At 33.1% G+C, this 114,739-nt stretch overlaps 11 protein-coding genes and 1 pseudogene across 13 annotated transcripts; 6 read left to right on the top strand and 6 right to left on the bottom strand.

Annotated features, from left to right (window-relative positions):
* The first annotated feature begins 12,593 nt into the window (after positions 1–12,593).
* LOC130654538 (arginine-glutamic acid dipeptide repeats protein-like) lies at positions 12,594–24,838 on the top strand. Its single transcript, XM_057457148.1, has 19 exons — positions 12,594–12,861; positions 14,206–14,428; positions 15,739–15,809; positions 17,931–18,036; positions 18,121–18,214; positions 18,666–18,773; positions 18,866–18,914; positions 20,150–20,233; positions 20,350–20,508; positions 20,588–20,686; positions 20,836–20,916; positions 21,003–21,150; positions 21,370–21,439; positions 21,516–21,547; positions 21,631–21,876; positions 21,962–22,041; positions 22,123–22,212; positions 22,453–22,842; positions 22,942–24,838. The coding sequence occupies exons 2-19, from the start codon at positions 14,314–14,316 to the stop codon at positions 24,577–24,579; spliced, it is 3,660 nt and encodes a 1,219-aa protein (XP_057313131.1). The 5' UTR covers positions 12,594–12,861; positions 14,206–14,313; the 3' UTR covers positions 24,580–24,838.
* Positions 24,839–30,220: 5,382 nt separating this feature from the next.
* On the top strand, positions 30,221–36,759 carry LOC130655180 (uncharacterized). Its single transcript, XM_057457901.1, has 12 exons — positions 30,221–30,351; positions 31,278–31,366; positions 31,461–31,605; positions 31,794–31,832; positions 32,197–32,229; positions 32,299–32,595; positions 32,924–32,956; positions 33,696–33,954; positions 35,032–35,190; positions 35,282–35,345; positions 35,420–35,567; positions 35,818–36,759. The coding sequence occupies exons 2-12, from the start codon at positions 31,288–31,290 to the stop codon at positions 36,080–36,082; spliced, it is 1,521 nt and encodes a 506-aa protein (XP_057313884.1). The 5' UTR covers positions 30,221–30,351; positions 31,278–31,287; the 3' UTR covers positions 36,083–36,759.
* Positions 36,760–38,685: 1,926 nt separating this feature from the next.
* Positions 38,686–43,750, bottom strand: LOC130655214 (replication factor C subunit 3-like). Its single transcript, XM_057457948.1, has 9 exons — positions 43,538–43,750; positions 41,931–42,068; positions 41,783–41,850; positions 40,621–40,718; positions 40,363–40,544; positions 39,968–40,104; positions 39,525–39,623; positions 39,322–39,391; positions 38,686–39,067 (listed from the first exon to the last, which is right to left on the bottom strand). Exons 1-9 carry the CDS (start codon positions 43,622–43,624, stop codon positions 38,879–38,881), a joined length of 1,068 nt encoding a protein of 355 aa, XP_057313931.1. The 5' UTR covers positions 43,625–43,750; the 3' UTR covers positions 38,686–38,878.
* Positions 43,751–47,397: 3,647 nt separating this feature from the next.
* LOC130655481 (deleted in azoospermia-like) lies at positions 47,398–52,918 on the bottom strand. Of its 2 annotated transcripts, none has more exons than XM_057458244.1 (3): positions 52,760–52,918; positions 48,684–48,962; positions 47,398–48,297 (listed from the first exon to the last, which is right to left on the bottom strand). In XM_057458244.1, exons 1-3 carry the CDS (start codon positions 52,820–52,822, stop codon positions 47,896–47,898), a joined length of 744 nt encoding a protein of 247 aa, XP_057314227.1. In that variant the 5' UTR covers positions 52,823–52,918; the 3' UTR covers positions 47,398–47,895. The 2 variants fall into 2 exon arrangements, with proteins under 2 accessions (XP_057314227.1, XP_057314228.1); XM_057458245.1 differs by lacking the exon at positions 52,760–52,918 and adding an exon at positions 49,097–49,198.
* A 1,345-nt stretch (positions 52,919–54,263) lies between these two features.
* LOC130655483 (ubiquitin-like protein 3) lies at positions 54,264–61,881 on the bottom strand. The gene is made up of 5 exons (XM_057458246.1): positions 61,592–61,881; positions 55,502–55,610; positions 55,313–55,405; positions 55,079–55,156; positions 54,264–54,696 (listed from the first exon to the last, which is right to left on the bottom strand). The coding sequence occupies exons 1-5, from the start codon at positions 61,709–61,711 to the stop codon at positions 54,641–54,643; spliced, it is 456 nt and encodes a 151-aa protein (XP_057314229.1). The 5' UTR covers positions 61,712–61,881; the 3' UTR covers positions 54,264–54,640.
* Positions 61,882–62,120: 239 nt separating this feature from the next.
* LOC130655477 (uncharacterized) lies at positions 62,121–74,754 on the top strand. The gene is made up of 15 exons (XM_057458239.1): positions 62,121–62,200; positions 62,304–62,340; positions 67,692–68,363; positions 68,713–68,766; positions 68,836–68,928; positions 69,018–69,113; positions 69,841–70,043; positions 70,128–70,258; positions 70,957–71,048; positions 71,523–71,609; positions 71,686–71,906; positions 71,982–72,048; positions 72,388–72,569; positions 73,263–73,473; positions 74,007–74,754. The coding sequence occupies exons 3-15, from the start codon at positions 67,755–67,757 to the stop codon at positions 74,169–74,171; spliced, it is 2,211 nt and encodes a 736-aa protein (XP_057314222.1). The 5' UTR covers positions 62,121–62,200; positions 62,304–62,340; positions 67,692–67,754; the 3' UTR covers positions 74,172–74,754.
* Positions 74,755–76,299: 1,545 nt separating this feature from the next.
* LOC130655479 (actin-related protein 6-like) lies at positions 76,300–83,153 on the bottom strand. Its single transcript, XM_057458241.1, has 16 exons — positions 82,941–83,153; positions 82,443–82,560; positions 82,246–82,314; positions 82,107–82,169; positions 81,718–81,778; positions 81,435–81,579; positions 80,503–80,559; positions 80,010–80,049; positions 79,838–79,896; positions 79,567–79,645; positions 79,451–79,492; positions 79,267–79,330; positions 79,034–79,093; positions 78,251–78,326; positions 76,987–77,049; positions 76,300–76,871 (listed from the first exon to the last, which is right to left on the bottom strand). The coding sequence occupies exons 1-16, from the start codon at positions 83,015–83,017 to the stop codon at positions 76,727–76,729; spliced, it is 1,218 nt and encodes a 405-aa protein (XP_057314224.1). The 5' UTR covers positions 83,018–83,153; the 3' UTR covers positions 76,300–76,726.
* Positions 83,154–83,218: 65 nt separating this feature from the next.
* Positions 83,219–90,403, bottom strand: LOC130655480 (histone-lysine N-methyltransferase SETD7-like). Of its 2 annotated transcripts, none has more exons than XM_057458242.1 (14): positions 90,201–90,403; positions 89,656–89,748; positions 89,536–89,578; positions 89,365–89,441; positions 86,122–86,169; positions 85,948–86,024; positions 85,534–85,641; positions 85,313–85,400; positions 85,155–85,236; positions 85,007–85,079; positions 84,888–84,932; positions 83,778–83,831; positions 83,603–83,706; positions 83,219–83,460 (listed from the first exon to the last, which is right to left on the bottom strand). In XM_057458242.1, exons 1-14 carry the CDS (start codon positions 90,265–90,267, stop codon positions 83,289–83,291), a joined length of 1,131 nt encoding a protein of 376 aa, XP_057314225.1. In that variant the 5' UTR covers positions 90,268–90,403; the 3' UTR covers positions 83,219–83,288. The 2 variants fall into 2 exon arrangements, with proteins under 2 accessions (XP_057314225.1, XP_057314226.1); XM_057458243.1 differs by having other exon boundaries at positions 85,155–85,233.
* A 5-nt stretch (positions 90,404–90,408) lies between these two features.
* LOC130653844 (uncharacterized) lies at positions 90,409–92,034 on the top strand (annotated as a pseudogene).
* Positions 92,035–92,168: 134 nt separating this feature from the next.
* Positions 92,169–96,131, bottom strand: LOC130655478 (U3 small nucleolar RNA-associated protein 18 homolog). The gene is made up of 13 exons (XM_057458240.1): positions 95,769–96,131; positions 95,579–95,658; positions 95,105–95,203; positions 94,948–95,027; positions 94,356–94,549; positions 93,781–93,952; positions 93,592–93,692; positions 93,335–93,425; positions 93,116–93,239; positions 92,927–93,049; positions 92,795–92,843; positions 92,579–92,718; positions 92,169–92,456 (listed from the first exon to the last, which is right to left on the bottom strand). Exons 1-13 carry the CDS (start codon positions 96,114–96,116, stop codon positions 92,432–92,434), a joined length of 1,626 nt encoding a protein of 541 aa, XP_057314223.1. The 5' UTR covers positions 96,117–96,131; the 3' UTR covers positions 92,169–92,431.
* Positions 96,132–97,276: 1,145 nt separating this feature from the next.
* LOC130653843 (uncharacterized) lies at positions 97,277–98,618 on the top strand. The gene is made up of 3 exons (XM_057456345.1): positions 97,277–98,272; positions 98,355–98,475; positions 98,553–98,618. The coding sequence occupies exons 1-3, from the start codon at positions 98,073–98,075 to the stop codon at positions 98,616–98,618; spliced, it is 387 nt and encodes a 128-aa protein (XP_057312328.1). The 5' UTR covers positions 97,277–98,072.
* Positions 98,619–103,730: 5,112 nt separating this feature from the next.
* LOC130654938 (F-box/LRR-repeat protein 2-like) lies at positions 103,731–111,651 on the top strand. The gene is made up of 3 exons (XM_057457592.1): positions 103,731–103,840; positions 107,629–108,848; positions 109,457–111,651. Exons 2-3 carry the CDS (start codon positions 107,638–107,640, stop codon positions 110,001–110,003), a joined length of 1,758 nt encoding a protein of 585 aa, XP_057313575.1. The 5' UTR covers positions 103,731–103,840; positions 107,629–107,637; the 3' UTR covers positions 110,004–111,651.
* Positions 111,652–114,739: the final 3,088 nt, after the last annotated feature.

Genomic DNA, 114,739 nt, shown 5'->3' with positions numbered 1-114,739 from the left:
TTACCTCAAATTTGGATATGGATTTGATACTTGGTGGGAACTCTATACCATCCCAATTATAAAGGCCTACGTAGGGTTTCATCTAAGATATTCTATTTGGATTCTTCCCTATTTCCTTATGATGTAAGGATGCTATAATGGCCCATTTGAAGCATTCCTCATCCTCATTCACCGGGTTAATGACGGCCTTTTGGGAAGCTACCCATTTGGGCAGTTCAATATATGATGAGCCTCTTGTTAGTCTCAATTTGTAAAAGTCTACATCGAGATATAGTATTTGGGAGAATGTGAAGCCACTTTGGGGTAACGCTGGATTTTCCACGTGTGTTATAACCTGGGCAAACATCCTATCCAACACGTCATCTACATCGTTACCCTGGAATACCGAGGCCATATTGCTATGAAAGACTTTCTTTATCTCAATGTACTCATCGTTAGCCCCCTCTATATTTGACGGCTTCTTCCACATGATCCATAGTGACAACTGTACCTTCGCTGACCCCATATTTTCTACCTGCCCCCCCCCCCCCCCCAACCAAGGTCTCCACGTTTGGTCGCACCATCCCGATATATCCGTCAACGTCGGCATCTCCCATACCGGGAATTCGGAAACTTCGGAAGGTCCTGTGGAGAGCATGCTTATGTTCCCGGGGTGTAAAATCCTGTCCCGCCTGTTCATATAAATTTTGAATGTCTTTAAGGTAGTCCTCGTCGGCCTCCTTTTCCACCTCATCATCCAGTGTGAGGGTCTTGTATTGGCTGCCCCGTTATATAACCCCCATAACAGTACGTTTAAAGGCCGCATAGGTCCTCTTGACCCCCTCATTCGATCATTTTAACATCGACGCAAAAATTCATCATATTGATTGATCTGTCTTTGAATCACAAAACTTGGCAATAACGAAATCACTACGAAGATTTAGTAGTAACTTATGGTTTTAAAGGGCAACGATCACTTTCCGCGTGACGTAGTTGTTTTCATTTTATTGTGACAACAATGGGCATGCACGCACTTTTGTGTTGGTTAAAAAGCAGGACTCATACAGAGTAAAATGGCTATTAATAAAGATTAATGGTAGCATAAGATCCAAAAGGAACTGGAATTAAATTTTAATTACATTCTTATAATTCTTCGTTAAAACGTATAACGTTTTAAATGTTAAGAAAAGCAGGATGATATATATAAACGCCAATGAAAATGTGATTTTAAAATATCTAAAAATATGAATCCTGGAGTACAAAGAATGCCATTATATAAAAAATTATGGTAGTTAAAATATATATAAGGTTCTACTATTAGCACGCATAAAAGTTAGTACGTCGAAAAAGATGGTTTAAATTATTTTACCTAGTGTAAACGAGCCTTAAAAATTTGTTTGTTTTACTACACATCAAGTTTGTACCAACCTCTTTACCAGGGATCCTTTTCACTCGTATCGGCTCCTAACATTCTAAAGCAAATAAGGCGGCGACTTAAAATTGAAAGAGGTTTAAGTTGACAGAGGAGGATTGTGTCAACTATTAATCATGTTAGCTTATTTACTTTAGGTTCATCAAGTATTTATGTTTACTGTTGACACACTACGACAATTTTTTAACCTTTGACAATGTGCGTGTCTCAACGCAAAATGAAAAATTGAAAACATCTCGAACTGTCATTTCAGTGGTTCTCTGGTAATCCTAACATGTTTATTTTACGGTGTACTGTATCACTCTATCATCCCGTCGCACTTTGTAATCCCGTCGCAATTTGCAATCCCATCGGACTTTGTAATCCCATCCCATCTTTTACAAGAATTTAAATACTTCCTTTTCAAAAATAAGCTAATGTAACGTATGAATATTGGGTATTTCGTGTGTATAACGGTTAAAGTTCTAGAACAATATCGTACTTTTCTGCAGGTAACACTTACCTGGTATTCTATTTTAATCGCTGTTTATTCTTTTCCATCTTTTCTTTATAATAATATGTGTTACATATCTTTTTTCAAACGTAGAATTCTGTCTTGTGACTAACTCAAGACTTAATAACTTTATCTTTTTAAAATGCACAGCTATGAGCAAATCTAACGTTGCATTGCTTTGTTTCTTATGAGACGGAAACAATTTAGCCTAGTGTTAACTAAGCTTTCTTCTAGGATAAAACTAAAATTCTCCCCATAGCAAGCCCCGAATTACAATCAACCAATAAGCCAAAAAGCCGACGTGGTCACATGTTACCTTCTTATCTCCCGATTTTGACCACGTGAGCAAGGAATAATAAAATTAACTAATCAAAAAGCGCGGTCAGTATTCTCACCGTAGAAAATTCGTTTAAGACCCAGCGTAATTTTTCCCACCTAACTATTCCGATTTCCTGGTGGTAAGAAATATTATGCTGAATCTCCTGACTAGAAAAAAATCAGAGCATTCATGGTTTCTCCGTACTAATGTGGTGTATCCATTTATACTTAACTTTTTGTATTAAAATAAAGAAAATACTGTGACTACTAAAGTCCGCGCTGTATCATCCATAAAGTCTTGTAGTTATATAGTTGGGAAGATGAAGGCGTTGAATAGATTTACTCCAACGACATTAAATGTTACTTTGTATTACTTACTTTAATTTAGTGAATTTCAGCACTGTAAAAACCAAATAAGCAACAGAAAGGTCACTTTGTTAGATTTTGTTTCTACGTGTAGCCTAATCTGAAGAAGACGTGTAGCTGTTACTGTCTCCTGTTTTTCCCTTATTTAGAAACGAATATACATTCAACTCTCCAATTAACGGACACCTCCGATGAACAGAAAAATCCCTTTGCACCGGCAAAACCACGGTCAAAACCCCACAGGAAACTTTTTAAATAGCGGACAATCAATTAGTGGACACTCTAATTAGAAGACAATTCTTTTTCACGAATTTAACTTTCCCCCTAAAGTTTCTTTCTAATTAGCGGACAGGGTAAAACACACAAACGAAAAATAAAAATAAAACAAAACAAGGACACGTTACTTCATTTTAAATACTTTTTTTCATGGTATTGTTTGATTTGAGTTCTCGCTTTACGGCCTTCTTTATCCATTCGATTGCCTTCTGTGGTCTTTGGAGCGTGTATTTTACAGGATTTCCCAATCCATACCCTGTCTCTTTTTGTTCACACGTTTTCCAGTGACACTGCAGCATTGTGTGATTGTGGAATTGTAAGAGCTTACAAAATGCCTTGAGGAAGTTAAGTGGCATATGTTCAACTAGTTTTTCATTTGCGAGGCTTTAGCGATAAACTGCTACTACAAACTTCATTTACGAGGCTTTAGCGATAAACTGCTAGTGTAAACTTCATTTACGAGGTTTTAGCGATAAACTGCTACTGTAAACTTCATTTACGAGGCTTTAGCGATAACCTGCTACTGCAAACTAGTCATGTTCATTTTATTCCTCGCACGTAAAAAACATTCTGTAATTAAAGACTTCTTCAATAAAGTATAAGATAAAAAGATGTGTATTTCATTTGTCTGTAAACCTCCGAGCTAGTGCTGCGAACCCTTTTTAATAGCTCAAAGTAACTAGGAATCATTTTTGGGCCAAAAAAATCGAGTTTCCAGATAGCGTACAATTCTAATTAACGGACAAAACTCTCTGCAAAAAAGGCGTTCGCTAAATAGAAAGTTGACTGTGTACGAAAGGATTATTTCGGGGATTACAAAGTGTGACAGGTTGAGGCATTACAAAGTCCGTCATGAAAGGATTAAAAATTGCAATAGGATTACAAACTGCGATTGGATTACAAAGTGCTGCGGGATTACAAAGTGATACACTACATACGGTTCAGTACAAAGATTACACCAGCTGTTTATGTTCATTGGATATAGAAAGATTGTTAGTTGTGGGAGTTTTGCTTCCAATGACCTCTTACAGGCCTTAGATCGTAAAATAATATCTGTGCGCAAGCTCGTGGGTTTCGAAAAATAGCCTGTGAATAAATCAGCCTTTCTAAATCAAATTTTTTCGCGTCGGCAATTTTTTGCTTCTTTATACTGTTTCATTTACCTCGGCAAAAACAGCAACATGAAGTTCAACTTCCGTGTCTGACGTCGGCAAATTGTTATTTAAATTTGTACCTTTTTCTTCCAAGCCACCTTGTTCATATTTAAAGTACTTTAAATCTTTTTAGGGTAAATAAGCACAATGCTCAGCAACCAATTGATGATTTAATTTTTGCTTTTAAGGAATACTGTCTATCGCCCATATAATCAGCATATATTTACGCTAGATTTAAGGCGATTGAGGGATTCTATAAACTTCGAAAAAAATGTCATATGCAAAGAGATAATTCGCCTCAGCAAGATTTTTTTTTTTTTAAATCACCTCGACATTCACCTTGACATTTGCCGTGTGCCGACATGAAATAAAGCCTAACAAATAATTCAAAATAACCGCTTCTTTTACAACACACGGAATTATGCACTTTACAAGCAAAACTATATATTCATTTAAATAAACATCAAAATGTTATTTAAAATTTGTTATTGTTTGATAAATCTGTTTACATTTTACCATTTCAAGCCTGGTTTTAAAATTGTAATTCGAAATTTGTTTATTCACGAAATGTTATTAGCCGTGGTCCTTGAACCTGACCCAACTACTGCGGCAGATGACAGAAAATTAGGCGGAATGCTAATTGGTTATTTCATCAACGTGATAACGAGAAGTTCAAATCTTAAAATCTACTTAACTTGCCGAAAAGAACAAAAATACGTCTGCTGACAATTCCGAAATTCCAAGGCTCTTCGACTTGTACCCTAATACTATGTTTATTTCTTTTTTTGTTATTTTGAAAATTCCCTTATAAATTGTAGAACCGCCAACCCTAGACAAACTTCAAGCGTCGATATAATCCCACCTCTGATATAATCACATCCTTAAGAGCATATCTCTAAGCCTGTGTGTTAAAGCTTACCTTCCGTGAAATAACACACAAACTTTTTTTAAATGAAAGTGCTTGAAAAGTTGTCTATGAATCTTGGTATTACCGAAATGTGTGAGGCACAACTACATCACAGAATACTTTTAACAAAGAAGGTGTCGCAGAACTTCGACTACTTGTTTTATGGTCGTTTCCGTCCATCGTGTGCTTATCTTCGATTTATCACAGAATAGATAATACTAAGATATACTTTTTTTAGCTTTTCATTCAAAAATTTTTTTAAAAGTCAAGCAAGTTGCACAAAAATCATAGCAATCACGTCGCATCGGTGTAGAATAATCTAATGGCAGTTAATAAGAGTTTAATTCTCACCCTTAAAGGCGATCTGGACACCTTGTTAACTCGATCACGACTTTACAGTCAGTTTACATCATGCGTATGGATGCACCAATGGCGCCCATCAATGCGCAAGATTGAGCTTCTCTACCTTGTAATTTGCAAAGCTACACTCCATCATTAAAATACCACATGCCTTAACGTATAGAAACAAGATTTTTATTAATAACATTTGGTAGCAGTAGTAATATTTTATTTACTTAGCTAACTAATTTAACCCTTTTAGCATCAGACGGAAGGTGGGGGAAGAGGGTCATAAACTGCCTGTGGCCTCTTTGGCTTTAGCATAACGTATTTTCGGCATGTAATTGAGTGCAGAAATTTTGTTGCTTTTCCTAACTTTTATTGGGACTTGAAATAAATAAAAATGTTTTGGGAAAATGTTATACTTTGAGTTATGGCATTTTTTCGTACACACGGGTGACTATTTGTAAATTTTAGTGTTGTAAGATGTTGTATTTGTTATATAACAAGAAGCCCTGGGGGCTCTAAGAATTTCCGCGCGCTACCAAAATATTTGATGAAAACCTGCTAATTCGTTGTGTTATTGTGCCTAACATTCGAAGGGGTTTGGTGCATGAACCTTTGAAGATAAAGCCCATCAGTGACATTATATCTTACAACAAACGCAAACAAAACGAAACGTGTCATAATAAACTCACATTTTAAAAGAAATTGCTAACAAAAAATGCAGCCTATCATTCATGGTTAAAAGTCTTGCGATTGAAACGTTTATGGTCTTAAACGGCATTAGTTGACAAAAAATCAAAATTTTGATGTGACCATCATTTTCAGCATACTTTTTTTATTAACTGTGTCAATTTTTGTCGAAAATAAAGCAGTTTTAATTTTTTGATAAATTTTGGCCTGAAATGACATTTAGGTGACAAAAGCCAAACTTTTGTACCATCATCATTTTCAGCATACTTTATTTGTTAACTGTGCCAGATTTAGCCGAAAATGAAGTGGTTTTAATTTTTGGACCAATTTTGGCCTAAAATGGCATTTAGGTGACAAAAATCAAAATTTTGATGTCACCATCATGTTCACCATACTTTTTTTGTTAATTGTGCCAAAATTTGTTAAAAATAAAGTAGTTTTAATTTTTGGACCAATTTTGGCCTAAAATGACATTTTAACAAGAAATCAAGATTTTGATGTCACCATCATGTTTAGCATACTTTATTTGTTTACTGTGCCAAATTTTGCTAAAAATAAAGTAGTTTTAATTTTTTGACCAATTTTGGCCTAAAATGACATTTAGGTAAAAAGAAATCAAGATTTTGATGTCACCATCATGTTTAGCATACTTTATTTGTTTACTGTGCCAAAATTTGTCAAAAATAAAGTAGTTTTAATTTTTGGACCAATTTTGGCCTAAATTGACATTTAGGTAAGAAGAAATCAAAATTTTGATGTCACCATCATGTTTATCACACTTTATTTGTTAACTGTTCCAAATTTTGTTGAAAATAAAGTAGTTCTAATTTTTGGACTAATTTTGGCCTAAAATGACATTTAGGTGACAAAAATCAAAATTATTATGTCACCATTATGTTCAGCATACTTTTTTTGTTAACTGTGCCAAATTTTGTCGAAAACAAATACCAATTTTGGCCTGAAGCGTCAATACTAGACTTCCCAGTAGTTAAGAAGCTTGGGTACGAAGTTTACATCTGTGACGGACCAACGTGAAATCCCAGGGTCGATTTTTTCTCAAAAAATGCTCCGAAAGAAAAAAACGACGGTTTTAAAGAATTTCCTACGCCTTCGGGCGCGGAAATTCAATTATTTATTACATGTATGTTCGTGGTGGTTTCGTGGGTGTTGCTAAGAAAAATAAAGTGTCCAAGGGATAAAATACAGATCAGATTTGACGGAAATATCGATCCGAAAAAACTGACGTCATTTCTGATTATAATGACGTCATTATCTTTTTTTCCTTACCTCGAACATCTATAAATGCCATATTCTGAACATGTGTCACATGTTCAATGACATGAACATCAATAGTGTTTCACTTTTAATGGGCTGTTCATATGAGGCGAGCTGGCCCGGTTGACCGGGCTGGCTCGGTTAGGCGGGCTGATATTTTGTTACGTTCATATGAGGCCAGCTTGCCCGGTTAGGCGGGCTGAAAATAGTCACGAAAGTTTGTTCATATATTTTATTTGGCGTTCTAAAGGAAATTTAAATTATAAGGAGTTCTTCAAAAAAATGTATTTTATAAAAAAGCTACAAATAATGATTATTTTGTCAAAACAACGATTAATACACAACAATAAAATTTGATGATACTGTTATTCTTTTGAAGTGTTTTTATATATTTATTGTTCCAATGCATATGTTATATAAATTGACAAAAAAGTTAAACCTTCAATATTTTTGGCATTTCTCCGCACAGAAAAAAAATGCTTTCTACAAATAAAATAATCTTGATCATGCTCAAAAATAAAGTGAGTCAGCCCGCCTGGCCGGGCCGGCCCGTTCATTTGGAAAATTTTCATCCCGGCTAGCCGATATGGAAGCCCCTGTGCACATTAATATAGTTATCTCGAGTTAACTAGTGTTATCCATGGATAACGTTATTAATGTGCTCAAGGGAAACGTATATGTGCACAATAATAGCGTTGTCTTGAGATAGCACAAGTTATCTCGAGATAACTAACTCGGGATAGCGTGCCAAATGTCCTCAAGAAGAGAAAATTTCTGTATAACGTGTGTTATCTCCAGTTTATAAAGCTACACGCGTATTCTTCGAACTTAAACGCGTTTTAAGTAACAACAAGAAGCTGCATCATCCTTAAAATAAATAAGCAAAATTATGATATAACCAGAGTAATGTATATATCCCTATAAGGCTATGATACATCCATATAGGTAAAGCGCCTTAATGATGGTAACCTGGCTGCTAGCGTGATTAAATAGCCTAGCGCCCTTCATATCATACAGTAAGTAGTAGTAAGTATAACTCTTCCAATTTTGCATTGCACTGCCCATACTGTGAGAAAATAATTTTTAACCACAAATAATTAGTATATGTAATCGCACGTTTACGAGTGCAATTAGGAAATAATCGAACGAGTATTTTTTTTTGCTTTTAATTTTCTGAGTCCGTTAGGATAGGACGAGGATAAATTTAAAAAGCAAAAAAATTACGAGTTCGATTATTTCCTAATTGCACTCGTAAACGTTCGATTACGAGCTAATCATACAATGAACTATTTTTGTAAGAGTAGCACAGGATGTCAATTTCAATGTTTTTTTTATTACCCGATTTATAATTAGTTCGATTCATTGTAAAGATATCTTTTTTTGACTTATCATAAAACGCGAGAAAATAAATATTTAAATTATCGGCGCTCCTTAAAGAGTGCAGTTAGAATTCTAGAGTGCAATTAAGAAATAATTGCACTCGGCACAGTGCAATTACGATATAATTTGCACTGTAGGCTCAGGATAACTACTAGCTGTCCAGGAATCCATGACAGATACTACTGCCGACTCTTGTATAATTCGTTTAACCTCGTGGTCTACCTCGTGGTTTGATAAATTCGTAATTTGAATACACGCGGGCAGAGCTATCTGAAGATAACGATCGTTATTCGCGGATAGATTATTATTGTGCGCTTTCTTGAGGACATTTGGCACGCTATCCCGAGATAGTTAGTTATCTCGAGATAACTAGTGCTATCTCAGGATAACGCTATTATTGTGCACATATACGTGTCCCTTGAGCACATTAATAACGTTATCCATGGATAACACTAGTTAACTCGAGATAACTATATTAATGTGCACAGGGGCTTTCATACATATACGTGTCCCTTGAGCACAATAATAACGTTGTCCATGGATAACACTAGTTGACTCGAGATAACTATATTAATGTGCACAGGGGCTTCCATAAGCCGAGATCTCGGTAAAAGCAAGCGAAATCTCGGCTCGGTTGTAAACACATTTTTATTTCGTATGTGTTTCTTGATAGTAGCGAGATTCCGCTCAGCCGAGCCAGCCTGGCCAACCGGGCCAGCCCACTTCCATATGAACAGCCCCTAAAATAAAAAACTTTCGTACAAATATGACGTCATTCCTAATGACGTCATTAAAATTCATTTCTTATTTGGAAGGCTGTATCATCAGTAATGCTCCAGATATGCAAATTTATTGCAAAATTTAAAAAAATGACCTATTTTAGGCATGTGAGACTTTCTACAAGTATGCCAAGTTTTATCAGCTAAGCGTAAGTAGTTCCATCTTTATAGCCCGTAACAGAAAGCGAAATTTTATAAAAAGGAAAGATTTTAATCAATCTATTGTGTCCATCCGGGTCCGCAAGAAAGGTAATTAATTTAATTGCTTTTATCTGATTGATTGATTTATATCCTCTGAATATCTCCTCAACTAATGAATAGACAAAGTTGATTTTGATCATCTTTGGCTATTTATTAAAATAGTTTTACCATGCAAATTGCACGATACGAATAAGGCTGCTTAAGTGACCTTGTAAATTGCGCAGTTGAGTCACAATAAAAGGTACCTGCTGCGGTTTTTTAAACCTACGGAAAATCTAGGAAAAACCAAAGCTGAATGGATGACATATACAATAAATGTTTTAAAAGGACGCTATTAAAAGTTTTCAAAACAGTTTAAATAAAATATAATTATAGCTACGTGGTATAAAGTCTTCCACGCTATCATGAATGTTTAACTAGATGACGTCATACGAATAGATTGTTCATATTAAACCTACAGACGTCATTATTATCTGTATTTTTAAAGCAAATTTAACCACCGCAACCTCTAGAAATCTCTTGTACTTTCAAAAGACTCCGAGCCTGATAATGAATTGTTAAAGATAATCGTTCAGCAGGAGAAATAGCTTTTCTAAATCGAGTATCATTCTTTGCTATCGATGGTCCAATAACATTTAAAAGGTGAAACGACTCAGGCGACATTCGAAGATACCTGCAAAAGTTATTATATAAAACAAATTCTTTCCGCAAACTTATGCTAAAAAATTATATAAAATTCTAACTTGAAATAAGATTCTCTGTCCCAAGCAACACTTCTTGAATCAGCGTATGGTAAACACCACGTTGTTCACGATGCTTAAAAATTTCGCGAACCCATACTTTTCTTAAAATATTTAGAGTTTTTCTCGTTGCTTGCGCCGTCGTTTTTTCAACAACAAATATCCCAAAATCATAACTAAATACTCCTCTTCATCCATGTTTAACAAAAGAATGCAAGTGATCTTCTTGCGCTAGTGTGAGCTCCTTACTTCACCTCTTGCTTCACTACTTGCTTCACACTAACTGCGCATGCTTACTTCACTTGCTTCTGCATCTGCCTCACAAGTGTGACACAGGCTTAAATTTAGAAAAAAAACTTTTCTGCATGTTTTTATCAGTAATATTTCTATAACATTTTTCATGGCTCTTTTTTCGAGTCAAATGGAGAACGGCAAGTTGTGTTTTATTATTTATTTAGATCAAAAAAAGAAAAAATCAGGCTGAAAAAGACGTGTAATAACTTATTTATGGTTCATAATTTTAAAAATTTAACTGCTAAAACCCTATCGAAAACTGGCAAGCAATTGATTACAAACCGTAAACAACTTTCTGTTCTAGTTCCTGTGGTGATCCTTTTAATATATCTATATCCAATTCATGTTTTTTTTTTAAATATCGAGTCTATGTTTTTTTAAATCTTTGGTTAATAGATTTGAATTCAGTGCAACTAAGTTAGAATGTGTGTAAATATTATCAATTAATTTGAGCTTAATAAAGTCTTGTTTTATTAGAATTACCCTCACTTGTAAACATACCCTACCGCGTTCTCTTGTGTTGGATTGTAAGTCATAAAACTTAATTTTGCTTGGGAAATCCAAATTTATATTCTAATCCTTTGATTCATCAATACAACAATTAAATGAGACGCTAATTTGACATAAATTAAAAAAAAATTGATACGCCTTCTCAATGAAATGCAACGTATTGGTTGAATATTAACGCCCTGGGTAATAAGTGGGTGCTAGTAACAAAATTTGTACTATTTGAACACACAGGGCTGTGAATGAACACGAGCATTGTATATCCATGTTGTAGCAGGTTATTTCTTTCCTGTATGAAATTTGAGATTATTAAAATTTTGGCAACCTTGTCCCCCAGGGCTCTTTTTCACTTTTTGATAATGGATAATTGTTAATTAAAAAGTTTGTTTTGCTGTTAATCAAAAAGTAAAAAGGACCCTGGGAAGGAGCTTAAGAATTTTGGTTTTGTCAAAAAAAGCTGCAAGATATAGAAGAAAATAAAAACAGGAGATGTTCCAGCAATATAGCCTGATTCTTTAAGGCGTTTTTCTCCAAATTTGCGCCAAGTAAAAACTCGTAAAATTGAAAGCGCCAATAAGAGGGTGATAATTATTAAGCTTAAATTAAAGAAAAAAGCGGCCTAGATTTCGTATCCGTGAATTTTGTGCAAAAGCAGGAGAATATATGAATATCACCATCTTGTGCAAAAATAATATATAATCTTGTGAATTAATATATAATCTAGGAAACCTTTTTTCCCCCGCGTGTTAGCGGGATTGCTAGGCGTTAAAACCTGAACTCCAATTATCGCACCTGCTTAACTCGAAGTAGCGCCAGCTGGAAGCCAAGCTTCACGGAAACGCAGTAATTAACACATTTCTTGCATTTCCGCGCCTAAAAATGAGGTTGTGTAAATATAGCTTTAGAGTTAAAAAGTTCCATTTAAAAAGTGTGGTATTTTTAGTTAAGAACAAAAGGACAATGTCAACCCAAATTTCTTCAAAAAAAAGAAAATTTAGCCTAAGTCAAAATTTACACGTTCCAGGTCTTTTATTCGCAAGTAATTTCACTGCAAAATGTTGACTCTTGTGTTTTACACTTGATTGCATTAATGTTTCTAAGAATGTTTTTTAAATACTTCTGATGAGTTTCCAGTGTTTTTTGCTAAAATTAGAAGAAACAGAAAAGTCTTGTCTTCGTGAAGAGTTAGAAAGAAAAAAAGGCAAAGCGTTTTCCGAAAAATATAATCCGTACTACTTTGAATCAAATGTTGATTTAAGTGTAATCTAGGCCTTAGCGACCACTTGAGACAAACGCAGCGAAGGAGGGTGTTTTATTAATGTTACATCATGGAAATATAAACTTAATTGGCTTTTTGATTATTCGTAAACGAGAATCTGTACGCTTTTAGTTTCTTGTTACATAAATTTCACGTTTTATCAACCTTTCAGAATAGCTGTTGTGCTTCATAACATCATAGTGTGCTTAACCATGCGTAACCTATAACCCGCGTGCTACTTTTCTATAAATTTAATGTTTATTCTTTGTGTTGAAACAATTTTCGTTAATTTTTAAACAATAGACAATCGAATTCAAAGCGACCTGTTAAATGGAATAGAATTTAATGTTGATGCTGAACGAACAGCACGAGTTAAGAGATTCTATGCCCAAAAGTTGTGATTTTCTTGTGGAATTACTCAAGATTTTTACTTCACATTGGTGCTTTAAAAAGAAAAAGATTATGCGGTAAGTTTATGTTTTTGTATAATTTATTTTATGTTTTAGAGGGAAAAAACTTGCCTGACTTGGTTATGTGTGCCTAGCTAGCTACAATGTTTGAATTTATAAAGAAAATTCAAGTTCTTACAAGCATTATTTTTTTAGTTAAATATATAACCTACATAGCTGGCTGCTGGATAGCTAGCTGGCCAAACTTTTACCTTCATCATTTCGTCTTCGTGTAAACATGAAGTTTTGTAATGCAACTCTATGTGGCAAGGTTATAGACTGCCTCCTCTCACCCAGCTTGTTTATAGCTATAATTCAATGTTTTGATAACAAGTTTTAATTCTGTTTTTTATTCACAGTACTGGGGTTCTTCATGTTGATTTTTAAGGAACGAGGTTTAGCCCATTTAAGTTTTTATTCTGTTGCAGAAAAATACTTCAGGTAATTCAATTGACATTGCTTTCAGTGGGCACTTTATTCCACGAAGATTTTAAACTAAGAAAATTTTAACTCACTTGAACTCGAGTAGAATTCACAGTGAAGTGTGCATGTTCCTGTACTTCATGTGAATAAGTTTACAGAAAAAGCTCACTTTCCCCACTTTGTTCGCTGTTTTTGCCTGTTGATAATTCTTAGCATAACAGATTTAAGTATAAAGTGGATTTCTGAAAAGATCATACAAAAAAATCAAGCATTTTTTAGGGTTTCCCACTTTCCTATAAAAGCATTCGGTTTGTATAAATAACATGGCACACGTCATACTATCACTCAAATCAATAACAAAGACGTCTCGTGACCTGGTTTTTATTATCGTGCATATTGGTCGACCGATCAACTCTTGTTGCGAATAATGTTTGCTGAATTCATTGTTTACGCTTTTATGAGTAGCGCTGGCATGTTTACTGGTTCTTCACGTCGAGTTGAAAAACCTTTAGAAATAATTTATTTATAGTTTTGTGTGAGGAGGAATCTATACAGAAAATTATGCTTTCAGACGAAATGAAAATATTTTTTGATCTTAAACCCTCTGGCGATTTAAATTACCGCAAGCTTGTCGACTTTGTTTTGTATTAGAGTTTTTTTTGCATAAGTCATATTTAAACAAAGCGATTATTTTCGTTAATGAGTTTTGACATTTGTGTGCGTGTTTCCCGTGGATATCGCATGGAAGAACGTTTTAAAATTATGTTTTTACGAGCAATGCTAGTAAAAACATGGGTTTAATGTCACATTTTTTTTATCAGTAATATCATCAACTTTTATTTTTATTATTAACCTTTGATTATTATTTTTACTTACTTTGTTCCAGCATAATTTGAACATTATAAATAAACTTATTGATAGGTCTTCTATTATTCATAGGAAAAGATAAATGTTTTGAAAGAACGTGTGGACATAAAACCCGTTAATGTTGTACACTAGAAAAATTGAAATTCAGAAGCTCAAGTTGATTTGGAATTTACCGACGAAATGACGGAACAAGTTGAACAGCAACAACAACAAAATGGTTCGAGAAAGTCAACAGAAAAAAGGGACGAAGAAATAACAACCTATTCAGATGGAAAAAATGTGTACCACATAAACGGTAATTTTTTTATTACCTATAAAAAATAAAAAAACTTTTTTCTCATTTTTTTTTGTTTATGTTAGTTTTGAACATGCAGCCAGGGTTTACAATATTTATAAATATAATAAAAAGAGAACAAAGCTCAAAAAAAAAAAAAAAAAAATTAAGAACAACGAAGAAAATGTGCACTGATGTAAATATTGTGTTGAATTTTTTTTTAAAGCAACGACAAAACAAAGTGGGTTTTTTACGTGTTAAAGCATTGGTTTTCCATATGCAAAAATGTATTTAATAATAACTTCAGTTTTAAAGTTATCTGAAAATAAAAGTTTTGTTCATATGAGTTTGGCTGTTTTTTTTTTTTTAATAAATCTTGTTAAGGTCATCTTAGTTTATTCACAAAATTTTTGTACGCCGTTTTTAATAAAGACGCGTCATTTAATCGTTCGCCGTATAGTTTTGATATCTACGCTCTTACTAAACTTTCCGAATTTCATGGGAATATTCAACACTTAGTGTAATATTGTGAACATGTTTTATTTAAAACAATTGCAGACGTCATTTTAAATAACCCTGATAAGAAACAAATATAATTGTTTTTCTTGCCCATTTGTTAAGTCGCGACTTTTTATGATTAATTCCATTCTGTTCAGAGAAAAAAGATTTTTTATATGCATATATTGGATTCAACTTAATTTTTCAAGCTGCACACGAAATAACATTTTCACGAGTTTGATCAGTAATTAAGTATGCATGCCAAGCTTTTGTAACCGGACCTTGATCAACGTCATACAAGTAGAACACAGCTGAGAAATTTTTATGTAATGAAGTACATGGAAACCAGGTCCTTAAGAAATTATTGACATAACTGTTGAAAAGAAGGAGATGTTCGAATTACGTAGATATACATTCCTCCTTTTTTGTAGTCGATGGTTTTTATCATAATTCTTAAAATAGATTGTTTATAGTCAAAAAACTAATTTCTTAGTTTTTTTGTTCCTTCAACATATCTCCATGGCATAAAAAGTTTCCCAGTGATGTTGCCAAGGGATACCTAGGATGTTCTTTTATAAAATATTATTCATTTCATGCAAAAAGGTGCTTTATATAATTCATACATTGATAGGGAAAAAAGTATATGTAGTTTTAACACCTGTTATAAGAAAGTAGTTTTTAAAACCTGAGAAATAAAATGACACATGACTTTTGTGAGTTTTGTGGTTTTCAGACCTCATTTTTATTCAAACCTGTGGTTTACAGTGACGAAACCACACAGAGTTTTGTATACTCAGCCTATTGATTATTGTTTGACATTTTTGTTATTTTAGACACTGTTTATATTGAAAGCCAGCGTCCTGATATGCCCTATTATATTTGTTCAATAAGAGATTTTAAAAGGGTAAGTTTTTTATTATTCTTTGTATATATGACAAGAATGCCGACAGTAAAATTTGTGGCCACTTTTAGTGTGTCAATTATGCAATTCTAACCAAAAATGATTGCCTAGAGATTGGCAGCAATAATGACCCTGACTTATTAACTTGATTTTAATTAGATATCCATTAAGAAATTAATTAGAACCTTTTGTTTGATGTTCAAAATATTCACAATGATTGACTTCCGGCTTACAATGACAATTGTCATAGAGGCTAGAATCATTTTGATCACTTTTTGTTTGTAAGAACTTATAATACAATTAAAAATAGTTTTAATGTATCGTTTTTGTTATGATCAAAATGTGTTACCTTATCTCTGTTCTTTTCATTTTAAATACTTTTTTCATGTCCAACCAAATTTTCATTTAAATCAAACCAATTAATAACTACTGGATAAATATTAAAAAACAACAGCAAACAAACGTAAAAACAAACGTAATATATTCTACTTTTTAAAATATTGTATTTTGTAAGTGTTCAAGCCCTGATTATCTAATGTCAAGATATGCGTTATAAGCCAGTAGTAGTGGATTCACTTTAATTAGAATTGCATGCTGTTATAATAGAGAAATAAACATATTTTTATCCACAAACATATCTTCTGCATAAAAATTTAAAGGAAAAAATCTGAAAATACAAAAGATAAAAGGGGTATTGATTTCATATGCAAGAGTTAAAGAAGTTGTCTACTATTCCTTCTATTTTCTTGAAAAAACCTTAGCTGATTCTCAAGATTATTGATAAAAATGTTGTGCTAATTATGCATGACATTGTGTATTTTGCTATAAATGGGGTGCTGTAAATATTTATCAACGCATGTGATAATGTAAATATGTTTTCACCCATTCAGTTTGATATTAAGAAAATGTTTACATGAATTTATTACATAGTAATTGTTTTTTGAGGGTTGTCATAATTTCGCATAATTAGCATTTTAAAAACCAATAAAGATTTTTCAAAAAAAGATTTTTAGACCACTTTCCAAGTTCTTTATATTAGCTCGACCTGTTTTTTTCTGCTGGAGAAAACTTTATCTTCCTAAAAAAAAGTCCCTATATACTATGTTTTTAATTTTCTTTCCTTGCCAAAGCAGATATTCATTATGGCATTTAAAAATTTAGATGTTTTTTGCATTTTTTTTAGTCCATGACATGTTGCCTTTTAAAAGGCATGAAAGAAAATTGCATCACAAATTAAAAAATGTTTTTAAAAACATTACAAATTTTGATAGAAGTTTAAACTAAAATGTAAAAAAAACTTAGGATAAGGTTCAGGGGTTAATCCAGGAAATTACTTTGGGCGTCAGTAATCCCCTAAATTGTCTGTCAACCTTTTCAGAAAATAAGAAACTCAATTTGTTTGTATTAAACAGTTAATATTTTAAAGTGAACCTACAAGGTCTGGAACCGTTTTTTCCTATTTTGGGCACTCAAATTGGATGTCCCCAAAATCGGTATAACGATGTCTGAAGTGACCTGTTTTAGTCCCGGAGGTTTATTGAAATTTATAAGGGTATGCGGACCAAGGTACATGTTTTAAGTGACTTTTTGTGAGGTATGCTGTTGCGTCAGGTTTGACAGTTAATGGGATTAAGATTCTTGCGTCTTTACTCTTTATAACCTTTGTGGTCATTATGTTTTGAAAAATGAAAATGAGAATTACTCTTTTTTTTTATTAACTGTTGAATCATTTCATTTTTAACCACAAAGCAAACAATCCAAACCAAAATTCACATATTTGAACATCTATGAAATATATAATTATAGTATGTATAATGCTTGAGTAATATAGCTTCTTCACAACTGTAATTAAAACCCCTAATTTCTAAAGATGCCTTTTAAAGTTTTATAGACTTTTTAAGTGTCATTGGTGATAGTATCCAGCTGACAATTTTTTGTTTACAAACATCAAAATATGTCATCACCAATTTAAGTGTTATTAAAGGTCTGTTACTGTATGTATGGGTCTCTAAGATTTTAAGCACTTTTATGAAAGGTTTTCTGCATGTATTGTTTTTGCAATAAATAGAAATACCTGCTTTGTCGAAAATGTATTTCACCTTTTACATGTTAAAAATTCTTTAGAGCAAGAAAGATAATATTACGGTAGATGTAATATGGTTTTATCGTCCCTGCGAAATACCAACTTCAGTTTACCAGTTACTTTTACAAGACAGAAGTGCAGAAAATGGTACTATATTGTTTAATGTGTTTAAGGCTTGTTTTAAACCCCAAATTTCATTCTTTGCAATGTTTTTGTACTTCCTGTTACTAGGTTCAAATGATAATATTTTGGATAACCCTGTTGTAAAAAGCAGAGAGCTCTTTATATCAGATGCCATTGATGTATATCCAGCTTCTGCACTCAGGTTAGTTTAACCTCATTTTGACCATATTGTTTTATATAATACCATGTATAGAACCTGATGACCTGCTCTATGAAGCTGCGTAACCTCTTTAAAGCAACCAAATCAATCTTTTCCTTTTTAAAGTAGAATATTCAACATCTGAGTTTGACCTTTTTGCAGATATCTTTCATATTTTTTATTGTAAAAGAAAATCTTTACAAATGTTCTAAATTTAATGATTAGTTTCACTTGTGGTAAATCAGGAAATGTAAACAGGGAATTTCTAAACAAATTCATGTGGCAATCACTGCAAATAAAATGACCATTATATATAGGTTTTTTTTGTAACATCCACTCCATAACTCTCAAAAAAATATAGGCCCCAAGGTAGCCTTTGTATGTTCTTTTTAAAATAGTCAAAATGCAAAGTCTGTAGTTGATCATTAAGTAATTTGTGGAATGATTTTTTTAGGGGACATGTTAATTGTCGTGCTTTCTCAGATGTGAAGGAAAATGTATTGAGCTACATATCCGAAGAAGATAATTGGTTTTATATACTTCGTTACAATCCTGAGTCTAGGTATGTTTTTGTTCACTTAAGCATACTGTTTTTACCATTTTTTAATATTTTATCATATTTTTAGTATTTTTTTTATATTTTTTAATGTTTAGAAGAATGGCTAATGCAAAAGGCGAGATTAGAATAGGAGTCAGTCATCAGGTAAGAAAATGTTTTAATGCGACTTGTTTGATTAAACCTTGTTTTTACAACTTTATCTTGCAATAAGTAAACAATTGTTAGTAACTGTTAATCAGCTGTTATATCAATACTTCATCATTTATCAAAATAAACACAAAGGAGGAGTTTTTAACGACATTAAATCATGTTTATCATAAAACCTAATATATTCTATACAAAAAAACGTGTTATAATTCAATGTTTTAATTACAAGTTAGTGAAAAGCTTATCATTACAATGTCGATAAGAATACACATGAAATTTTGAACTATTATTAAAGTACAAAATAATTTGAGTCATAAATATTAGCAACTTGAGAATTCTACTCCCAGTTAGTATGTAGCAATTATTTTGTTCTTGGTACTGTAAGGCACCCTAAAGTTTCTTTGGTACCATAAGGGTCCCTAAATAAAGTTTCAGTTTGAGCGACAGAAACAAGCGCAGCAATCACTTGACAAATAACTAAGACTTCATTCCTATTTGCATCTTGATATTAAACAGAATGGATTAATTGTTGTGACTGGGTTAAAATTCGATCTCAATTGCTTCTGCACTCACAGCACGTACTCTCGTTACAATACATTGTTGTTGTTTTTTGACACAAGAAAAAAACCATGACAACACTTCTAATCTTTCATTGATCATAATTTCCGTCGACATGTGATGGCTTTCTTTGAATATAAAATTGATAAAAAATTTATTAATCAACATTTTAAATTTTAAATTGTGAAAATCTAAGGACGCCCTAAGACTTTTTGTAGTTCAATGTTATTACATACATGTGAAAGAAGCACATGTACCTCATGTAACAATATCACAAAAACATTAAGTTACTTTTATCAATTTCTGTAAAGGAAGTCCTTTGAAAGGAAGTTAGCATAGATGATTAAAATTCATATTTTTTTGATCAACCGTGCTCAGCTGTGCAATAATGGGTTTAATTTTAACTTTCATGTCGTCAATCAAACTGTGCATATAAATATTAATAGAACTTGTTAAACATAAATGTTTAAATGGTTTATGGCTTTTTAGTAAATAAATAATTTACGTATTATAACACTTTTCTTTCGGCTTATTTACCACATAAATCACATTTTAAAATTGCACAGTTTATAAGATATTTTGACATATCATAAATGTACGTATAAGCCCTTCGGGAAGTTCTCTTTATTCTTTTACAACTTTATGTCAAAAATCTCTTTGTACATTTACTATAGGCTTGCCTTCCTGAATGCATTCCTCTTTCCAAAAGAAAAAAAAGTGACTTGAAAGAACTTTACGATACATACAAAGAGGAACTGGTGAGGAAATGCATTTTCTAATTTTGTTTGTAATTATACAAAAAAAATTGGTGACAGATCAATTCGACATGGATATAAATCACTGATTTTAATCAAAATTTATTTACTTTTTTCAGGTTTGGGATCCCTCCATACCAAAATCAAAATTAATGGTTTACTTGCGGGCGGCTCGTAGCATCACGTCATTTAATGGTTTCTGCAATGACCAAGACGCTTGTCCTGAGAAAAACAGTACAGTGTCGGAAGATCAGACTATTGCTTATTCGTATGACACCGTAAGAGTTGTTTATTTTTCACTTTCATGTCACGCTTTGTTGTTAAAACATTTACAACAAGTTTCTTGTTTTATTTTAGTTGCATAAAAATAGATACAATATCTCCGAAGCTCTGCAGGAATTAATTCGCGCCCCATCACCAAAAGTCACAACTTTACCCATGACAGATGACGAAAGGGTGTGTATACTTATAAACAATAGAAAAAGTTGCTTTCTCATATTTAGAACTGCTTTACAATTGTAATCCGTGATTTTATCCGATTAAATTTGGGATGACGCAATAGTTAGATACTCTAAAACACGAAATTTTATTTCTCGTTTCTGTAGAAAAAGTTTATGCGAGGTCTTAGATCATACGGAAAGACGTTCCACAAGATTCGAAAGGAGTTACTACCTGATAGAACAACGGTAAGGCGGATTTTAAAATATTTCCCTAGCATACGTGCAGTTTCTATTTAGTTGTTAATTTTCTACAAATTTTATGTCTTCTGTAGAGCGAGCTAGTGCAGTATTATTACATATGGAAGAAAACCGCCTCAGCCATAACTTCTCGTCCACATAAACGAGGAGGTCGAAGAAACCATGTCCAATCAAGAAAAACAAGGACAACTAAACCGAAAACAGCGGAAGCGTCAGAATTTTGTAAGTTGCATGTCATCACAATAATACAGTACACGTGTCTAATTCCAACACTCAGGGGACTAAAACATTTGCTGGAGTTTTTGAACTATAATGTGGAAAAAATTCAGAGGTTGATGAGGGAAAGTGTTGAGATAGCTACTGTCAGAATTAGTAGATGTATTCTTTAATTAGATATTTTTGTTTGTGAATACCTATTAATGACTTTTTATTTTATTTTAGTGGACTTGAGTTCTTGCAGTGAAAACGAATGTATGGATAGTGATGAAAGTGAGAATGCAAGAAACTTTAGGTATTTTTTTGTTTAGATTTTATGAACTTATAAAGTAGTAATGCGTGAGTTTTATTCCATTGTTGTTGTGTTTTAGTTTGTATGCTTGCAGACATTGTTACACGACAGGTTAGAATTGTTTCTATATTTTTCCTTCCCACTCGTTCCAATCACCAATACCGTCATACGTTCAACACTGTGTTTTTATTTAGAATCTCCCAATTGGCATCATGCTGGTAAACCCAAGGTTTTGTTATGTTATTCCTGCCGCATGCATTTTAAGAGGTATGGTCATATGAGAGCGTTGAAGCAAGAAGACAAAAGGGAACCACCTTCTTTCATCTACAAAGCGGCTTTTGAAAATCTTGATGAAGATGTTAACAAGAGGCGCATGCGCACAAGACGATCGTCAACTCCAGTGTTTGCAAATTCTACAAGAAGCCGACAAAATGCTGAAGGTATTTTTTAAAGACAATATTTATTTGTATTATTTTTTTCCTTTTGTGTGTTGTATTTAACATAAATAATATTTTCTTTTTTTAGTTAAAATTAGTTCACGAAAACAAGTCACCCCACAAAACTGTCGCGATAATTCGTCAGAAAAAGACGATGCCGAAACAAAGGTACATAAACAACTCTTTCGTTGCTCAAAAAACATATACAAGTGTATCTATGTCTAACCAACACCTGCATTTTTAATTTAGACGAATGGTTCCAAACGTAAAAACAGCAGAGATAGTGACGATAATCAAGATTCTAAAAAGTCGCGTATACAGCGCAAGGAGTCGGACGAGGTAGTCGCATTTTAACAGCATTAGCACTGTCACCCCGTATGACCTACGTTTGCTAGAATCTTTTTTTACAAATTTCCCACGCATAAGATTTCTCTTTTCGAAACATAGATCTGATTGGAGAAAGATGTAAGCTAGCTTTAAAAATCAAGTCTTAAGAATTCATAGTAGAACCCTTTCAATTAAATTTAAACTTGTATAGAAAGTTTTGAACAGCCCCTTTTCCTCAATGTTGTCATTTAGGATGCAGATGATGAATCTGAAGGAGACAGCACCGAAAGTAGCAGTCGACCAGACAGTAACAACCAAGCTTCCACGGAAAGCTCTAGGTCTCATTCTCCACTTCCTCATCAACAGCAACAAAACAATGGGAGTGATATTCAAAATGTACAAGATGCAAACACCCAAAATACATTCGTTCCTATTAAAACTGAAGAGCTCGATCCGCCAATGGAAGCATATAAAGAAGCTTCTCCACCCTCTTCCCCAGATGTCCCCGATGATATCGAACTGAACAAAAAGGTGATAGAGAGATTTAAACACAATGAAACAGAAGCGGACAGTTCATGCTCAAGGTGCGAGCGAATATATGTGCACAAGCGACCGAAGAAACAACGCAACCCTGACGTAGAGGTAAAGTTATTCATTTGCTAAAAACATCATCCCAAATTGATCAGTTACTGTTCGTTGTTTTTTAGTATCTTTTACCAAAATGCGTTTTTCTTTTGTTAGGCAAAGAGACGCGATGAGTACCGCGAACGTGAAATAAATAGACGAAGAGAAGCTTCTCCTACACCCCATCAGCCAGCACAAATTACTTCCCACTACGAAACCATGCGATGTTTAATTCAAGCTCAGCAGAATTCGCATCGATTTTGGAACAGCAATTTCCATGTTCCTCCAGAAGTACATGGTCATCGCTCCATTAGCCCAAGGGATCCTAGGGAATTTATGGAGCATTCCAATAAATTTGAACACATGTTTAAGACAATGGATCGCCCGACAGACCATCGGTCACCTCACGCCATCCACCCGTTACAAGGAGCTCAACCACATCCTGCGCACCCATTCACTCAGAGGCCAGCAGATACTCCTCGAGATTATAGAATACCTCCAAATGGGCGTGGTTATATATCAAGTCATGTTCCAACTATTGAAGGAATCCCCCGCGTGTCTAGTGTTCCAACTAGTTTAGATGGTTTATCTCGTGCACCTAGTGTTCCCGCTGGTTTAGATGGTCTATCTCGTGTACCTAGCATTCCAGCAAATATGGAAGGCATGGGGGTGGATAGAGTGCCGGCAATCGAGAGACCGACTATTGATCCGGTGACTGGCTTGCCACATTTTCAACCTCAGTTACACTCTCATTTGCATACCCATACACACCTACATGTGCACCCAGATGAAATCAAATACAGAGGAGGACAACCCCCTTCTGAATCTGCTCTATTTGAGCGTCACGAACGTGCACCACCGCACCCAGTGCGCCAACCTTCACCTACTGCTGTACCCCATCGACCACGTTCTCGCAGCAGGGAATATAACGAGTTAAAGCAATACTCTGATATAGTTATGCATCACGATCCTCATTTTCGGGAGTCTTTATCTCGACACCACATTCCTTCGTCAAGGGAAAGTCATTTACCAATACGAGAAGAAGCTATTAGTCCAAGTATACCACACGAGCCTTCAAGTGTGCCGACTGATCCAGTTGCATATTACTTTTGGTTAAAGCAGCGCCACCCTTCACAACATGGTCGAATGAATGCACATACTGGACAGATACATGCCCAAGCCCCAGAACTGAGTCCCCATGGTATGCCACAACCATCAAGACATCCTCACGAACTGAGAAGTGAGCATGAAAAACATATAAACGAGAAGCTGCTACTCGTTCATTCTGAGCGTGAAAAGCAAGCACACCTTGAACATATGAGACTTATTGAACATGAAAAACATTTTCGTCACTTGCATCAAGCGCGCGAGATTTCATCGCGTGAATTGCCACCGCGCGAATTGCCACCACGTGAATTGCCACCGCGTGATCATATAGAATCATTAAAGATGAAAGGAGGAGAACATGTCTCAGCAATAGATCGTCCCCCCATGTCCTTTAGACCTCCTGATATACATTCTCCTTACGCTAGCCATTTTATGGATACCATGCGTAGAGTGCACGAACCTCGACCTATCCACAATCGAAACTTGCACGATCCTGTTCGCTACAGTCATGAACGTGCTGAACGAGAACGAATAGCGCACATGGAACGTATCGCGCACGCGGAAAGATTTCCAGATCGTGGACGCCACGAACGACCAAGTATTTTTGGTCATTTTAAACCTGAAACCATTGATCTTTCAGATGATTAATAAACTTTTTATATATATGTAGGTAGCCGATTTTCTAATTTTTGTGCGTTTTAAGTACATTCTTTTTTAGTTATTTTTTCTCAACCTCCGTTGTTTGTACAATTAGTTTAATTAGCGTAAGATTTAAAATATCGATAAGGATTAATCTGCGCTTCCCTTTCTTGTTTCGTTTAAACCATTAATATACGTTTAATCTAATCCAAGGTAAACCTAGCAGATGTTTGGTGAACGAAAAAGATATCTTTTTTTTGTAAATTTGTATTTATTGTTTATATTTGCGTGAAATTTCTTAGAATATTAAACCAATAAAAAGAACCTTGCTTTTTGTTTGTTTATTTGTTTTTGTACATAAAGAAAAATGCTTATCTCAAATTAAAGAACACTAGACAAGATATGACAAGATACTGCAGTTACAACCATAAATGCTACGAAACAACATGTTTAGCAAGAAATGTTTCATCAAGTATTGTCTTTACCGCTGTCTTTTTTTTTATTGCACACTCCTGTCGACAGCCAGGTTCACAACAGTGCGAATGTTATTCTAATGCGAATTCGCATCTTATTTGTATGCAATAAGAATTATATTTTTGGTGTGAACATGTGAAAATGTTGCGTTCGCATGTTATTCGTGTACGAGTTAGTTAAGAATTAGCATGCGAATTAGATGTTGTTTAAATGAAAGCCGAGCCAGCCCGGTTGCAGGGCCAACTCGTCTGTCTTGATCTTACCTAAACTTTTTGATTTTTTCTCACGCGAGTAAAATGCGATGCAAACATCAAAACAACACTGCTTGATCTTTCTTGATCTATGACGTAAATATATTGTTTTTAAACTTTTTATCGAAATAAAGCATAAATCGAACCTATCAATCTATTGCCACCTTTATAACGATAAAAAGTTAATTATATCCTAACAAAGCTACACTGATCAATATAATACCACAGACAGCCTTAACTATTTACCGGTGGCAATTTTCGTCACCTACTCAAAATGTTGTCATTCAGGAGTTGAAAAAATTGAGCTTTACGAAAAAATTTGGTCCATTTTCATAGCGAAATTCAAATTTAATGTTTGACATGAATTAAACATCTCCCTTTCCTAAATAAAACAATTTACCCCTCAAAATCCAAAAAAATTTGCGGCGAAATAGGAGCTAATATGTAAGCGGACTTCCGTTATAACGGACAATTTCTTTAAAAACCATGCTTATCTCATTCACAGGGATTCTTTTTCTCTTTATCCTGAATCACCTTTTACAAAAAAAGAAGAAAAAAAACTAGATTGTTGCGAAATCACGCTACTCTACTCTACGCTACTATAGAAAAATATCTAACGTGAAAGTGCCAAAGCGAAAACCCAATCTTGTCCCAAGCGCATGTTTTCCTTCTAATCTCGAACGACTGGGGACGAAGTTGGTATATAATACCATGTATGACCTTTTTTCCAATGTATATGTATTTGTTAATTATATGCAAATCCGATAATTTATTTGCTTGTTGTATATTTAAATACCACCTGAAACGCAGTTAATCTATGTGCTATAAAATGGTGCTGGATAGAAACAACATTGCAACAACATTGCGTACAATAGGTTTTCTACTGAAGAAACTTGTAAAAAAGTTGTTTAGGCCCTAGCAACCAGGTGGGCAAATGGGTATTGCTCCTACAACTCCCTACAATTTTGCTTCCTACGGGGCTGTGGTGCATCTTGTAAACACCCAAACTAGGCACACCAAACCAAAGAATCAACGATAGGTATTAAGAATTCCTTAAGGCCACTTTGTTTGTGATTTGCTTATACACCTAAACATTTCTTTGTGTGAATTATTTTGAATTATCTCACAAATCTATCAAAAAAATTATCTCACAAATCTATCAACCTTAAGTAAAGCTAGGGAGACACGATTGAGTTTTTCATGCGTATACAATGCAACACGATGCATTGCACGCACATGTAAAAGTTCCATCGTGTTTCATAACTAAGAATTTGTTGTAACACATCAAAAAATTCCCTGGGACAAAAGAATCGTACTATTTTATTGCAGGGACATTGTTGTTGCAGGGACAAATTTTGTGATGACAATAATTTTTTTAAATGTTTTATTGTTTGCCGCCCCCAACCTCCCTTGCATTGAACCACAATTTTGCGACATATTTTCTAGTAACCAAAAATGTTTACATCTAGTGATTCTTCGTCTGCGTTTGCCTTATCATTCAGCCAACTTTTAGATGGCAAATTTTTTCTCCAGTAGCTTTTATCACATTTCCAGATTCATCTTCCCGGTCGACAAAGCCGTTAGGTGATTCTATCTTTCCTTGTTTCGTTTGTAAAAAACACTTGTTGGTTTTGTGGTGGCTACACATGAAACATTTTCAGGAATGAAACAAGTCTCTTTGCATGCGCATGAAAAAATCCCCTCGTGTTGCTCTAGCTTAAGTCGCAAAAAGTTGATGGAATAAAGATAATACTCAACTTGTGAATTGCCACCGCGTGATCATATAGAATCATTAAAGATGAAAGGAGGAGAACATGTTTCAGCAATAGATCGTCCCCCCATGTCCTTTAGACCTCCTGATATACATCCTCCTTACGCTAGCCATTTTATGGATACCATGCGTAGAGTGCACGAACCTCGACCTATCCACAATCGAAACTTGCACGATCCTGTTCGCTACAGTCATGAACGTGCTGAACGAGAACGAATAGCGCACATGGAACGTATCGCGCACGCGGAAAGATTTCCAGATCGTGGACGCCACGAACGACCAAGTATTTTTGGTCATTTTAAACCTGAAACCATTGATCTTTCAGATGATTAATAAACTTTTTATATATATGTAGGTAGCCGATTTTCTAATTTTTGTGCGTTTTAAGTACATTCTTTTTTAGTTATTTTTTCTCGACCTCCGTTGTTTGTACTAATTAGTTTAATTAGCTTAAGATTTAAAATATTGATAAGGATTAATCTGCGCTTCCCTTTCTTGTTTCGTTTAAACCATTAATATACGTTTAATCTAATCCAAGGTAAACCTAGCAGATGTTTGGTGAACGAAAAAGATATCTTTTTTTTGTAAATTTGTATTTATTGTTTATATTTGCGTGAAATTTCTTAGAATATTAAACCAATAAAAAGAACCTTGCTTTTTGTTTGTTTATTTGTTTTTGTACATAAAGAAAAATGCTTATCTCAAATTAAAGAACACTAGACAAGATATGACAAGATACTGCAGTTAAAACCATAAATGCTACGAAACAACATGTTTAGCAAGAAATGTTTCATCAAGTATTGTCTTTACCGCTGTCTTTTTTTTATTGCACACTCCTGTCGACAGCCAGGTTCACACCAGTGCGAATGTTATTCTAATGCGAATTCGCATCTTATTTGTATGCAATAAGAATTATATTTTTGGTGTGAACATGTGAAAATATTGCGTTCGCATGTTATTCGTGTACGAGTTAGTTAAGAATTAGATGTTGTTTACATGAAAGCCGAGCCAGCCCGGTTGCAGGGCCAACTCGTCTGCCTTGATCTTACCTAAACTTTTTGATTTTTTCTCACGCGAGTAAAATGCGATGCAAACATCAAAACAACACCGCTTGATTTTTCTTGAACTATGACGTAAATATGTTGTTTTTAAAGTTTTTATCGAAATAAAGCATAAATCGAACCTATAAATCTATTGCCATCTTTATAACGATAAAAATTTAATTACATCCCCTAACAAAGCTACACTGATTAATAAATATAATACCACAGACGTATAATTGACAGCCTTAACTATTCACCGGTGGCAATTTTCGTCACCTACTCAAAATGTTGTCATTTAGGAGTTGAAAAATTGAGCTTTACGAAAAAATTTGGTCCATTTTCATAGCGAAATTCAAATTTAATGTTTGACATGAATTAAACATCTCCCTTTCCTAAATAAAACAATTTACCCCTCAAAATCCAAAAAAATTTGCGGCGAAAAAGGAGCTAATATGTAAGCGGACTTCCGTTATAACGGACAATTTCTTTAAAAACCATGCTTATCTCATTCACAGGGATTCTTTTTCTCTTTATCCTGAATCACCTTTTACAAAAAAAAGAAGAAAAAAAACTAGATTGTTGCGAAATCACGCTACTCTACTCTACGCTACTATAGAACAATATCTAACGTGAAAGTGCCAAAGCGAAACCAAATCTCGTCCCAAGCGCATGTTTTCTTTCTAATCTTGAACGACTGGGGACGAAGTTGGTATATAATACCATGTTTGACCTTTTTTCCATTTTTTTTGTATATGTATTCGTTAATTATATGCAAATCCGATAATTTATTTGCTTGTTGTATATTTCAATACCACCTGAAACGCAGTTAATCTATGTGCTATAAAATGGTGCTGGATAGAAACAACATTGCAACAACATTGCGTACAATAGGTTTTCTACTGAAGAAACTTGTAAAAAAGTTGTTTAGGCCGTAGCAACCAGGTGGGCAAATGGGTATTGCTCCTACAACTCTCTACAATTTTGCTTCCTACGGGGCTGTGGTGCATCTTGTAAACACCCAAACTAGGCACACCAAACCAAGGAATCAACGATAGGTGTTAAGAATTCCTTAAGGCCACTTTGTTTGTGATTTGCTTATACACCTAAACATTTCTTTGTGTGAATTATTTTGGTTGTTTATTATTCATATTCTGGAGAGCGATGACAACTCGTCCTCAGGGTCCTTGTCTTTTTGACATGAACCTAGGCTTCACACATTAGACAACAAACCCTGGGGATGAGAATGTGATGGAAAACACTAGCTTTATCTCACAAATCTATCAACCTTAAGTAAAGCTAGGGAGACATGATTGAGTTTTTCATGCGTATACAATGCAACACGATGCATTGCACGTACATGTAAAAGTTCCATCGTGTTTCATAACTAAGAATTTGTTGTAACACATCAAAAAAGTCCCTGGGACAAAAGAATCGTACTTATTTATTGCAGGGACATTGTTGTTGCAGGGCCAATTTTGTGATGACAATAATTTTTTAAAATGTTTTACTGTTTGCCGCCCCCAACCTCCCTTGCATTGAAGCACAATTTTGCGACATATTTTCTATTAACCAAAAATGTTTACATCTAGTGATTCTTCGTCTGCGTTTGCCTTATCATTCAGCCAACTTTTAGATGGCAAATTTTTTCTCCATGAGCTTTTATTACATTTCCAGATTCATCTTCCCGGTCGACAAAGCCGTTAGGTGATTCTATCTTTCCTTGTTTCGTTTGTAAAAAACATTTGTTGGTTTTGTGGTGGCGACACATGCAATATTTTTAGGAATGAAACAAGTCTCGTTGCATGCGCATGAAAAAATCCCCTCGTGTTGCTCTAGCTTAAGTCACAAAAAGTTGATGGAATAAAGATAATACTCAACTTGGGAACGAGATTGCTTGTTTTTACATTTTCATTTTTGCAACTCTAAATTTAAGATAATTACCCGGTTGAGATTACACCTCAAGACTCCAGTCTTTAGGCGTCTGAGTGAATTCCATAAAAAGAAGAAATGTCCTGGGAGAAAAAGGTCGTCTAGGTCAACCGCATTTGAATCCCTGGGTCCTGGATCTAATGTTGGGTCACGGGTCCTATTATTTTGGTATACCTCACGGCGGGCATTTTTAAAAACAGAAAAAGAAATGGCGGAGGTTTCAGTTTGAAAAGCCACTTTTACGTTATTCACGCATGGTAAAACCAGTAAATTAAAAGAGAAAAAGAAAGTAAATTAGAAAAAAAAGGCAAAGGTAAACAATGTATTTTTTGTACTGCATATGTACTTTACTACACGATCATAAATCATTGTATAACAATCCCATTTCTAAAAAAACGAACCTTCACATATCTCTTGTTTACACACAAACTTAATTGCTTTCTATTGTTATTGTCATGTGCAAGTCATAACAATAAGATTTGATGTATTCTTTTGTTGTTACATGTAACATGCATGTTATTGTTTAAAACTGTTGAAGATCGTGAAGGCTATTGAAATGTATTATTTCAGAAAAATGAACAAACATAACACGTTAAAGTTAAATCATTATATATGTGTATTGATTTGTTCTCAAATTTTTAAAACAAAATCTAAAAAATCTTTAAACAGGATCTAAAAAAACATTTCCATTGCCACTTTTCGTTCTTAAAGAAATAAAGAAATAAAATTGCATGCACGCTTTCACAAAACACAAGTGTCAGCGAAAACATAACATTTATGAACGAAAGGTTTAACATTGCTGTTCATGAGAAAAACAATAGGTACTTAAATCTTTTTGTTGTTGTTGATCTTTTGATGACTATAGCAATTAAATACAACAATAGGACACACACAGTTCACACGAGCTAATAAATTTCGCAAACAAGACATGCACTCTATTGTTTTCAACATGAAAAAATAGCTCATATATTTAACAAAAGGTTAACAATAACAACAAAAGTTTTGACGCTACCAAAAGCTCATGTGAAGGAGATAACTATCGCATACATGTAAAGTTACATTCGAGCCGTACAGTACATCCCGGCATGGTAATAATAAAAGCAAACAAAAACTAAAAATAAGTGAAATTGACAAAAATTCAAGAAAATTAGAATAATCCCCTTAATGTATTTTTTGTCTATTTTGGCAACCACTTTAAGTGGAACACAGGTATTTTTATTCGTATTTCACTTATTTCAGATTATTAAAAATGACTGGAATAAACTATGGAAATAAACAATATGGAACTACAAGAGCAATTAAATCTGCAAAAGTACCTGTAAAAATTGGTATGTTTTTGACCATCTGATCTAAAAGTTCTTTTAATTGTTGTTTCATTTGTCTGGATGTTGTTTTACATTTTCATTAAATTTTATTTTGTAGGAAAACCCCAAAGAATACTCAAATCATCAAATCACATTGACATAAAACCACAAAGGTTGAAACCACCCACAAAATCTATTTATAAAGCACATAGAGTATCTAATGTTGCGAAAACAAATGAGAATATATCAGTACAACCTAAAAGGTATTGTAATCAAGGAATAAACTAACTATTTTGTATAAAATCTTTTCTCAAACACAAGTAACAATTACAACACACTGTATATATGTTATGAAAGATTATGAAATATTGTAGTCATACTTTTACGCTTTAGAGTTTAATGCACTATAAGAATTGCAATGTAATTAACTATCAGTCCTGTATTTGTTTAGAATCCCAAAAGTGAATGACGCTAATTCATTAAGCAGACGGTATGGTATTTTTGCTAAATACTTTTGTAACACCAAATGAATTTTTAGAATTTTGGTTTAGAATTAGCCAAACATATCTTTTTATGAAAGTGTTAAAATTTGCTATGACAGAAATATAACATGTTATATTTCTGTCATAGCAAAATTATGTTTCATGTCAATATCAACATCTTTTTTACTGTATAAACCCTTTTAATAGCAAAAGGAAGGCGTCATTTAAGTTTACACAGTTAGGAATAGCACATCAAAACAAATGGACTTCCTTCATGCACATCACATTAAAAAAAACTGCAAACCTTGACATGATTTTGATTGTGAAATATAAACTGACATATAAAATTTATAAATCTGTTTTTACTTTTAGCGAACAGCTAGAGAAATGGAGGGCCGAAAAAGGGTATGCGAGACTTCCTCACATAAACAAGAAAAATAATATTTTTACTGATATTTTTTTATCTTTTCATAGACTGACAAGAAAAGAAAATTGTCATCCCCTGTTGTCAAGGAAACGTGCGTTATCTAAAGTGGTTGCAAGTCCTTCATACAAGCCTGTCGTTTTGAAACATAAATCAAAACAAAACAACTCGAGAAGACATACTATGGCACCACATCCTAAATTACCTGAACTTGATCTCACAAGGAAAACGCGACGACAAACAATGCCTAACACAATGGCAAATATTAATTTTAAACCTGAACATCAGAACAAAACAAAGAAGACAATACAAAACACACCTTGGGCAAATAAAACATTAAATATGCTGTATGTGTTTTTAGTTTAAAATTTTTAATATTGCTTTTGCCAACTTAAAGGAGCCTTTTTGACAGTAAGGTGACAGATGACATGATGGTGGACTCTTAGATTAAATTAAAGATGTTGATGAATGATTTCTGGATTTGCTGAAAGTATAACATCATCATCATCAGATGATGAAAGTATAACAACAAGACAAAAATAGATTAGCCTAGAATTTGAAAGATACTGTAGCATCTATTTAGCTATGTTCGTATGAAAGGCGAATTGGAATTAATGACAAAAAGTGGTTTTACTGATTTCTTTTTTGTTATTTAAATTCTTTGTGTTTTTTTAGAGAAAGACTTGACTTGTGGTTGGAAGCAAAAGGGTAACAATACATTTATTTGTCACGTCTCTCCTTAGTGTATGATATAGAAGTTAGTTTCTTTCTAAGTATGTCTTAATTAATTTATTTTTGTTAGACATCTTGAGGGATGAGCTAAACAGTTTATCAAAATTCTACACATTTGAACATCTAATATTTTGAGTAAACATTTCAATAGAATCACTTGTAATACTGTTACGAAAAGCTTCGTATATTTTTAATTTTAAATAAAGTGTTTTTTTTGTTGAAAATACATGAGAATTTAGGTTGATTTTATAATAATAAAAATTTCAATACAACTAAATAAGATTACAGTTTAGTAAAAAGGAATTTAGCAGTAATACGTAGAAGCAAAAAGTAGTAAATCATGATTGATTTTATATGAAGTTCCACCACCAAACTTTTAGCAGTGCGAAGTAGTGTTGACATGCAACATTGCACCGATTATGATCACCCATCATTTGGGCGAACCAAAATCTTCATCTAAACCTTCGTGCAAACTCTTTAAAATAGTGTTTACCAACCTTTAGGGATATTTGAATGTTGGAAGCATAAGCTAAATTTACAAGAGTAGGGATAGCCTATGATTTTTTGTTTTTAAGCTTTCTTTGTGTTTGGCAATTTGTTGTCAAAATTGATAGATTTTCTTTCAGTGTTGATAGAAATAAAAACCTGTTTTGTAGAAAAAAAAATTATATATATCTGCGATTTTGTCAAAGGTTTTTATTTAAATCTTATGTAGAAAAACTCCACATGTCACTCCACACACAAAGAAAACCAAACGTTATATAAACAGTCCTTTCCCAACTCGAGTAAAATCAAATAAAAGAGAAGCCAGCTTACCTTCGCCGCCGCGTTTGTACTCATCACCTGATGTAACGGAACGTAAAGCAACGTCTACACCCGAGGTAGATTTGAATTCTACATTCACCTTAGAAAGTAAATTGGATGTTAAAGATGTGCAACAACAGCTTGAACATTTACTTGAAAACAAAGAAATAGTAAGTTGTTTGTGTATTAATTTTATCTACCCCTTTTATTAATGAGGGGTGACTTAAAAACGTTAAATCTTTTGATGTTTAAATATTTCATACCATAAAACATTAATTTTTCTTTCTTTTTTTATCATTTAAAGTCAATTTTGCAAAAGTTCAGAACTAATTTAAATCTACTATACAAAAAAAAGGAAATATAAAATAAGATGAAAAAATTAAGTAAAAAAATAGTAAGGCTCAACAAGATTAGAGGGTTGAAGTGCAAATTTTGCAGGAACATGTGAATGAATCGAACGATGGAGGCTTTCTAAAAAAGGGGAGTTTTTCTCAGAGAGCGGGACTGACTGCCACAGAACTCTAGTTCTATTTGGAGACTATTTTGGAGATTATAAATTATGTTAAACTTATTACCCCGGCGTATGTCTGAGTGCTTGGGATTTCACGGTTTTACGATACTCAAATTTTTATGGCAGGAAGAAAAGATTTGACGTAGCGTACACTTTTAAGTTTGTGAGTCATCCATTAGAATTTTCCTATTTAGCTTTAATGTCCGTATTGGCTCATCTTAAAAACTCTTTAGTCTTTTTCAGTCCGAAAATATTTCTTACTGTTTCAATCTGTTTGCAAATAATTTCCTCGAAATTTGCCGAATGTGTCAAAATATTTGAAATGTTAGTAACTTTTGGTACTATTATTCCGTGAAATTTCTCTGATCGTTATAATAACCCACAAGTCTTAATTTAAACGTAGACATCTTCGTTTCCACATCACACTTTAAACTCTTGTTAAAATAATATAGAGGAAGGAAATTATAAACGGGATGTTTAAATCGATAGTTAGAAAGGTATTAATAAAATGACGTGGGTAGAAGTAGTTCATAATTTTCTATTCAAATTGTGTTCCAGACTTCCTTCATTTCCTAACTCTACTGAAAATTCGCTTTTTAATTTTTGTTTTGTTTTTTATTATAATTCCCAGTTCTTTACATCTTTCTCTCATATCTTTTTACGTGAAAATTGTATTAGCTGGGGCTAGTAATAGTTTTAAAAACAACTGTTATAATTTTGTTATATATTATTTCAGAATAAAGAAGAAATTCAAACTTCCTTGGATGATCTGATTCACAAATTTCCTGAGATAGTACAACAAGCAGATTACTGGATATGTTGTGCAAGATTAGTTGAAAATGACGTACAAAGAGTGATTTGTCTCCTGGAACAAGCGTATACTTTTAATGCAAAGGTAGAAAATATAAAAATTTTCATGCCAATTGTGTTGTTCTTCCCGTTTGTAGAACGGTCAATCATACACCAATATTTTGTTTTGTATTTAGCCTGAAGAAAAGATTAAGAAAGAGATCTGTCTTTTCTTGGAGAAGATTGAATCTCAGGATAAAGGTAAATATTAAATAATTTAAACAAATAAATAACTATGCTGCTGTGTTGTGTGTTATAATTTTTTTATTTCGCAGGTGACGATGTGTTTGAAGACTATTTAACGAAGTACGCCATAACACCCGGAAGAAAAGTTCATTTTGCTGCAGACACGACCAGCCCGGTGCAGTTTAAGTCTTCGATCATCAAGTTTTGTATTGTTGAGTCAAAAACATTTAAAAAGAGGTTTGATATTTGTTCTTTTTTGTATTGTATCTTACCTCCCTAAATTTTGTCGGAATTTTTTTGAAAACGTCGAAAATCGTCAAAAATAATTTGAGCGGATCGTTATTTTATGATTTTGATTCAGCCAATTCAAAATAAGAAAAAAAAAATTGAATTTCGCAAAATAATTATTGTTGGTTAGGCCAGATTTAACGCATTTCTCTCGTTAAAACATTTTTTTTTCTTAATTTCATATATTTTTCTTTTGCAGGTTAAATGCTCAAATCAATCGAAAAATCATGACGCCTGTACGCAGATCTGCGCGTTTTCGAAAGTCTGATCTTCCCAGCTACCTGAAATCGTTTCAACATTTTGTTGAGTCACCCAGTGAAGTTGAGAATGATATCTTGGAGGGAAAAATACATTTTGTTCCAAATAAAACGATAAACACTCCTTTAAATAACGGCTGGATGATCAAGGACGAGTTTGAAGCAGACCTACAGATGGAGGAGGAGAAGGATTTGTCATTTATGTGATGCTTTAACGATGCGTGATCTTTTTTGAGAGAATACTCAAATGATAATAGCTGAACAAAAATAGAAAATAATAAATAACGTAGCGCACCTCCCACTAATTTGAAATTGCGGAATATTAAGAAACTATTCTGAGAGAATTTGGGAAAATTTCCCAACAACTTAGAGGATTCGCATTTGAGCCAAGTTTAAACTATTCGGCCATTCTCTAAATTCTACGGATTATCAAAAAATCACCAATTTTAAAAACTTGATTTTTTAATTCGAAGACGTAAAAATGAAGTAAAGCTTACCATTTTTTAAGATTATTAAAATTGTCTTATTACTCATTGCGGTATGGAAGATGCATCAAATTTAATTCACTTCAAAAGTCTTATTTAATTCAATCAAATTTTGCATTGTAATAATTGTGTATAAAATTTCACAGTAGTAATACCTAATCATGGAAAAACATGGATATTCGATGTTTTAAACCATGGAAAACACTTTGATTTTTATCTTGATGGGGTTGTGTATTTAAATTTTAAATGTAATTATTTTAACGTTTAACATTGAATGCAAACTTAAAATTTAGTGTAATTTAGTAGCGATCATTTCATGAAATTTATGAAGTGCAAAGCTTTTGTAGATATAATGTAGCATATATTTTCTTATGTATAAAACAAAACCTTGACCGCTAACAGAGTGCCTTCTTTTCTTGACTTTGTTCAACATCGCACTTGTCTCATTCTTACTTGCTGGACAGGCTATGGAAATTTAAAAAGCATATTTCAGTACGCAAAGGTTTAAACTGTCATTATTACACTCAGCCCTTATATTAAAACTCAAGTCAAAACTCATGTTCCTTTTACATGACGCTTTCGGTTAAAATGCAATGAAAGTAAAAGTAAATTTTTGTGCTTCTTTACATAGATACGCACAAATAGGCTCTTTTATACATAGTTTTCTAAATTAAGGACATAAAAATGCAATCGCATTGAATATAGAAAATTTAGCAGGCTAACTAGTTGGTTGAGTATTTAAGTTGCTTCAGATTATTTTCGAAGATTTTACCGGATTTTATTTCATGAAATGGAGACGATATCTAAAGTAAAAACTAAAAGCCATGATGGGTTTGATATCGGGTCATGGAATGTAGCAACATCTGAGACACAACATAATTTGTGGCCTCGAAAATGTTACAAGTTCATTTTGTAATTTCAGTTGTTGCAGTTGTTTAATATTTTTGAATCACGTAGGCTAAAGGAAATTTATTTGACAAAAAAAATATAATTCGTGTTTTAAACTTTTCTGTCATGTAAATTGAAAAAAAAGTTGAAAAAAGTAATTTACAAGTTTCGCTGCGTCCAAAAGTCGCTAGATTTTTAGATATAGCCTTTCTAAAATGGTAATCCAGAGTACCCGCCCTGCGGATGTCTGAAAATAAAATGGTTAAAACCTTTTCTACCTGTTTTCTTATTAAAAAGTTAACACAGGTACGTTATAAAAGTCGTTAGTAACTTTGTTTAACTGCAGGCTGAGTACTATTAACACCAAATGGGTTCTCTTGTTAATTACTGAAATTGCAAGTCATTTGGATGCCTAAAGGCGACATATAATACCGTACGACAAGTTATGAATGCAAATGCTGCGGTATTAGGCAGCTTAATATTTCGCTGAAAGGTTTCTCAGAAAACTTAAATTTCATTTTCAACAAATTTAATCCCGAGGCATATTTAGACATTTCTATGAAGATTTCCCGGAAGGAACTTTAAGGATCGAAATTTGCTACATTTAGGGAGTCGACCATCGCAAATGGTCAGACTTTTCAGTAAGATTAAACTTCGGTGATAAGAAAATGTTTGACATACTTTAAGAGGGGCCTGAACGAATCCTTTAAATTTCGCAAAACAAGATTTCGAGATAAGTTGGGTCAAAAGTTGATTAATCGCAAAAATAAGTCCCACTAAAAAAATGTTTTGAATAGTGCGATCATTTGGCATTCCTGACGACATATTAGTCACACTTTTCCTTGTATACACGTCAATAACATCCAAATAGAACTACCCTAATGGAATGTTTGCAAATTGTGAATGAATAGTTTTAATAAATTTTGCGAATAGCAAAATCTGCCACAACCTTGTACAAAAATCATTATACAAAAAGCCCTTGGATCGACGTTGACAAATGTTACATTCATGCGATTTCTCTATATTTTCAACAGGATAAATTTTACAAAAAAACACCTCGGAATTTTTGTTTTTAAAATACGTGTTTTCATCTGTTATTCACCCTCTCGCCAGTCGCTTTGTTTTTAAAAGGATTTGAGTCTCGTGTTGTTTATAAAAAAGGGTTATCTAATCCACATCAATGAGTACGACGTTTTTAAAACAATTTAATAGTACGAAGAGAAGAATTTAAAACATGGTACGGAATTAAAACTCTTTTTAGCTGATACTAGTTTTAGTTTACTGGTACTTCTACGTTGCCAACCAAGATACTGTTACTTTTTGTCTAAGCTGAAAGGGAAGCACTCTTTTAAGCTTAACGAATGTTGTGGCATGCAGTGTGTAAGCCAATCTAGTGGTGGTTAAAAAGGCTGCGCATTGGGAGAAAAACAGAGATCGTTATGTCTAATTTTTATTAACAAAACATCTACCAAAATCTTACAAGCGATAAAAAGGGTTTGCTCTTTTTTTAGTAAAATGACCCAATTGGTCAGCTAAAGCTTATTGAATCAGTAAATTACCCTTATGGACATACATAAATTACCAATAAACTCTCATGGGCTGGTTTATTCTAATATTTTTTCTACTTGTTTCAAAACATCCCCGCCATCCCCTCTTCGAAAAACCTTTTATAAATACTCATGAATTTTGCTACAAACGCTTCTAAATGATATATAGCTTTTGTTCCAAGTTGAAGCCTGTGTTCATAGTGCGCTGCTAGTTGAGTTAATTCTGATTTCAAACTTCCATCGCAGTTTTTGACAAGTTCTGCTAACAAGCCCTGAAATTAAGAAAAAAAAATATGTCTCTCAACAAATTCTATTTGCTGTACAATAGGTTAGCTATAACGAGTGTAGGTATTTGTGTCTGAAGTTTTAGGGAAAAGTACGAAAAGTTAAGGAAATAATAAATCGTAAAGCAATTTTTCACAAAAAATTACTATTTCAAAACTCTATGGGTGAAACAAAGGGGGCTTCTAAATTACAAGGCTACAAACCAGGAAAAATCAGATAAAGAAAAAACGGATCGTATTACCTTGATAATAATATCAGGCGGTATACAATGAGTGAGCAGCTCATATAAACGACTTCGGACTTCTAATAACCTGAACAGAACAGCACGAAGAGATTTTACGCGAGTGTGTTACTATTGTGTAATAGCAATAATTATTTTTGTCGTTGGTAGAATTTTGATACTGTTTTTAAAGGATTTTCTCAGAAAGTACGAAATTGGCAAACCTTTTTGGAGTCTGTTGCTCAATAATTAACGAGGCTGTTTGTTTCAAAAAAACTTCCCAATCCGCTTCTTGAATAACTTGATCTGGTGTGAAGGGATACCTAATAGAATAAAAAAAAAATATATATAAATAAACAAAAATATAAATACAAACATTAAAACATTGCAAATATGTATACATATATATAAATTAAAATAAATAAAAATTATCTCATCCCTAAGTTAGGACTATTTTTGAAAAAGAAAATTTTAGCAGTTTTCTGACGTTTTTGTATGAGCGATTTTGGTTAAACAAAAACAAAAATTTTATTAAGAAAAAAAGAAACGTAAACTGCTTCAATAATCTAATCACTAAGAAAAGGGGGCAAATAAACAAACAAAAATCAGATATAGAAAAATTGTATCCAGAAGAATATTTCATTTTTAAGTCAAAGTTGTAGCTTACTGTTGCACTCTACACGCTTCACACATAAGTAACGCTCTTCGCATGTTTCCTTTCGATTTTTCTGCTATTCGTTTCGCCAGCTCTGATGGTAGGTTTAACCCTTCTTTTTTGCACACACTGTTTAATCCCTGAATCACCTGTAGATGCAATACAAAAAAAAGTTGCACTTATTCAACTACATGTTATTTGGACAGAACCTAGACGTGGATGTAATTTGTTCAAAATCTTAAGAAATCACCTCAAGCAGATGATGAACAATATATGCCATATATTTGATTTAGCAGAAAAGCCAATTATTTCAAGTTTGCAGTATACTTATTTCGATGAATTCTGACATATTCCATCCAATTCGGTGGATATTTATGACTATTTAATCAATCTTAAGGAAGGATTACCTCTTCAATAGAAGGCGCAGCCACACGAATACCCAAACACCTGCTACGAATAGCAGGGATCACTTTACTGGTCGAATTACAACACAGTATTATTCGGCACGATCCAACATATTTTTCCATTGTTCTACGTAAAGCATGCTGGGCATCTTTTGTCAGTTTGTCTGTCTCCATTAACACCACAACTAAACATAAACAAAGACATTCTGAAACGGAAGTGAGCAAGCAAAAAAATTTCCCATAACAAGATTTTTTTCTTACCTTTAAACGATTTTTGTGAAGATGAATCGAACTGGTGTGTTTGAGCTGTTGTTTTGATTAATTCTTGTATAACAACGCGATCGTTTATGCCGGCATCACTAGGTAGAGAAGAAGATTAAAACTTTAGTTAACAATAAGATTTGGGACTATGAATTTCACCAAAGATGAACATTGACCTAAAGACGAGCAACTTTACAGTTGAGATTCCCTTTGCTTAAGTTGAAGGAGGAATCTTTCACTACTCGATGTACATTGCCCATGACAACAACAATTACATAGGAATACCCTTCAAATAAAAAGGCGAATACAAATTCGGTAAGTCGACGATGTCCATGACATTTTTATTTGATATAATTTGTATTTTTAAACACCATTCGAACAAACATATATACAGTAAAATTTCTATAATTCGACTTCCTATTTTTTGAACATCTCCTTAATTCGAACAATTTCTTTAGCACTATGAAAATTTCGTACTATAAGAAACTCTCATAACTCACTTCTTATTATTCGAATCTCTATAATTTGAACATCTTCATATTTCAAACGTTTTTTGTATCGCTTGCAGTTTTTCCTCTCTATTCTTTTATTCGAACATCGTTAAAAAGTTAATCGTGTATACCCACTATGTAATCAAAGTTTTCTTTTCAAAGGAAAATGTTAGAAAACACATTCAGCAGGATGCATTTTCATTTGTTTAAATCATCTCTTGTCGACTGGAGTCCTGAATAACAGGTCTGAATGGAAAGTTGCTTGCCAGAAATCTCTTTCTACTATGCGAACTCTCCGTAATTCGAACGAGCTTTTTGTCCCACTACAAGTTCGAATTATATATTCCACTTTAACTAAAAAATTAATCCCTTTAAGGTGAAGCTATTTTTGAAAAGTTTTTATTAGTTAGATTTTGAAGAAAAAAGTGTCAAACAAACGGAAATTAAAGGTAGGGAGATCAAGGGTGGTTTAACTAAGTAATAATTTCTCATTTGCTTTGACTTTTTCATGACAAAAATGTGAATTCTCCTGACTTGTGTATGTAAAATTGATTATTATAAAAGTTTCGCTTAGATAGTTTACAAAAATTGACTTATCCCTATTTTTTAATCAAGTCTGTTGACAACATTTCTTAGCTGATTATAAGTATGCGCATGTCAATTTTATATACCTTGGGTTTACTTCGATGTGATAATTACTTCCAATAGTTGATATTTCAATTTTCTTCTTTGATGGAGTCTATGGTAATAACATGCCTGTATTAAGCATTTTATTATCCCTACTTTAACCAGAAATTACTTGAAGGAAACAAAACTTACTAAAAATGTTTGCTGTTCTAATTTCAACTTCTCAACACTTGCACCATACAATTCTCTTAGTAAGCATGAAATTCTGGTTTTCTTTCCAGAACCTGGTGGCCCATAGATGAGCATATGTGGAAAATCTCCGCTGCTTATCTGTAATAAAAAAAAAATGAATAAATACATGTCTACCATGTGCGAACAATGCTTTATGTTCAAATAAACAAGGTAATCAAATGTGTTAATAAAGTTCTATAACATAAACTCCCAAAATTTTAAAGTAATAAATGCCTAATGCTGTTAAAAGTAAAAGGCTGTTAATCAGATAATTAAAAAATATGTGTGAAAATACCAAATAGTTAACAGAAAGTGACTAAAAGATCAAATTTGTCTTTTTGACACTTTTGACGCATTGTTAAATAAACCGTCCTATATTTTAATGACAAAAAGCATCAATACCAGGGTGTAATCAGAAATTTTATTAGGGGTCGCTAATGCTCAAATTCGAATTTTATCAAGATGGTTTGAGGTATAGGATAAATTCCAATTGGGAAATAGCCATGTGATGGCTATTAAGAACACTGGATTACATGCTAAATCCACTAAAATTTGGTCTTGTAGGGTGTCACAGGACTCTCTTCTGTGATTCACTCTACTGTGCAACTATCATAGATTTCAATTAGCCATTACAAAGACTTCACACTCAACTTTAAAGGAAAGAAATTCTTTATCTGACATTGTTGCAGCTTGAAGAGTTTATTAACTGTTCTACACATTATTACCTGGTAGACATTCACACAGCAAAAATACGACAAGTTATGACATCAAACACTACACACATTTAACATGCACTAGAGTGGGCACAGACAAACTTTTTAATTGTAAACCAAATGTTACGTGCATTTTGTTTCATTAGAGCAAGCTTACAAGAAAAAAACCTCAGATTTTGTCCAAAAATTAAGAACAATGTAAAATTACCTAAGGCCTGTTTTATTGGTTATAAATTACGAAAAATCTGACTTTGAGTTTTGATCTAAAATGAGAATAATCCAGGTGAGGAATTCTCTTTTCTTTCTAAGAACAAAACGATATTTTAACAGTGTTCTTACTATATTAAGAATAAAAAAAGAACAAATTAGGCAAAAAAAATGCTAAAAGAAGTATAAACAGCCAGCCTTAAGTCAGATCTAATCGTTCCAAAAAAACATTGTGTAATGAAATTGTACAGCTGTAGATCTTTGGTGCGACCAGGTGTGATCTTATAAAATGTGATGTCAACGAAAAAAAGCTCTTTTTTTACTGAAAAAAAACATGCGTAGCATCCTCACAAACAAAACATTAACAAAAAAGCAAAGTTTCTTTACTAAGAAAAAAAAAATAAAAAATAATTCTTTTAAGTTAAAATTCTTTTCCTCTAATGTTTATCCCTTATCATAAATTTCTTCCATGTGTTTGAGGAAAAACAAACTATATATTACCTGCCACAAGTTACATTAAAATTTACATAACTTTTTTAAAACAAATTTAAAACAAAAATTTCAACTAGAAATGGAATAAACTTAATCTGTAAAGACTTAATTTATATAAAATTAAAAGTATTATATATATTACAGAAAACAACTCACCAATCTTTTCAAATTCTGTGACTGTTCCAAATGATAGGTCAACTTTGAAAAAGTAGAGGGACGGTGTTTATCAATCCAGAGACTCATTGAGATAAATGTATGTAGTAATGTGTACTTGTAAAGGCTGCAAATATAAATGACCAATTAGACATATCCATTATAAAAATTGACAACTCTGTAATGCACAAGGTGGGCATGTTGATTTTCCTTTAAAGTAACCGAAAAAGTTCTAGTTAACTTTCTGACATTACAGCACAATGTTAACACATTAGATCGATTACTTAAACCATGGTATTGCAGAACTTTGAGGCTAAACAACTTAGAAACAGGTTATAGTGAGGTCAGATATCTTTAGCCATCAACAATCTAAAGCTGGGTCAATCCACCTGACTTGGAACAGACAAGTTAGTGACGTAATCAAAACACTATAACCAGCGACTATAATTATGTAGAGTACAGTTCCCATTGCTTTTGTTTGCAGCTTTCCTAATTATCACTGTTGTCATATTGCTTAAATCCGTTTTTAAAAAAAGGTCTTTAAAAACTTCCCAATTTTATAAAGGAAAAATAAAAAAGCATAATATAAAAAGCAAAAGTTATTTTGCTTCATTACATAAAAAGGAAAATATCCTAATTTTAAAATTCACATACATCAACAGCCCTCTTCATTAAAAAATGTGTCACCATCAAGTAAGATTAGATGGCAAAATATAAAATATGGTGGCAAAATTTTCCTATCATGGAGTGTCCAACGACAGCAAAGTAGAGAATCAAACGGCAACATTCCTAGGGCTTGAATTGTGTAACGTGTAGCCTTTGTAATTCAGTTTTTCAAAGTCTTGTCAGTGAGGAAAAGGTCAGGCATGCAGCAAATTGCACATGCAAAATTGTTTTTAGTGTTTAGGTATGCGATTTTAAATTATCTAATTAGTTGACCTACAAAAATAAACTTCTGCATTGTGTGATTTTGGTTTTGCACATGAAATTGTTCTGCCCAGATTGCGAAAACAGCCTGTTTTTAAACAGGACAGCTGGATTGATGAATTTTTTCTGCAAGATAGAACACCATTGAAAACTAGGCAAAATAACTTAAGAGTGTCGAACATAAGCCAGCTTGCCCTGAATATGTTTATTTTTTCAGTACCGAAGTGCTTCGAATAAACGCCCCCCTTCTATTAAACGCCCCCCTCGAATAAACGCCCCTCCTTTTCAGTCATTTTTTAAATAAACGCCCCCTCGAATAGATGCCCCCCCTCGAATAGACGCCCCTCCCTCATAAGGGGAGTTTATGCGAGGCGATAGTAAAAACATACTTACTTTTTTCCTAAATCTTAGTTTTAAGATTGGAAATTTAGCTTTTCGCTTGTGAAGTTCATTCTCTAAAACATGTGAATATCTTTTATTTTCTGTTGTGAAGATATATATTATAGGTATCCTTAAAAACTGCAAGAGACGGAAGTGTAAAAAATTTAATAAACGCCCCCCTCTAAACGCGCCCCTCGAATAGAAGCCCCTCCAAGATGTCAAAAAATTTAATAAAAGCCCCGGGCGTTTATTCGAAGCATTACAGTAACAAATGATATTACAGTGCGTACATAAACCGGCCTGCCCTGATTATGTTCATTCTATAAGTGCCAAATAATATTTTTAACTGTCGTAAATAAGTGCCAAATAATATAAAAAGTGTCATATACAGAAGCCTGCCTGCCCCAATTATGTTTGTTTTATAAGTGCCAAATAATAGTACTTAATCCTGTTTAGGCAGCATTATAATCCAGGCAGAACAATAGCTTTGTGTGAAGAAACAGACTGAAAATGACCTCACTTCACATAGTGTATGCATCTTTTTGCACAATTGTTAAAACCAAAAGGGCTTACTATGAAAATTGTAAACATTCAAAAAGGTTCAAAAAGGTCTAAGCTAAATAGCCCCTTTAAATTTTTATGAGGAATTTGTGAAAAATGATTTTTTTGTTAGAATTAACGTCAACCTATCCAGGTATGCTTGTTGCAGTAGGCATAGATTGATACTATGTGTTCAAGGTCCTGAAAGAACATGTGAAGTTATAGCTACAACAAAATGTAATCAACAACGGCCCATATTATTTTAAATTATTAGACGAAACCTTAAACAATAAAGATTAGGGTGATATAATTAAATTTTTGCTTTTTTTAATGGATAGTTTAGATAGTAACCTAGAAGATGAATGTAGAAAGCTAGCAAACATAATCTCAGTCTGTCACACTGCAAGTAGTCTAGCCAGACCAGACTGTGGACAGGATGAAATGTTTTTGGTCGATCTTTCCCGCTAAAAATAAAACATTTCTGACCCTGTGGAAGATTTTAATCGCAAAAGAACCCTGGGGTCGACGTAGAAACGGAGGCGCGTGTGCGAAGCAGGTAGTTTACTTCGGGGACACCGGAAACATCTTTCATGTAATTGCAAACAATTTTTTTTTGTTTCAAGCACATGATTTTTTTTTCCTCGTGTCGCGTGGGTGCTAGTTTATGAAACTTATTTGCATGTAGTTACGAAGAAACATGACGGTTGTACAATAAAATGTGATAATAGCACTTCTTCTTGATTAAGAAAAAGAACCAAAAAGACAAACCAGGTGCTCTATTTGGACAAGACTATGGTTGCTTCGCCGACAAATTACAATAATTTGTTTAAAAAGCTAAAAGAAGAAGATTCAGAAAGTTTTAAAGGTTATTTGAGAATGGACGTTAAACATTTTAATGTGTTGGTTCACCTTCTTACCCTGATCTTGCAAAAACAAGATACCAACATAAGAGAATGTAGAAAACCTGAGGGAGATGTGTTGCATCGCCTTAAGACATTTTGCAATTTGATTGGTTGAAAAAAATGTTGAAAAAATTTTAGTTATAATGCGGGGACACGACAGGTTTTTACTTTCAAAATAAGTCTCTACTTTGGAAACATGAAAATTTTGTTGCTGTAACAAAAGAAATAAATTCAAACCAATTCTTTTTTTGTTTTAGCAAACAAAAACATTTAGGAAAAAATGTTGCAAATTCTAGTAATCTAACGAGGGGGAGACACAGAAATGTTTTTATGCGTTTGAAACAAATCGTATTTTTGTTTCTATCGCATGAAAATTTGTCGTGTCCGCGTATAAATATTTTTTTAGCTCAGGAAAAAATGTCAGTTTACGTGAATTTTTTTTTTAATAAAGTAAAATTAAATATGAGTTCTTCAGAAGACGCGAATTATCAGCGAATAACTTGGCCTATTCGCTGACTGCTAAATTTCGACTGACCTTAAATTTGGTAGGGTTTTTAATAATACTCTGGCTTAAAACTTCCGAGCTGACATTTTATTTCTTACATTCAATCAACCCCGTCCCCAGGACATCTTGTTTCGTTTTTTTTCTTTGGGATATGGATATACGAATATTTTCATAAGGAGGAGACTCATCCAATATGAAACATTGTTGGCGCGAAAGTGTCGATATTATTGCGTAGCAAAAATGTCTTGCTCTCCTGAAGTATAAAAAGAAGCAAGAGTGGAGCAAGAATGACATACGACTGCATTTTCTTCAATGAGCTCAAGCCTTTCTCCATCAAAAATTATTCTGACTGCTCTATCTCATTCGTCTACCACATGCGTCCATTTTTGCATTTCACACTTCGTGTTATTCTATCGTTTTTTAATTAAAGTATTGAAGCTGCCAACTACTGACACGATGTTCTCTTCATTGCTATATTTACCGCTTTATATATTTATCGCAGAAAGCCGCATTACACACTACTTTCCTACCTGAGCAGTATCTCCGATCGTGTACATAAAACAACAAACCTTACGCATCTGTGGGTGAGTAAAAATAAAAAGACAGTCTTGATTCTAAAACATTAACTCTTGTGTAAAAAGCCGTCTTCCAAATTAAAAGATTAAAATTATTTACACACATCACACCCTAATTACCCAAAAAAAAAGTACTGTCAACTGAAAATGATTAACAAGTTCGGATAAGATTAATATGCTAATAAAAACTATTATAATTTATGTTAAAATATTCGTCTACTGTATATAAAACATGAAAAGATAACACGCGTTCTTAAAACAAAAACAAAAAGTTAAATATACACCATCACTCCTGAAAAACGGAACGATGACAGAAACTAACAACTTTTGAGATGAATATATTAAACTTACGAGTAAAATCACATTTAAAAAAATGGCGGAAATAAAATTGCGTTTTTACCACCTTGCACGATATGTTAAGTTAGAAATTTTAATTTATCTGCTAACAACAAATAAATAAATAAATACGGTAAAGTTTTAGAACTGAACTTAAAATAGTTATAACGTAAACGGAAATTACTTTGGCCAGTGTTAATTAAACCCTGGAGGAGGAGCGCACATGTTTCCTTGGTACGTGGGAAAATACGGAAAATTATTACCATAAGACTGATTGCATCTGCTGTGATATTTATATTCCTGCATCTCGCTCAAGAAGCTAAAGGATTTTTCCTGCATGCACGTGTCTTGCTGTCTGGCCTCATTTGGAGGTGCCCATATAGAACTAACTTGGTTCGTGATTCCCCATAACGATTGAAATGATAAATCATTTAAAGCCCATGACAAATCCCATATTGGATCCGGTTGCTGGTGACATGGTTCAGCCGGGCAAGGTCGAATAACCGTTTTGGCTGCGTGCTGAGAGTTATTGTTCGTACAGAAAAATGGTTTTGCTGACGGTTTAAGTGAAGGTTTTACAGTGCATTCTGGTTCCAGCTACAAGGTTAAAAATGAAACAAACACATTTAAACTTCGTAACATTCTTTTAAAACAACAAATGGAAAAGCTTTCTCACGATATGGGTGTGCTCAGCCTCAACACCGCCTAAAATGGTACCTTTTAAATTTAAAAAAAGCGAATCAAAGGTTTTATTGACGAAAGATAATTTTCATGATAATGTGCTGCACGTAAAAATGAACCTGATAAGAAGTGAGAGGATGTCATTCAACAGTTGCTAAAAATATTAAAGCTTTTTTTTGTGAAGTTAAAGTTGCGTTAATGGTGAATCCTGCAATACAAGACGATCAAGCCTCGCCTACTTATTATTTGCGCGGGAAAATCATTTAAAAATGGCTTACGATATTTAAAAATAACAGACTTACATTTTTCTTAACCGCTGGCCCTACATTAATTTTTTTGCCTTTAAACCAAATATTTTCCCCTGCAATTAACGATTCTACTTTTCCAGGATCACTGAAAGTAACAAAACCAAATCTCTTTGATCTTCCATAGTGATCCAACACAACCTTTGCTTCCACCACGTTGCCAAAAGAAGAAAAGAAGTTACCAAGATCTTCTGCTCCAGCCTCTGGTGGAAGGCAGCCCACAAATAAACGATTTGGGTAGTGGGTCCCATAAATTACTGAAGTGTGTTCGCCAGTCTAAAAATATTATTTAAAAAATATAACAATTAATATATACTTGGTAATATTAATATATATGCAAATTTAAAATAGAAAGGAATACAACAAAGTATTAAAGAAAAATAAACTGCACACGACGTAAAGAAACTAACCATAATAAAAAAATCTGAATATTTACAAACACAACTTGTTAGAGATACGAGGACGTGTTTTGTGTCGTGCTACTCGACGAGAACTTAAATATTTTTTTCATCTTTTAATTAACAAACGTGCTAACGACGTATTGAAATCAGAATTTAGAAATACGCGCCAACAATGGGTGTTATTGTTCTACATTACTGATCATTGTACTAAGTGGCAATTTGACACAATTTTGTAATCCCGCGTTTTACTAATGCGCGTTTAGAGATTCGAAATTGAATAAAAACGCAGCAGCTATTCGACTGTTGAACACGAAACAATGTTATCAATGTGACAGCCTGGTTTTCACTCACTCACAAATGTGCAGCTAACAACAAACAACACTGCAAAATTGTAAACAGCAATGTTATTGATATAACAACCCGGTTTCCATTCACTCAAGCATTATATCCAGTTACAAAAAACATTCGTGTTACTGAAATTTTTTATCTACGATGTTTCACCGTAACCTGATGTGTTTTGGAGTTGTCCAAGACATACGATTTAAGTTTGTTTGTTATAGTTGTGGACACACATGTGTTATGTGACATACAATAAGTGCTATGTGTAAGTGAGAAACACACCATTTAAAAGCAACATTGAGAAGTCACAGTCAGTGTTTTGTGATAAAAAATAATGTCTGAATATGCAAAATCAAGGTACGGAAATTCTTGTTCGTCTGCGAAAAACATTGTATTGCAAATACGCGTTTCCCAAAAATTACATTTTTTAAATTTTTTTTAGAATTTTGATGCTTTGACTTTAAGATCATATTCAGCATCATTAAATTAGTGTTTTTAAATTTTTAACTTAATCCGAGAAGTGAAAATGCTGTTTTGGTGGTATTAATGGTATTGTTACGGTTAAAATCTTCTTAATTTTCCACTTGTACTATTAAGCCTCGGTATCAAGCAGAGTTCAATTAGACAAAATTAAAAAAACATGTAAGAGGTTGTTTGTTTGCTGTATGTATGAATCTGGAGATTTCACATTTTATCAAGTTTCAAGTGAAGATTTCAAAAATCACATTTATTTTGTTAAACAAAGTTGAGAAATGACAGCGGTATATCAAAGACAACTAATTCGGGAAAGGTGTATTAATTTCTTTTTTCTAACAGTCAATCTGCTTCCTAAAAAAGATTCACATAGGATGTTGGAAAAGTTGTTTAATGACCTTGATTTTTTTTTGTGACAAAAGTTGGTACAGTAAACAAAAGAAGCATTTCGGATGACATGGAAATGTTATCACATCATTATTGTTCCAAATGATCTGGTTGGAGCAATAATATGTAAAAAAAAGTCGTTTCTTCGAATAATAATCGCATTTGTAATGTATTTTATAAGAGTAGGCATAGAGTGGCAAAAAAATTATTTGTCCTGCTAATAAAGAGTGTAGTAGGCATGCTTTACAATTGACATTAATTTGTTTTTGTGGGTATACGAAGGTGAAAATAAAACTTTGAGGTACGCGATTTCTCAGCAATCAAATTCAGCAGATGCATACACATAAGTTTCAAATTAAAAAAAACTGAAAAAACTGTTGGATAAAAGTAGCTTTGTTACAAACATAAAAAAATGGCGGATAGTGTTCATTAAAAACACGTGTTGTTTGCGGATGATTTTTTAAATCTGCAAAAATCTTAAAAATCCATCATCCTAAGAATTCAAAATTTTTCATTAGTTGTTTCGCAACACCGCTAAATTTTTCTTTTCTTCGTACTTCGGTTCCCTGTATGACCTAAGCCATTGACTTCGTTCCTCATTTGTAATTATTGCAATAGTAGGCACTGTTCTTTTTTCCACTAAAAAAACTAAAAACTCAGCATCTGGAAAAATTGTTATAAAATGATTTTTGAAAATGTAGGCATTCGCAAAAATATATTCCGCAAAATGAAGCAATTTAGGCATCAACTCATCCGCAAAAACAAGTTTCGCGAAAATTTTTCCGCGAAAATAATTTGGGCCCTAATGTAGGTAAAATTAATTGGCGAAGGGCGTAGGTGAATTCTGTTAATGTAACATACAAAATCTTAAAATTTGAGAAGTAATAACACCCGGTGTGGCATGGCAACAAGTTGAGAATGTTTTGGATAAAAATATTTTTTACTGCGTATAAAGAGCTAATGCAATGGCTGCATGTGACAAAAAATGTAATTCACTCAAAACAGTTACATTTTCTTTGTTTGTCTTTGTTTTAGGTATGCACAAGAGGGATATGGTCACCTATCCACGAACATACATCAGTCTACTATAAAACTGTGTAAATAAAAAGACAGAAACAACTTGTTGATAGCTTCAGCTAACTTTAGAGTCTTTCTGTTTATTTCAGTCCTTCCACGTATAAAACATTCTCTACTAAATCGCCAACACTCCAGACGAGAAAAAAGTTGAAAACTTGATATCAAGGGACAACGAATTGGTTTTGAAGGTGAAGGACCCAATACAGTGAATAAGAGTACCTCACCATGGTTAGGGCTAGGTTAGAGAAATTTTTGAATTTTAAGTCCACCAGATTGGCTAAAACGCCATTAAAAGAATAGAGAAAATAGTGCTAGTAGTATGGGGGTAAGATCCTACTGGTTTCGTCGGTTGATGTTAGCTGCACCAAAAGAACAAAACAGTGTGCACTTCCGAATAGTTCATTATTTTACTGAAATTGAAAGGACCTTCCTAAGTTGGTAACGTGATTGCTTGATTTTGTCTAACAGAGCCTTGTTGAAAAAAACCTAGGAATGGAACCTATACGATCAAGCCATCGACAGGACACTACTATCTACAGAAGCCTATTAAAGCATGCGCACACGTGTTTCCTAAATATGATTCAGAAACAAAAAAACTAGATGGGATTTTTCAATGCAAAATTTTTTACAACGGTTTGCCAATCTTAATGTACGAATCTTACTTTGTAACAACAGAGCCGATAAAAATACCAAAAATACCCATAAAACACCAAAAAATGAAATACTTATTGAAATTGCTGGATCTTAGAGATTACGATGTATAAATGTTGTAATTAACATCAACGTTACGAATCAAAACCACATGAGATGTGTCTATGTGATAAGTTGTCTACAGTTAAAAGTTTGGCTTGAGTTTTTTTCAAAGAATGTAGAGAACACGACAAAATGCAGGATTAATGATGGTCGTTTATATTGGAAATACAATAAAAATAATTTGCAATTACTCACCTCAAACGGAAAAGAAATAATATGCACATAAAATGGCTTGAATCAACTCGTGTCAAAATAATTATATAAAATTTTTAAGAAATTATTTGCTATGAAGAATTCTTCCTCTTGTTGAACTTTTCCAGATAGTATTATCAACATGGTTTCCCTGCAGTAAACCTTTGATTTGCATGCAAGATGTCACATTTTTCCGTTTGCGTACAAGGCCTGGTTTCTGGATAGTACTTTTGTGGTCAGGAGAAGTGTAACAATCTGACAAAAATTTTTGAACACGCATTTAACGAATGTGATCTTTTCCCAATATTGTTCGTCTAGTTTTTATTTTTTTAAATTTCTAAATCCTGTATAGAAGTAATTACTGTAACTTGTTAAAATAGTAAATTCAGCTCCAAACAAAAACCAAACAACAGAACCTTCATGTAAAGAGAGAAAAAAAGATCAAGATACCTTTACAAACATAACTTTTCCGTATTCTCCAAGCGATTCCTGCTGACAGTCTTCGTGAAGCATCTTTCTTCACCTTTACATATCCAAATGATATACATCGACGTTCTGATGGTTCAGTTTTTTTTCCAAAATATCATAAAACTAAAATAAAGAATTATTAATTGTAGAAGAAAAAATACATCTTCCTAGAAAGTTATTTGCTAGAATGATTCTCTTCTCAACCACTTCTTCTTCGTAAATGATAATTTTAAAAAATAGAAACATTTATAGCACACTAGTATGAGATGTGTGTTAGATTAGTTATTATATACTTCACTCACTTCATTATCTTGTGGTGGTCGTTACACAAACCAAAATGGCACAATTCACATGCTTAACTAGATCTTAATTATATTCATTATGCATTGTTCCATTTCTCGTGTGAAATCAACAAAGTTTTTCTTGGTGATCAGTAGTGAGATGTTAAAAAACAACAAACTTCTCGTGGTTTAAAAATAAAAAAAAATAAAAAGTAAAATATAAAAAAAATTGAACAAGAAAAGAAAACAATATATTTTGCCAAATCGTTTATTAATTTATTTAAATTACTATCCAGCACATTTGTAAAAAAAAAAATTAAAATAAATTTTCAAAACAATGTTTAGTCATAAACTGAATTTTTTCCTATAACAGATACAGTGTTGAAAGATTTTCATGTAATCTGCTGATCTGTGCAATGCTCGTGCATTCAAAAACTTATCATAAAGGTTCAAATTAAAACAATTTTTGATAAAAATCGAAAGGACAAGTCAAATTTAGTTGTCTTGTAATAATGCTTTATGCTTCTTTCTTTTAATGTCGGTTATAAATCTAAGACGTCATGTTAGAGAAACAACACAAAAAATAAAATAAAATTAATTTATACAAGTACTCACTGTTTAGAAGCAAACATTTACCTTGCTTAGCAGACATAATTACTCAAACAAAATATATACAATTGACATAACATTAAAAAATTAGGCTGTGACTACCAGATTGAAGGACTTGCTTTAAGCATTGGTGTTTAGAGAGAGAGGAAGGCGAGTGGGAGTAAGTGCCACAAGTAATCCTTTGTATGAACTGATATGGGTTGGACTTCATGGTTTTTTAATACTTAATCTGGATAGCGAAAGATTTTGGGTAAAATATACTTGAACATTTTATATATATACACTAAGTTGTTGTGCCTATCAGCAAAAACATCTGCTAAAGTTTAATACTTCAGAAAATACATAAGAACCTTGCAACTAAAGAAAATTCAGCCTTAACAAAAAGTAGGACATTTGGTGAGAGGTGGGGTAAGAGAAAGGGGGGTTTATTTAGCAAGAATTTAAATAAAAAAACAGAACTAATAAAATTAACACAACCTTCACAAAAAAGTTGCTGTTTTTATTCTCTACTTTAAATTTAAATTTAAATTGTGACACCCTAACAAAAAGGATTATTTGAAGAAACATTGATTCTTTTAATACAACTTGCAAGAAAAAGAAAACTTTCTAACAAAATGGAACGTCTTAGTTTTAAAACAAATAATTTATGAAGGAAACTTAATTACAAATTGTTGTTATGGACTAGTAACTTTTAACATGCTATCTAACTTGTACAAAACAAAATTTTTAGGTTAATTAATATGAAAAATAAATTTGACACTAATGTCTACATTTAACAAAGTTTACTAAGAAACATTCAAGCTTTGTGTATTTTGAAGTTGTTTTTCTGAAGTTATTATTTATTTTTTCACTAAGTCAGCTTTAAAGTCAATTCCTTTCCAAATAATATATCTGAAAAAGTGCATTAAATTATTGAAAAAATTGTTTAATTTAATCTACATTATATTTATAATACAGAGTAAGAAAATTTATATCATAGTATAATACAACAGCAACTTCGACCAGTCGTTTTTGGACTTTTCTCCATATCTAAAAACAAAGTTTCTTTATGAACAGACAAACCAAAGCAACATATCTTCAGGAAACTTTGTATTAATTTAAAGACACAGCACAGATTTAACACCTGATCCTCCACCGGTTTTCTTGTAAACAAACAAGTTGTTAAGGGCTTAGGACAAGGTTTAGAATAAAACCTAAATAACTGTGAAGAACTGGCTTGGGTGGAAATTAATAAAAATAAGTAAACAAAGCTTAAAAATTAATAACTTAACAAGAAATCTACAAAATTAAAAAATATAGCCTTTTAACACATTAATAAAACATAAAAAGAAGTAGGCTAACATTAAAATTTGTTCCTTGACAACTAAGACAGTAATAAAAAATGGAGTTACTTATATAGAGATGTTCTTACCATCAGGTGAAAGTTGAGGTAATTTTTCACGTGGTACTAAATGCATCACAGTTCTTTTTCCAGGTGCAAGGTTTAGAGCTGCAATATAAAAATTTTATGGGGCATCAGCAGTACAAATAAATAATTAACTAAAGATCTAAAAATTTCGAGATGTTGTTTCAAACCATATGTATGTAAAAAAAGGAAAAAAGTTATGGATTAAACGTTAATAAAAAACATTCTCAGACAACATACCTATAAAAGTGACATTTTCATGGAGAAATCTTCCTTGATATATTAATCTTAAAACATGGAAACTCGTTATTGATTCTTTTTCTTCTGTCCATTCTATGGTTTTAATGGAGACAAATCAGAATTTCTACATTGTGGTAAAATTAAGAAAGCTATATATATCTCGCAAAAAAATACTACGAGATGCTCTACCTTCAGGCCAGTTGTTAAAAACATATTCTGTGACTTCACCAACAGATGTAATTAAAGGAAATATGAATTCTGCTGATTTTCCACTAGCCAATATAAGTTTTAAGCATACCTAAAATACAAAGTTTGAAGTGAATGACAAATATAACTTTTCCACATTTATTGAGTACCAGCTGAAGTGACATATAAAAATTGATTTGTTATGATCTATGTGTTGTAAATCTAAAACTAATAAAATTCCCTGTACGAAAACCCACTTGGCCAAATGTACAGTTGAAAAGTACATCAACTGTCTGTCTGCAAAAATTTCTATCAGAATCTCTTTTAACCATTGTATCTATTAAGTACAGCTTAAAGCTTTCTGATAAATAAGTCCTCCCCGGAGGACTTATTTATCAGAAATGATGGGGCTTGTTGGACGAGGGCCTAATAAATAGGCAACTTGTAAGTCTCTTATTCATATATAATGGCACATTGTTGTTATTTAATACATTTTTTCATTAGGATTATCCTTAAATCTTGAAGCTTGCAAAACAACTTTCTTCAATCATTCTGTAAAGTTTGGACTTGCTATTAATCTATTTCCCAATATTTGATATTTAAGGTGATTTTTGGGCTTTTTTATGCAAATTATCTGGAAAATATGTTACATAACTTTTATTTGGCCATCAGAAACTTTTTCTAGAACTAAAGTAATTGAATTTTAAGCAGATAGTGGTATTTTGGACAAACTTCAAGCTTATAATGTCACATTTCGGTATATCTTTATTATTTATCATTTATACTAATATGGACTAAATACCAAAGCCATTTATACCCTTACTGTTTTTGCTAGGAATATATAGTGATTCTGAAACTGTGAAAACACTGTTTTAATTCTCCATTCAAAGAATCACTGAACATAGGTACACATTCTTTAAAACACAAAGGGAATTTTATTCCCAAAAATTTCCCCTTTCCAAGAAAATGCTTCTAATTCAAAATCTCTTTTTTTACCTGAGAACTTTCTTGATAAAGTTGCTAAGGCTTCCCTTCTTCTCTGCTTACCTATAATTTTGTGTGGCTAGTATCAGTAACTTTGAAAGATATACCCTATACATTGTTTACAGGAGTGACCACCCAGGCATTGAGCTACAAAACCTTTGAGATCTCTGCCCAACAAGACAATGGCCTTAAAAGTGGATCAGATCCACAATCTTTTGGACATAAAAATTGTGAAATGGAATCATGAACAAACTTTGTTGAAAGTTTGTTAAGTGGAGTTCTTTAAGAGGTTGTATTTATCATAAGGGACCAGATCAAAATGTTCGTACATAATTTGTATCAAAAACTTCATAGAAATTTACTAAATCTTATATATTAATTCCCTTGCGTGAGTAAAACTGTGAGTCCACGACACGGAAATCATGGGTCACTTACTTATGACGTGGCTGTACGCTAAAATTTAACTGAAAAAGTTAGGCATGTTAGGCATCGCACATAAAGTGTAAATACATAACCCGCAGCTAATAACGATATAAATATATATACCCTTATGCTAAAAAATCTATATGAGCATATATATATATATAGGTATCGCTACATACGAAACGGTATTAGATATTCACAAAGGATACGTAGCGCTAAATGAAGTTCCTAGCATAAAACGGAAGTATTTATAATATTTCAGGATAGTTTAAGGACTCTTTTTTATGCAAATATATAATGTATTTTTCACATTTTGTGTAACTGAACTTATATCGGTTGCATGCAATATGACAAAAGGATTTTTATTTAACATGTAGTAATTCTGATGTTCTAGATGTTCTTACTCAAATGTTTTTTTTATGACATTTTGTGTTATTTAAGAAAACTTTAAACCTTTTCGAGAGAGTTACTACATGCTATAACACCGAAAAACCTGTGTTTTTTAAAATTCTTAATTGATAGAGGTTTGTGACATAATGGGAAAAATTTACGAGGCTTTTTCACATTTTTTGATTTTGTTGCAGTATTTACATGGGTTTTTAATTTTTGATTTTTTTTTTGGGGAGGGGGAGGGGGGGAAGCCGGGGAAATTATTTACATGGTTTTTTTACATTTAGGGTAAAAAATGTACAGGGAAGGCTGGGGTAACTTTTCATTTATGTTTATACATGGTATATATAATATATACAAACTATTTTGCTTTTCTTATGAAATTTTGTGTTAACATGTTTTATATTAAAATAAGAAATTCAACTCTGACATTATATATATATGTATATAAATTTCTGTTTACCACTCAATTTTTACATTTTATATAAATTATTTGGGACAGAATGGTATAAAATAGATTAAAATACCTGATCTTAGTTGTTTATAATTTACAGGCTGTGTCTGTGAAACTTTAAGGGGAACATTTTGTGTAAGACAATGGCATGACATATACTGATAGAACTGATTTTTGTTGTGTTAGATGTTATATCTGAACCTTTTTGACATTTTATGTTAATTTTGCGAGGAAGGACCATATATACACAAAAGAAGAATTCGATTTTACACCTTGCAAGCTTTTTTTTTCTATATTTTGTATAAATTCTTACCGGGGAGGACTCTGCGCAATATACCTAAATGACTGATCCTTGAAATTTTGTGTAAGATTTAATTGGTAAGGACAAGATACAAAATGTCAAAAAACCCTGATTTTTGTTGAATCAGAAGCACTCGCTACAACCATTCTTTTTTTTACAGTTTGTGAAGCTTTTGTGGGGAAAGAGTGCATGCAGTATCATCGAAATAACTGATTTTTGTTGCAAACTGTTTTGGATTAAAATATTGTTTTTGAGGGCATAAGCAGTAGATATATGTACCAAAATTATTACATTCTGCAAACTTTGATTTTGTCGTTACCTCTCATTTCTTACATTTTGATTAAACTTTTGTGGGAGACCGTTGGTATGCGAAGGACCAAAATAAGAGATTTTAGTATTATTTAGAATTTGTATTTTTTGTTGCAAATTTGGTGCAAAAATTGACATAAAATGAACTTTTAGATTGATTGCTGTTGTTTAACATGACTCTTATATATGACTTTTATATATATTTTATGAAAACATTTGTGACAGAATACTATGTGAGATTTGAAATTTTGTTTACTTTATTGATGGTAAAACAGCATGCAAGTTGCTAAAGGGCCTTTATTAATTTTAGGTTTAAACACCGTTTTTTTTGTTGAAATTAAAGTTTAGTGTCTAAAGTTTAGTGAGGAAGGACCGCATGCAATATATCAAAACATTTTATTGCATTATAATTTATCCTTGCAAATCCCTATTTAACACCTTAGATAAAAATTTCTACTTAGGCACAATTTATTGTTTATTTCTCACATTTTGTATCAACCTTCGGCAGGGTTTGCAATAAACTAACTGACTTTAACATGTGTTTGACATTGATCAGCTTTTTTGTATATATGTGACGTTTTGAGTGATTTAATTTTATGGGTGAGATGTATGTTAAAATGCTTTTGAAAACTTCTTTCTGAATAATTTTCGCATTTCTCAGATGGTCAGAGCAGTAATTGGACACCTTCATTTTTTTTGGTCATTTATATAATAATGCAGATGTAAGATGAGCACTGCTGTATTGTTTTTTTTATTGACGTATATCTGCTACATAAATTAAATGAGAATACAGTGGACTCTTCCACGGGAAACAGCTAGTTTTTCTTATTATTTAATTTTCAATATGATATGCTCTTTTTGAAATCATCAAAATTGTAAGCTTCACGTATAAATTGTATAATTTGAAATAAAGTTAATGTAATTCGTATAAAGAATAATAAATTTTGTTTCATTATACAAAGTTCGTGTATGTTAATTAAACTAATTATTATTGAAAGTGTTTACCCAGCCTCTTTAGTTCATATTAGTACTGCTATCAACAAGGGTCATGCGAAGGGGGTCCTAGTGCATTTAAAGCTCTCATTTAAGCTATGAAAATTGTGCTAGCACAGCAATTGCTCAACTAGAGGCTGCCTAAGATATTAATCCTATTCTCAAAGGATAGATTCATACTTTTATAGTCTCTGACATGACTCAGCCAGGGTTATTAAAATGTTTAGTTGAAACAAAGCACTTCGCATGAGTTTTAAAAAACGAAGTAATTTGTAGTGTTCATACAATAATATGGAAACAGATAAAAACTTTTTGAGACACTCCCTAACTTGCTTGAATTATACCTAGCTATAAGACCACTGTAAAAAATAAGCTCTTACATGATGAGATGGGGCCCTAGGTGAAGCAAAGTAATTATAAGTCCTTTTCATCACATCAAGGCATTTCGATAATACTTTAAAACCTCAAATGATGTTTTTGTGACAAAAAATCCACAAGAAAATACCTCTTTTCACCAAATCATAGCATTTTTTTACCCTGCCACACAAATGCCAGAGCCAAAGAGCTTACCACTGCAAAGTAAAAAAATAATATCATGCTGGAATTATGAATTATGTGCAGGACCTTTGTGATAAAATTTAATTTTCAGTGGCTCCCAACCTTTTCAAGTATCAACAAAGTTCTAAAACTCAATCTTCTTGCTATTTCTTTTTTTTTGGCCAATTGGAAAATCTAGGGGGACATCCAGCCAACAGATTAATCTATTTTTGCAAGTACTTCAGACTTAATGACTTAAAATTTAAACAGCAGAATTTTAACCTATAGCTCTGTTTAATTTGAGGGTTGCCTTTTTTTAGAGCCAGATCAATAGGATTGAAATCGCTATTTGTATTTTGGGAATAATTTGGGTGTCTAGCGGATTAACTGTATCAAATTCAGGGTCATTTACTGAGTAATAGTAAGCATGACCTTTTAGGGATTTTTATAGATGAGTTGCGATTGTTTACAAAGTTCCAAATAAGCGTGACAAGCAAGAAAAGAAGGATCACATAGCCAAATTGAATCTTTATGCTAATTTATGGATGTTTAGGAATAGAAGGTTGAAAATGAATTGGAATTGTTTTTTCTTATCTATTATCTGCTCTGTTTAACAGCAGACATTACCAATTTTAGTGTCAGTTTTATTTTTACACTTAATATTTTCAATCGTCTCAGTCTGATCAAGAAAATGTATATGATTATGCGCTTTTGATAAGCGGTTAATGAGATATAAGGGTTTAAAAATTTTGCTGACGTCAGCAATGGTCTGTAAAAACCTAAAAAAATTTTTTCAGAAATTTGTATACCTGTTGCCTTCATAGTATAGATCTTGAAACGCTGATCAAGAAAATGTATAGGATTATGTCCTTTTGACAAACTGTTGCAGAGATATTGAGGTTAAAAGGTGTTTTGATGACGTCATCAACCCGTCCATTCCAAAACGGATTTGAGGATCCAGGTTTTCGGAAACTTACTCAAATTAGTCCCAGGTGGTCCCTAGTTACCCACGCGGTGAAAAATCATTTACGTCACCACCTCGTTTCCAAGTTATTTGGCCTTGAAGTTTTAAGTGCACTGTAATGGCTTCATTAATATACTTTCCTTTGACGTTAGTATTAGTTTAACGTTAAAGTTTGGTAAATTACAGAAAAATTTTATGGGCAATGTTTTACAGACTTTATCAAAGAAAATAGTGAAGAATATAATCCACTTTGCAAAAGTCACAGTCAGACAGACGGAACTTGCGTATTATTATTTAGATTTCCACATTTTTTGCATTTTTCTCCCTACGAACTAGGTTTGTTTTCACCCTGTAAAATTTTAAAAATGGCGGATGTAGCACAAATGTGATTTGTCAATTGAGCAAAATGTCAATCATCACTACGGCAACAAAGCTGAACTGAATCGCCGAATACTTTAGCAGGGTCTTAAATTAAGATTTCTAGTCTTAAAAATGATTGTAGCAATTAATAGTCCATTCTACTAGTTTTGGCAAACTGGTCATTACTTTCAGAGTATAAAAATTTAATCTATATAACAGGGTTATTAAAGCTGTCAGGGTTTTTAGGGTCTGTGTAGACACCCTCTCTTGGTTGTATATGCAACCCTACTGAAATATTTCAACACCAACACACCACAAAAGCAAACTGCTCCATATAAACATAATAACAACGATATATATCTTTGAAAGAATAGTTACCTTATTCTTTGATGACTGATGAGCCAACGAGGGTTTGGCCACCGTTTTCGGCGATACCGAAGTGGTGGACGGTGCATCGGATGAATTTGACGCTGTTGTTGTTACAGCAGGGTCACTCATAATTTATACACCACCACTTAAAACTTTTAAATAGGTTGATCATTAATTATGATCACTTACATTTGGGTATGAATAAAAAATAATTTATACAAAAAATATTTTTATCATCAGTTGCCAGTCGGTTTTTTCTCTTTCTTAAATTTTACCTTGCATTTTCATAACACTGAATATAAAGTGTGTAAAAAACGGAACGAAACAAAGTAAAGATTGTATCACCTTCTCTGCACATTTGAGACATTGCTCAATCTAAATACTACGATTTAATTTGCAAGCCTTCTTGCAATTAGATTTTTTGAAACAATGTAGCATGACAAATGTGTAAAACACAAATTTGATTTTAATTTTGCTGTTTTGCACAGTTCGAATTAGCCAGGTTCATGAACGAATATGTACATTACCGAACATACGCCGTAGTCAAAGATCCTTCTTTTAAAATGGCACATTTTGTTGCAGTTTATGAATTCATCCGGTCATCATTTCTGCAGTTCAGTCAGTACTTTTTTTGAAGTCTAGCAACGATTATTATTTTGCATTTTAATACATGCAACGGGTTATACATTGTTTATTTGAAACTAGGTTTATTTTAATTTAGAATGCAAGTGCTAGTGTGCTAAAGCTGAAGCTATTAGGTATTGTTTTTTTCCATTTTTTTAGACAGCTATAAGCAGGTCATGTATTTCTATTTTTTAATTCTCTTGTAAGGGGACATTTGTCTCAACTCAGGTCCTGTTAGGTATCCCTGTTCTTCATGCTTAAAACATGTGGCAAAAACACGCAAAGCACTTCATGTGGCAAGCATATTTCTGATAAAAATATCAACAATTTATGAAGACTTCTACGGTAAATTGGATTTTGTTTGCAGTCCCTGTCTTTCTTGTAATTTGCCCTTTTCTAAGGAGGAGTCATTGGCGACAAAATCAATATCTATAGCTATAGTGATAAAACCTGTGATTGGGAACAGCTTAAAAATGGCCAATTTCAACATTAATGGTCTGTCAGTCAGGGTAAACACTTAATTAGGTGACAGTATGTTAATTAGGGCATACCACCTAATTAGGCGACACATTGTAGACTAGTTAGGCCGTATGTAAGAAAAAATCGCAACAATCTTTGTTCAGAATGGCTAGTCTACGGGACCGTGATTTACGCAAGTAAGAATTATGTTAACATGAAATATATAACCTAATTAGGTTAAGTGTGGCCTGTTTAGGTGACGATAGTAAAACGCAATAATTAACGAAGAAACTATATCACAAAACGCAAAAAATTTTTGTGAAAGACTATCTTCATTAAATTATTGAGATGAATGTGGTAACAATTATTTTTGTTTTGTAATGTTTCTTTTTTATTCATATCCAGTTTTAACAACGTTAAAATCTTCGCGAACACTACATTTAGTTTTCCCCTGTGGCGTGGATGGCTGCAATCCATTATTTAAAATAACAAATAGTGCCACACAAGGTTTGGGCCATAAGTTGCCAATGTGCGATGCGAATATGATGGTAATTGGTCAAAATTGTCTGAAAAGTGGGCAGATTTGATTCACATAAAAATTGTAGTGCGAAACACAGCCCTTCCAAATTAGCGAAAATGTCCGACTGCAAAAATGAGCCGCCATTAAGTCAACGGCAAAAAAATTGCGACGGCAAAATTTTGCAAAATTAACGACAGCAATTTTAACAACAGCAAAACTAACTAATTAAATTTATTGGGGAGACTGGACATTTCCGTAGCTCGTTTCCAACTTTCGTCTGACAAAACGTTCAATAGATTTCCATCTTGGTCGGACACACCCACTTTCAGATCTAAGAATTATTGAATAGTCCTGGTCCAATTAATCCACAAGCAAGCCTATTCATAGCCAACCTGATCATCCTAATTCATTGACTCCTGAATTAGTTAAAAGAACTACGTAGACATGAATCTCTTTTGCCTGGCCCCTTCGTCATTGTTAACCAGGTCTTACACAAGAAATCCAGCCATGCGGTTCTTAACTAATGCAGAAGTGAATGCTGACGGAGCATGGATGAAGCAAGGCCGCAAAACTGCACTTACAGGCGGAACAGACATTTTACCATGGATTTAAATGTAGATAATTTCTTTATTTGACAAAACAATTAGAAACCATAGCAGGTCCGAATTTAATGGATTTTTTTCTTTATGCCACAAGTGTTATTCAATTTTAAAAACCAAACCCACGTGCAGTATAATTTTTTTTTCTGTGTAAATTTTGTTAAAATGAACTTTCCGAATAAATTTTGAAGTTTTATTTAAGCCACGTGGATAAAGATTTTTTTTAATTTGAAAACAAAGCATATTTTTGCCTATTTGTTTGTAATGACCTGAAAAATAATCAATAAATTTATGAAAAAAGATTGAGAGACTCGCTATACTTAGAAGCTCGCTCATCGTGTTTGGGGTTCACGATTCAAAACGTCCCCCCACTTTTCTACTGCAAAATGAATGCGCAACATACAGTACCGCCTGAATGTAATGTTACTTGTGCACGATATATCACCTTTACATGAGCGTCAGAACTTTCGATTTTATTATATATCCATTGTTAAATACATGATCTATTTTTGCATGTCAAAAACAATAGACTTTGTGTCCCGCACATGAAATTTAACGATCGCATGAAATTTTCGTATCGCTTATTGTTTTTTATAATTACTGCAGCTGCTAAGGGATTAACACAAAAAAATGTTTACAAAGGTAATTACCCTTCGTGTCTCTATTGTTTCAGCACACGAACATCTTTTATTCGCACATAAATTTATTTGTTAAAGTATCTCCGATTTCGTAAACGCGTAAGCGAATGTTATTGTTTTGCACACGAAAGAAATGTTATATGTTTTGTCTATACATCAGCGAGCTATAAAGATTTAAAAATTTAAAAATGACGAACGGCGATAGAATTGCTTTTTTAGATCGCGTTTTAAAAATTAAACAACGAAGAACGGCGATAAAAAAGCTTCGTTAGATCACATTTTAAAAATTTAAGAACGAGAAGCGGCGGTAGATATGCTTTTTTAGGTTGCTTTTTAAAATTTTAAGAACGAAGAACGGCGATAGAAAAGCTTTGTTGTTTTTTAGGTTGCATTTTAAAAGCTTAAGAACAAAAAGCGACGATAGAAATGATTTTTTAGATCGCATTTTAGAAATTGAAGAACAAGTTTTTATTAAATATTTGTTCTTAAAAAAAACTTTTTTTAGCGCAATGAAAAAAATAAATATTTCTGAGAATATATAAATAAAACTTTTTAGCACGATAAGAAAACACACTTGCAAAAAAACCTTTTTATTTTTTATGATTATAAATATCTAAACTTTTAAGCACAGTTACAAAGAGTGTTATTCCCGAACATTATAGTTGATATTTTGTGATTGTTAACACATTTAAACAATAACATGCATGTCTTAAATTGGAACAAAAGTTTTTCGTATATATTATTGTTAACACACACACCTATAGATAATAATAGAAACATGCAAAATACGTGTGATAACAATAGACACATAAGTTTTTTATGTAAACATGACATCGTTACGGACATCGTGAAATGCTGGTACATGTAACATTACATTCAGGGGGTACTGTAGCACACATAACATCCTTTGCACGTGCGTTTTACATCGCACGCGTTACTTGATTCAAATACTTTTGAAAAAGACTGATGTGTGGTATGATTTAACAAAGACTTGTTTGATGAAATAAACAAGTAGCTAGCAAGATTAGTAAGTTGGAAAGAGTACTTTCATTTTTGTGCAGTCTATAAACCACTATGTCAAAATTTTGCCGTCATGGAGGTCGACCACGATGGCATTCACAACGGCAAAAGCTAAATGCCGTCATGCATTCAGAGGGCTGGAAACACAATGATTTCAACGTATTTACAACAGAAAGTTTTCGTTCGCCTAGTTAGACTACGGGTCACCTAATTAAACTACATCACGTCGCCTAACTAAACAACTCGCCTAATTAGGTCATGCCACCTAATTAGGTGTTTACCCTGACTGTCTGTCATCCAAACTGGACTACGTTGAACTTCTGCTTTATGTATTGGTCCAACTTTGGACATAAGCAAATTTGTCTTAAGTTGGTACAGGCCTTACTATTAGGTTTTTTGCACATGTGCAAGCATTTCTTTTGGCAGAAAATATAAACAACAGACTTCAGTAATAAAAGAAATCCATCAAAAAAGAAATATTCCCTCAAAATTAGTAAAATGTTTTTAAGAAGAAATAAAAGAATATAGTTTAAATTTAATTCCAGTTCCTCTTGAATCTTATGCTACCCCAAAGAATCTTTAATCTTCATTAATTACCATTTCACCCTGTGCGAGTCCTGCTTTTTTACCTACACAAAAGTGCGAGCATGCCCATTGTTCTCAAAATGAAATCAAAACAACAATATCACATGGAAAGTGGTCTATTGACAAAGGAATCTCCTGATTTTTAAACTGTGTCGGATGGGACAAACTCAACTGTACACAAAAGACCCTTGCAATTTTAAAACATGTGCTCCCAGAAAGAAAGACTTTTAGAATATAGTTAAACTTTAAAATGATTCTGCCTCTCTATTTACGTACGTAAAGTTGCAATAATTCCATCAAAGATATCTGAGTCATAATTATTTAGCTAGTCATTACGCACACAACAATCCAGATAAAAACATCTCCAATGCTTTTAAAATATGCTGTTTCGTCCAAAATAAAGGAATTACACTCCACTCTTTTCCTAAGACTGGTTGGAGTCCTACTTAACAGGCAGAATGTAGCTGACTCTTCTAAACGACACAAGATCAGATCTGCTTCATGAAGACACTTTTACCCTGTGTTTTCCTTTGTATGTTGATGACTTAAAATCTGTCATCAATTCAAATTACCACCATCTATTTGCAGATGATACAATAATTATTTCATTCTATAAACTTAGATACCCTTGTCTTGCAGGTCGGGTTAGGAATTTCGCAAGGCGACCTCTGGCTAAAAAATAATAAAATGACTATTAATACGGACAAAACTGAAACAATCTTTTTTGCAACCACAGCCAATTAAAAAAGTTGAGAACAAAACTATCAAGGAGCAAAAAAGTTAAATATCTCGGGTAATCAAGAAATGCAATGGGAAGAGCACATTAATGACATAAGTAGAAAAATACTAATTAAATATTCTAAAATAAGAACCACTGCATCTTGTTTAACACCTTGCAATTAATGCACTTGTCATGCCATATTCGAACTACCGCTCCTTGGTATAGGCTTGTGCCATCCAAGGTAGATTTAGAAAACTAGAAAAACAATTAAAATGTGTTCGTACCTTTCTTGGGACATTCACCAACAAGAGGGCCTTCAAAAAATAGGTTCACACTTCCCTTGGTCAACACGGAATCTGGGGAAAAAGCCTTCCCGTTTAGAGCCGACAAAAATGTCGAATAATCTTCCAGACCAAGTGACGAAGTCTGCTTTCTTTTAAAACTTCTATCTCTAATGTATATTTGGCAAATTCTAATGTAGATCACTTTTTAATTTTTGTTTTTATTCTTTTTTATTTCCATTTTCACAGATTGTAAAATATGTTACTATGTTTGATTGAGCTGAGGCAGTCTTAAGTTTATCATTTTTTGTTTTTTGTTTTTGTTTCAGTGGCCCCCAGTGAAACATTCCATTAACCATAGGTTTTTATGATTTTCTGGGCTAGCCACTTTGAATATTTGTTATTTTTATTATTATTTTCCCCGCATGGCGGGGACTATGGTAACTCTCTCATATTGAATTGCTGCCGAGGGTAACTGTACCCTGGTCTCCTGCACAAAGTGCAATAGTTATAACCACTATACTATGGCACCACATACAAAATCAAAACAAGCCAGTAAAAGCTCTGTTATAAATAGATCAGACACATTCTTTCATTTTGTTCAATTTTGTTGTTTATTTTCTGTAGGTCAATATATCAATTTGTTTTTTTTCTTGATTTAGATCAAGCATGATTAAATAATTTTAAAAAAATCTAATTTTGATTTTGGTGTTTTGGTGTCAAAGATGTCGGGAAAACTAAATGCTACAAAGTCATCTGTGTCTTACATAGACTTGAATAAGCCAGCACAAACATTTAAATTTGTTATGGGATTGTGTGCTATAATATTTGTTGCAGCAGTGGCATTTTTTTCTATCTTGCGGTTGAAATTTCGACAAATTTATGCTCCAAGATTGCTTCTTATTGAAAACAAAATATTTACAATTGGTGCTCATAGCAAATCATACTTTGCTTGGATTACTCTTGCATTTACAGTAACAGATGAAGATATCTATGCCTTTGCTGGCATTGATGCTTTAGTCTTTTTACGTTTTCTTCGTCTTGTTTTGAAGTTGGCACTATTAACATTACCGTATGGAATGATCGTTCTTTTACCTATCAATATTTATGGAAAGAATAAGCTAAGTGACGGCTTGGACAAATTAAGCATGTCAAATGTATCTCAACATTCATATACTATATGGTTCCATTGGTTTGCTGTGTGGCTATATTCACTTATTGTGTATTACCTGACTTATAAGGAATGGCATGTATATATCAGATTCCGTCAGAGATATCTTAAAAAGGGTACTGGAAGTCAATTTGCTATTCTTGTAAAGAATATACCATCTGAGGTAAGATATATCTTCAGTAATTTGTCACAAACCTTAACCAATTTATCTAACATTGTAAAACCTCATCACAAAGAAAAGAGGGTTTTTAATCAAGTCATAAACATTTAGTAGGAAGTTTATGGCAGAACTAAAAAACAAACTATGTATTAAAACAGCACTTATACCTTATGGTTGTGTCTTTGTGGGAAAGTGTATTCGTACAAGTTATAGTCAACAAGAGTGCTCAATCATACTTCTTAATCATAGGTGTTATGTTGTTCTGAAGTTAAGAAACAATTTACACCACATGGCAACATAAATGTAATATTTTTTTTTTTGTGAGATTGTTTTACAACCTAATTTTTTGTAGTTAACAGATGACAGCACGTTAAAAGCCACTTTAGACAACCTGTTTCCAAACAAGGTATGCCAATTTTGCTGACAAATGTTATTTGTTATTTGTATGAACAGTCAATGATTTATTGCACTCTAGATATTTGGAGTCCACGTTATCAAAAACTTGAAGAATTGGGATCAATTAATTGAAAAACATGATATATATGTTCGTAAATGGGAAGGGGCGAAGGTAAAAGACCTGAATGTTGATAAATTTCATTTGTTTGTTTAGTATTACATAGTTTTTATTTTGTTAATTTATTTGTTCTGTGTCCATAGCTGTATTTTGAAACTGAAAACAAACGACTCATGAAGCGTAAATATATATGCGGGCCACAATATGATGCACTGCAAAAATACGAGAACGAATTAGAGGTGTGTATCTATCTATCCTTGATATTTCCAGCATCATTTTGATCTACAACAGAAACATAATCAGAGTCTGTTTCAAATACCTTATTTCAGGAAATTAATAAGTCACAAAATGCTCCTTATTAAAGTGTAAAGAAAATATCCAGGATGTTCAAAAAGTTATGAGTTGATTTGAAACCTGTAATTAAAGTATAAAAATATTTTTTCTTTGCAATCACAATACAAAGCTCCCTTACATACACATACTTCGTTTTTCTTGTTTAATTGGCAAAAAAAATAAAAATCCTCCTAGTACCGTACATCTAATGTGATTGAGACAGGCTGCAGGACAGCTTATATTGTAAATGTGTTAAAGAAAACAAGAGAAACTGATTTTCAATTAACTCATTCTAAAAATAAAGACAAACATATTTCCTGATTTGCGTTATTTTATTGCTTTTTGGAAGTTGTTATAGGCATTTATGTTAATTTCCTTTGTTTTAATTTTGTGATCGTTAATTTTATGCATCATTAATTTCCTGGAATAAGGTGTTGATTTTATTGTCATTTATGAAGTTAGAAAAGTATACATGATAGGAATGTTACAATATGCACTTCATGGGAGATTTCAGAAATGTTATGTGAAAATGATAGAGGACAAAGTTAAAATGCAAATTACAAATATCCATCTTTTAAAATTGTGTAATTTTCTAATTTAATTTGTGTTAATTAAATTTGTTTCTATTTTTAGTTAATACAGGAGGAGTTAATTCGAGAAAAACACGCAAGTCATAAATCTTCACAATGTGCCTTTGTATTTTTTAAATCGTTAAAATCTAGAACTGCAGCACTGCAAAGTATATGGAGCAAAGACCCTCTTCTTTACAATGTTTCTTTGGCTCCTGATCCTGAAGAAGTAGTTTGGCATAACATTGCCTACCCGTATTACTTAAGGTTTGGTTTATCTATGAAACTTTCTAAAAGTTTGTTGAGGAGGTCCAATCAGTGATTTAAATTTTTATACCATTTTGTTTTTAGGAACACGCGAATTTTTATTGGTTTTGTGGTTGTCTTTTTTTTGGTCATCTTTTGGGCTGTTCCCATCTCCTTCATATCGTCACTATCTCATTTCGAGACTGTTGCAAAAGAATTCAAATGGTTAGATAAAAGTAAGACATTTTTGAAAGGAATTCCTGATATTTATTGAACACCTATACTGTGTTTTTTTGTAAAGGGAAAATTTTTTATAATAAAATGAGCCTCAAAAATTTAAGAAAATCCCCAGCCTCAATGTGTTAAGATTCAATTTTTGGAGACCTTCATATTTACATTTACAGTTACTATATTGCTATAATTTCACATCACAATCAAGTTTCGTTATTTCCAGTCAAACATACATCCTAACAAAGTTCTATCTTAAAAATAACAAAATAGGCTTTTTTCCAATATAAAATAAAAGATGTCTTAAATGAAGTACATAACTATAATTTATTTACAGTTGTCGATAAAATATCGCAGTTATTTATAATGAAAACAAAGAAAATAGAGGAATAAAAATTAAGAAAAAATTTAAGAAAATTTCAGTCTTGTTCAGGCATTTTGTTATGAAAATTAAGGCTCAGGTCGAAAAACAGTTTTCTTATAAAAAATCGTGTAATCAATCCTCTAAAATTTAAAGTAGCATTAATGCATGAATTTTAGCTGAAACGAAATTTTGATGGGCAGTAGCTATGCATATATGCAGCTAAAACGAATGGAAAATTAAAGAGTATTTTTTTTACTAAATCTATGCATATAGTTTTATCTTGATGAATGACTACACTTACTGCCAAACATAACCAATACAACATTTAAAATTTTGTTTCAGTTGCATCTGGCTTGTCCAACATTGTGATCAGCTTTATAGAAGGTGTTCTTCCGGTGGCATTATTAGCAGCCTTCTACCTGCTTTTGCCTTACGTAAGTAAAACTAACACTTTATAAAATGCCTTGTAGAATGTCTTTCCGGGAAAAGTGTTTAATTGCTCCCTGTTGAAAATGAAAAATATGGATGTGCTATGATAAAGATTCACCTATGTATACACACTGTCCGGATAAACTATCTGCGTTCATCACTAAAATATTGCCGCACGTAGTGTAGTGGGTTCGTGTGCGGCTCCCACTTCGTGGACCGCGGATCCCAGTTCGGGGACCGCGGATCCCAGTTCGGGGACCGCGGATCCCAGTTCGGGGACCGCGGCTTCCAGTTTGGGGACCGCGGATCGAATCCCACTCGCTACCAGACAGTATGTTAGTGATAAGCAAAGGAGTTCTTCTTTAATATGTACAATTGTTGTATGGATGTGAAAGCCTATTTAAGTTAAAAAGTACCAATTTTTGATGTGGTGCAGTAAAACTTTCGTTATACAAACATTTTTTTAAAATTTTCTTTAGATTCTATTTTTTATTGCGCGATTTCAAGGGAGAACATCCAAAAGTAACATGTCTATGATGGTGTTCAAATGTCTTTACGTGTTCCAGGTAAACAGAAGAGCTATATTTTATAACGCTTTGTTCTTATTCACATTTTAATGACTTATCTGTTTCGTTTTTTTAGACGTTTAATACATTTTTCATCTACATTATTTCTGGATCGGTTATGAAGTACCTTAGTAATATACTAGACCATCCTACTCAGATTCCACAATTGCTTGCAAAATCGCTACCATCTCAGGCTGGATTCTTTATCAACTACCTATCCCTCTCTTCGTTTGTGGGCTTGGCGGTTGAAGTAACAAGATTAGTCCCGCTTATTCTAACTGCCATCAAATTGAAATGGTGAGACGATGTTTGATTGTTGTTGTGGAAAACAAGTGAAGTTCATCTGATAACCTTTAACCTTTTTTTATACAGGATAGCAAAAACACAACGGGAACGTTTGGATGCATGGAGACCAAAGCGTGCAGAATATGAAGTTATGGTAATAACCCTACAATATGTTTTATTCAACCAAATTTAATATAAGAAAGCCGTATATAAACCAAAATAAATTGTGAAATGCCAGATAAAAGCGAGTCGTTTTGATATAAAAGCGATGACTATACAGAACCATGTCTCACATTTCCCCACTACCCCTTTCCCAACAATTATGTTACTAGGAGTATAATTTTTTAGTTCAGTCATCGCATTTTATTCTCATACAGGACTTAATTATTTATTAAGTTGTTGCAGGATGAATGCAGACACAGCGATGTCGAATATAGCCTTTATTCCAAAAATTGTTTCAAGTTATCAGTTTCAGTTTTACTTTCAATTTTAGTATTCGCAAGCACTGTTATTTTTCTTGATTGGTATATCCTACTCAATTTTGTCTCCCATCATCATTCCGTTCTTCGTTATATACTACGCATGCGCGTACACAGTATGGGTATATCAACTTTTACATGTGTATATACCTGAATATGAACACGGTGGAAAGTTTTGGCCGGAAGTCTTTTACAGGTAAATTTTGTTCTACTAAAGTTCTGCAAACAAGTTCTATAAACAACACAAAACTCAAATCCTTCAGTTATCGAAGCAATTGCTAAGCAACAGCCTTGTAGTGAGTAAATTTGAATATAAGAAAGGGAAGAGAAAAAACAAAAATAAAAGCAGCAGTAGTTTCTAGACATATCCTGCTGTAAGAGTTATGTACCTTGTACCTGTAAAGTTATATACGTTCCATGTAAAAATAAAGTTATATACGTTCTATGCAAAAAACTACGCTACCTTTTAACTGAATATGCCAACGCGTGAATTCGATCTTAATAAATAAATGACATTCCGGTCACATTAAAATTTGTGTGTTTGCTTATAAAAAAAGTCGTCTATCATGCTTTTCGCGAAATTATGTACGTCCGCGAAATATTCAAGATACGTCGCAAATATCACGAAATGCAAAAAAATTGTGAAAGCACTCGCACAAAGAAGTCAAACGCTGCCACCAAAATCATAACAAAAGTCATCGAAAGTACAACTGTGTTTTTTTGTTGTAACAAGGCTTTTCTTACCAAAATAATTTAATATTTTAACATCATTCGCGAATAATAATATTCACGAAATGTTATAGAATCATCTACGAAAGTTAATTCCCGTGAAATGTAGTGTTTTTTTTTTACTCTCGCAAATAGCTAACACTCCTTCGTTTTGTTTTAGAATACTCTTCTGCATGGTTGTTTTTCAGCTGCTGATGATTGGTGTATTTTTACTAAAAGGAATGTGGTATTGTGCAATTTTTGTTTCGCCCGTGGTTTTACTAACCATCACATATTGGTGGTTCGTTAACCATAAATTCGTACCTTGTGGTGAGTACCTAGCTTTAAGTGAAGCTGGCGACACTAAATATGCAGAAAAGAAATTTCTAGAGGTATGTCAATTCCATGTTTGTTTGTTTCAGCTAAAGTATTGTTTAGTGTCCTCCAGTACTGCTTCCTAAGTGGTCATTTTAACCTCATTAAACAAGGAAATCATAAGGGTAAAAATTTTTGCCAGAAGAAATTTTTGCAGAACTTAATTTGGCGATTTTGGAATCCATCACCTTGCAACACTACTGCGTAAGTGGTCATTTAACCTAAAAAAAAAAACTAAAAAAACTAGGAAAATATATCTGAGATAAGAAAGTTTTACAGAACTTATTTTTGCGATTTTGGGTCTGATTCGCAAATTAAGTTCCTCAAAAATGCATCGTTTCTGCATTTTCTTAGTTTAAACTTCCAATCATAAAAATAAATTATGCATTTTGCTTTCATCGCTTAGGAAAGAAAAGAAACCCGGTTCTTCGTCTAATGTTTTAACCCGAGCTTTGTAATATAGCTTGTCTGGCGCTCTGTTTTAAAATATTTCATCTGCAACTTTAACCAGACACTGCTGAATTTCTGACGTGAATTAGTTTTGATACAGGACGTTCGCAAAAGGTACATACGTGATTTGCTCGTGCCAGAAGTATTTGAGGTCACTTCTGACAGACTTACTGATATAGATGATTACATCCCAATCACTTCAATGAACGACACAGACGAAGATGCACAAGAAATGAGAGAAAATGGACGATTGCTTGGTAGATAATGAACCTCTACTGCCTGCGTTGTAAAAATATTTGTTGTTGGTAAATTTGGGTTGTGTTAACTGAAGCATGTATTTCTATTCACAAAGCACTAACTTTTCAAAGTAGATGTCTTGGAGAATTGTTAAATAGACAACTTTTCGGGTTTTGTTTTGTTTTGTTTTTTTTGGAAATTTAACGAAATTCGCAAAAATTGCTGTCCGTATGGTACAGTTTTTGTGTTTTGAAAAATATTTCATATCACCAGAATAGATCTTTGAAAGTAGTTATTTTGGGGGAAATCACCATTCTAAAAACTGTTGCGCCCAAGGAAAATATTGTGCAACTGAAATTTTTGCTTATAACAACATTCACCGTGATATTATTTTCCTTGAAGTCCTTGTAAATTATATTTGAATACAATTTCGCTCTAACTGCAAAACCCAGTGAATAAAGACAAGCGGGTTGTGTAATTCGCGAATGTTTTTGTTGTTAAAGTTTGTTTGTTTCTCGATTGTGAGTGTAAATTCTTAATTGTATAGACGCACTATTTTTATTTTTGTAGACTTTATTTGGAAAATATATTGCCGTTATTCTATGTCTAAACCGCAATCTTTTTCTGCGTTTTCAAAAGCTTTTTTTTTAATTTTCCCAAATGCGAAAAAAACTTTTAGAAGATTAATATTTCCAACTTCACTCGAATTCGTAAATTTAATTTTTGCATATTTTAGAATAAACTTCGCCATCATCTTGCATTTCGATATTATTCTGGTTTGTTGTGATCCTACAAATAAAAAATCTACTCACGAATAAGGTCCCAAATTTTGATAGCCTCTTTTGCGGCCTAATGTCCTGCTATAATTAACCTATCAGGATTTACTTTTTTAAGCACTTATTTTCGGACTAATGTGCGTCCGAAAATTTAATTGCTCAAATTTTCCTTTTTAATTTATTTTCCATGCTTTTAAAATTCCCCAAAAATTCAAAACGTGCTTAATGATGTCTTTCGGTCTTTATTTTCAATAAAAAATGTGGTTACCAACCGTATTGTAATGAAACCATTTTATGCTCAATGAGTTATTGGCTTTTTGATAATTTAAAACATTCTTAGCAGCTTATAATCAAGGGATTCGAAAAAGCCAGCATATCAGAAGCATTCGATCACGAGCTCTAAACAGAAGACCCATTTTCAGATTTAGACTAAGCACCTTGTATTCTATTAGATATTTACTACCTCGCCGACGAGAATAGCATTGGTTTCCAACTCGCAAAACTTAAACTGTCAATGTCCCAAATTGCAGTTGCAACGTTATCAACGAGGTCTCATTCACAAAGTTTTATTTTAGAAAAACGTTTCCTTGGGAGACTCGAACACGAATAAGGTCCCAAATTTTGATAGCCTCTTTTGCGGCCTAATGTCCTGCTATAATTAACCTATCAGGATTTACTTTTTTAAGGACTTATTTTCGGACTAATGTGCGTCCGAAAATTTAATTGCTCAAATTTTCCTTTTTAATTTATTTTCCATGCTTTTAAAATTCCCCAAAAATTCAAAACGTGCTTAATGGTGTCTTTCGGTCTTTATTTTCAATAAAAAATGTGGTTACCAACCGTATTGTAATGAAACCATTTTATGCTCAATGAGTTATTGGCTTTTTGATAATTTAAAACATTCTTAGCAGCTTATAATCAAGGGATTCGAAAAAGCCAGCATATCAGAAGCATTCGATCACGAGCTCTAAACAGAAGACCCATTTTCAGATTTAGACTAAGCACCTTGTATTCTATTAGATATTTACTACCTCGCCGACGAGAATAGCATTGGTTTCCAACTCGCAAAACTTAAACTGTCAATGTCCCAAATTGCAGTTGCAACGTTATCAACGAGGTCTCATTCACAAAGTTTTATTTTAGAAAAACGTCTCCTTGGGAGACTCGAACCAACACTGCAGCAGAACATTGCATCAAAAGGCGGGTTCACACTTTATTCGCATGAATTTGCACATGCGCAATATTTATTTTTACCGTACTACGTAAATTTCTTTTATTTGCCGGCATTTGACACAGTATGTGTGCGGCTCAATTCACTTCACAGTAAACTGAAATGTATACCAAAATGTATTATTTATCAATAAAGGAAAAACAACGTAATTTAGTAATAAGTTATTGTTTTTATATAATTATAAATATGCTGACAAAAAAATGTAGAAACAAGCGGCGTATATATTAAGTACTTTATTGTCAGAGGTAATTCTGAAAAAGTTTTAACTGTGAATGTCGAAGTGTAATGCTCTTTTAAATGCCTGCTCATGCAAACGTTTTAATCTTTTGTGAAAATTATTTCCTTAAAATTTTCTGACAAAAAAGTAAAGGGATGACCATACAAGGACGACGAAGTCTGGTGTGGAGAGAAGAATTGTCAGGGCTCCCCTATCTAGCAAATCCGGAAGGGAGCCCAAGCTGCTCCTTAGTAACCGTACTGGTTCTTCCACTCTCAAAACCAAATTCGTCGGTACTGGTATACATCCGGCAATGGCTGTGTTTATTTTTCGTGGCTGCTTCAATCTGCATCCTGGATTCAACCTGGTACCCCTCCTTCAAACTTTTGAGAGCATATCGCTCGACCGGATTCTTCATATTCTTGTCTGGTAACACAAAAATTTGTCAAAAATTGTTCGTGTTTGGAGAGCGACACTCCTCCCTCCCATGAATAGGTCATTGGACTAGAACGAAAAAAACAAAACAATTGGCGTGCTGGTAATTTACGTAGCTACGAAGTATAGGTAGTATTTTAATATGAACAGAGAAATCTGAATAAAAAATGTAAAATTGCCGTACCTGTCGGAAGCATGTACATTCACGTCAAAATCAACTGGCGCCAAACTTCGCACATCGTCATATCTAAAAGAAGAAATATGCAGAAGACTCTTAAAGGTAAGCTACCGCTGCAATAAAGGTAATCATTTTTTATGGATCAAAAAATATTACATTTTAAGGGTGACAAGTGTTAAATATTAGCCAATGAAACAATAAAACATCATGTTTACTTTTAACAATCATTTATGATTTTTGCGTCAGCGTTTCGTTTTCATTTTTTGTGAATAGTCCGAGCTTCTATTCACCGTACTAAATTTAACGAAACTTAGGTATTTTTTTTTTCGCGGATTATAATTTTTGCGTATGATATCTTAAATAATAAATCAAAGGTATATAATTTCGCGAATGTGTATAAAAGAAGCTTTGTTACGCTTCACGCAAGTTAAGCTAAATTCATACTAAAAACGCAGTTCCTTGCGGCGTGTCACGCTAAGTAACCCCTCACTTTCCTCACATTTTCCGAAAAAAAAAATCCTGACAATTTCCCTAGCTCGTACATATTCCAACAAAGCTTGGTTTTACCAAAAAATGCAAATTTAATACAAGCGTATTGATAGAACAGACTAAAAAATAACGATAGAATGAACACCCTGATTTGGTTCTAGTCAAGCATGAAATGTCTTATTAAACATTGATGACGCAATCTTTGGCTCAGGCAAATTAAAATCAAGTAAAACACTCACGCATGCACACCAATTCATTTTACTACACGCAAAAAAACAATGCGACCGGTACGAAATCAAGATTATAGGACTGATTTGCAACAATATGAACATTACAAATCAAAACGAACCTATCATTAATCACAATCTAGCTAAAATTTCATTTTGGACGGGGTTGAAAGTGGACATCGATCTCCTCCTAGTTCCCATTAAAAAAAATCCCCCTGCGGGCCTTATTTCTTTCGTCCCACCGTAAACAAGCTGTGAAATCACGTTAGGTCGAACTCTCTAATTTATCGATTTTCTGACAGTTTTGATTGTACATATTTTCCACTTCATAAGAAAAGGACAAGCGATCTTAGAACGAGCCTTAGTAGTTTAAATTTTGCGTGTCGACACGTGGAAGGACAGCTAACAAAATTGCACATGAGTAAGTTACGATTCATGTAACTATCTTGATACATTCTGCTGACATTTTAAGCTCGATATCCTTCATTTATGAAAACTTGGCTTCTGATTTAAGTTCCGATGCATATTTAATACTTAAAAGACAAAAGACGTACACTCGTTTACGATATCCAGGCAAGCAAGTGTTTCCACCAGTGAGTACAATATTCATGTAGAAGTGAGGTTGCATACCTGAAATAAAAACATACGAAATACTGTGACGCACGCGTCGACTAGCAACATCGTCTCCAGGCGTCTTAAATTCTATATTGAAACAGAACTAGAAGAAGACCTTGATACTGACTGATCACGTGAAGAATTTGATTGGTTATAACATGATGCATCAATGAAGCTGACGAATCGGCAAGTTATAAGCTTGAAGGCAAACAGTCCACCTTTTTCGGACTATTTTTCGCGCTTGTAATTTTTGCGCAAGTTTAAATACGTATAACAATAATAATAAAAAAATACAATTCAGGGTTTCTTATGCGTTTATTTTGTTTATTCAGGGATAGTAAGGAGTGACTATTTCTCCACTAAGCCTAGCTATAACTATCACGATAAAACTACGAATTTTATAGAAAAAAATTTAACTGTATTTTTGAATAAGATTTTTTCAACTGGCTAAAAATCATCTCAGCGGACAGGATATGAACATAAATGCAGGGATAAGCCGATATTGTATTTCTACATTTTTTTATTCCTTATTAGAAAATTATTTGAGATAGCGAGTAATTGTTTTCCTGCAATATTCTGCACACCTACGATACATGGGTTTCGAGTTGTCATGTGAGCAGCCAGACCAAAAGCTTTCACTTTTTTTTCTAATTTAAAAAACCTAAAAAGTCCTAGGAACGAAATTGGTTGGCTTATAATTGATCATTAATAAGTTCACTTACACACAGGAGTTTGGTTAATCGAGTGAAATATAGTTTCTGGTATGCCCATTTGCTGTATTCCTAAATAGTATAAAACATATATAAGAAGACGGCTTATGTAAATATGGTTTATTTACGGCCGGTGTAACACTAGTTTATAAACTAGTGTAACACTAGTTTATAAAATGGCTAGCGTAATGCTTACTTTTTAGACGGTCTTTGCAAAAAAAATTAATTCTCAAGACGAATCTTACCTATATCTGAAGGATGAAATAATGTTTCTGGAACAGTAAATCGTTCATTATTTACTCGCAAAAGCTAAAAAAAATAAAAAAATAATTCATTTGTGCAAAAATGTCACCAAAGTTAACCGGACGGGCGGACGAATGAACGAAATGATCAACACGCAAAGAAAAAAACAGCAACAAAAAAGCCCACTTGTTCTGTTCCAGTGTACTTTTTCCACATTTCATCTAATGGCTAAAATAAATATACTTTATTAGTTCTCAAAAAGCTAGTGAAACTCTTAACGTTGCCAGACTATAAATAGTTACCCGAATAAAACCCCTCTTCACATTTGTATAATCTGGTAGTATGTAGTCACGAGCAATAGTATTTAGAGTCTTCTTCTTCCTAAAATAAACAACAGTAAGCGAAATGCATTTTGGTTAATATTCTTTAACTTATATCAAGACCACTTCAACACTGGTGCACAAATCGAAGAAATTGATTGTCGCATAATTATTTGCAGGTGGGAATGGACGCGATATGACGTGACATAAATACAGAACGTTAAAAACAACAGAATAACATTACAATCCATACTTAGTTATTTCTATGTCAGCCATGAAGTCGTTGGATACAAAACAGCAATCCTCTTTTACCTGCAGTGACGAAGTAGATTTACAACGACAAGTAGATTTACAGTGACGAAATGAGTGTATAAACTTTAATATAGTCTGAGGAAAATAAGTTTTCAAAGCAAACGAGATATTACCTGATTCATGACATATGTTTCATCTAAAACATGGAGTTGCCTCAAAAAGGAAAAAATAGACGTTTTTTTAAAAATGATACCGTGCTTCGCATTTGCAGGTGATGGTAGAATTTAATAGATGGGCAAATATTATTGAATTTTTGAAATGACTCTTTGGCACTTCCAATAAATAGGGGAGAATTTAAAGATTTACAACATATTATTTCAACTTGGATTGTGATATAGTATTTGCTAACATAAAAATACATAAGTGCAAACAAATGAACGTTCAGAGGTTTTGTGGTCTGAAATTGTAAACATCTTAAAGGAGTGGAAATAAAAGAATATGACTTATCAAATATATTTCACGAACAAACTTACACAAGTAATTACAATGACGCCGATGTTAAGTTGGAATTTTTTTTTTGATTTTTAAAATAAGGGTGGGATCATAACAAAATGCTAAATGGAATTGAACAAAAATTAAACAAAAGTTTAAAATTTGGATTGCTACCTGTAAGATATGATTTCCTTTAAATGGTTTGTGAGGAGTTTTCCACCAACATCTATCCTAAGAAAAACAAAGAAAGATGACTCAAAAATCAAAAAAAGTATCAAGCTATCTTTAAAGTTTACATTGCATTAAGATAATAAGTTTTTAACCCTCGTGAAAAAATCAGCAAAAATTCAGCCGTTGTAAATATTTCTCGCGTCGACATTTTATCCGTCATATTTTAACGCATAAACAAGATACGGCTATCACTGTGAAAACTAGTCGTGGAAAAATCAAAGGGTTCGACCGTCAGCATGAATTACAACATACGGATATACGGATATTATTATAGAAAAAAATTATGAACAATTTTCAAGTTAAAGAAGAAGCTAAATAAGAAGCTGCTGTCGCAAAATATGAGATACAAATAAACTAAATAGAATTCAAAGTCACTTAATTGGGAAAGCCGACTTTCAGACAGCAAAAAAACAAGAAAAAATTATACTTGATTAAGCTAACTAAAAAGATAAAGGATAAAATTTATCTGAAGTGTTGTGATGCATTCCTTTTTTATAATTTTATCTTTTTAGATTTAAAACCAAAAATAACCAGTAACGCAAAAAGTGAATTTTAAGCAAATTAAGATGTACAATTCATTATGGTGAATGGGGTTAAATTACAATGCTTTAACAGGAATTCATTGTCGCAAATTTTGAGTTTTCATTGGAACATATTTTCAAAACAATGACAAAAATTCAACATCGTAGGTGTTGTTTTCACTGATTCGCAAAAATTAAACCCACGTCACAATTCTTCTTTTTTCTTTTTCTTTCTACGTTCCAAATTCCAAACTCTTGCATTTGATTAATTTAAAAAAAATCCTTATGAAACACTTCTAAAGAACGAGAGAAAATAAATTTACGAGAAGAAAACAGCACGGAAATAAAACTCACCTTCGTACAGCTTTTTTCAAAATCTTTCCATTACATATAGGCACAACATGTGTGAACGAAAATCCAGAATCAACAACCAAACAGCACAAGTGCTTTTTCGACGCTTCTTCTTCTTGTTTTCGTTGCCGTGCAGCCAATTGTGCAGCTAGCATTAAATAAGAGAAATACTTTGTTTAAACAAAAATACAAAATATGGTGGAGTGCAAATCAGCTATATGGGTTAAAGTGCAAACCAGCTACACGGTAGAGTGTAATACAAGTAAAAGATTTGGCAGGTACACACCTGTTATCCGACAGACTGCTTTAAAGCGATATTCTTCAAACAAAATCTCATCTAAACACTCCTGCATAAAGAAAACACATAAAAAATACCTAAGAAAAAAGAGAGTTGAATAATCTATATTATAATGCCCGTATACGTCTGTCTGTCTGTCTGTCTGTCTGTCTGTCTGTCTGTCTGTCTGTCTGTCTGTCTGTCCGTCTGTCTGTCTGTCCGTCTGTCCGTCTGTCCGTCTGTCTGTCTGTCTGTCTGTCTGTCTGTCACGCAAAATGGTAGCTTAGCTGCGCAATAGCGAGAAGCACGCAATGCGGTATAAAAAGGACGGGCAAACCCGTGGATTTTCCACGGGCTAACGACTAGTTTAGTAAATTAAATGAAAAGAGGCATCAAACCTTTATGGAAGTAAAATTAAACTGTGGTTCTGTTATGACTAGATGAGTCTCATCAACATCACCCTAAATCAACATTTATTATTTACGTTATCTATGCCAAGTGTAAACAAAACAATATGAGTTGAAATGCAATCCAAACCTTGAGAGAATCCTTGTTGAACATGTAATCAAAAAGCTGTCGTTGTACATCCCAATTGACTAAGTATCCCTACATATTAAATCTGTAAATTAGTTTTTAACATTATGCAGCACAAGTGAAAATTAACAAGCATTCTACTTAAAGGGTACAGTCAATATTGTAAAGACAAAACTGGGGAAGTAAGTCAATCTACACACCTTCTGAAACGGTAAGACATAAAAGAAACCAGAGAAATCTTTACACTCATTTAATTGATCACCAATAAAAACCTTCCGTCTTTCGTTCTTTGCTTTTGAAATATAATTTGGGATAATCCTAAAACACATCAATACCTCAAATTACAATTATTCACTTAATATTTAACCCGTTTTTTATGACAATCCTGACATTTTTGACTAAAATTCCTGACATTCCTTTTTAGATATTTTAGGCCGTTACAGATATTCCATCAGAACTTTGATTTAATCATGTGAAAGTGATCCAGGCACAATGGCGGAACGGATTGTAAATAAAACCATTCCAATATTTTGAACAGTGAAAATCCCTAACACTTTTCTAACATGTCAAAGAAATGGCTGATATTTCCAACTTTTTGATAAAGTTTTAAAAAAACTCTTGATAGTTCCTGACAAAATGTACACCCTGTAGTAGAGGCACAGATAAAACGAATACAAGATAAAATATAAAGAACATACCTTGGTCTTTCATCTGTGTTCAATCCTAGTTTGTTATTATATGCTCCAAAGTCCAACACTGCTGTTCTTGAAGACATTTTACTGCTTTACATTTTAATGTTTTTATCTACTATATATATATATATATATATATATTTTTTTTTAATTAATAAAAAATGAGGACAAAATATCACGAATGTAAACAATCCCTTAATTTTAAACTGGAAGGTAGAATAAGTTAAAAAAATCCTATAAGTATACTTTGTTAATAAAATAATTAGTGTAACAAAATGAAAATATTTTTAGTGTTTCTCAGATTTATTATTTTATCTTTATAGAAGCTTTTACAACATAACTTTTCCATAGATTCTACGTGTTGTTATTAGATAACCATATTTTTAACTTCTCCCTGTACCAATATGGTGCTTCTGAGTCCAACTTTTCATGATCATAACCATAGGCGACAGTCAATTCATCACCTGGATATACTTCTTTAATCGTACGAATGCATTTTATTTCACCAAAACGAGGATGGTTAAATCTAAACAGTATACGGAGGTTTACTTGTTTAAACAAAACGCCGATGAAATCGAAAAGATCCACATTCAGTTATAAGGCGGGACAAAACCTTAACATATCGCAGTTTGTGATGACATATATTTTAAAAATCCCATATACATTACCTATCATATTTGCAGTTAGGCTCAAAAGAGTGATTTGCTTTATGTCCTAATGTTGCACAATAATGAGACGTATCGCACCACGGTGTAGGAACATCGATCACCAACTAAAAACACGAAAAATATATATCAAACTGAAATATGTATTACTTTCTATAACAGCAACATGATGTTATACCTCATCATTAAGAGATATGGTATTATCATTGTACTTCCAATCACGACCATCAACCTGAAATTAAGACCATCACTATCGTATACTACAATCAGCACAAAAAAATGATAGCGCATGAATGCTAATTTTAAAGTTCGTTGGAGTAAGTAGTAATTTCGACTGTTTCTTTATTATATTTACGCAATTCGGGATTCGTAGGATCTGACGTGGATTATTCTGTATTTTCGACATGTTAGAAGCAGCGACTAGCGCATTCTAAATACGGCTTAGAATACCTACGCAGGGTGACCACTAATAAAATGAAAACAAAAGTAAGGATATTATTAAGTAGAAATAAGGAGACAAATTGACATTTTTAAGGATATTTTGCTGCGAACGAAATAAAAAATAAAATAAAAAAATAAGGATAATTAAGGAGAAAACCAGTTTTAGTTCTCTATCTTTATTGTTACATACTATGTTCTATAATAAAGAAATTATACATATTATACAAATATACATATAAATTATCCCCTGAAAGATAGAAAATATAGGATTTCAAGTAACAAAGAAAAATCTCTTATTTCACTGGTGATGAACAATCCATGAACACAAAAGTTACGATCAGAAAAATTAAGAAATTCAATTTTGAAAAATGTCCTAAAAACTGCTGTTGTGCCAATTTTTTTGTCACCGATTGTAGATGAATAAGCATTAGAAGTAGTTTCAGATTTCAAAAATGGTAGAATCAGTTAAAAAAATCCTAAAAGTACTTTGTTAATAAAACAATCAGGTAACAAAATGGAAATATTTTTAGTGTTTCTCAGATTTATTATTTTATCTTTATAGAAGCTTTTACAACATAACAACGCTTTTCCATAGATTCTACGTGTTGTTATTAGATAACCATATTTTTAACTTCTCCCTGTACCAATATGGTGCTTCTGAGTACAACAGTCACCCTGCTACGTATAATAAAAGTTGTACTTTCGCAGCCTTGGTCTTTGTCAATTTCGAAAAATGTCCTAAAAACTGCTGTTGTGCCAATTTTTTTGTCACCGATTGTAGATGAATAAGCATTAGAAGTAGTTTCAAATTTCAAAAATGGAAAAACAAAAAAAATTGTTTAAATACCTCTGCGTGTGTGATTTTTATTCCATTGTAAAATGACATTACTTGCTAAATATGAAACGCATGAGTTCTTTAGTTTTAAATTTAACCTTTACCTGGTTCCTATTTATTATTTAACTTACATCTGGTGCTTCTTTTATTAAGGAAAACAACCCTTCATTTGCATCTTTAATGTTTGATTTTTTCACGCAAACTCTAAATTTAAAAAATTACCACAACATTTTATTCGGAATAAGTGAGGACATTACTTTTATTCTTATATTCACAAACCTTTTTACTTCATAACAATCAGGCTGCATTGGGTGACTAGATATCGACATAGATGACTCAGCATCTTTTATGATTTCAACTGCTAATTATGGAGAAATAAAATGTGCAACTTAAATTTCTACCAAACTCACACAGGACTCAGAGGACATAGATATTACCATTGGGTATTTTTCTGTAAGAATACGGATTATTTTTGTCCCCAATTCCATCATATTCTGCTTCACATGCACTTTCCAGTTCTCCATCCTATACAAAAATTTTACATCTGATCATTTTTCGAATAATATAAAGGCCTTTGTTGGCAACGATACTACAAGAGAAGGTTCAATGTTAATGAAAATAAAAGTTCATTAAAAAGTATACCAGTTAAATATTTTACATCAAATTTTCCTTTCAAGTAAGTCTTCTCATCAGGATAGACATATATAACATCTTTGCCAGTTAGTTGGCCACTCTTGTTAACAACACCAAATAATCTTCCACCATGCTGAGAAGTTGAAAAGTAAAATGTTTAAAAAGTTATCTTTATTTTATCTCTACCTGTATTTTGTCAGTCTCAAAATGGTACCACAGTATCGAGACATGAAATACAGCATAAAAAAACGGGCTTATATTTTGTTCAAAATGGCAACCAAATCATCACTTTGTGTTGCAGATGTAAAAAATAGAAATGACTGTGCGTGACCAGTGATAATTTGAGGACTGAAAATGTTATGATAGCCGACCCATGGATTCTTCCCATGCTAACAACTGGTAGATAAACAATGGTTTTGCACAATAATAATTTCATTACCTGCATAAAAAAATGACAAACACCAGTTCGAACATTTTCTTTATAATTTCCTGCGAAAGTTAACATTGCATCAGAGTCTAAAAATAAATATTTTTCACCTATCAACATGCAACTGGATTACAAGAAAATCCATTTTCAATGTTTACATTGTTTTAGTTTTCTTTATCAACTCACCATACTCTTCACTGTAACCATTCAGTTCACCTTGTTTATATGTACCAACTATAAAAAAATTAAATTCCTGAAAAAAGTTGGTACACAAATAAATAAAATAATAAATAAATAAATAAAGTAATAAATAATAACACTATAATAGATTAATTAACATGATGGCGGCGGGATCAGTTGCTGTTGCTTCACGAAAATTTTTTCTATGTTTTGTATTGATTTTTTGTATTCTCTCTTGTGGAAATCACGAAGCTTGTTTTGTTGTGTCGAAATCACTTACTAGAGATGAATTTAAACTCTCTCGAGTAGTAAATAGCTCATTAAAACATTTAAGGGCTGGAAAACAACATTACTGAAGTTCAAGAATTTATATCTACACATAATGAGATGGATATATATTTAGTCTTTCTGAGACACATTTACAAAATGGTAGTTGTGTTGATACAGTTTTTATTGATGGTTACGATTTTTTGAGAAAATCTCGCTCTGAGGAATTAGGCAGAGGAGTTGGATTATACATCAAAAACAACATTATGTACACACACAGAAAAGATCTTGAAAACGCTTCACTTGAAATAATTTGGATCGAGATTTCTGTCAAAAAGAGTAAACCAATTATCTTTGGTTGCTCTTACCGCCCTCCTGAGACTTCAAACTACCTACCTAAAGATTACAACGACCTTCTCAATGAAACAATCACGAAAGTTAACAGAGAACAAAAGGAGACTAATTTAATGGGTGATTTCAACATTAATTATAGTCGTAGTAACGTCTCAAATGATTTCAAAAGCCAAATGTCTTCCTATGGATTCAAACAGCTCGTAAAAACTGCTACAAGAATTACAAAAGACACGTCATCGTTAATTGACTTGATTTTTGTCAACAAACCAAACTCCTACCCAACAGTTAGTGTCGTCAGCACAAGTCTCAGTGATCATGATTTGATTTGCCTTACACGTAAAATTAACACACAGAAATATCTAGCGCGTGTAATCAAATGTCGGGACTACTCTAATTATAATCCGAGCTACTTGTAAATGACATTCGCCAAATTGACTGGTTGTATGTCTACAATTCCAATGAAGTAAACAAATCTGTTGAATACCTCTCTACCCAGCTGAAAAATGCGTTTGACAAACATCCACCGCTGATTGAGAAACGCGTCCAAGGAAAACCCTGTCCATGGATCGATGAGCCTATTAAACGACAAATGCATGCGAGGGACCGATTGCTTTGCAGAGCAAGAGCGAACAACGACGAAGCATGCTGGAACAAGTATAAAGTTCAGCGTAATCGGTGTACCTGTGCTGTGCGGAAAGCCAAAGCATCATACAATCAAAAAATGCTCAATGATAACCGCCTGAACCCGCGGAAGTTCTGGAATACTATCTTCTCCAAGAACTGATGATACAAACCACCGCGTAAATTGCTATGTTGAGTATTTTTTGACCATTGTTTCTATTTTGAAAAAAACAGCTTATCCTCTGATCGACTTTGTATGGCGGTATCCGAAAAAAAAACCGGTTACGTACGAAATCCATCTTCAAATTTTCGTATATATCGTCCATCTCCGTCGAAAAGGAACTTCGAAATCTCAAAAGGAACAAGGCTGCTAGAGTTGATTGTCTTCCACCAAATCTCCTCAAGGACAGCGCCTGTGAGATTGCTTCACCTATATTGTTTATCATTAATAAACCTCTTCAGACTTTTACTGTTCTAAATGAGTGGAAAATTGCCAAAATATGTCCCATCTTTAAATTAGGAAATGCAGAACTTGTTGAAAACTACCGGCCAATCTCTGTACTCCCTGTTTTGTCGAAGCGGTACACAAGCAAATGTATGAGTATCTTGAGACAAACAACCTTCTTAGTGACGTTCCACTAAACTCACCATCACCTTGTTTTGTGACACAATTCGCAAAAATGTTGATAATGGCTTCATGGTCGGTGGTTTGTTTCTCGACCTATCTAAAGCCTTCGACACCATCGGTCACAGTATTCTACTCGAAAAGTTAATGTTGTATGGAATCAGTGGACATGAGCTGTCATGGTTTACTGACTACTTGTTCAAGAGATCCCAACATGTTGAGCTAAATGGTTTACTTTCGAATAGCTGATGTGTTACTTCTGGAGTACCACAAGGATCAATCTTGGGTCCCCTCCTATTCATCACGTTCTTCAATGATATAAAAGAAAGTATCAGCGAGTGTGATATCTTTCAGTACGCGGATGACACTGTTCTTTTGTTTGCTGGTAAAGACATTTAAACCATCGAAAACAACCTGAATGTGGATATGACTAGTGTGGGTAGATACTTTGAACAAAATGAACTGTTGCTGAACCTTAAAAAAGGGAAGACGGAAGTTATGCTGTTTGGAACTTCCCACTTGGTAACCTGCTCAATAACCACCTGTCTTTAACAGCCAACTTCGATCGAGCCGTCAAGAAAGCATGTGGTCGATTGAGAATCCTGTCCAACATACGAAAGAGCCTGACCATCGAGGCTGCCACTCTCATCTACAAGATGATGATCTTGCCGATCATAACCTACAGCTCAACTATCAAGACATGCTTCACCGAAACCCAACGACGGAAGTTCTCTTCGATTGAACGCCATGCTGAAAAGCTAGTTGGAACACCAGTTCAGCCTATCTAAAAGGTTATTGAACAACAAGTCTGTTCTCTGGTTATAAAATGTCTAAACAAAGAGTTATGTCACGAAACCTTTGACAAATACTTTGAGGTTCAACGACACAAAAAAAGGACGAGAAATAACAATCTCTGTCTAAAATTGCCAGCATTGAAGCTTGAATTCGCAAGATTTGGTTTTTATTATGTTGGTGCTAAATTATTTAATAATTTATCTCTAACAGAACGAAAATCGCTTCTACAATAATTACTCTGGTCTTATTTTAACATAATGTATGCTGAACAGACTCTTATCTTTTATCTTATGTTTGTCATAACTTAATTTTTCCCCAGTTTATCTGGAGTTAATTTCCACAATTCACTGTTTCCAGATCTTATTCTTAATGTTTTTTCAGTATTCTTACCTATTTTACCCTTTATATTACCATTTTATTTCTACCTTTACGCTGTTTATGTTTTATTTTTAAGCTTATAACAGGACAAACACTGATAACAGTTTCTTTATATAAAATATTTTGTAAATATGTATTTAGAAACTGAAGTTTTTTATCCTGTATAAATATTCACGAATAAATAAATAATAAATAAAATAAAGACCCACCCATTAGAGAGCCATCGTCATACAAATATAATCCTCTTCCTTCTAAACTATCATTCACAAAGTTGCCAGATAATGAACTGAAGATTAGAGAAACAGATAGCAAGTTATAAAGAAAATGTTAACACAAATTTTGTTTCTTTGTAACATGAATAAGTCTATTAAAAGACTTGCCTGCCATCACTGAAATAAAAGGAACCTTTTCCTTCTTTCACACCTAAATCATAAAAAAAATTTAAAGAAATTTAATTGGAAAATTCAAATACTTTTCACACGAAACAAACAAATACATACCATTGATAAAACGACCTTGAAATTTATTCTTTTTCTCTTTATCAAAATAAAGCGTTCCTCTGCCATGTTTTTCACCATCCTTATTTAATGGACCTAAATGAACACAAATACCTTATTGGACAAAAAATGTTGGATAAGTGACAAAACTTTTCAGGATTGACTAAAATTTTCTCTATTTAGTAGTTTTGTCAGACGAAATTTCTGCAGATAAAAATTACGTATTAAACTAAGTAGTGTAATACTCACTTGAAATAATATAACAAGAAAAAAAGAAGAAATTTAAAAGAATGAGCAGAAGTGACAATTTTTTTCCTAAATGACATTTTGTTTCACAAATATCTTGCCCAATAATTTTTTTGCCAAAAAAAAGTAATTCAAAACTAAGCTTGGTACAAAATGTTTTAGAAAAAATCCATCACTTTTTCATGCTTTTTATAAAAAACTCCATCACCATTAGAAGTGGTAAAAATACTAAATTGAAAGAATCCTTTGCATTAGAATGGAGTTTAATATATAGGCGATTAGAAAACATAACTATTTCCTACCATCATAAATTTCTTCGTCATCTTCACTTTCACTGGATTCACTGTCATAATTCTCAATCTCATTCATTACCAGCTATATTTTTGAGAACATGTTTACACTAAAAAGTTTTTATATCAGAAAAAATCACCGATATCATTAATTTCTTTCTGTTGCATTACTGTTCTGAAAGAACTAGAATGAATTAATAGATTACATAGATAAATTTTCGTGACAAAGGGGTAACTATAGAGGTTTGAAGTTGGTTGATCAAGTAATGAAAGTTATTGAAAGAGTGATTGATAAGTTACTTAGAGAAAGAATTGATATAGATAAGATGCAATTTGGTTTTGTTCCAGGGCGTGGCACTATAGATGCAATATTTTTACTCAGACAGCTTCAGGAAAAGTATTTAGGAAAGAGAAAGAATCTCTATTTTGCCTTTGTAGATTTTGAGAAAGCTTTTGATAGAGTGCCACGTAAAGTTATTTGGTGGGCTATGAGAAAATTAGGGGTGGATAAGTGGGTAGTTACGATGGTACAACCATGTACAGCAATGCTAGAAGTCGTGTCAGGATTAACGATTCACTTAGTGATGAATTTAGTGTAAATGTTGGTGTACATCAGGGTTCTGTACTTAGTCCTTTGTTGTTTATTCTAGTCTTAGAAGCGCTGTCGATGGAGTTCAGAACAAGTTGTCCATGGGAGTTATTGTATGCAGATGATTTGGTTCTCATAGCAGAGTCGATGGAAGACTTAGTTGAAAAGTTTGAGAAGTGGAAGAAAGGACTAGAAGAGAAAGGGCTGAAGGTAAACACAGCAAAGTCTAAAGTCATGATAAGTAGCATTGCAGCCAAGTGTGACCTTGTAGTTGGAAACTGGCCTTGTGGAGTTTGCAGGAAAGGGGTTGGTAGTAACTCAATTTTTTGTCAGACTTGCAAGCATTGGGTACATAAGAAGTGCAGTAGTATTAGTGGAAGGTTAAGAGCTGACATACAGTTTGTATGCAAGCGTTGCAAAGGTGAGATTATAGAGAATGAAGTATTTCGAGCTTTAATGATGTACAACAGTGGCTCGTTAGAGATAGTTAAAAACTTCTGTTACTTAGGTGATATGTTGGGCAGTGAAGGGGGTGTTGGAAGAAGTGTTACTTGCAGGATAGGTTCTGCTTGGAAAAAGTTTAGAGAGTTACTTGCATTATTGACTAGCAGAGTCCTGTCAATTGAGGTAAAAGGTAGGTTGTATGAGGCCTGTGTAAGAAGTGTTATGTTGTACGGTAGTGAGACATGGGCAGTGAAGCAGGAAGATCTTGACCGTTTAGAAAGGAATGATATGAGAATGGTTAGGTGGATGTGTAATGCCAGTCTGAGAGACAGAAAGAGTTCAGATGAGCTAAGAAGCAGGCTAAGTCTCCGTAGAATTAAAGATGTTATCCAGATAAGAAGATTGAATTGGCTGGGGCACTTGGAAAGAATGGAGGAGGATAATTGGGTAAGAAAGTGTAGAGACTTGATAGTTCCTGGGGCAAAGCCCAGAGGCAGACCGAGAAAGACTTGGCAGGAGGTTATAAGGACAGACTTGATAGAGAGGAAGTTGAGTTTACATCTAACACAGTCTAGATCAGATTGGAAGAGGGTCATTATTATACCCCGTCCAACCCATGCTAGCATGGAAAACGGACGTTAAGCCAAGAATGATGATGATGATGATGACATCAATTTTTGCGAAGTTGGTAAATCCTAATATTTGATGATAATTATATTTCGAAAATTTAGGAAAAAAGGATGACATTTTGTTTCTCAATTCATATTGTTTTTCAGGATTGTTTATGTAGAATACATTAAAAAAGACTGCTGAAGTTGAAATTTACATATTTATTATGTGTAGTCCTAGAGGTGAATCAGAAGAAAAAAATAGTGTAAATCATTTTTCCAGAAGAATTTTCATGAAATTGACAAAAACTTGGGAAATTTGCAAATAAAAGTTATAGGTGAAAGAAAAATAATTCTTCATAAGTATTCAAAAATTTGATTACAAAATAAGAACCCAAAAAGGTGAGAAGAAATCAATCATAAAAACAGTTTCTTGATTATTAATACATACAATGATGATCCTTTGAAAAATGTTGTGTAGTTCAATAACACAAAAAAAGTTCATATATATTTTTATATAAGGTATTTTTCATCCAATAAATATGTTGGGAAGTCTTTTCAGAATATGTCTGAAACCATGCATTCTTTAACATTACCATATACTATGAGTCTGGGTAATGACTTAATCTAAAAAGAACGATTGACATATGAAATTTGAAAGATTTTTTTTTCCAAAAATAGTAAAGAACACAAAATATGCCATCGACTTATGCTAGATCAAGTTAATCAACAAACATAAAATCATTTACCTGAACAACAATGCTCTTCCCTTTTCATTGCCGATCCCAAGATATCCACTTAACGGAGAAAAATCAACGGAACTGATGTTACCCAGAGTTTGCTTCTCAATTGGCCAGTTGGAGAATGTGGTTAATGATGGAAAGTGGACCTGAAAAAATAATTCTATTTTTTAATGAAAAGAAAGATTAAATATTTCGGTGAAAGTTATGAAAAAAATTTCTTACTAATTTGAGCGCATTTCTTGCCTGAGGGGAAAAATATGCCAGTATTTCGCTAAAAAATTATTTTAATTCTTGTGACTTTGTATTATAAATGAAAGACGTCTTCACATATTTGCAAAAATAGTGCAATTTTACCTTGTTGAATTAAAAAGAGTTCCATCTATGCCTGTTGCTAGGTTAAGTAAAATTTTTTCAGGTGAAGGGTGTTTCTCAGTGTGAATCTTGTCACCATATAAATTGACAACACCACTACTTGACCTAAAAAAAATAGAAATCAAGAGCTTATGAGAATTGAAACTGTTAATTTTTTACTCTTCTACTTACCCGCAGGCTAAATATTTTCCATTATTTGAAATTGTTATGCTTGTTGTAGATAATGAACCGTCATCAATAAAACGATGTTGACATTTGCGACTTCTTACATCCCATATGTACACCTCTCCATCCTCTGCACCAAAAAAAAAATTACGAAATGGTCATTCTCATAAACTTGAAGCTAGACAACACCAGCAGTTCTTAAGTATATACAAAACAATGACTTACTTCCAGCTGAATATAATTTGGTAGAATCAGGTGAGAATGTTGCAGTATTAACTTTTCCATTCATTTTTAAACTTGATACCCATTGATTAGACTGTAACAAATAATTAATAATAAAATGTGATAAAATATATGAGTATGATTGAGCTTGAAACACACAGCACATGAATCAGATGTAATTAATTTTACATCTTCATAAAATATCAGTCATCTCCATATAAAACTTGTGTTTTTTTTGAGAAAATAAAAAAAAAACATACTTTTGAAGATACTAGGTGTATATAGCCACTTTCACCAAGAAAAGCTATTAGTTCACCATCGGGTGAGAGAAAAAACTTTTCTAAGCTTTTTTCATCTCGTCCTAAAATATAAAATAAATTTAAATGGTGATAAAAGTCCAATAAATTTGATTTAATTTCAATTATGTTGAGATGTGACTGCCAACATACCTCTTATTTCAGGTACCTTTACAACTTGACCACTTAGCAAATCGTAAATATAATAAAACTTTCTACGAGAAGACATAATAATTTTATTTCCCCCTGCAGCAAAACGTGCCGTATGTATTGGAAATCTAGACAAATGTAGATTTTGCAGCTTTCGATTCTCATTTCCATCTGCCTACAAAAGTAAAATACGTTTTATTTGTCGGACAGTTTCTTTTCTTTAGATACAAATTATTAGGATGTGAATCCCAGTCAACTGTTTAAATGAAATTAAGACCTTTAACTACTCTTCTTAAACGTGCATGTGCTTATGTGGAAACCACTCAGGTTGATGTCTCTACTAGTGTATAAAAATTACTTGTCGAATTGTGAAAGAATTTGTTTGAAATAAGAATATTTCCGTAAAGTTAATTTCTTCTTACTGATTAAATTTTAGCATAGATATAACTCATTCAAATAATACTCAGGTAAAAAAGGTTGCTCTCCTGTTGGTTTGAACAAGTCTTCAGTGACTGTAATTGTGCATTGCTTACTTAATATAGATTTGTACAAAGAGACAGTGAAAAAATTGTTCTTACTTGAAAAATATTTAATTTTTTATTCAGTGATGCTGTGAATGCAATCCTTGCGGTGGGATGAAAACCAATGCTAGTTATAGCTGCATTAGAAGGTTGCACTTGATTTAAATCTTTAACTCTGTTGATTTTGAGAATCCCTTTTTGAAGCTTTTCAGCCTTCTTGAGAAGCTTTGTTGCCCTTTTGAATATTTGATCTACCAAATAATTTAAAAAGTGGTGTTCAAAAACCTTGAAAAATAAAAAATCTTACTTCTTTAGGCCATTGTTAGTCAATAGTTTGTTCATCCTTATAAATGTGCACACAGACAAGATAATACTAATAATAAAACATTTATTGCAGCTTTTTGAAAAAAATGAACTGACTAAATTATACTTGTGAGGCATATACAGCAGTATTACTTTATATTTAATTAAGTATGTCAAAGTTAGAGAGTTATAAAGTTATAAAATGGTCAAAATCTTTTGTTACATTTTTAGGAAAACAACTTTAAAATGATAATAAAAAGTGCTTGTATCACTAAAAAATATCAACTAACAGATTTTGTTTACAAAGCAATGTTTGTATAACTTTATTGTCACAAATGTTTTTTACCTTCTTCAGGAATAATTTCATCATCTTTTTCAAAGTTAGATGCATCTGCCCAAGAAGGTGCTGGCATAACTTTTTCAAACCTAATAAATATATACACCATTATCAGAGTTGAATCAACTACATAAAATGGACAAAATGAAAATTTGCAATAACTTACTGTGATTTTAATCTTTCCTGAAAAATTGTCCCAGATAAAACCTTTTCCTCCTTTGCAGAACGCAGTTTTCGTAACTTTTTCTTTTCTTGGACATTAACACTAAATTTTAATGTAAATACTTCCAATGACAAAAATTTGTACAGCATTAAAAAACTGTTTTAGGTTGTTTCTTTTTTTGATTGTTTTGTCATGACAATGCTAATTATTTTATATATAAGAATATTTTTTTGATTTAACTTTTAAAATTTATCCTTAATTTTAAACAGTTTTTTAATACTTATTTTTTGTCTACAAGAAACTTCAACTTTAACTTTGTAAGACAGCATTTTTAAGGAGACACAGTTGTACATTAATTATTGTCAAACAATGTGAAATACAAATTTCAAATAATTAGAAAAAAACAGTAACTTTATTATGTGTAGATAAAGATTAAACTTGCATGTTATAAAACAATGCAACATATAGTATGTAAACCTTATTTCATCATCATCTACATCTACCCAAGCAGGAGCAAGTTGACATGATCCACTTACGCTGGAATGAACCTCCTGAATCTATAAATAATTAATTTATACAATGAAAATAGAACTTGAAACTTATATTCGTGTACTATCATAAAATTAATGATATAAGAACACCATGGACTATTTCGGACATTGTATACCTCTGCATTATTACCAGGTTTGGTGCTGATAGAAAACGATAATAGCGGAACATCATCTTCATTTTCATTAAGAAGAGTATTGTGAAAATCTTCACGTTCATTCTTTAATAGGGATACTGAACCAAACAAAAAACTTTCCAAATCCTTTTCATCTTCATCAGTTTCCAGTTGGATATCATCGGCTGATACATTAGGCTTTTTAATTGGGTCATTTTCAACAGTCACCAAATCTTGAATTTTCCTTTTTGTTTTTGACATCTTAAAACATGTAGGTTCCTTCAGATCAAAGTTTGTCAACAGTTTATTTATCATACAATGTTTTTTTAGGGGCCACATCCATACTCCCATTGCCAGGAGAAACGTCCAATGGACGTTTGTGGGTACCTCTCAAAGTGCAATGGACGTTTCCTTTGTGGCAATTCGAAACTACGTTTTTGCCCACTACAATCAACGAGCGATGAAGAGTTGGACTTCACGTGAACGTTGATCTTCACAAAACTCGCTTAATAATATAGCCGTCGTCTGTCAGTCTTTCTGTCACACAAAATGGTAGCTTAGCTGTGCAACTAGCGAGATGCACGCAGTGCAGTATAAAAAGGACGGGCGAACCCATGGATTTTTCCATGGGCTAACGACTAGTACATTCACATTTTTACCGATCAGATGATTTAAAGTACTGGTGCTCCTACAACTTGGGAGTTACATGTTTGTTTGCAATAACATTCTATAAGTAAACAGCCCATCATTATTGGCTAAAAAACAACATCATGTTATGTGGAAAACTGCTAACTAGAGTGTACTGCTAATTAGGTGAGTCTCCAAATTTGACGTAGGATTAATTAGGCACCATGACACCTAGTTCAACTCCTTTAGTACAAAATCGAGCAACAAAATCAATTATTTTGCATTTGTAAATAAAGCCAGTGTCTGTAATAACTCAATGTGGAAAAAACACAAGAGCGATTGTTTTGACAGATTTTGTGCTATTCGCACCTAATTAGGCAAAACAAGCCGTCTTAGCCATAAATTCGAAATTGCTTTTACTTCTAAAAAACATTGTATCCACCAAATTAGGATTATATCTGCCAAATTGAATTAAAACACAAAATGGATAACCATTTCGTGTAGGAGAGCATAGCCCTGGCAAGAATTTTTGGAATGCATGGAAGAGAAGTGATTCACACTCACACTGGAAGTATTTCTACTAAGAAGCGTTACTGCTAAGAAGAGAAATTAGCCATATAAATGGGGCTATCACATGAAAGCAAAGCCCCAAAGCGAACTGTTTGAGTCAGATACCACATGCGCCATGGTTTCGCACACTTACCTTCAGCTTTATTCCTTTCAAAGCTGGGCATCCACCAAGAGTCGGTTAATTTTCAATACCCAAAGTAGGCCAAAATAACCCAAAGTAAGACACGCATATAGAAAAACGTGGATGTTTCGAATTACCTTATTCCGTGAATTAACGAGCCATGAAATTAACGCGGTTTTTCAAAATTCGCGTTAAGGTAGCGGTATGGTAAATTACACCTCTTCTGTATAAAGCATTTTTTTCCAACTTTCCTTTTAAAAAAACATTATAAAAGTATATATGTACTTGTTAACAAAAGTTTGTTCTACAATATTATGAAAAAAAAAATTAAAATGTTGTAACAGAAAAAAAATATAGTCTAAAGTCTTAAAAAGTGGGTGTGGCCAACTGTGAAGGGATTTGTCTCAAAAGTATACAAGTTTTCAGAAAAAAAAATATGTCCACATGTTCAGCATAGTCTGAATTTAAATCGCGTGTCTCATTTTTTTCTCAACTTTAATCGTTTTAAAAATATGCCGTAAAACATCTATAAGATCATAAAAATAACACTCAATTTTTTTTCCTTTTTCTTTCAATCACTTTTGCATCCAAATCCGCTGACCAAAAATTAAAATGAGACACGCGAGTAGAGATCAAACACTCGTGAAGCCGAAAACGAAAGTTTCATGACGTCATCTAATGTATTTTTGAGACAGATCCCTTTTAAGAAGAGTACGCAACCGAAAATTTTACGAAAAAATTATTCAGAGATATTCGTTAACGAAGTTTTTTCTTTCGACCTGTGATTGTTTACAAGAAATTGAAAAGAGAATATTTAATTATTCATTAGTTATTTAAAGTGAACTTGCGGAACTCTTATTCAACATTTTTTTTGCATAAGAATGCCCCCGTCATAATAAAGCAAAATTAATAATTCTCAAAGCATTTGTTTCTAATATGATGATATTTTTTCTCACGTCAGGGGGTTTGAGGGTAAAATATGAATATAAATGTTCAAAAACAGGAAATGTAATAATCGAGAATACGATTCTGTTCAACTTTCATTTTTGTTTTGTGAAAATATCTGTTACAATAAGAATATAAGAATGCCAAAAGCAAATAAAACACTGCAGAAAAAAAACAGCGAGGGAAACCCAGGCAATGTTTTTTCGTTGGAAGAAGAAGTTGGAAAAAACATGAGAGATGCAGGGTAAGCAGTTTTGATTTGTTCAATAAACAAGCTTCCACCTTGTTTACATTCTTTCAAATAATTCAATTTTTATTTTATCTAGATACGATGGCAGCCTGTTCATTTCTGCACTAAAAGATGCCGTAAAAATTAGAAAGAAAAGATCGAAAACACCAAGAAAAATTCGATTTTCTTTTTATTGCTATTGGGCTAGAAACCTCTTGGTAAAAAAAATGATTTGATTACATTTTTATTATCATCTTTAAAAAGATTATAATAATAATGTTATTGTTCATTTCAGAGAAAAGAAGTAGGACCGGAAAATCCCGAGTATTCATTTCCAACCCATTCCTACCTTTTCCAATAACTCTTGCACCAATTACGCTTTGTCTGTTGATGTCATAGGTATAACTAGATTTCTCAGTTGTGTAAAATCCCTTACTCGAGACTGAACTAATACAATGTTTGTTCACACAAATGAAATGGAACTTCGTACCCAGTCCCGCTCTGTAAGATTTTTCTTCCCGAACCTCTAATTTATCATGGCACATCTTACATACAGCAACATCGCTTAAGTAATTTTCCAAGGCTTCGATTGATATTATCCAGTGATGAACGGCCTTGGAAAATTGTTCATCATCCATAACCTCGATTTCACTTTCTGATTTTTCTTCTTCGTCAGACGAGCTGAATTCATAACTTCCAATTTTGCTTTGACTGGCAGAAGCTTTTTTTTCCTTTTCAAAATTACCTCGGATCCCTTGTTCTCGCAATAATTTATCTTGATCATACCAAGATCCTTTATCCAATACCTTTAGCTCTTTTTGTTTCTCTGAATCAAATTTCCGTTGTTTATTTTTCCTTTTTTTTCTTGAAGTTTTGAATGGATTTCTACGATAATTTGACGATTTCGAAAACATTTTCACGATAACTAAAAGAAACTTATAATAATAAAAAAAAATGACGAAATGCTATATTATATAATTTAACTTTTTTCCAGTGCGTTTTGTCTCGCTTATGTCTCACACCTTATGCATAAATATAGCGTAAACAGAAAGTTCTCAATGCTGAAGTCACATTATTTTTAGTAAACGTGAGTCATAACTCACTTCGTGCACAGAAATATTTGATCGCCAGAACAAAGACATATGGAGTGGAATATTTTGTAACGCTAAATCCTTCAATTTTGAGGAAACATTTTGGAATAAAAATTAGTTCATTGGAAAGAGCAGTTTTAATAGTAAAATGTTCCTTAAAAAAAAAAAAATGTAAAAAAAAGTAATTATTTACCATACCGCTACCTTAATTCAATCACCGTCAATTAAATGCAGTGTTAATTTACTGTAAATTTCATGACACGTTAATTAAAATACTGTTAATTTGGTGACTTTATGATAATATATAAAAGCATAAAAACAAAAAAATACAACTTTTTTTTACAAATTTACTACTATTTCCTCCTAGACGATAACCCAACGGCGTTTTTTTAGCGATTATTTTAAAATAGCTTTTGTTTCATCTTCATAATCCATCTTCTAATCCAAGTGGAAAATTATCTAAAAATTTTTAACATTGTCTTACCAAACAACAAAAACATTTATTTCGATTTCCAAACTGCCTTGCAATAGAGGAGACCGCTTCACACACCGTGGATTCGACTGTGGATCGATATTGCATATTCTCAAATTCGCGATAATTAGATGCATTTTTGAAAAGAACCTTTCTCACCCGGGTTAATTAAATACCTTTTTCAAAATAATTTTATTGAACCGTGTTAATTTCATGGCCGTTAATTTGATTACGAGACCGGTAGATCTAGGTTTGGCTTTCGGGTGTGCCTTTACAGGAATGAAGATCCTGGGTGACGCTTAGCAAAGCTTGATATGGAAGACACGCTCAGATGACAAGGTATTTTGCAGCTCGACGAGCAACTCGTGAGATTGTTGCGAAAAATAGGTGGATCCCACCAAGTATCGTGCCCAAAAATAGATATCTAAAGACAGTTTTTGTGACTTATAAATAGTAGAATTCAACAGATTCCAACTAGCACCGGGTAACGGACAAACCGTTTGGTTCGTTACATATACATATACGTTACATATGTTTTTGTAGTAGCAAAACCAACACTGTTTACCCTTCACCATAAGCCTCCGTTCACACTTGTTTCTGTCATACCCATCGAGAATACGTTCACAACCATTGCATTGTTGCATTACTTGTGTGTGTTGCGTCGCTTTATTTTATGGGCCGGCAAAGCAAGGGAATAATGTTTGCTCACAACATTTTAGGCTGGGACAAACTATTGAAAAACCCCGGGAAATCGGGTTAATCACATGTCTAAACTTAGCAGAATAATTTTCTTTGCTGTGAATTTCAATTTTCCTGATTATAAGAAGTGCATAGAAATTTAAGGGGTAGTTTCGAGTAATGTCCAATATCCAAAAATCTAAGAGGCATGCATGGGACTTAAATATGTAGCATGCCAGCGTCTATTCAGAATACCAAAAGAGAACAGCAGGGTGGGAGGACGGATTATCCGCTCACCCCCTATAGTATATTTAAGGTCAGGCTTGAATATGTCTCTATTAACTTATGATATGTTCGATACGTTATTATTCGAAGTTTGTTTTGCTGGTTGTTTACTTAGTACAGTAATAGTGTAAACGATGAGAACAGATAATTTGCTGATAGTCGTTGTATGCCTTATCGAGTAATCAAGTGATGTGTCGAGTTGCGGAATGGTTGTCGAGTTGTCGCCTGATTTGTCATGTCGTTAACCACTTGATTAGTCGTTAAATGGCTTTTTGATCCGCCGGAGTTTGCTTAGAAATATGGAAATAGTTGAAAGGGAATTAAAAAAATCTTTCTGGAAATAATGCTTAGCACATCGACAGTAACTTATACTGCTAATGTCAGTATTACGATTTGTCATCACGATAAAAATTAAGCTCAAAAATGGGATAACAATTGAATAAGGTTCTCAGCTTTCAAAAAACCATCTACGATTTGTTTCGGTGATTTTATGTAATTACTTTAATTCATTCGTATGCTCAATCATCGACTTACTAATCCATGGCTCTCTAACCATTCGACAAACCATTCGACGACTTAATTCGACTCGACCACTCAACAAATTATGAAATGACTCCCCAAAGTTAATGTTCGCGAAAAAAACACTGGCAAAGAAAGAATTTTAAGGGTTAACTTTTATTGATTCGCGAAAGTTAAAGCTCGCGAAATTTGTTAGAAGAATTTAAATCGGATAAGTTTGTTTTTGCCAAATCTTTAATAGACCACTTACCGGCTGTTTATTTGTTTTTTCGAGCCCTGTTGATTTGTGGATTTTAATAGTCTTTTAGACAGTCTACAGACTATAGATAAACGGATTCCGTATTGCTTTGAAACGAAAAAGTACATCAAAAACCAAGTTTCTAAGTATCGATAAATTATACAAAAAACACACGTGTTACTTAAAATAAGCGGCCACAATTTAACCGGTTACTGTTGGTTACATGACGCGCTTTTGAAAAATTTATTGAACATGTCAACTTTTGCATTGTGTTCTCCGTATTGGCGTCATATTGAATTTTTCAAAATATAATGTAGATCTGGCGCCAGGATATGGCACGTGTGTGGGAAACGTATAGAACTTGAATCTTTTTTATAAGTCCTGGGCGCCTAATTGTAATTTACGTACGATATGGCCTCCTAAAATCACTTTACAGAAATCGAAAGAGAATTTCAGGCAGTTCTAGAGATTAACCTACAAATTCCCACAGAAAAATGGAAAGCAGCTCTGGGTACAAGTTTGGCTAAACATTTTAATATTATAGATATAAAATAAGAAACAAGTAAAACTCTACAGTACATCTTCGTAACACCGTGTACACGTTAACAAGTCGTTGGATCTAGAGATATCGAAAATAAAAAAAACAGACATTTATAAGTGAATATCACAAAACGTTGCCTGTGGGAAATTGAAATAAACTATTTTTAAGAAAGTAAAAAAGCGTTTTAGGCTAAAAAGATAAGAATATTAGGAAACAGTCAGACTCTTAACTTAAGTTCAGTGTTTGTTACAAAAAAGACGTGTATTTATTAGGCCAAACGGTGTACTTTTGCCGCGCTATTTTCAATATCTTGATGGCGCATGTCTCGACTTGTGACACGCCTTAGTATCAGGGGGATCGGTGCCACATTTTGGTAATCATTTTAATCGAAGTTTTGGTTGGCGGGCGTTTCGGCGGACGTTTTGATGGCCCGGCGGTCGTTTTTTGGGGGGTGCTATGCGAGGTCGGCGTTGGTTTTGGCCTTTCTATGATACGGCGGTGTTTTAGGCCGCTGTATCAATAACCGAGGTGTTCTTGGTATAATGAATTCCGGGGTTGTTCTTCTCGGCGATCCATTGCCTAGGTGGTCGTTTAAACCCCTGACTTTGCGTTTTCTTGATGTAGTACCGCGGTGGTTGGTGTTTGAATGGTCGTTTGGGAGGAAATTACCGTTTCCATAAGAGCTATTAAGAACGAAATGCAACAGCGGTCGAAAATTCGGCAGCATTCAAAAATTAGGCGACGATCAAAAATTCGTTAAATCCTCTTTTTGAATAATTTTACAGAATGAAAACAAAAAAGAATGAATCAGAGTTGGAACGAGATAGTTGTGTTTAGTTTTTCACTTCTTTGGCTTTAATTATATATAAAGAAAGAAGTATATGGAATAAAATATTAGCATACTTGTTACGTTGGGTTTTTTGGTAAGTTTTTTATATACCTTTGTATCGTCGTAGAAAGGTACTTTATACCTTTCACAGAATAAGTTGTTCTGCAAAATACTAACGTTATTTTACCGACGACTTGCACTGCCTGATCACAGCGCCTCTTTCACCTCCGCCGAATTTTCCTTCAGAGCGACCCGGTCCAGAGCGACCTGGTTCTATGTGACATTTTGATCAAGTACCTCGTCGTCTCTGTCTAAGGTGCTAGGAAGAAGCGTGGCGGTATTATCAATGGATTTATTGGATATAGCGAAGTTCAATTGTCACTTCCTTAAAAGACAGGTACCGCCAGATGACCAATGTGGTCGAGTCTGAAATGACTTTTAGGTCGTCGAATGGTTTGTCGAATGGTTAGAGAGCCATGGATTAGTAAGTCGGTGATTGAGCATACGAATAAATTAAAGTAATTACATAAAATCGCCGAAATCACAATTCGTTACATAAAAAACAACAAAATGACCGCCGACGTCACGTAAGCGCCGAAAAACCACCGCAGAGGGTCATCGATGATTCTTAATCATTCCGAATGGTTCTGGGTCATTCTGGATGATTCTGGCTGCATCTCCTGTTTATAAGAGCCCCCTGGCGATCTGATAAAACGTCGACCAAAATGATTGCCGAATGTGGCACAGGTTCCCCCTTGATAGAGTTCAGCTTTTTTTTTGATTTTTTAAAATACATTTTTATTCCAATTTTTCTGGGATACCAAATTCGGATTCGTTCCACCGTTCTGTTGTGCTCGTTCCTCGTTTTACTACTTAAAAAAATATTTTAAAAACAAAAACATATATGATTATTCTGCAAGCTGGACTCAGGTACACTCTTTTCTGTTAGCTTAGCCTAGTTAACTTAGCTTTCTTCAAGGACATGGAAATCCAGTTTCTCTCATACATTTTCTCTTCACTAAACTTTTCCGATTTCCTTGGGGTAAGAAAAAATTCTGGGTTCCTCTCCCTCTGCCCCCTAGAAAAAAAGGTTCAGATTTTTATCTGAGCTTGGACCAACCAAAACTAAATAGAGATAGATAGATGTGCATATTTTACATGGCTAGCCTAAAAAATATTGAGGGATATACCCTGTCTACTATTTCCAGTAGGGGCCATTGCTTGGATGGGGAGTGTCCTAGAGTATTAGTGGTTATAGTTCTCGTACTTGTGAAGGAGACCGGGGTTCGACTCCTCTTGACAGCGATTCAACATGAGCGAGTGAATATTACCATAGCCCCGGGTTAACCTAAGCCATGTTAGGGAAATTGGGGAGATGGCACACCTTGTGGGCCGTTGGATGTTGCCCGACATTGTCCAGTTAGAGCGCATGCTCTAATTGGGTCTGCGTAGCTCAAAATGAGCATTAAATACTTTAGGACTCTCCATCTAAGTCCCTCGATATTTGTGAGGCTAGCCATGTAAAATATGCACATCTATAATGTCATGCTCCATCGCTCACAAATTTTATCACTTATCAGTGACCCTGAAATTGTTTGTGCTGAGTCTTATATATAAATTACACAAGTTTTAGTACTATCAAAGAAGGTATTATGCTAGCCTCAAAGCTAAGGACGTCATGTCATACACATGCGGCGTTTTCATCGATGACAAAAAAGCAAAATCACATAATTAATATGCAAAAGGGTTGTGGGTGGGATCCAACATAAGGCTGTTTTCTATTTATATGGAAATTTCAACATTTTTGCAACTCAAATAAAAAATTTAAAGCTTACCTTCCATTAAAAACAAGTTGGTTTCATACAAAAGAGATTAAAAGTTGTCTATATATTTGAAGATCTTTTTATCTTTTGAAAAAAGTTTGCAATTGCTGGTATGAATAATAATCAGGATAACTTAATGATTATTCATGTAAATATGTTCAAAATATAACTGAACAGGTAAGAACATTTTTATCACAACATACCCTGTTAAACTCTTAACAATTCATTTTAAACTAGTTAATAAGCCTGTGAAAATTTCACTCAAGAAAATGAAAAAAGGGGAATTTTGATGATGTCAGCAATGACTCAATAATACACAAAATAATTTCTTAAGTAATTATCAAAACTTTTAAGTCAAAAAAATAAAAAGATTTACAGACAGCTTTTCAAGCTGTGTCTTACGAATCCAACTTGTTTTTTGCAAGATGTAAGTTTTTTAAACAGTAAAACTGCTTTTGTGTTTCATCACAGAAAAAAATTAGCAGGGTAGGTAAATACCCTACCCTAAGGGTAGCCACATAATCACTACTACTACTACTTTTTTTTTCTTAAGTTTTTCTTTAACATATTTTCTATTTGTTAATTACTAATAATATCACTTTTACTGTTTCACTGAAGTTTTAGTTATAATCAAATATATATCAAATATAATCAGTATATATCAGACAATACAGTTGTTTGGTATGATCAATGCCAAGATTTCACAATACTGTAAACCTCCATTAGATGATTAGTAGTTTCCATAGTCTTTAATAACAAAGTATAACATTCTTCCCATTCTTTCTATTTGTCTTAACTTTCTATTTTCTATTTTATGTTTCTAGTGGTTAATTTTGTTGGTTAAATATTTTAATAAAACAAATGTTTAAAAACAACCAATGTAAAAAACAGCAGCTAACATTGAAGGTGCTATGACACAACTACTTATGGCACTTTATTTTGTTGTTGCTTTATTTCAAGTTGTCCATCTGCAAATGTTTGCAGCAAGTTGGTACTGTTTGTTCTTGATTTTGTTAAACAGTCAGCTAACTGTGATTTTCCTTTAACCCGTTCTATTCTGCAGATTTCTCCTTTGTTTAACATTTCACAACTGAATGCGAAAATACGGTATCATACTTTATTTTTATTTTTCTACTTCATGGTAAGCTTCATCCTCTTTTTAACTTAGTTAACTCAGCATGTTTAGCCTGTAACAGTTCTGTTGGATCACATTATTCACAATTTAAAAAGTATACTTTTTCTCCTGTGTCAGTTTTTAGTTTTCACTTTTAACAGTGTCCAATCAATACATTTCAAACTGTCATCATCTAGATTTTCTACATTATAATTAGAAAACTTTCTACTGGCTTACCCTCCTCTTCTCAAAATTTTATAGGTTGCCATTCTTCATCTTTATTTATTCTTACGACGACATGTTGTTTCATTTTTGGTTTTTCAGTTTTGGCTGTATTGCTGGTAATTAAATTACTTTGGGTAGCAGATGCTTCAATTAAAGAGAGTAATAAGCTTGAGTTTACGTTTACTAAAAAAATTTTTGCACCTATGAGGAACATTCTGTGTTCTCCAAAAGTTTTGGAACTATTAGTCTGAGAATGCCATTGTGGCGTCTAATAAGTATATTGCTCCATGGACTTTCAATAGCAGTGTTGCACATTCAGATATTAAATTCTTGCATAAGGACACCATTTCATTGTTAAAAAACTTGCCACCATTATTAAGTAAGAATTTCCTGAAAAAAAAAAGTCACTATCCAATGTTTCAAAATCTTTTCTACAATAATTTTTTTCTTCTTGACGCATGAAGCACTATGTCTGGTGAAGTGATCCATTATGTCAAAAAACCAAATCGTAGGTTTATTGTATTTTTAAATGTTGTGCTTATTGGTAGTCAGACAATTGGTTTCAGTTTCTTCTTCTTATATTTCAAACATACATTACATGTGTCATCAAGACATTCTAGATGTTTAAATAGATTTTTACCCATACCCTCAGCATCAGAGAACAAGATTTTCAATTTATAACTTGGAGCATGTGCAAACTGTCTATGAAGCTTGACTGTCTTCTGCTTCTTATTAGAATTGTCCTTTACAATGTTGCAGACTGAAGCAATTTCGTGCTCCTTGTCATTGGTTATAGTGGGCTATATTGCCTGCAGAATGCAGAAATTTAGAAGTACTAGACCTATCATTGTATTAGGAAGTTTCTGACGACGGGCTTGCATTTATAATTGACAACTGCCATGCATTGAAGGCACTTTATTTGTGAGGTTTGCATGAATGATATGGAACTCCATTTTCAAGAAATCTCAACAAGTTTACCTAAGCTGTCACGTCTAGATTTAAGAAAGTGTAGTAAAGTGCGGGATGAATTGATAGAATGTGTTGTCCAGAAGATGAAGACTTCGGTTATTTACAATTATTACGGAGGTATAGTACATAGTATAGATATAACTACAGAAAGTTAGACTACAAAGTATTGAATTATAGCTTTAGTTGTAAAACCTACAAAAGTGCTAAAATGCAGAGGCTCTTGTGATAGATTTGCAACTTTCCTTTTGATGTTTTTTGCTATGCTTAATGTGCCAACATCGTATTTTAGGGCTCACATTAAAGCTCTTAGTCTTCTTTTGTCGCAAATTTTATAGAAAACTTAAAAATCCAACGCGATTCGGAATTTTGCGAATTATAACACAGTTCCAGGTCAAGGGGACCAGGATTAAATACTTGTTTTTTAAATGCAAATAAAAGTGTATCAACATTAATAAATCTCTTAAAATAGCCTCTTCTTTTTAGCACTTCGTCACCAAAAGCAAAGTGTCTAACATGCCTTAGCCTGATAGAAAAGTAAAAATAATACCGTAATCACATATAACTTAAGCTTGTATTTTTTATTTTAGTTTACAAATATGGAAAAGAGTGAAGAAAAGAAACAAATTGATCAGAATAATGATGTGAATATTATTTCAGATATATTGTTAAATCTTCAATTACTTGACATAGATGAGAATATCGAAACAAGTGAAAACGTTAAAATAATCGATGAGGATGCTAGTGAGCCACTTGACAAGGCAGTTTGCATGGTTAAATTTAGTCAGAAAAATAAACTTAAAGATGAGGATGCGTTTTGTACGTGTAAGCCTGTGCATGAAGAAAAACGACTTGTTGGGGAGATGTGTCCTTACTGCCAATTGTTAAGGTGTAATCTTAATACAACAAAAGAAAAGAACATTGATCTAAACAATGAATATTTTAATAATGCTATTTCACAAAGTCAAACTTTACTGCAAGAATCATCTAGTTGGCTCATGGATGTAAAAACTCCATCATTGAAAAAGACATTTGATGAGACAATTTTGTTTCAAAAAGTAACGTTTCAAAATAGATCAGATCAAAAAATATTAAACGATATTGCTGTAACAGATTTAGAAAGTAAGGATTCTAAACGTGCTTTCAACAGCCTTCCCAGTGAAATACTTTTAAAGATCTTTTCGTTTTTTACACAACGAGAATTATGTCGGTATATTGCACCTGTGTGTTCCATGTGGTTTCAACTAGCAAAGGACCCATCTTTTTGGTCTGTTATCAGTGCTGCTGACTACGGAGATGTTCGAAGCGAGCTGCTTATTGATGTTATTGTGTCTTGGTGTAAACAGCTCTCAAGTCTTGAATTAAATCGCCGTCCTGAGATTACTGTTGCAGAATTTCATGAACTGTTTAAGAATTGTCCTCACTTGAAACACATATCTTTTGCGTTTTGTACACAAGTTAACAACGAGATTTTACAATTGTTGTCTACCTATTGCAAATCGTTGCATTCTGTAAATTTAGAAGGGTGTGGTCAAATCAGCGACCAATCTTTCTACAGCTTCGTTGGATTACCCATTGATAGAGTTTATGTTTCGCATTGTAACCAACTCAGTGATGAGGGAGGGATATTTTTAGCCCGAAATTTTAAAAATTTAACTGAAGTTGATTTTGATGGAATACAGTGGATAACTGAAGACTTTGTTAAAATGTTGGTTAATAAACACTGTGGAACATTGAGAAAGGTTTATTTAGATGGGGAGAATTTAGGAGATGACTGTGTACATTTGTTTTCAAAATGTGTGCAATTGAGGTACGATTATTTATTTTAGCTTTCTTACATTATTGTATAAGCTATTAAAACTCACATGAAACTATGGGTGCATTACATAAGGTTCTGACTATGGATATAACCCTATTAAGTTTTTTTTTAATTTTAACCATGTGATTTCATCCAGAAGTTGCGTACAGTACATTGATAAAGTGGTCACTGTCTCCGTCTAACAAATCAAAGTCAGTGTTTTCATGATTTTACTTATCTAAATATAGTAGACAGACTTAAGGATCACTTATGTTTTCCTGTAAGTTGCTTGAATGAGGAAACTCTAATAAACGCCCCTTTTTGACTGGGTAAATGGGCATTTATTTGAGATAGGCGTTTTGGAAATTTATTCGATTTTTCAAAATTTTAGGGCGGGGGGGAGGTTATTGAAGTTTAGTAGAGACTGGGCGTTTAGCAGAGCTTTTACAGTACAGTAGGTTAAATTTGACGAAAATTTTTTTTGTTTTTTAAATGGTAAAATTTCTTCTTAATATGGCCTGGAATTTCGTATGACGTATTTTGACAAAATTTCTCTGCTTAAGTTATTGATCTTTTTTCTTCTTTTCTTTTTTTCTTTTTATTTTTGTCTTTTATTTTAGCACTCTGAGTTTTTCATTTTGTACCAACATGACTCACGTTGCTTTGGAATGGATTGGAGAGTGTACAAAGTTGAAGCACCTAAAGATTAGAAAAGGCGCAAACTTCACGCAGGGATCTCTATTGAAATATCTAAAAAACCTAACTGATGAACAAGCCTCTGAATTTAAGTATCTCAATTTATCAGAGTGTAGCGAAATATCTGATGAATGTTTGTTTTTTCTGGGAGAAAAATGCAGAAATTTAGAAGTACTAGACCTATCATGGTGTTGGGAAGTTTCTGACGACGGGCTTGCATTTATAATTGACAACTGCCATGAGTTGAAAGAACTTCATTTGCGAGGTTTGCATGAATTATATGGAAGTTCGTTTTCAAAAATCTCAACAAGTTTACCCAAGCTGACATTTCTAGATTTAAGTCAGTGTAACAAAGTGCAGGATGAATTGATAGAATGTGTTGTCAAGAAGATGAAAACTTTGGTTATTCTCAATTATTACGGGGATGTTGTTGTCAACATACTCCATCGGAGAGCTCATCTTTTAACATGATCAAATTTAGTCGCTTTTTCTATGTTTTTTCTTCTGCAAAAAGGTATTTATAGTGGGTTGTTATATATCTTGTGATGGAGTGATATCATAAGAGTGCTCAATACCATAACTAAAGCATAAAGAATGTATTAGATTTTTGATGCGAGATGTAGAACTTATTTTTGCGATGTTGGCCCCTATTCGTGAAATTAATTTTCGCAAAATTTTCAAAAGTTATTAGATCCTAAAAATATAGAGAAATCTTGAAGACGGAAGAAAAAAACATTTTTTTTTTCAAAATAACTTTCATGAATCGGCTTCTTAGGTTGCTTCGCGTGCGATGAACTTTCGCGAATACGCATGTCTTTCGCGGTACTTCCGCGAAAAAGGCCAAAAAACACGAAAACGAAAATTTTTTTTTTTCACTTCTCGCTTGTTCACCCGCTTAAAGGCTCGTACAATATGTAAATGACAACATACAACAACTCGAAATTAAAAAAACTCAAATAATTTTTTCCTGCAAGCATTTCTTCGCCATGAAAGTTAAAGTCGAGCGCGTTATATTTCTTGCAAAAGCATGGTGCAAAAACAATACAGCTAAATTAAGGTTTTTTTTTAAAAAATCGTGCTCGTCAAAATGGTGGTTACAAGACGCAGTATGGATAAACAAAGAAAATCCTGGTTATTTCTTGTTATTTTATGAAAACTGAATTACAGTTGACTCTCCCTAATTCGAATTCTTAAGGGGAAAATTTTTGTTTAAATTATGGAGCGATTCGAATTATAGAAAGTAATTCGAACTTTAAGCTTCAGAGAGTGAAAATTTGAATTGCAGAAAGAAATTAAATTGCAGAAAGAAATTACGTTAATTTCCAAATCAAGAAAACATAATTCAAGTTTCATTCAATTTTTTTATAGTTTACACAAAAAAACTATTAAAAAACTGTTGAATATTTGATTGCTTTACATCGGAGAGACGATCTCTTTCGACAATACGATTTGCATCAACAAGTACAAAAAATAACGTTCCAAAGACAATTTTAAAATTTTTGAAAAACATTTGTCAAAACATTTGTCAAAGCCCACTTTACACTCTAAAATTCCAATTAGGGAGAGAATCGTGCTGGAGAGACTGAAAAACTTCGAATTATATAAAGTTTCGAATTCGACAAATTCGAATTGTAGGAAATTTTTTATAAGAATTTCTTACGTAAAATTGACGGTGACTGAGCACTCGTTCAAATTATAGAAATATTTGAATTATAGAGATTCGAATTAGAGGGAGTCAACTGTAATTTCACTCTTTTTAGTTAATTTATTTGTTTTGTATATATAAGATGTTTATATGATTGTAAATATATCTTCAGTGATTTTTGATAGGTTTTTAATATTACTTACTGTTTTAACTCTACAATTACTACATTCGGATTGTACTGAGAAACGATAGATTTATATAGACACTATGTGATTTAGTAGATTTCTGGTAAATCCTAAGAAAGAAAACACTTCAAATTAACAAACGTTTGATTTAAGAATCGAGCAAAAACTGCCCAAAGTTGAACCGCCATAACCCCTAAGGACTTAATTGTCACAGAAAGTGCTTCCCATGTTACAGAAATAGGCTACTTAGGGACTACTAAGTCCCTAATTTACTAGAAAAAAAGGTTTGTTTCAAAAATCGGTTGATTGCTCAAAAGGTTACAGATTTATTAGTAATTGTCCATGTCCATATCCCAACGTAATATTTGGTTAAAATTTTAACCAATTTTTGAGCCTTCTCACTCTGTTTTTCTTAAATATCAGCTATTTTGTTATAAGAGTTTAACCGCCGTTTTATTCGTTTCTGTTGTAGAGAAGTTCCGCTATAGAGAGGTTTTTGCGTATTCAATCTCTAATGGTAGCGCTATCCAAGCCAATTTTTTTCTTGCTGTTTTTGTTTTTTATTTTTTAAATGCAAGGAACCAAAATGCCTCCGAGATAAGAGTATACGCACGAGACACTTTAGAATATTTTTAATTTCACACTGTAAAGTAAGGTTGTTAACTCTATATACGTTGCTTGGGATGTGTTGCTTTTAGCCGTCTGCTCTCTAGCAAAAAATATTGAAATCCTTATCGTTTTCAACACAAAAAGAAGTCCTTTCTCAGTAAACATTTTAAATATGACACTGTAAATCTCGGTAATAATTTCGGCGAATAAGTTCATCTTTTTCTTCGTGCAAATGAAATTGCAGACAGTTGCAGAATCAGAGATTTTGTCCACTTTGGAGAGGTGTCGCTTGTTTTGGCCAGTAACGCGGAAAAATTCTACTCCAAAGCCAGAAATGTATTAGGCATACCCATATTACCCTCTAACCCTCCCCAGTTAGGTAAAGAAACATTTTAAAGAGAATTTTAGGCCTTATTTTCTCGACTGAAAGCAGATTCTTGCCATTTCCATTTCATACCTGTGTTTTGCGGATCGCACGATATTAAAAAATAAGGTGGCTATTTAATCTAAAGCAGATGTTACCACGAAGACGTAGAAAATCAAGACACAAATATAAGAAATGACAACGTGGCGGTGAAAGAAACGTGGTTATAAACAAGACGTAACGACGAATTTTTATCGTAAGTTATGCAAAAAACGCAATGTGTTCTTTTTAGCTTTGGTTATAAAAAAGCAAAATTGTAAAATATTCACACGATCTACATTAATGGACTTAAATTTCGTCACTGTGACCTATCACGAAACTATGTTCCTGCAATTTTTGGTCAATTTCGTCATTCGGTATAAATTAAATTCTCGCCTATTTTTTACCCCGCCACGCAATGTTAATAACAGAAATAATTATGATAAAAGCGTATTGGGGACAATCCTTCATAAAAATGGAGAGCTTTGGTTACAATAAAAAAGGATGAAAACAATTAACTTATATTTTCTAATAATACGGAGTGTATGTGACGGTAATAGTGGATATCGTCATTTTCCTTTGATGTCGCCAAAATTCTTTTTGAAGTCGCCGAAAAAAGTATGTCTTAAATGTTAAATTTTATCACGTTACCGCGCTACGTCAATAACACTACTTTAACGCCAATCTTTTGTGTGACTTAACGATTTTTTTTATTTTTTATTTTTGTTGTTGTACCTGTAACGTTTTGGTTTCAACGGGTATAAATATAAAGTAATGCAGACTGTGAGCAACCTTGATCCCAGGGCTTTTTCTCTCCTTTTACCGTCCCGTTATAAAGAGATACAGAGCCGAGGTTGAGTTGTAAGTTCTAAAAATTCAAATTACCATATGCTGTATGTTTTTGTTTGGTACCCCTTATATGCATTTCATGGAGACATTCAGTGGATTCTTCCACGGGATTTCGGCTAGTATCCTATATTAAATTAATGAAGCCATTACAATGCACTTAACACTTTGAGGCCATATAACTTGGAAACGAGGTGGTGACGTCAATGATTTTTCACCGCGTGGGTAACTAGTGACCACCAATTTGGGTAATTTTCCCAAACCTGAAACCTTTCCCCGAATCCGTTTCGGAATGGACGGGTTGATGACGTCATCACAAAACCTACAAACCCCAATATCTCTGCAACCGTTTGTCAAAGTTCATGTTCCTATACATTTTCTTGATCAGCATTTCAAGATCTATACGATGAATGCAACGTGTGTACGAATTTGTGAAGAAATTTTTTTTGGAACTTTTGGTAGGGACTTTGCTGAACCCTTTAAACCCTTATATCTCCTTAGGCGTTTGTCAAAAACATACGATACTATACATTTTCTTAATCAGCGTTTCAAGATCTATGCGATGAAGGCAACAGGTATACAAATTTCTAAAAAAAATGTTTTAGGTTTTCACAGGCCGTTGTTGACGTCAGCAAAATTTTTAAACCCTTATATCTCATTAACCCCTTATCAAAAGCATATGATCATATACATTTTCTTGATCAGCAGTTTAAGCTCTACACAACCCTAACGTGAAAACAAGTTTCTAATTTTTTTGTGGATGGATTGCTGACGTCATCACAATTCAAATGACGCTTCATTTTCATTTTTATCCTGCCTCAGTGGATTTTTCCACGGCTTTTATCGACTAGTTACTTACTATTTGGGTTTCACAGAAGAGCGGGAAATGTAGTTTCATTTGTGTTCGGCAAAATATGTAACATTACGTTCTGGCGTATGCGTCATTAACCGGGAGGTTTCTCGTATCTGGCGCACCTACGCCAAACAGTTTAAGTAGTAAATCGTCCGTACTGTCGCTCCATCGCTTGTATTTCATTTGAATCGCTTTTAAGCTGTCGTATATACCACAAAATATAATCTTTCATTTGCATCACTTGTAGTCTGTTCTATAAACCACAAGAACCAAATACTCCGATATAAATTGTGTTTATTTTCCTGAGATGGCTTGCTGTGCTTGAAGACATTAGAAAGAAATCTGATTTTGTATGTTACATGGTTTCCGTATTTCCACATCGGACGTCAGTTTTCTTCGATTCGAAGTAGGATTTTGTTGATGCAAAGTCGGTTCTCTTTTAATTGAAGTCGGTTTTCTTTGATAAAGTCGGTTTTCGTTGATTCGAAGTTGGGTTTTTTTACTCGAAGTCGGTTTTCGTTGATTCGAAGTTGGCTTTCTTCGATTGGACATCTTCCCATTGGACATTTAGGAAGAAACACCATATTATACCTGCAGTAATTAAGTTTTGCTTATAACTCCTTCTAATAAAAGTCACAGCTTTCTAAAAGACTCAGTGTATAGGTT

Source organism: Hydractinia symbiolongicarpus, chromosome 8, assembly GCF_029227915.1.
Source record: "Hydractinia symbiolongicarpus strain clone_291-10 chromosome 8, HSymV2.1, whole genome shotgun sequence".
Lineage (NCBI taxonomy): Eukaryota > Metazoa > Cnidaria > Hydrozoa > Anthoathecata > Hydractiniidae > Hydractinia > Hydractinia symbiolongicarpus.
This window is presented reverse-complemented; position numbering and strand designations above follow the sequence as displayed.

Excerpts from the sequence above, each read along its gene's own strand:
- LOC130654538 (XM_057457148.1), top strand. The coding sequence starts at position 14,314 with ATGACGGAACAAGTTGAACAGCAACAACAACAAAATGGTTCGAGAAAG. Across the intron at positions 14,429-15,738 it reads AAATGTGTACCACATAAACG|ACACTGTTTATATTGAAAGC; the intron begins GTAATTTTTTTA and ends TTGTTATTTTAG. Across the intron at positions 21,151-21,369 it reads AGCGGAAGCGTCAGAATTTT|TGGACTTGAGTTCTTGCAGT; the intron begins GTAAGTTGCATG and ends ATTTTATTTTAG.
- LOC130655180 (XM_057457901.1), top strand. The coding sequence starts at position 31,288 with ATGACTGGAATAAACTATGGAAATAAACAATATGGAACTACAAGAGCA. Across the intron at positions 31,606-31,793 it reads ATATCAGTACAACCTAAAAG|AATCCCAAAAGTGAATGACG; the intron begins GTATTGTAATCA and ends GTATTTGTTTAG. Across the intron at positions 32,957-33,695 it reads TTGTGGTTGGAAGCAAAAGG|AAAAACTCCACATGTCACTC; the intron begins GTAACAATACAT and ends AATCTTATGTAG.
- LOC130655214 (XM_057457948.1), bottom strand. The coding sequence starts at position 43,624 with ATGAGTCTCTGGATTGATAAACACCGTCCCTCTACTTTTTCAAAGTTG. Across the intron at positions 42,069-43,537 it reads CACAGAATTTGAAAAGATTG|ATAAGCAGCGGAGATTTTCC; the intron begins GTGAGTTGTTTT and ends TTTTTATTACAG. Across the intron at positions 41,851-41,930 it reads TAGAACAGCAAACATTTTTA|ACTCCATCAAAGAAGAAAAT; the intron begins GTAAGTTTTGTT and ends TTATTACCATAG.
- LOC130655481 (XM_057458244.1), bottom strand. The coding sequence starts at position 52,822 with ATGCTTCACGAAGACTGTCAGCAGGAATCGCTTGGAGAATACGGAAAA. Across the intron at positions 48,963-52,759 it reads GAAAAGTTATGTTTGTAAAG|ACTGGCGAACACACTTCAGT; the intron begins GTATCTTGATCT and ends TAATATTTTTAG. Across the intron at positions 48,298-48,683 it reads GGCCAGCGGTTAAGAAAAAT|CTGGAACCAGAATGCACTGT; the intron begins GTAAGTCTGTTA and ends TTAACCTTGTAG.
- LOC130655483 (XM_057458246.1), bottom strand. The coding sequence starts at position 61,711 with ATGAGTGACCCTGCTGTAACAACAACAGCGTCAAATTCATCCGATGCA. Across the intron at positions 55,406-55,501 it reads TTTTAACAACTGGCCTGAAG|AATGGACAGAAGAAAAAGAA; the intron begins GTAGAGCATCTC and ends TTAAAACCATAG. Across the intron at positions 54,697-55,078 it reads ACCTCAACTTTCACCTGATG|ATATGGAGAAAAGTCCAAAA; the intron begins GTAAGAACATCT and ends CTTTGTTTTTAG.
- LOC130655477 (XM_057458239.1), top strand. The coding sequence starts at position 67,755 with ATGTCGGGAAAACTAAATGCTACAAAGTCATCTGTGTCTTACATAGAC. Across the intron at positions 68,364-68,712 it reads TAAAGAATATACCATCTGAG|TTAACAGATGACAGCACGTT; the intron begins GTAAGATATATC and ends AATTTTTTGTAG. Across the intron at positions 71,610-71,685 it reads AATGTCTTTACGTGTTCCAG|ACGTTTAATACATTTTTCAT; the intron begins GTAAACAGAAGA and ends TCGTTTTTTTAG.
- LOC130655479 (XM_057458241.1), bottom strand. The coding sequence starts at position 83,017 with ATGTCTTCAAGAACAGCAGTGTTGGACTTTGGAGCATATAATAACAAA. Across the intron at positions 81,580-81,717 it reads AGCAGTCTGTCGGATAACAG|CTGCACAATTGGCTGCACGG; the intron begins GTGTGTACCTGC and ends ATTTAATGCTAG. Across the intron at positions 79,331-79,450 it reads AGTACACTGGAACAGAACAA|CTTTTGCGAGTAAATAATGA; the intron begins GTGGGCTTTTTT and ends TATTTTTTTTAG.
- LOC130655480 (XM_057458242.1), bottom strand. The coding sequence starts at position 90,267 with ATGAATGAGATTGAGAATTATGACAGTGAATCCAGTGAAAGTGAAGAT. Across the intron at positions 89,442-89,535 it reads TTTTATTTCAGTGATGGCAG|TTCATTATCTGGCAACTTTG; the intron begins GCAAGTCTTTTA and ends TCTAATCTTCAG. Across the intron at positions 84,933-85,006 it reads TAATAAAAGAAGCACCAGAT|CAAGTAATGTCATTTTACAA; the intron begins GTAAGTTAAATA and ends TTTCATATTTAG.
- LOC130655478 (XM_057458240.1), bottom strand. The coding sequence starts at position 96,116 with ATGGGAGTATGGATGTGGCCCCTAAAAAAACATTGTATGATAAATAAA. Across the intron at positions 94,550-94,947 it reads TGAAATTATTCCTGAAGAAG|ATCAAATATTCAAAAGGGCA; the intron begins GTAAAAAACATT and ends ATTATTTGGTAG. Across the intron at positions 93,240-93,334 it reads CAAATTATATTCAGCTGGAA|AGGATGGAGAGGTGTACATA; the intron begins GTAAGTCATTGT and ends TTTTTGGTGCAG.
- LOC130653843 (XM_057456345.1), top strand. The coding sequence starts at position 98,073 with ATGTTCAAAAACAGGAAATGTAATAATCGAGAATACGATTCTGTTCAA. Across the intron at positions 98,273-98,354 it reads AAAAACATGAGAGATGCAGG|ATACGATGGCAGCCTGTTCA; the intron begins GTAAGCAGTTTT and ends TATTTTATCTAG. Across the intron at positions 98,476-98,552 it reads ATTGGGCTAGAAACCTCTTG|AGAAAAGAAGTAGGACCGGA; the intron begins GTAAAAAAAATG and ends TGTTCATTTCAG.
- LOC130654938 (XM_057457592.1), top strand. The coding sequence starts at position 107,638 with ATGGAAAAGAGTGAAGAAAAGAAACAAATTGATCAGAATAATGATGTG. Across the intron at positions 108,849-109,456 it reads TCAAAATGTGTGCAATTGAG|CACTCTGAGTTTTTCATTTT; the intron begins GTACGATTATTT and ends CTTTTATTTTAG.